At 37.7% G+C, this 119,054-nt stretch overlaps 1 protein-coding gene across 2 annotated transcripts; it reads right to left on the bottom strand.

The window, feature by feature from the left end:
* Positions 1 to 22,728: 22,728 nt before the first annotated feature.
* Positions 22,729 to 87,386, bottom strand: LOC141436291 (homeobox protein caupolican-like). Of its 2 annotated transcripts, XM_074099200.1 has the most exons (7): positions 87,123 to 87,386; positions 58,010 to 58,378; positions 39,580 to 39,692; positions 32,513 to 32,829; positions 25,371 to 25,950; positions 25,171 to 25,233; positions 22,729 to 23,333 (listed from the first exon to the last, which is right to left on the bottom strand). In XM_074099200.1, the coding sequence occupies exons 1-6, from the start codon at positions 87,180 to 87,182 to the stop codon at positions 25,194 to 25,196; spliced, it is 1,479 nt and encodes a 492-aa protein (XP_073955301.1). In that variant the 5' UTR covers positions 87,183 to 87,386; the 3' UTR covers positions 22,729 to 23,333; positions 25,171 to 25,193. The 2 variants fall into 2 exon arrangements, with proteins under 2 accessions (XP_073955301.1, XP_073955308.1); XM_074099207.1 differs by lacking the exon at positions 25,171 to 25,233.
* Between the last annotated feature and the right edge of the window lie 31,668 nt (positions 87,387 to 119,054).

Below are 119,054 nucleotides of genomic sequence, written 5' to 3' on the forward strand. Positions count from 1 at the left end.
TTTTTTTGCAGACTGTATTTTTGTTTTTGACTGTAACTTGTATTGTCATCCAAACTACATTTGCCATACCAATTTGGTGTGATGGTGTAGTGTATTGCCTATATTAATGAATATCCTGTCTCAAGCGTATACGTCACAACCAGCGGAGAGGGAGGACAGTTGTCGTGAGACCGCCGGACCGGATAGATGCGAGAGTGGTGGTACGTTGTTGATCTAGTGCAGTGAGTCACTTAAAGTAAATTGCAGAGCATAAAAGTGAACATTACATGTGGCGACGAGGAAAATAGTAAGTACCTAAAGGCGATAAAAAAAAAAAAAAAAAAAAAAATAAGCAGATGGTTGTTTCTTAACGCAGTTTATTAAAGCAATAAGCTTAGTTGTGCCTCACCTGAATAACTAAGAGTAAGAAACAAATATAGGAACAAAATTTTTCTAATAATTCGAATCATCATCAAACAGAGAAATTTGGAATGCATTACACTTTTATCATGCACCTTAAAGTAACCCAATAAGGAACAAATTGGCTGTCAAATAAGAAATGTTGGTAATTCGTTTTGTTTACCTATCGCGGCACACTATGGAGTCTGCCTACGAAATTGTTACAATGTTGTCAATGTTGAAATTGTTACAACATTGTAGGCGTTGAATGTTTGTAATTTAGACGCGTTATTTAAACATACCTGTGCCATAAGTTCCTTTATCCAAGGGTACTAATAAAATCGTTTCTATGAAGGAAGTCGTTTCAACCTTCATGTGTAATGCTTATAATGTTGCACGTACTACGTCCAATTCGAACCAAGAGGCTCTAGTTTTAGCGGGGATAAACCCGGTCATTTAATTGACTTATATTGATATAATACCTATAAAACAGTTTTGGTAATGACTATTAAATTGGTTTTTAACTAGTGTAGGATAGCACATAGAAGAAAATGAAATACCTGGACATTCAATTGTCACAGCAGATTGCCAAATCTGGACGTTCAATCGTCATAGCAGACTACCATGTCTGGACATTCAATTGTCATAGCAGATTGCCAAATCTGGACGTTCAATCGTCATAGCAGACTACTATGTCTGGACATTCAATTGTCACAGCAGATTGCCAAATCTGGACGTTCAATCGTCATAGCAGACTACCATGTCTGGACATTCAATTGTCACAGCAGATTGCCGAATCTGGACGTTCAATCGTCATAGCAGACTACCATGTCTGGACATTCAATTGTCACAGCAGATTGCCAAATCTGGACGTTCAATCGTCATAGCAGACTACCATGTCTGGACATTCAATTGTCACAGCAGATTGCCGAATCTGGACGTTCAATCGTCATAGCAGACTACCATGTCTGGACATTCAATTGTCACAGCAGATTGCCAAATCTGGACGTTCAATCGTCATAGCAGACTACCATGTCTGGACATTCAATTGTCATAGCAGATTATCATATCTGGACATTTAATTGTCATGGCAGATTACAACATCTGAGCGTTCAATCGTTATATTATGGGTTACAGGTCCTCCCATAACATGGCCGCATCGCTGACGTTGGAGAAGTTCGATTGCGAGGGAGATCCCACTTCGATAAGCAGTAGGTGGGAGCGCTGGAAAAGAGCTCTAAATGTCTACCTCCAAGCTGCAGGTATAGACGCAAACGAGAAAAAGAAAGCAAGTTTGCTTCATTTTGGTGGCATTGAATTGCAAGAAATATTTTACAATATACCGGGAGCCGATGTTGAATCAGCGAAAGATGTTGACGTATTTGCGACGGCCCTGTCTAAATTAGACTCATATTTTGCACCGAAGCAAAATAAGTTATTCGAAAGACACATATTCCGACTTATCAAACAAGAACCTAATGAGAAATTCGATAAATTTATGATACGCCTAAGGCAACAAGCGGACAAGTGTCAATTCAAAGACAAGAACGACAGTATCATCGACCAGGTTACTGAGAAATGCCTTTCAACAGATCTTCGAAAAAAAATATTACAAATCGGAGACGATATAACCGTGGACAGAATAATTCTTGAAGCAAATACTTTGGAGGCGGTAAACAAACAACTGGAAGATTTTGCCGTTCCAGCTCCGGTGACAACAAGTTTGAATGTAAACAAAGTAGAAACAAGATTTAAACGTAAACCAGAAAAAAATCGTAAAACTACATTCGAATGCACTAGATGCGGTAACCCCAGACACACATCAAATGACCCCAAGTGCCCAGCGAGGGACAAAATTTGTCTGAAATGTGACATAAAGGGCCATTTTAGACGATACTGTAGAACCAAACTGACGTTAAAGAGGAAAAGTAATGAAACAGTCAACGAAGTACGTGAGACGACCAACAAAACACAATATATATTTCATATTGATGACGACGTTGAATTCGATTGCACCATCGGAGGGGTGAATACAAAGGTTTTGGTTGACTCAGGCTGCAAGCAAAATTTAATCACTGCAGAGACATGGGAGACCATGAAAAATAATGGTGCTGTAGTTCGAAATCAAATAGCCAAACCGGATGTAAAATTTATGGCTTACGGGAGCAGTACTCCATTAGAAATCAAAGGTTCTTTTGAAGCTGAACTGAAGCTTGGTAGCAAGTCGCAAGTGTGCACATTCTTTGTCACTACTGACGGCACAAGAAACCTGTTGGGGAAAGTATCTGCAATGTCTTTGGGAATATTAAAAATTGGCTTGCACTTAGAAATCAACAATGTGAAATCTGAAACTTTTCCCAAATTTGAAAATGTTATGGTGGAACTACCAATAGATCGGTCTATACCAGCAATTTCACAACCGCACAGGAGGATACCTATACCTCTGGAGGAAAAAGTCGAGGAAAAAATAAAAGAGTTAGTAAAAAAGGATATCATAGAGGAGGTGCACGGATCTTCTAGATGGGTGTCACCAATAGTACCCATATTAAAAGATAATGGCGAGGTGCGTCTTTGTGTTGATATGCGTCGTGCTAATGAGGCGATAATTCGCGAAAATCATCCATTACCAACGATGGACAAGTTATTACCCAAAGTCAAAGATGCTAAATATTATACGAAATTGGACATCAAAGACGCATTTCATCAAATCGAGATTGACCCAGATTCCAGACATATTACGACTTTTATTACTAGTAAAGGATTGTACCGATACAAAAGGTTAATGTTCGGTATATCTTGTGCCCCAGAAATCTTCCAAAAAACATTAGAACGAATATTACTAGGATGTGAAGGCGTAATTAACTACATTGACGATATTTTGGTTTTTGGAGGAAATCTGAAGGAACACGATACCCGTCTTGAGAAAGTAATGGCTGTCCTGAGAAAGAATAATGTCGTGCTCAGGGAAGATAAATGTCAGTATAGAATGAGAAAAATTGAATTCCTAGGACACGAGTTAACAGACAAAGGCGTCAAGCCACTTAAAAAATACATCACAACCATACAAAGCTTTAGACCACCCAAAACTGTAGGTGAACTGCAGAGTTTCCTAGGCTTGGTGAATTTCATCAGTAAATGGGTCCCAAACTTTGCAACACTAACCGAACCTTTAAAGAAAGTGTTACGCAATAAATTAAGCGCTAGCCGTGATATTCAAAATGACTGGGGATCGGCTCAACAACAGGCATTTAAAACTTTAAAATTGGTTCTCAGTAATGTCCCCACATTAGGATATTTCGACGTAAAAGATCGAACAGTAGTATGGGCAGACGCAAGTCCGGTGGGACTAGGAGCTGTTTTAATCCAAATAAATAAACAGGGCCCCAGAGTGATTGCGTACGGCCATAAAACTTTAACCGAATGTGAACGTCGGTATTGTCAAACAGAAAAAGAGGGTTTAGCACTGGTCTGGGCTGTGGAACATTTCCACACGTTCCTATTTGGCAAACACTTTGAACTGATAACAGATCACAAACCGTTAGAAGTCATATTTGGCCCGAAATCAAAGCCATGTGCCAGGATAGAAAGATGGGTTCTGCGATTACAATCATACAAATATACCGTGATCTATAAATCAGGAAAAAACAATATCGCAGACTCGTTGTCAAGACTGAGTGAATTCAATGAAGTTACACCCACTTTGCAAACTGATCACGTCCATCAAATTGTGGAACATACTCGACCTATAGCTGTTGCACTGAAGGAAATAATGGAATGTTCAGCAAGCGACCCTGAAATTTTACAAGTTAAAGAAGGCCTTTATAATAATAATTGGGATGGGAACGTTAGAACCTATAAAGTTTTCCAATCAGAACTGTGCTTTTATGACGATATCCTATTAAGAGGAAACAAAATTGTCATACCTGAGAAACTTCGCCGGCGAGTTCTTGATGCTGCTCATGAAGGACATCCAGGCATTGTAGCAATGAAAGGGAGATTGAGAACCAAAGTTTGGTGGCCTGGTTGTGATAAGAGTGCCGAACAAGTGGTAAAATCCTGCAAAAGTTGCACTTTAGTATCAGGGCCGAGCCCACCAAACCCTTTGAAACGTAGAACATTACCAGAAGAACCCTGGATTGACGTGGCAATCGACCTATTGGGTCCACTCCCAAGCAATGAGCATTTGTTGGTAATAGTTGACTATTATAGTCGCTACAAAGAGATCAAAATATGCCGGAAAATAAATACAGCTGAAATTGTATCACATCTGGAAGAGATTTTTAGTCGTGTTGGGAATCCAGCAAGTATAACGGCCGATAACGGAAAACAGTTCTGCAGTAATGAATTTAAATCATTTTGTACAGAAAGAAACATAGCTCTTTTTAATTCTATACCGTATTGGCCTCAACAGAACGGGGAAGTTGAACGCCAGAATAGAGACATTTTAAAACGTATAAAAATCAGCCAAGCTGAAAAACGGGATTGGAAAACAGGTCTTTTGGATTATTTAATTATGTACAATAGCACACCTCATTCAACAACAGGATCAACTCCTTCAGAGTTATTTTATAAACGAAAATTTAGAGATAAGATACCGATGATTAATGACTTAAATGGAACTAGGAAAGATGATAGGGAAATGAGAGATAAGGATCAAGAAAATAAAGCAAAAGGAAAGGAATATGCTGATAAAAAAAGGAAAGCTAAACATAATGATTTGAAACCTGGAGATAAAGTCTATGTAAAAAATATGAATCGGGATAACAAAATGAGCTTGAATTATGATGAAACCCCTCATACGGTACAGAAAACCATAGGAGGAGATGTCGAAATATTAAATGATGATAATGGCAAGATTTATAGAAGAAACGTGGTTCACCTTAAAAAGATCGAAGGGCAATGGAAAGTCTGCGATAAAGAAACTGAACAGGAGATTGATATTAACTCTCAACATGATTCGGACTGTGAACCAAGGGAGTGATAAAGCAAAGTAAGAGAGGATTATTAAATATTTAAATTCTTGGATAATCTAATAATCATTGGTCAGGAATGTGATTTTGGTATTGATATCGTGGTTGTCATTGTTATAAAATAAAAATAATAATAAGGAAGGGATGTAGTGTATTGCCTATATTAATGAATATCCTGTCTCAAGCGTATACGTCACAACCAGCGGAGAGGGAGGACAGTTGTCGTGAGACCGCCGGACCGGATAGATGCGAGAGTGGTGGTACGTTGTTGATCTAGTGCAGTGAGTCACTTAAAGTAAATTGCAGAGCATAAAAGTGAACATTACAGATGCCATGAACCGTTGAAAAGTTCCGTCCTGTGGAGACGACCCTGGCCGGACTACCAGGATGTCACTACCAGATTATTGTATTGTCACGCAATTTACATAATTATACCAAATTTCAAGTCAATCCAACTACTGGGAGTTGGTTGAATTTAACTTGCAAGATTTGATGACAGACAGACAGACAACCGCGACAGGTGAAACTAAATAAAAGCTTGTAAATAAAAAAAACCTAGCCGTGTCTGGGTTTGTTATAGTTATAATACTCTTAGGTTGCACTTGGTCCAAGAATTATATTGTATTGATATCATCCTCCTTTTTTGAAGTCGATTAAAAATTTACAAATTTTTCTACCTTTTTTAATGTTAATGTTTAGCTGCACTACTCGTAATATTAACAATTAAAATCCCAACAAAATAAAAAAAACAACAAAACAAAAAACTTCGCGTATTGCGAAGATATTTTGTTTGTCTATAAGAAGTACATACAGCAGACGTAGTGAAAACTTATGAACAGTCAAGTCTTGAGGTGGATGTGAGAAAATGACTCCTTTTGGTTAAAATTTAGCTTTTTGTGGAATTTTATTCCACGTCTTAAACTGCCGTGTCCTGGAGATCACGTCCTAAATCCATACTAATATTATAAATGCGAAACAGTGTGTGTTTGTGTGTATGTTTGTCCGTCTTTCACGTCGTAACGGAGCGACGGATTGACGTGAATTTTGGCATAGAGATAGTTTATGGGCCCGAGAGTGACATAGGCTACTTTAAATTCCGGAAAAATGTACAGTTCCCGAGGGAACAGCGCGCGATGACCGAATTCAACGTGGGCGAAGCCGCGGGCAAAAGCTAGTTCTTATATATATTCCGTCGTTAGTAAGTAGTTAAAAAAAAAATAGGACAGTTTTTGCGATAAAAGCTAGGGGAATGAGTTATGTACACTTAACTTGACCACCAAATGTATTAAGTCACGGCGGGAAAGTAGTCTGGAGTGCTCTCGTCTCGTGTCTATAATAAAGTATTTACATATTATTATTCATGAAAACAAATGTCCTTTGGATGGTTTTTAAATTTTGTTGACTTAATACAAAGTGCTTTGCGAGCGCTGGCCATTCTGTCGGCGACATTGCATTATGGATGGGCCCGATGTTTGCATTTTGCGCAAATGTTTTTCTTATTTAGTGATATCACGAAATGTATCTTCGTGAGGTACAATCAGAAAAACGTTATCGGAATATGTCTTGTTTCATTAGATCGTGGTTTTGCCGGTTGCCGGCCGGGTCATCGCTAAACGGTTTTGGTGAGCAATGAAAAGTTTAGTTGGAAAAATGGCCTCGTGAGTGGTGACAAGAGTTGGCGACGAAGTGGTGATGAGGTTTCGGTCATGGGCCAGAACGGGCGCGGGTCGGATCGCCGTCCGGAAACCATTGGTATAATAATAAAGAGCTGAGCGAGAAAGCGCCCGCACGCTGCGTGATAGATGCTCCACGGCCGAGCGACAAAAAAATAACAAAATCGACTTAGCAAACATGTTTAATAAAATGAATGACTCGCTCGTATATCTTCACCTGCTTAGTATGACATAAATTATAATAACATTATGTTGTACACGTTCAAGGAGTCCCAACAAATTCTTATTCACTAGAAAATAAGACGTTCCACAAAAAATACTGTCCGAGTTATTACGATGAGTTCGAACGGGATAAACGATGAGATTCCTCCTATGGGCGGCGGAGGCGCGTCGCGTTGACCCCTGGACATATGGCTAATGCCGTGTCTCACTGCACTATTTATGGTCATTTTAAGGGTAAATCCCTTCGAATCCAGGTGATTCATTTATTTACATTTAGGTACTCAATCGGGTTTTCCTTTCGTAACTATGTTGTGAAGACCTATTAGGAACAATTTCGGCCTACAGTTCCCAGAGATACAAGGCAGCTCAAGAATACTAAGCGTAATATACCTGTCAAGTGAAGTAAGGTTACATGCTGGCAAGTTTATGCTTGAACACCAGTCTTCCTTTCATTGAGCATGTATTCGCTTACTCTGTTTTCTTTTGTCGAAGCAAATTCGGATAAATATCCATTTTTTCTCTCATTTATTTCACACGGTAGGCCATCGCGTGACACGTTTAATACACACTGCGTAATGCTAACAGCCATTATAATAAATCTTACTATTATGCTTCGCAATAACCCGGTGCATTACGTTTTTATTTCGCGGTGATTTAGTTCACATCATCGATTTGATTCAGTGGCGTTAAAATCGAGAGGTTCACGAAGGACTCTGGGGCGAGCGCCCCTTCCCTCCTCAATAAAATTACTTAGGCAGGCTGCACATAATTAGCGCTAAACAATATTTAGCACCGATTAACCCTATAAAGTCTTATTAGATTAGAAGGGTTGTAAAAATCAATTAGAACGCCGACCTATGTAACCGCACACTTGGAATTTCTCTTTTTATTATCAATTAGATGGGTTTATGTGTGGTGTGGAGAGTGGAGTAGGTGAGGATTAGGCGAGTGCGGGCGGCGTGCGTGTCTGCGGCGGCCGGCGGGGGCTTAGCCTCAAGGGACGCCCTGACCCTTCGGAGTACACGATGACAGCTGCCTTTGTCATGCCCGCAGAGGAATTTTATACCACAAAATTGACAGCTACGTAACACCGTAATTCACCAATCGAACAACTTGTTACCGAGGATGTTGCGTGGCTCGCAATAAAGCATGTGAATGCTCGCAATGTTCGCGGCGCGCGAGCTAGCCGGCCGGGCGCGCGGCGGGGTCCAATTTATGTTGTTTCGTATGTTGTCTGCTTTTGTTAATGTGAAAATTAAATCAAACACGTCGGCACCATATTTTTGGTTTATTGCTTAATCTTTTTGCGATGGAAACGTTCAGTGTCCGAGATGAAATGGAAGCGTGTATCGAATATTATTCGGCGATGATTCAGTCGGTCTGTATTCGATTTATGAATGGTGTTTATGGTGGCTGTTTTATCTTTATTAGACCTGTGATCCAGGGTATCGAAAAGTCAGTAATTTTTACGTGAGAGTAAATTATTTCTCACTCCGATTGCGGAAGCGGTAGCCGAGCGCTGAAAATTCGAGCCCTCCGCACCGTGTAGGAATGCCTGATTGATTTTCCGGATTACGCCTCACCGCCATCGTGAAAGTATGTATGCCCAACTTCAGTCAGATTCAAATGGAATTGATAATGAGATAAATCTTTGTTCTCGGTTTTGATTGAATACGAGGCGTCTGGTGGAAGCTGTAGCCGAGATAGGGCCGCGGCTGCACGTACCTTTTGTCCGATTGTGCTTGGCATTAAGAAGTTCAATGAAAAAAAAACAACTGGTTTTTTAAAAGTAAAGCAATCATTTCACGGTCGTATAGTTAAATGATGGAGCTGTTAATACTGCAGGGTAAAAACTGCATGAAATCGTAATTGGTAGCTACCTACCTTCTTTAACATGCCACGGGAGAATTATTAAAACAAAAATACAATCTTTTTCTGTTAACTATGATGATTAAAGGTAATTTTGCAACAATGGATATACGCTTGTGGGTTGTATGAGACATGTCTCAGCTGTGTCGGGCGTCGAGCGGCGTGGAGTGGGGGCCGCGTCGCGTCCCGATGCGACGCCCGATACGCGCGCGCGCATCTGGTAGCCTCCCGTTCGTTATCGGCGACGAAACCTATCTATCGCAGTCACCGAGATTTATCGATGACTATTTTACTCAATAACATGACGTCTAACACATTATGTCACTATAAATAATTATCTTGGACATTTAACTGTTATAATTTATTAATATGAGTTTTTTGACACATTTAATGTTTTCATTGGTACAAATTAGTCAAATATGCTAGATAGTGATTTGTTTTATCGATGATAATACTAATGACATTCGTAATTGTAAATCATAGAAAAATGTGAGTATGATTATGAAATTATTTTAATAGTCTTAAATGATAATTTTCATTTGTCGGTTCGATCTGAAACAACAAACAATAAAAATGATCGATAGCGCTCTAATAAATAACTTGGGTATTTAAATCACCATCATTCTAACTTCCTCTCTAATTTGAAACAAAAGATTGATGGTCTGTGCAATTATTATGAATACGGAACATTTAGCGGGCATATAAATATTTTGAAAACGCCAAAACTTCATAAGTGCGCATAAATCGTACACAAAAATCTGTTTAGTGTTGTAATAAATAAGGCGGAGGTCCGGAGACGGCCATGCATACAGCGGGGTATTACGCAATAGTTTGATTTATTGGTTTCGGCAAGGTGCAAGAAATTCTAACGGCCGGGCCCTCCGCGCGTGATAGAATTTTGCCTTCGCAATTTCCTCATATATGTGAAAAACTATTGGGAACGGCCCGCGGTGATAAATGTTAGGGCACCTATGAATAAATTTGAATGTCGGTATAATGCGGAAATCTCAGGTGATTAGGTCGGACAGGGCAGGTGTGGGCCCACCTGAGCCTCGCGGACTTACTTAATCGCTCCAATCCGTGCTAAGTGCTCCGACGCAAGATCCACACGCGTCATTTTGTTAATGCGTGTATACGTACAATGAATTTCCAAATAAATTGAATTTTACATGTGAAACGTATTTCAAAGAAAGAAAGAAAGAAGACATTTTCACACCCACAAAGACACACAAATACAACAAAATTTAAAAATCACAATAAAACAAAATTATTTAAAAAATTAAAATAGATACCTGCATCTAACTTGTGTTGTGGGGACACAATTGTTTGCAAAAGTGAAACGGCCGCTGACTCAGCATTATGCTCAGGCGTTAGAAGACTGTAGCACTGATTTTCGGTCATAACTGTCTGTGACTTACGGAATTATACACAATTTAAGTATACTAAATTTATCCATCCCACTAATATTATAAATGCGAAAGTTTGTATGACTTCACTAAGAACTTTACCGACAAAATACGATGGCAAAACATTACCTACTCACTTCACCTTCACAATATTTTTAGTTACTTACGGAAATTTTTCCCTAAGTAAAACTTCGTTACCTTTGAAATTCAAATCGTGAATTTAGAATTTAGTTTAAAGATTAAATATAAAAAATCACGGGTGTCAGCGATTTTGTAAAATCAACCCCAAAAGGGATAAAATAAGGGGTATAAATTACGAGTTTTTGGTACTTTTGTATGAGGCATTACCAGTTTCTTGCTAATCAATCATGAACGAAGCTGCGGACAAAAGCTAGTAAACATACCATCTATAATAAATGATAAAATTGATCTTCTATTACTATGAATACATGGAAGCTATAACTTCAACTTGTCAGAATCATTAAAATATCTTATTAATCAGGGACAATGGTCAAAACGTCAGACAATGCCAATTAAGCGAAATATATTACCATCAATGAGCCTTTATTTAGCCAATATGTTCGCGATCGCCCACCAATTCCGATTGCCGTGTACACCTAATAAATTTTACAAGCGTAACCGAAAAAAAGGAATCGGCCCGCAATAAGAGCAATTTGAATGGAACAATAGCGGAATAACATTCGCAGTGAACTTTCGAGATCTAAATATTTATTTGAATTACGTTGCGGCGGCGGTCTGACAGCCTGGCTGGACCGCTCTCCATTTTAAACAATATCCAAGAAGCCAGCTTTATAATAAGTCTTAGTTAAAGTTACATTTTTGATACAAGCCTTTTGTTTTTCCTTTTGTAAAAACAAACAAGCGAACGAATACGAATTTTGTTCTTTAGTCTAGCCTAGAGTACTTAATATGTATTTAAATGGGGACGTATCGTATCTGAATGTCGAAATTATTCGAAAATTAATATTTGTAAAGCTAAAAAGTTCGATATTTTGACCGTCGATATTTTACCTATCGATATTTCAATTTTCGATATTCAGATACGTACCCATTTAAATAGTATCTGCTCGTACCTATCTATTTAAGTAAGGTCATCTGCTGCCTAGAACCCATAAGACCTAGGTGGACAGACGACATCGTGAGAGTTGCGGGAAACCGGTGAATGCGAATGGCGTTTAATAGGCGTTAATTTAATAGGCGTTTGTTCAGAATTGGACGCCTTCGGGCTGATGATGAAGATGATGATGAGAATCCATAACACAAACTTTACTAACTTTGGGACTAGGTCGATGAGTGTCATGTGTTTCATGATATTTTTTAAAACTTTTTTAGCTCACTGTACCCGTATTTTTAGGGTTCCGTAGCCAAAATGGCAAAAACGGAACCCTTATAGTTTCGCCATGTCTGTTTGTGTGTCCGTCCGCGGCTTTGCTCAGGGACTATCAATGCTAGAAAGCTGTAATTTTGCAGGAATATATATGTATGTAAACTATGCCGACAAAATGGTACCTACAATAAAAAAAGTCGAATAAATTTTTTTGGAGTACTTCCCATAGATGTAAAGTGGGGGTGATTTTTTTTCTCATGCAACCTTGTAGTGTGGGGTATCGTTGAATAAGTCTTATAACCTCCTGCGGCCCGCCATACAACAAAATAAAACATCGAAATTTAAAACTTCATGTCTCATAGATAAAGTTGAATTTATTTTTTTGTAAATTTGAATGATACAGAGAAAATGACAGTTTATTTCTTTTTCAAAAGATATAAGTTCTATTGCTAACAATATGTCCTAGTATTATCACTTTGAACCCCAGGAGGTTAAAACCATTAGGAGCTTGCTAAAACGATTTTTCGATTCAGTGATTTGTTTGCAAAATATTCAACATTAAAGTTTAAATTTTCATTAAAATCGAGCGAGAATCGGTAGGTGGAAAATTTTGTAAAAAATCAGGATGGTAGAAACTTACAAGAAAAACTATAACGGTTAAGTTTTCTTGATAATTATTTGTAGTTTAAGATTACTAGCAGCCTAAGATATAAAATATGCCTAAACTTGGAATGTTCCGTACAAAATACGAAATCCTTAGAAAAATATTACTTATTTTTTTCGTAATGGCTACGGAACCCTATTTCGGGCGTGTCCGACACGCTCTTGTCCGGTTTTTTGTTTATTATAACTTGCATTGTCATCCATCCTACATAGTATACCAAATTTCAAGTCAATCTGACCGCTGGACGTGGGTTAAATTCGACTACCATGATTTGACCCATAGGGACCTATTGACCGTTCATGCAGGCTTGTAATATTTACTGGCCCAACAGCCTGTTCGACCACTCTCCATCCTAAACAACAGCCAAGAAGCAAATGTATGAAATAGTTATCCCTTTCCCGGGAAAAGGCACGGGCCTTTGCTCGTATAAACCTTGAGGTCTGGTGGTAGAATTAAAAAATTTGGATTTTACTAAATTCCCATGTGAATTTCCGTATTACATCAGTCTTCATCTTTAACGAACTAAAAGAATTTCTTTGCTCATTTCAATTTTTTTTTATTTCCAACCTATAAACACTTATACAGAAACACGCACACACTGAAATATCTCTACAATATCTATAAAATCTTTCCTATTCCACCAAAGCCTAAAAGGTACTTAGCGCGCTATTTTTAACCCCCGACACAAAAAGAGGGGTGTTATATTATTTTAAACGTTACTACGAGTGTTTGGTCACTACACTGGATTTTGATATGAACAAGGTCTCATTTGTCACTGATTTTTTCTAGTGTTATTTTTGTGAATACCAAAACTGCCAGAACTAATAGTCGACGTGTACATAGTCTTAGCTTTATCTGTGGCAAGGGTTTGTTCAATAAAATCTTTTTATAATAATAATAATTGATTTGCTTAGAATTACAATAATATATTTACGGAATATTTACGGAAGTCTAAGAGGTATATTCGAGCGCATTTGCAAACGTTAACTTCCACGTTTCGCTAACTCCGTTACAGTATCTCTAACTCATATCAGTGTTTTTGCAAGTTAAGTTATCAAGTAATCATAATTAATTCCCTTATTTATGTAAATGAGACATTTAACTTTAACGACTCCTTCACATTCGAATGCAAAATAAATATCACCAGTACAATAATAATATCATAATTTTATTACTTACTCTACATATCTTAATTATCTTTTTTCGTCGCGTGGTACTGTAATTATAAAGTAATAAAAATATTGTTTAATTTAAAATAAAGTTTTATGGAAGTTCCATCCACGGACTCAGGTGTGCCATCTATTGAGCGGTTTGAGCAACTGCAGCGCTTAGGTTTGGCGGCTAGGTAAAGCTCCTTCTGCTTGCTTGACGAGATTTCTTAAAAGTTCTGTATTCCTGAATGAAATTCTTGAGAAAAAGTTTCAACACATGCAACCATCACCATGAACCATATCTGATCCTTCGTAGCTAGAACGTTTTCAGAGTAGATAATTATAATGTCAAAAAATGTCACGTCACTACAATTTTTTTTGTTCTACAGTGGTGGCATCACGAAACTGTTGGTAAAATAGGACAGATGCACTTTAATAAAGAATTTACGTATATTGTATCTATTTATTATATTGTAGTTGGCAGCTTTATACGTTTGTCAGAAAGAGTAAAGTTACCTATTGTGATAATTATTTAATTTAAATATTTTCTTTAGTAGAGTAGTTGTCTTATCTTCACAGATAGCGACCCATCTCCCTCAGATGTGACAGATAGATTAAGAAACGACGCCAAATTAACTAAATAGGTACTTACTGTTTAATCAATAAAAATATTTGATTACCGTGTGGTAATTAAACTATAATTTTTTCAGAGTAATAATTGGACTTGGTTCTATTTAAGATGGTACCTACACATAATTGCTATCGTAATAAAACGAATTATCTTAATGAATTAACAATACAAAACTTGCGTATTCTTTTTTATAACAGTGTTCTGTATTGTCATTTAACGGACCGGACCGAATTATAATATAGTCTCTGAGGCGTTTTAATGGCTTTTAACATTAGATATTTTGGTTAAACGGTCTACCCGTTTTATCGCTGACCCACCATAAAATAACCCGTAAGCGGCAAAATATTTTTTTCATCTCTCCTGTTCGGAAAGTTTAAATTTCATTCGTAGATAGCCGGGTGGAAAAATGCGTTTTCATCTCTAGGGTGGAAAGTTATTTAATTAATATTTTTCGATTAGTCACGGTGTCGGAGATAATTGAGTTACGTCAATGACACTTTTTTTCACGTTTCGGCATGGTCATCTAGATGCACGTCGTGACCAAGGAGCTTAATACAACACTGGAGGTTGAACGCCGAAGATCCGTTTGAAACAAGAAATTTGATCTTTATTACGTCACGAACATATTCCATCTCTTTCTTTAGTTAGGTTAAGAAAGAGATGAAATATATAAATAAGTAATAAAGGTCAAACTTCTTCGTTCAGCTTTCAACCTCCATTTTTGTATATAAGCTCCTTGGTCGTGACCAACTCGTTTTTTTTTTATAGTCGGCCGTGGCAAGTGGTCAGTCGAAAAGGTCCCGTTCGAGGGGATATAAGTAAATTCAATTTATTATCATTCTCATTTTTTTTGTAGTATTTTACTTTCCTCACAGTCGAAATGAAAAGTAGTGTCTAACTCGGGTGAAATTACCCATTTCCCCTCGAAATATTGGCGCTTTCACTTCGTTCGAGCGCCAGAAATATCTCGGGTGAAATGGGTCACTTTCCACCCTTGGTTATCAATCTACTATTTCAATAATGCCATATCACTATGATATTTCCTGCGGGTTGCGACGAAATTTTGTTTGTTCGAATTACTCGTATATGTATTTACTTGTACAACGCTTCAAAAATATGCACATAGTCCTAGTAGGTCGAACTTAATGCGCCTAAACTTACCTAACAATCTTAAGTTCCTTATCAATAAGCGGCTATGTTTAGGAAATTAACAGGGGGACAGGAATGTATTACTCGTAGGTGATAGGGACGCTTTAGCTAACCCTATAGCTGAATCTTTATAACCTCAGCTAATTAAATATGAAGTTAAACAAACAGTATTTATTGCGCCAATCATCTGCAATGCCGTCTGCTCTTCATGACATATAAAATATCCGATTGGTTCCTTCGCTTATTAGGCGTTGTTTGTGTCTATGTTTATTACTGTTTTACGAGCGATGGCGATTTTATTGTGAATCGAATAGCAATAGTGAGGGATTTGATTAAGTATAGCAATCGTTACGTTATTGTTTGTCGCTATATAAGTAAGTTTTAGAGGCTGTATATTGAAAACGCTTCCTTTAGAACATGCTGGTTTAGATGCGGTTGCGGGATTTCGGGGTGAAAGTATTTATTCTTCATTTAATTTGGAATAACAATTGACGACACGCAAATAAAGTGGCATTTAAACAATTTTATTTTGCGGCTCCCAGGCTATTGTACTGAACTATATCTGCTAGGTAAGAAATAGTTGACCAGACGCAATACAATGTTGCTGTGGCCTCCAATTCTAAATTAAATGAAGTATAGTTCAGTAAATTTAGTATCTTTACTTTTAAACCGTATGTCACAAGCTAAAGGTCAGGTTAGATGAAGTCAACCAATTTTGGTCACCCTTAATGCATTTTAAACTTCTCTTTGGTCGCGTAAAATATATGTACTTAGTAGTTTTAACAAGCGTTTTACATTATTTTCATGATTAAAAACAAAATACATTGACAGTTTGATTAGTTCTTCTTTAATAAATATAATGAAATAAATAAATATCATGGGACCCTTGACACCAATTGACCTAGTCCCAAAGTAAACAAAGCTTGTACTATGGCAACGGATAAACATACTTATATACTTAGATAAAGACATACTTAAATACATATTAAACATCCAAGACCCGAGAACAAACATTCGTATTATTCATACAAATATCTGCCCCGGCCAGGGATCGAACCCAGGACCTCAAGCTCCGTAGTTAGGTTCTCTAACCACTTGGCCATCCGGTCACACACACTACACTTATATCACCCTTTATCATTTATCAAAATCAGATAACGAATTTTGAAAGAATATTTAACGGTTACTTTGTGGTGTGCAATATAGAATATTTGTCTTGTATTGTATTGTATATTGTAACTCTGTCTGTTCGTCTATCAGGCAATTTGTCTGTTACCTGTTCACGCATGAAACTGCTAAACTGATTTAGTTAAGTACCTACATGAAATTTGGTATGGAGATAGCTTGAGGCTCTGAGAAGGCCATGATGATGGTTCTTATCGCAAGAAATTTCTTAGTCCTCGCGGGATGGCAATAAACAAATTATTTCAAAAGCTAGCCTCAAATAAATTGCCTTTAAATTTTTCGCTTAACAGAAATCAGTGTATTTGGTCGGGAGGAAGTTGCCCTTTGATTATTTCTGCGTACGAATAACCAGGTCTTAAGTGCACTTTCAGCAATATTGTTATAATTACAGGTTTAATAATCATCTTAATCTGCGAGGACATTACCTTACCAATCTCATTATATTAAAGATGTAAAATTTAACGGCCAAAGTCGCACACCTTTGAAACTAAAAACGAAGACATTGAAAATTATGTTTAACTCTACATTTACAACATAATAAATAACAGCAATAAGTGTTATTACACAAATATTTTACTCTTTTGCCCTCGAGTGACTGAAAAACGAGTGCGGCCATAACCGTTAAATTTCCAGTTAATTTACTTATAATTCCTTCGCTGCGGTGGAATTAAAAGTTCATATATTTAGCTTTAATTGGTATACCTAATTTAACTTTGTTACTCGCCAGGTTGCTTTCCCTAAGTCTATTTATATAAGCTTTTACGATCTTATACATATATTTAATATTTTCGGAATATTAAATACGTTAATTCAATAAAAAAGCGAGTAGATAAATTAATAATTTACAGGTTACTGTACTCTTTGTTTATGACGTTAGGAATGTTGGCGCCAGCGACCATTGTGTCTACCAATAACATAATTCTGGCAGAGCTCTTCGTTCAGTTTCGTAATAAGACCAAAAAGGTATGAATTTTATTATTAAAACAATATTTAGATAACGAAGCAGCCTTGTCAGTGTTTGTTAATTAAGTTCCATTTTAATTACTATAATTAACTAAACCAAAGAATGAATCCTGTATCGAGTGGCACTCCTAAAGTTGAAAAAAGCGGTTCTTTTATTACCTTTTAAGCATTGTTTAAGAGTTAAGAGGCGAGGGAGGGACCCTCCCGAAGCAACTGACGACTTTTACCGTCTCATTATCGACTTTTTTCCCCGTTTTGTTTGTAAATTCTTAAAGATTCAGCCGTTTACTGGTTAACTGATTTAGGTGCTGCTCTAAATTTTAATTAATAAGTGCTCATCAGCTATTTACATTCGATTGCGGCTGGCATTCATTAATGTATTTCGTGTTTGCCCTTAACTTTATTGCAGTTTTTTGCGGCCTTTTTTTGTAAACTTTATATTTAACAACTTATGTGCTGAGTTTATAAAAAATATATATTTAGGTTTTGCGTGCTAATATTAAATTAACGGCTGTGCAACTATTATTTGTGATTTCTCTAAATAAAAATAACCTAACTTATAAGAATAATTTTATAACAAGTGTTTTTACTGTGTATTGTCATTCATCCATCCTATCTATAAACATTTAACAAATTTTAAGTCGATGTACGAAATTTAATTAAAAGGTTTGATTGTAGACAGGTATGTAGCTCTACCGACATTCACCGGCACCGGTGTAACTAAATAAAAGCTATAAAGCATGATCCCAGATATTATTATTTTTTTCTTCTTTTTGCTGTTTAGTGCTAAAAGAATAGAAGCTTTAGGTCAGTGGTATACCATTTTTAAGGTTTCGTACCTAAATAGGCAAAAAGGGATCCCTTAAAGGATCACTTTTTTGTCCCAGGAACACGTGGATACTCAGATTATTATGGACTACTCAAATTAAAATGGACTACTCCAATTAAAATGGACTATTCAAATTAATATGGACTACTCAAATTAATATAGACTACTTAAATGTGCTAACCCTTGGAGCAGTGAAAAAATCACACTTAGGAGAAGGGCATCAAAAGCTACAGTAATTTAAAATAGTTTTTTTTTGTAATTACTAATTATCAGGGCTCTGTCTGTTAACACTGGATATTCATTGGTACCGACCTAAAAGTTTATAAGAAACTCACAGTGCGTGAATCGGGCTCTCACTTGGCAAGTTTTTAGGAATTTACCTCTGAAAATAGTAGGTAGGTATGTACCCCTTAAAACAAGTGCAGTGTGATTATTATGTCGCTTATTATACCCATGACGTCTAACGATATGTTGTTCGTTACCCTTCAGGAATCACAAATTTATCCCTGTTTAGTTACTCCTATGTTCAGAATCAAAACACACACACACACACACACACACACACACTAAGATAAACCTTTTTATATATTTTAAGTATCCGAATTTCTTTCTTTTTAAACTTCAGGTCAGGTTATGATTCCCTAGCGCAGCGAGGAATCCGCTAACGAGGTTTGTTTAGAAAATCAGACTGATGAAGAACTCTGAAAGCATTTGAAAGCAAGCAGATATGAAAATCCAGCCTTCAAGTTATTGCTCTTAGAGTAATCTCTAGGTTAAAACCGTCATAGATTCCCCGGGATATAAGTGGCCCGATTGCAATTACTCTAGTTTTGTGAATGATAAGCAATGGGCGGATGACGGATGCATTTACGTCAAAATCATGTTGAATGATAATACGTAATATGGATATGACTACAATTGGTAAAAAAGAGAACATTATTGAAAAATAGTTTATTGCTGTAGTAAATAATCTTTTTTTTCTATACTACATATTTTCAGTGCATTCTTTTTATAGTTCACTATTCACTTATGTAGGGAAAATGACCTCTTTACATCTATAGATGTAAGAGGTGCGTATTTGTAAAGTGATACTTCACCATTATTAGGAACATTATCACCATCACTCAAATTTCTAGAAGTAATAAGTCTTATCCATTTTATGCTTTCGTCACCATATTGCATCCATCATCCGCCCTTTAATGATAAGCATGCTCTTCCATTTAGCTATCAAGAGAATATCCAACTAACTATATGCCGAACAGCATACTTATGCTACCCTACCACTAAGCCGCATATCTGTGTACACTGTGATTATATGGGTAAGCAATATGCAGTGTAAGTTTTTGTATATAGAGGTCCGCAAAAAAAGCTCATGCTCTGTAAATATCAAATATAACGATTTAATTTTTTTATAAATTTGCACAGTAAGAACCAAAGTACCTGCGGGTTTTACAGATCTAATATTTGCCTTTATGTAATGAGATAAAACAAAGTACTTTCAAAAAGTGTGGCATCTATCCCGACGTTACCGGCTACGACGACGACTCCTGCAAGTAATGCACCTATCAAATACCTGGTGCCTAATAATTGGACTCCTTTCGGATTGCCTAAACGTTACACGTGACTTCAGTGATGACGAGCATGGCAACGGTTGAACGAGTATATACTAACTGTGAGTTGGCGCATACGAAGACGTCCTAATCCTAACCCATACCTATGTACTTCTTTCACTCTCCGAGTTGCCTAACGAAGATGTTCACTCCACACTACTAGTGCCTTCACCCGATGAAATTGTATGAACGAAATATAAACCAGGCCAAATTGTTTCAACACCATCACCCTGCCAGATAATGCCAACGATATCTACCAAGATCGTTTAAGTCTGGCCTATAATCTTAAGGATTCAGTGGCCTTATTCTACGTGGCCTATAATCTGACTCTTTAAGAATTTAGGATCTGATTATTCATTGTTTAGTGTGTCTTCTTAGTAAAAGATAGAGTTTGCAGAGTAAGAAAAAAAGAGCTGATATAAAACGACAACGCCATTTTCTATGCAACTATCACACTTATGAACTAAGATACTCGACCGTGGCAACAAAACGGTATGATAAAAATAGTAAGGTAGTTATTCATTCGTTTTCTACTTTTTATTGTACTCTGACACCCAACAGCAAAGTCCTTCTTATCATATATATCTGATTGATCCCAATTGTGGACAGTACTTAAGTACTGTACGGCCTTAAGGCCGCTTGTAGACATCCGTTGTTTCACCGGACAACGGACTGTGTTTTTGCCGGACTTGCGTTTTTGTGTGGCTCCTTAGCCGGAAAACTGACCGGTACATGTACACACATTCATTGTATGCCATACAACACCGCAAGTCCGGCAAAAAAACGATCCGTTGTCCGGTAAAAATATAACGTACGTCTACAAGCGGCCTAAAGCAGAAAGAATAAGCTCTTCTAAAGTGTTGCTTACTTCCAAGTAACATCAATAAAAACTAAAATTAAATCAAGATAAAAACGTTACCAAGTCAATAGTAACATCAATCAATTAAAATATTATCTTATTAAATTAAAAATGGAATAGAATCTATTAGTGGAATATGATCCTTATATTTAGTTTTGTTTAGCGCCTCCTCTATTTTGTAAATGTACGGTCGAACAAATTGAACCATGACCCAGGGTGGAACCTTTTAATAATAATTTCACTATGATTTCCTTGGCCGAAGTATGAGATGTCAACAAGACATTGGTAAGACGAAGGTTCCATCCTGGGTCATGATTCAATTTGTTTGACTATTCCTATTGTATGTTCATACTGTACTGTAAGCACTGCTGGAATTTCTAGATATCAAACCTAGGTATTATAGGTGGTCGTTGCCTGGTTCCTTGTGATGGACTATGTGTTCATTGACAAATTAATAGTATATACCTACTTAATGTTCATTAGGCAATATCAAAAACATTTCTATACTTAGTATACCTTACCTACCTAGTTACCAAAGAGCTAAAGTTACTGAATAAGCAAAGGCACGCAAATAAATTTTGTTCTCAAAGCAGGTGTCGAAAATAAAACGTCCGCATTTGAAATAAAGATTTAATTACATTCGTTACATAATTTTACTCATAATAATAATTAATAGGTATATATTCTATAAATTACTATATAGAACATTTAATATTAAGCGAATGTATTTGATTTGGTCACGTTATTTTTTTTCTGCGTAGTGTTTGTTCATGCCAATAAGCCTCCAAATTAAATACAATTATTTGTGACCGTATTGTGCCAACAAAATCAAATACTTTCATCATGTCCCTTTTACAATTAAAAGCAATTGATGTATAAAATACACTTGATTATTGAACTCAAACTGTTCTTTCCAAAAGCTCGAAAGAAGATGTTAGACAACCAACATTGCAAACATACATTACAAACATGTTTTTATACATCGAATTACTTTAATAGTGTAATATCACTTGGGAAATCAAAAGCGTTGTAATGAAATGTGCTGTCGTAATAAATATTCTATACAACTCCTCAATCGATGTTTGTATATGTGTATATCATAAAATCGTTTCGTTGATTTATTCAAAAACCACATTCAAACTAGCAAATTACCGGACTTATTTTGAGATACCAAAAGAAATCTAATTACTAAAGACTGAGTTCATCTGCTAGATCAAACGGAAGTTGAGTTAATACTGGACATATTGAAAGGCACCGAAACAGTTACACTATACAACGTCAAAGTAAAGTTCTAATATGATGGTGCAATATTATTTTTTCATCGATTTTCTACATTTCATTTTCATCGACCAGTGAACGGTGACCTGTGCGACAGCGCAAATCGCAAACTCATTGCAGTCCTAGTATAATGTAACTAGACGGATGAAATTTCAATTCAACACAAGATAGATTATACATGACTTCTTATTTCATTGTACCGGAAAAATGGACGATTACGATTCGTAATACATTTATACATAAAACGCCGATCGACGAGGTCCTGGGGGATTGCAAACAATTATTAAAAACAAATTGTAATCCTGAATATTTACAAGGTATACTAATAATACTTTTAAACAATATTTATAAAGATCATCCCGATGTGCCAATGCAACGCATCTGGCGAAACCATATTAATTACTTTGTACACTTTTAGAGAAACTAAAAATAGAAAATCTACAAAACATTTTATGTACAAGGGCAACAACAATAACCAAACCGATGATTATTTATCGATTATCTATATAGTTCTTTTTTAACAAAAATAAACAATAGTATACGTTAAGGGGTACGAAACCAAACTATGCTTCTCTTACTGCCTACGTACTGAGAGTACTCTATCTTATGAACTAGCAAAAGTACTGTCTGGCACCTGAACTAATCAATAACTTATTGCTTTGAAATTACACTTACACAAAATAAAGTTGGAAGAACTTAGTTAAATATAAGTACCAGCTCCTGTGGACCCACCCGTCACAGCATGTGTATAAAACCGATGGCCGGCCCGCCGCCCGGCATCTAATATAAATAATTTAGACATTACCTCCATAATACTCTTAAATCTATAAAAATACTGAGCAATATTGATTTCGTACAGTGATTCGTTTAAGTACAAAGTAGGACAAAAGTCGACAAACTTCGATCATAACTTAAGTACCACAATTAACAAAAATGATCATAAGATACAATTCTGTGCATTTAGGAATCCAAAGTAGGTACACTATTAAATTTAGATACAAATGAACGAACGTGCCAAACGGATTGGTTACAATACAACGTGTCGACGATCATCATTCGTATATTGAGCCTAAGTGCTGCCTAGTCCACTGCGTCGCGAGCCCTGGCCGCCGCGGCGTCGCCGGCGCAGCCCTCGTCACTCGCTTTACCTGCAACAACCAACAGGAAACACAAATTAATAAGCACATCCCGTCCAAGCCACTATACTTAAAAAAACGTTCCTTAAAAGAATAGCGGTATTTAAATTAACAAAAAAAAGGTTCCGATAGCCGTTCCGATTCTATCGCGACGTCGCCGCGCCCGCCGCCGCGTTCACACATATCAACCGAAAAAGAAAAAAATCTAAAGCAATCGAGATGAGGTGACGAAACGTTCAGTCTCATTATCTGAGAATTTATTAACGAATCGCCCGGACCGGAAAACCGAAATGTGAAAGAAATAAAAATTCGACCTCGGCTGCGGTCATCTAAGGTTTGTACGGCGTCAATGAAAAAAGAAGTCAAACGGGTTGTCCGAGCGACCTGGGACTGAATGAAACAGAGAGGACGCGAGTGAGGTTCAAGAGATAAGGGGTAAGATTGGAGGTTAAAAAAAAAGTAAAGCGGCTTTAATGCGAAGGTAGTGTTGTGAATGAAGAGGATCCATTGAGCGCCTGCGCCCACGCACGCGGCGCGCGGCAGTGCTCCCGCCATAAACAATACTCATTGTACCTATTACATTAACGTTTTTTGTCTTAGACCGAACAATTCTGATGCTGTTTTATTTAAATTAGATGTAGTGAATGGAATTAGAGCTGGGTGTGTCGTGGATTAAAGCCGCATGGATGATTTACTTCCTACCAAGCTATGAATAATGCATGCCGATTCTGACAATATATTTGTTGGTTTAAGCGTTGTCCGTTCACATGGTTCAAGAAAACTAAGAACCTCTCATTGTTTTATGTGGTAATCATAACTAAATATTTTCGTTGGATTGGTGGTCGGGCTCGATCGGTCAACTTCTTATTGTAATAAATAAGCATGGTTTGCATTATTATTGTTATGGTCGGGACTTAATATCTCTCCTCGGTAGCTAAATCAGAGTAACAACCAATAATCTTAAACTAAAAGGTAGGTTATTTAAGCCGAAAGAAAAAGGACACCCGGTTTCAGTCTGTTCTTTTTGGGGCAGCTTTAAAAGAATGCCGCGATAAGGAGTTATTTTCGCATCATGGAATTCGAGGATACAAAAAGGCGTGAAAACCAAAATAATACAAAAGGTTATAGAAGTGAATTTGTGAGCGTTTGGCTAAAACAGAATTCCTCGCGAAGCCGTCCTGTGCGGCAGCGTCGCGGTCGCGATTTATTGTAACGACGCGCGCATGCCGCTCGCGCTTCTTAGAAAACCTTCGACGACTCTTAGAAAAATGCGACGTCGTCCGTCCGCGAATTCATCTTCACACGGTACCACCGCGAGCTAGCGGACTGATATCTCTATGCTGACACGAGTATATAACTGCTTTGATCAATGTTTTACAAGCATTACCTACCCATAAGGCTGTAAGCCACATTTTCTATGAAGCATTTTCTCGACATTAATCACAGCTTAACGTCGTGTCATGAATTTTTATTCTTGACCGAGCGTGATTAAAATCTCGAGGAGAATAAATCTAATCAGTCACGTTATGAGTTCAAATAGCAGCTAATTTAGGCAGGTCAGCGGCGTGCGTAGGAGTAGGTACGTACAGTGCGTCTTGGCGACACTGACAAATGACGCAAGATTGCAATCTCGCCGCCCTCGTGCCGCGTCGCCCTTCCGCCTCGGCTCCACTCCATTGTTTTCAATTACCGACATGACACCCCGGCGCAACTCTCCGCTGCTAAAACCACAGCTCTGTTTATGGCTTTCGCGATATCTCCGCCGCGATCATCCATTTACGGGGGCGTACCTCATCTACATCTCCCCGCACGCCGCGCGCTTGTCTATTTGAATCAATCTGTAACTCACCGCTAGTGTTGCGCGGTCCGCTCTCAGACGGCCGACACGAAACCGTTGGGGTGTTGTAGAGAGCTGGAATAGGAAACATTCACTCTTTTCACGTGGTGTAGGTAGTCAAGATCTCAAAGGACTTAATTCGCCTACTAGTGTACCGATACGAGTGTTCATCGTGTGTGTGTAGTAAGCGATTAGTAAAATAGAGTATTCACCTTTTATAGAAAGGTTTGAACGCAGCGGAGGCTTCGTTGTGATGGGGCTGGTTGGGCTGATGGTTGGCGGGGTGGTGCGTGTTGTGGTAGGGGTCGCGCTGCGGGGATTGCTGGTGTCGCGGAAAGCAGTAACCAGCGCCGCCGCCGCTGCCCAGCGGGTTGGCGACGGACGGCACCTTCATGTTGGGCGGCGTCTGCGGCGGCGTGTCGGTCTGCACGTCGGGGAAGGCGGCGGGGTGGACGCACGGGTGTTGCGCGCCGTACTGTGCGGGGAAGCCGCCGTAGCGGCCGTAGGCGCCGGGCGCGGGGCTAGCGCCCGCCGTGGCCGGCAGCGCGAACCCGTTGGCGCTGCCGTCCACCGCGCGCTCCCCGCCCGCGCCGTACCCGTGCTGTGGCCACGGCGCGGCGGCCGGCGGCGGCGTCTTGCACGCTGCCGTATCCGCCAGAGACCATATCTTTGGTTTCGACGCTGGAATAGGCACGCCGCAGTCCGACCCTCTTTTCGCCTCCTCCTTGATTCCGTATCCTAGCAGCTGATGATGCATCCCCTGCAGCAGCTCGTCGCCCTTCCTCTCTTCATCTGTAAAAAAAAACAACATCCGTCATGTTTCACATTCGATCCGAACGCACCGCGCATTATTGCAATCAGATTAGTCGCAATAGCCCATACCATTACTAATGCTACGACAATAAAAGGAGCTTAAAATGTTTATATCCCGTATAAAATCGATGCGATGTGAATCGGAGTGGCGACGTGACCGTTACACCCGGGACGTAAGTTTTAGCTCGTAAGACCGGCCCCTGCTCCCTCCAGAAAAGTCGTGTGAAAATACGTTTGGCGTGCAGTGACCCATTCGTTAAGTGGTTATCCGATTAGCGAAGTGAAAATACCACTTTGGGGCGCGAGCGAGGGCCGCGGGGCGCGCCGCCCGTCGTTTCGTATTTAAGCGGAGCATTTATTTCACATTTCCCGGCAGCTCGCGGCGCTGCCCCGTGTTGCTGGAACACAATTAATGGTCAACATTGTTCTCTTTCTTCCTTTGATTTTTCACCAACACCCTCATTTATTTGGGAAGGAATCCAAGTTGTTCATGCAAATCAGTTTAGCTTTATAACGTCAGTAACATCAGTTTTATTTGCCGTCAAAGACATATTTTTATTTTCAGACTGGAATTGCATTTTATTTTTATTGTAAAAGAACGAAGTTATTGTACGATTACACAGAAATGTTTATTCAACAGAGTTTTATAAGGTTCTAAGTATTATCATAATGCCATTTTCCGTTGTAAAGTGGGTTTGGGCCGGCCGGGCTAATGAAATTCAGAGGCCGCGAGGGCGCGGCGCGACCGCGCGACTCCATTCTCTTCATTCCATTTAATGCTGACTGCTCCTAGCTTTTAAGAGGGGTTATCCGCGTTGCCCTTCAGTAGGGATAAATAGGGACGCCACTGATACTCTGCGCGAAGATATTTATCCGGCAAATTGTTTAAATTTTCATTGTATTAATCTAATAAAGGCCCGCAACGACCGGAGATAAGCGAAATTGGACGATTTCATCGTGTTTTATTTTAGCAATATGTTCAATGTTATTTTGAGTAGGCGTTAGTTAGCAAATTGTTGAGGGGGCTGTTATGATTATCGTCTGTTAATTGTTTTTAATTTTCTTATTTTATTATAAAAGAGCGTTAAGTTAAAAAGCTACACCGCAGTTTTTAGGCAAAACGACTGTTCTGAAAACACAACTGCGGTGTTGAATAGTGTTTTGTTTATGAAATGTTCGAGCATCGGAATCCTCACCGTCCCAGTTCATTACCTATGCATCTAGTTCGCGGTAGTTATAGGCAGGCATTAAACGCAACGATACATTATCAATTAGCCTCATGCGGTTCCCGGTTCAGGTTATCCGTCATAAATATTAATCGAACGCAGTGCGCGTTGAACGCTATTCCCAGATATGCAAAATAGATTTATCTAACTGCGAGCGACACGCCGCGGGCGGGCGCGCGGTGGAAACTCGCCGTTGTAACGTCGAGTGGCGTTTCCCTTTAGCCACCGCCGCGGGGCGAGTGAGACGTAATAAAAACGCGTCGCGGCGAGGGGCGGCCCTCTCACCCTCCGCACTGCACTTTGCAACTGAGGTCACTGCAATTTATTACATCTCGCGATGCCCACTTGTTTGTATTACTTCTGTACTCGCTTTCCATTAACGCGCGACGGATTAATATTTTGTTTGCGATGCGTGTGCTTACGACAAAAATTAACATTTATTGGTGGGGTCCGAAGGTTTTATTCATGAGTGGCTTAGCGCGGGATAGTTCTGGATGTTTGTTTGCCGACGACGCTCTAGGGTTCGCGTGTGAAAGCTTTTATATTGGCTTTGTTTGCCGTGACTTAAAATGATATATTACACGTCGCGAACATTGACATTTTGGTAAAAGAATGGGTATGCATGTTGAGTGAGAAACGTTATGGTTTATTTGCTCGGTTGTAGTTGCGGCCCGGGATTTGGCTAAGCGGTATAAAAGTTTCTGTTTTTGTGTAATATCCTGTGGGGTTTGGGTGTTTACTCGCCGGTTTATACATGTCTTGCGTCTCGTATGACAAGAATGTTTATTGTTTTTAATTTGTGTTCCCTCATACTGCCGTAGTATAACTAAAATGCCGTTAACTGACATCCGGGCGATTTTCAACTTTGGATGGTAAAACGACTGAACATAATATCTTAAATTAATCTGACAATTACCTACGTTTTATTTTCAAGATACCTATTTTAAGCGCAAAAATAATTAGATAGTTTCCGGGGCAAAACAAATATTTTATTTAATATGTCAGATATTGGTAAAACTATTGATCACATATTTTTTCTTTTGCCAATCAAATAACGAAAAGACGACAAAGAAGGAAAGCTCAGGAGTGGGGGTCCGTGATATCACGCCGTGGTAAACAGTGTTGCAATGGTGTTACCTTACGCGAAACTTTAACTATGAACGTTTTTTGTTTAACTGATAAAAGATTAAATACGAGTCCGAACCGATAAACTAACTAATGGACTAATTAGCATTTTTTCGACACTTATAATTCTATTGTCCTGGTCTTTCTAATCTTCTTCAGTCAAATTCCATGTGCTAAGAAATCCGCGTTACCTATTACTTACTACATTCATTTTTGTAGCCGAATTGATACTCCAAGGAAAATGTATATCTAATTATACGGTCGTTGCATATAGGGGTGTCAATATATAATCACTTGTTTTTGCACTGATACTAATGCAGTTACTTAAAACACATTAGCCGCCTCGAGGGCGCCAAGGGGTGGAAATATGGTCGAGTGATAGTGATTCACTCAACTAAGGGATTATTTATATTAAAGTATTGAGTAATACTTGAAATGCTGTTTTCTTTTTATTTAATGCATCTAAAATTCTTTATTTGTTAGAGCTTAAAGCTGACAGCTGTTTGAAATCACCCATCTAACATACGTAGTATTTAGAGCCTACATTTTATAGATTAGTGGGAAACAATAATTTTTACTTAAAAAAACGAAGGTTTCCTAGAAATTTTTAAGGTATGCCGAAATACGAGTATTATGCCTATTGAAGTAGGTAGAATGTACGAAATGTGGGGTCATTTTTAATCGACTTCAAAAAAAAACTACAGTTCCTAAGAAAAAACTGATATTTCGAACTGATTTTTATTATATATTTATGTTGGTATTTGTTAGTAAAAAATAGTGTAAATTATCACTAATTTCAAGTTCATAGGTCAATGGGAAGTTATTTTTTCCAAAGAAAATTTGGCTCAAAAAAGCTGGTTTTGGTGGCAATATTTTTTAAAACAAAAACAAAGTGTTTATTTACGCAGCAAAGTCTAAATAACAATATTCCACTCAAAAGGATATTTAGATAAAACATCTCAAAAATATTTTTTTACTATTCAGGTATAGGAACCTAATGCCTTTGGGTCAACAAGTTGCTTTTAACTACTGTAAAAATTTGAAGACTTTGTTTTACCTGTGTGCCAGCAATTAGGCTCCGTTTGGACCTTTCGGATACAGAACCCTAAAAACGATAACTCGTTACTATGGTATTGACAGAGTTACGTTAAATCAAATTACCTAAAAATAATTCATACCCATCTCAATAAATTGTGGTAGGTAATTTGTTTGTTAAATAATTATATGGCTGATTTGCTGTTATCAAAAAACCTACCAAGTATCGTGTGTGCCACGCGTGTTGTAGAGTTCCGTATTAGGGCGTTTTAAAAAAAAGTGTAAGTACCCATTCTTTTATTTTTTATTTTGGAAAAAATATGTTTTTTTCTACTCAGAATTAAAAGCACAATAGTTTAAAAAAATGTTCCCCCAAAAAAATTTCAGTTTTGTGACGTTTTTTTCATACACTCATAAAATCAATCATAAAATTTTGTATGAAAAAATGGGGACATTTTTTAAAATGATCGGAATCGATTGTGCTCTTAATTCTGAGTAGGAAAAACCAGATTTAATCCAAAATTTCAAAAAAAAGAAAGGGTACACTTTTTTTGAAAACGCCCATTAACATGCGGCTATCTCTATGTTTATTACTTAGTTTTGGACTTTTGGATTATCGTTATTAGTTAACTTTTAAAGCCTGTTGTGATTTTTAATTCTTTAAACACAGTTGTGGTCCTACTTTGTATCCCTGAATCGGTTTTTTTTTTACGCAAAACTGCAATGACTCCTCACAGCATAGGATAAGTGAGACAAATCTCCACATTAGGTACATGTAAGAGTTGTCTCATGATTATTATGGTCTTATGCTAAAACTTGTTTTATTTTATTATTTTCATTAATTAAGAATACATTCATGTGGTACTACAAATATTTGATTGTTACTTAACTGTAATAATATAATGTAATAATAATAACTGTTAAAATGGTTTAAAAAGTGACATTATGACGGCTATTTTGACACGGGACACTTCTAAGCACTTTAAACACTTCGCAGCACTCGCATCACTTCGCCACGTGGCTGCCGGCGGGAGTCTTTAATCACGCACGCACAATGGATCTATAATACCGTTTTTTTAACGTAATGTCTTTAATATACCGATTTGGACAATCTACGGTAGATATTGGTTCAAAGGCGCTGTCGATCAGTTTTGGGGGGCAAGTATTATACTTAGAAGTTTCCGTATTTTTTTTACTTTTAATAATGGATTTACCAAATTGAAGATGTACCTAATAATACATAGATATATGTGATCTTACGATTTGAAATTCATTTTCATGACTTTATTTATTGCACTATGCAGGGAACCACTAGAGGGCAATTTACTGGTAAATAAATATTTATTATGAATGGTTCAGTTAGTTTTACTGTTATTTATTGTTTATTTATGCATCCGGCGTAGGGCTTTATAGCGATGTAGTTCAAACTAAATTATTAAGTTTGCGGCGCTTGCTGTTGAGACCTTAGGGCCCTGGTCAGCCGACATGAAGTTTTTTATAAAGGCCCTGTCGTCCCGGTTGGTCGACGCTTCTGGGGACCCAAGAGCTGGCGCGTACTTATCCCAGCGGATATCACTTGCGGTCCAAGGGGTACTTGGGAACCCTGCCACAGGCAGATCTTTTAGACGGGGTATTCTATTTATAATTTTCATTGTTACAGTTAGTTAAGCTATCTTAGCTTAGTTCTTTTTTATGTATGTATAAAAACTCATAATTGTACAACTTTAAAAATAAAAAAATATAAATCTTCAGTTTAAAATCAACAGTTATTTTAGTAATATGGATTTCAAATTTGGTCTTTTAAATGTTTTTTTTTTGTTTTCGATTAAAATTTTTCAAGAGAGCTGACGTTTGCCACTAAATTGTTATGATTTATTTATACACTCAATATTTTTGGTTTATTACTATTATTTACTATGTTGGCTTGTTATTGTGAGTTTGAGTTGACTGTTACCACTGAACAAAAGCTGAAGCTTGTCGAGTTCAGAACACTGACTCGAATTTGAATAAAGTAGTAAAACTAATAACTTTTCTCTGTCAACAACATCCCATTTTGTATCGCACGTCCCTCTTTATTAGCGGGAGTGGGTGCAGCGGCATTAAAACCACGAATCGAGCGCTTCTGTCCACAATAGCCCGTTCATTAGGCGCACGGCGGGCGCGCGACCCATGACACCCTTCCATTAACACTAACGCCGCTATGAAAACACTCTCCCGAAACCATCTTTATTGTTACAATGCCTACTTACTTATGTTGTTGACAGCCGAGACTAACTCGACTACTCCAGCAGCCCGCCACGCGGCGTGGGATCTATTCGCGTCATACCATTAATGACACGACGCATATAAACATAAAGGGCAAAGAAAATGTAACGTAAACGGAAACACAACGACAAAAACCGTCGGGAAAGGCTCCGTATTCAATTGGAACACATTATAAATCCCCGAAACCGTACTTACTTACCTACGTTCCAGCGGGATATCCTCATAAAAGAAACGATCCACGAACTCGACAAATCCTTTGGCAAGAGCACGAAGTAGGGCAGATCGTTGTACAAGCCGAACGCGACCTCCGAGCGTCGCCCCGATGTTCCGACGAACGGAAGAAACGTTATATGAAATTTGGACCCGGGCGCCGCCCACTTTACTACGAATAGGAAATCCGGGAGCGAGGAGCGGTTACGCACAGTTACACGCCTGAGCCGCCCGCCCCGCCTCGCCTCCGCGCTCACCCTCCGGCCCTCAGCGCTAAGCCAATTCACTGGACGATTTATACACCGACAAAATTAAAGCAATTTTAAACGGTTAACAACACCGGTGCAATTCGAACATGGAATAGAACGAACTACCCACACTAACGCAAAATTAGTAGTGGCAATAATTCATTATAATTCGCAGCGGCAGTTTAACACAACAATTGTACGGACTGAAGCATTTCGCATCGCAGACTCGAAACAGACACATATATTATCACAAACACGCACAAAATATTAGGTAGGTACTTATGCTATACTAAATATAAATCAACATCCGGCAGTGAACTCATTGTCTAAGGCCACCCAAATTTTATTCGAAAAGCGACGAGTTTGATAGATTTATTGGCGTGGCCGGGTCGGAGTTGACTCTCGGATGTTGCGAGGCGATTGGTTGTGTACCTTTGTGGGGTTTGAGTTTGTCATCCTGTTCGTCCTTGTCTTTTTCCTCGTCCGACAGCATGTTGTCGTCGTCGTCGTCTGTCTTATTCTTGGGCTCCCACGTCATCTTGTTCTCCTTCTTGAGGCGGCGCCGCGCGTTGGCGAACCACGTGGACACCTGCGTGAGCGTCATCTTGGTGATGATCGCGAGCATTATCTTCTCGCCCTTCGTCGGGTACGGGTTCTTCTTGTGCTCGTTGAGCCATGCTTTGAGCGTCGCCGTTGACTCCCTTGTCGCGTTTTTCCGTCTCGCAGCTAGATCATAGCCAGCGCCATATCTGTCAACAAACACAAATTTATACACATACCTAACGGGAAATTAATGACTTAATACGCTTCCGGCCTTGCAATATACACGCATAAAACTAGACAAAGTCAGGGAAGATATACAGATCCACGCTTTCCTGAGAATCGAAGCTGATTTGCGTTACTTTAAAAAATCTTTTTGGCGTTAAATAGAGGTGAGGAAAACAAAAAAAAAATAAAGCATTTCATACAAATTAATAAAACATACGATAATGGCCTATCTGTCAGTATAAACAACGTGTAACGTCATGTTAATGATGGGTTAGGTAGATAAATTCTAAAGATTATTACGCGGAGTTCTAAATAACACATATCTAAATTCTAGTTACGGTGGATGTGTCGGGTCGTTTACAATGAACAATAAACTGGCTTTTAAATTCGTAACAGATAGGCGTTTTATTTGAGGCAATAGATTTCTCGTAACGGCAGCAAAAATAAAGCTATCGCGGCACGGAGCGCGCTCGCTACACTTTTTAGGGCCTACGGTCCCATTTGCATCCGCATTCTAAGCGTATTTGTGGCGGAGCGCTTTCCCCCTGTTGCCTGTTATTCGTACCTGACTTCGATTTTCCCCGCCAACATGACAAAGGCGCGGTCTGAGGGGTCCAATAAATAGGTTCCGCGCGTGAAAATAGTTAAAAAATGAGCAGGGATCAGAGAGGGGTCCAGGCGAAATTCGACACTGAATGTGCAGTTTAAAGTTGAAAGTTTTGCGGGAAAACCGGGGACTCGCCTGAGCTTTAGCGAGCGAAGCATGACGTGATGTGATTTGCAAAAGTGATGGCATTTTGTTCTATCGCAGGATAGTCTGTTTAGACTAGTTGAGCCGGTTTATTGATCGGTAATAAAAGGTGAACGGGACTGATTTCTTCTCTATTCTCATACGATATCGTTTTTGTCATTAATCAAAGCATTAATAACTGCAGATGTTAATGTAAATATTAATAATATAGGTGTTTTATTAGAAACAAGTGACGACGCCGATACTAGGTACTTAGTTTATTTAATTTTATTATGCCAAAGAATGCACAGGACTTAGGCTCAAAATCATTATCTGAGCTACGAATACGACGTCTCCAAGATCCTTAACGTACCGGGTGCGTTTTTCTATAAATACTTGTTTAACATTAAAGAGATGATTCAATTTCATGGACAGGACCGAGGTAAACATTTTTCATTAGGTAACCGTGGACGGCACGAGCGCTGCTCAAAGCTTTCCTTGTCGGCATCGGCCGCTTCCGCGCCAGAGGGCGGTCCGATGCAGCTCGGCTGCAACTGCAGGGCGGTGCAGCGCAGGCGTGGGCGTGGGCGCCATCGATCGCGACGCCATCTTGCGAGCCGGACACCACCGGTAAACGCGCCAATATTAAAAACAGGATAAACTTAAGGCTTAACGCTCGTGTCGGAGACGCGTCACATGTAAATCCTGTGAAACCGATCCGCATTAGTTGGAACACGAATAAGCTCTTGAGAAGCGGCGGCGGCGGCCGCAGCGCTGCAGCGCCGGCGGGCCGCGGCCAGCGACGCAGCGCTTCAGCTGCTGCCGGGGCTCCATTAAGCCCCTTAATTAATTTAGACAGTCCACTTACTCCGCGCCCGCCCTGTGTGAACACATGCACTCGCCTCCGAATGTTAATACTCCCATGAGCGGAAATACTTTGTAGAAACGTTAATTTGAAGACGAAAACATAAAACCGACGGTCCCGCTTTGAGTAATGTTTTATATTCGTCCACCGACTAATGCCTGGATTAATACGTTGTGACGTTTCCTGCTCGATTGTGCTCCAAATCACTATGAAAGAAACTTAAGTGACGGTTTGAAATTCATTATCCATCACTTAAATTAACTTTTTGTGTCATCTCTTTTTAGAAAAAAAGCAGAAAGTATGGTTGTGGAACGTTATGGGGATTTTTATTATGTTTATACAATCAGTCAACTCGAGCCGCATATTTATGTGACAAGACAGTCGCCTCTAAAACGTTTGCGTTATTTTCTTTGTTTCTATTGCGCTGAAATTTTCCCCGAGGACATACATAGTACGACACTGAGAGATCGTTTACACAATTTATTTGTAGGTGTACCTACTTAAGCTATTGTAATAAAGTAAAACTAAGTTTCTATACGGAGGCATCGGTCACATGACACGCGTCGGGCAGAAGAACAAGTCAGGCGAGCGCCCGGGCGAGCGAACGCGCAGCCTACAACCAAAACATCGGTACGTATTCCCGCGTTTTCAATTCGCGGTATCGGGGTTTTACGATCTGCCCACTTGGGGGAATTGTGGCCTCTACGTGCCCACCCCCGTAAAACGTACAGCTATGTACGAGTTCGCGTAAATAAGTAATACACCCCACTTCCCCAAGGGGAGGCTCGGGACGAATTAGAATTAGGATTCGTTACACGAGAGCGAGTCGAGTAGGCGCTTTAGAAACGAGATTGTTGCGTTTATTTTCTTGTTGTATCGCTTTCCGTACGTATCTTTTGTCGAGCTTATGCTTTTATAGGGCGCGTGTGTTTGCAGCGAGCTTTTTGTTTTGCCAAGATATTATTGACAGTAATGTTATTCGTTATTAAAACAATACATCACGCGTTATGGTTATTGTAGCTGCGAGTACACCCGAGTACACGTAATACATATTAGGTATTTCCAATGACGTGTATCTAGGTCTTAAAATAATGGGTGTTATCGTTCGAAATATTTCAAGACCAAACCAGAAATATAGCGATAACAAATCTTACTATAGAGATCGTACATTTTTTAAAAATTTTGGGAAGCTGAGTCAGTAATCTACCTAAAATCTTAATCAAATGTGCCAAAATATAAGTTAACGTGCCTATACTATTGAATGATTTAATTCTTATTTCATTTTAGTGTTGTTGTTTTTAAACTACACTAGCTAATTGGGAGTAAACTGGTGAGTGAAATTGGCTATTAATATTACGAGTATTAGATGTGTGTCTTGTCATGAAATGACCAAATTTAGAAACTGATATTATCATACTTTACTTATTTTCATAATGAAAAGAATGAAAACTTGAGTAACTGGAAGTCTAAGGGACCTGCAAATTTATCTCTCTTATAGAGGTATTCCACTTACCCAGTGTCTCAGATATCCAGGTATAAATAAATATCTGTCTCATTTACGGAGGGTTCCATTAATAGAGGTGTGAATAGAGGTTATTTCAGTTATAGAGGTGCAACTATTAAATAAAATAACGTATTTTGCAAACATTATCATGAGTTACAGCTTTAACCTTTTATAATCAATTTTTTTTTTCATAAACAGTACTAAAATGCATAGAAAATGCGTCAATCAAAAAATCTATCATTTTAGTTTGTCTTTTGGAATTATCAGATATATGGTATTTTTCAAGGATGTAAATTTTAGCAAATATTTTGTTTGTTGACATTTCATAATAGCTATGCAAAGTTTCTAGTGCTTTTACTGCTTCGCGTTCAGAATTTTTCATTAAATAGGTATCTATTTTTAAAGTCGAACTAACACTGGAGGTTTTTTAGGCACCGTTTGTAAACAAAACGGAAATTTATCTTTAATAAAGTCCCAGTTAGAGAGGTAATAAATTGACGTTATCTCAGTTACAGAGGTCATACCTATAAAATTCAAAGAAAATAAATCAGCAAAATTATCCTTTAAAATGAAGTCTCAGCAAAAGAGGTAAAATACTCGTACACTAGCTGTCTCAATTATAGAGGTAATTATGACCGTTAAATCGAAAGAACTAATCCCAGATATAGAGGTTTGTCTACCCCACTAACACAGGTAATCAGTGCTAAACTGTCGGGACCTCACCATGAGTTCCAGCTATGGAGGTTTCTTACTTATCCATTAGTATATTAGCTTTATGTGTTTCAAACCAAAGATTTCGATAAATCAAAAATAAATTATTCTATCAATATCTTAAAACGACTTGCAGATTCCATTCGAGTAAGGTGCCATAATAAGTTAAACACTTACTAAATGTTGAATCATTTGTTTAAAAATATTTCAATAACTTCGACTTATTGATACCTCTTACGGTTGCTTCAAAATGAAATGAAACACGCTTTGACCGAACATTTTTCAGTATGTTGAGTAACAATGTTGAATACGGTATAGCTTTCATCGAAAGCGATCTAATAATATTTCAGTTATAACTAAAACGTAATAAAAAAACGACGTCTTGTCTTTTTCTAATATACATATTAGGAGAGAGGGTCCTGAAATGTCTCGACTAAAAAGAGAATAAAGAACAGATGATTGTTTAAAATATCGCGCAAATGCCACGACTCGTTAGTTCCTTGTCGGGTTTATTTGAAAAGCAACAGCCCAAATCGCTCCTACACAAATAATTCCCATAGAGAGAGTTCTCTCCCGCTCGAGAGTAATTTCCTGCTTATTTTGATCTCAATGGTGCGGCACAAGTGCTCCCTCGTCTCTTTTCTCTAATTTTTGTACGTTTTCTGTACTCCACTCTTAGTATGTTAAAAATAACTGAGTAATTTTTCATTTCGGCGCGCGGCGGGCGTGGCAGATTACAGGCTGTTCCAAATAATACGCTGAGCCAACGGTACTTAACTGAAGCGAGCCTACAGTCGCGGCCAAGTTTTGTTGCTTATGTAAGCTTTTCACCGTACTCGTTCCTTTTGTGTGCCTCCTATTTATTCGGCCCAGCTAACTTATTGCGGCCCCCGGAACGTTTTACGAGACTCTTGTGAAGTTTTTCTTTAGAAATGAATATGCAACAATTTTGTTGGCAACTGTCTGTAATTACGTGGTTTGCAACTGAATGAATATTGTTTGTTGATGCAGTTGATCGTTTTACGGGAATGGTATAATGAGGTATGTTTTTTATTCTTCGAAACGATGTTTTCACGCTTGGTGTTTTTAGTTCGATTTGTTATCGTGATCGGGAGGTGGTCTGACTTTTATAGTGGTCGGGCGTGGAGCGATGGAGCGCGGAGCACCCTGTGCGCGCTGCGAACAATTGCGCGCGCGGGCGCGGGCGCGATATATCACGCCGCGCGGTATATTTCCGTAGCGTCCCAACACCGGCTTGCTATCGCTACGTCTTTTTTACGCATAAAAACTAATGTCGCCTCTAATTATTTTTAGATTATAACGCCCCGCCGCTATATATTAAGTCGAGCGGAGCCGGATTGTCAGCATAACTCTGCTTTGATGTATCATGATTTGTTTTTATTTTCAGGCAGTTTTAACGTGATTCATGGAGGGATAAATCTCGAGATCGCCGTGAAACTTCTGCTTGATTGATGCGTGCATATAGTACATTGTTATGACAGTCTTATGGCGGTCATTCTCAATTTATATAAATTGGAAGCATTCGTCGGCGGTTGAATATAAATAAATAAAGTAGCGGCGCGGCGGCCCACCCCGCGTCTGACGAGTTGATAAGTTTGCCGAAAACGTCAACGCAACGCGTCGACCGATCTCGTTTCAAAGAAAAACTGTGAATTAATCAGGCACTATCGCGGAATGGATGTGGTTTCATTCTTCTCTGTCACTCTCCCGGGTTGGTTTTACGTCGAAAAGAGAGGTGGAGCGGTCGGGAGTGGTTACGTCGGCATTTGCCCCTCGCGTCGACACGCACGGCCGCGGCCCGCGCTAACACGCCGCAGCTGAAGGCTAATTCAAAAAGGATTATGGTAACCACTTTTAAAAGTGTCAAAAAACATAGGCAAATTGCGTCCAGCTCGTATTTTTTGTACTCACGAATAACCGAACGCGTTATAGTGAAATTGGTCGCGAAAAACACTAGACTTACTAACATCCATTTGGATAGGTACTGAGTTTTTTTTAATGTTACGCCGCGTTCTTGTGTGTACGCGCATTGTGACTATATTCGTTTATTACCAGCTGACACTTAAACGGTTTAATCTATTTTCGTAAATAGAGTCGTCTACTGAGAATCCCTGTAATTTAACAGCGCTTCCAAGAGGGACTTTTTATTTTAGTTAGCGTTTTTTTTGTCGATTTCTCTTAATATACCTATCAAACCTACGTGAAATTTTGATCCGTAACCCGATATGTTTCCGCGCACAACATCAAAGTTTCGCCGCTTATAAATTGTGTAAGGTGTCAGAGTTTGACGATGCATTGAAACTTTTAACCCGCAAGTTACTAGAGTGTGAAGTTATCTTCATAACATTAGTCATTCGATGTCAAATACACGGTAAGATCAAAGTGAGAGTAACAGTATACTTGTATATTTAGTTTCAATAATGATGTTAGCTTTTCTTAATAGTTGTTAGACTATCAGACGAGACATGTCATGAAACTGACAGGCAAAATCGTCCAATAACTTTATTGCCTAATCAAGCAAGCAAAAAAAAACGTGGCACTCCATCTTGTTTCGCCAAGGGTCGGTGTCCCATGTGCGATTGTAAAACTAACATGTGCGCTGGATGCGTCATGTCACAAAAGACGAACTTTAATGCATTCGGCTTTATTACGCACTGTCACTCAGGAAAACGTGGCTCAAATCCTTCGCCGATACAGACGGAGGGTAACATGTACACAGCACAACAATATTTATTAAAGTCAGAGCGAGCAACAAACACGAGCCTTCGCATTGCAATCTATTAGAGAGATAAGTCTTGATAGGAAAGTGTTATGTTAATCCTATAGCGGCGCGGCGTGGGCTTTATCTAAAGTGGCGTTGGCAATGGACCTTTAGGGTCTTTTGGACCCGAGGGACTTACCCGTAGGCGGCTAGCGTCGGGTCGTAGGGGTAGTAGCCGCCGGAGGGTTGCAGGCCCGCGGACGTCCACGCAGACATCTCTCCGCCGCCCTCCTTCAGCGCGTAAGGGTTACTCTGAAACACCGCACGACTCTATAAACAAACATGCCCACGGCCCTTCGTTGTATCCCGCTATCCTTGCTAACTGGGGAAGGCCACTTGAAGTTTCAGTTTACCTAGGCTGCAGTTGAGTCGGTAAGTTTTACATTGATCAAAGTATCTTTAATTAAACATTTTTGTCCTTCACTTCAAATGATGTTAGTTATTTATATTGTCTCTACTGTGCCTGATGTACGATTTGATTAGAATTTAACATGAATGCAATCTCTATATATAAAAGTAAAAGTGTTAACCGACATAACTTAAAAAAATATATTGAAACATCATTTTGTATCGCGGTAGGTAGGTACTTGATTATTGTATTCTCATCGGATCTCTTAATAAGTAAGATTTTTTTTTCAGACAATTGGATCATAGGACTATTGGAAAAGTGGAAAACCCGACTTGTTTGACATGTAGGTACAGTTTTTTTTGTTTTAGTTAAAAGTGAAGGTAAGGAATTGGTTGTAAGGGTAGAAAAAATCTTTGTGTATAGCTTGCTCTACCAATTTTTTTTTCTAGCTACATATAATAGGTAAATTGTGCAAGTACCCCCTATGCAAGAAAAAACGCGGAATCCCTTTAAAATAAGTAAAAGCCATTATAATGGATCCGAGTGTCGCGCGTAATCTTTTTAAACCGTCGTTAGCTAATATCTCGGGCTCTCACATCGCTAAGCCCATGTGTAAGCAGATAAATCTCGGCCTTAATACCTCTCAGTCAATCGGCCTTACAAATGCGCCAGCGCCAGCTCCAATTTAATTAAAGTTAACTTCATAAAAGGGCATAAACGCAGGAACAACAATAAAACTCCCAAGTGTACGGGCTGACATATCACTAGCGTATTTGCATAATGTATGGATGCGAAGGGGAAAACTATTAAGGCCTACGCACCCTCTGCGCCTGATAGTTGTTTAACAGTGTTCGAGTGAGGGCCGGAGGGTTCCCTCAGCTATTCGCATACATTAGACGCAACTAAATTAAAAGTGTGAACGATTCCGTCACTGACGGCCCCAGTCTTTGACTCCCCCAATGTGACTTGCGCGATAATAAATTGAAAAGTGTTACGATATGATACTCCCATATGGAGCACTGGCCGCGAAATAACTGAGTAAAATTATCTCATTTACTCCCTCCTTTTAGGATAATGTTAGTTTAACGCAAAGGCTTTTCACACAGATGTCTTCACGTGATGTTAGAAAAAGTGGTGTTTTAGAACTTTAAGTCTTTTTTACAAGCTTTTATCTAAGTTGCTCTGTTGTTATGGGTTGAATCTTGGAAGAGGAAATTAGCCAATTTTTAGTGGTCGAGTTAACGCATGATATGTACGAGTATATTTAAGTTTGAACAGTATATAAGTTAAAAAAAAATCAGTTAAAAAAAATTAATGCACTAAGACTTAAAAGCTAAAAACAAGCATATTATCTTCAAAATAGACACCTTTATAGATATCATTGCAACTTAATTTTAGCGAGAATTTATTAATCGTAACATAACGTAGGTATGTTGTCAATCTGGGGGGCACGTTAGTGCCCCCGCCAAAAAAAAACAAAGGCACGGCCGTACCATACTTTTCTCGAAGCCATTCAGGCTATTTTACACATATTTATTGACCGCTTGAAAAACACTGTATATTTTAAAATACGAATTCAATATTTAAGTCCGCGCAGCCAATACAGTTTGTACTCGAACAAACTATATCCTCGACTGCATCCTGACCGTTTAAATGTACAGGTGATACATTACTTTTATTATAATTGGTCGGAATTTTGAGCGCGAAACACTTTTTTTCAGCCCAAAACAGAGTGTTCGGGTTAAACTGGGCATTTTAACTAACGCCGAAGGTTGGGATAATTATAGTAAGCATGATGCATGTTTTGACGCCCTGTAGTTGCCGCGAAGTTATTCTACAGGATGTTTCTTTCAACGCATTAATATAGTAAACGACACAATCTCGATTCGATCGATTAGGCCAGCGCTCTTGCGGTTTCGGTAATTCAAATTCAAATTCAATTTTTTTATTGTTTCGTACCTCATGAGGCAAAAATGAATATTTGTAGCTCTTTCTCGGTCGTCTGTCTGTTGTGCGTCTCATCCGGCCAGCTCAAGTTGAAATTAATATGCAATACTAAGAGCTACGGTCTCTTGCGACCGTGAAAAAATAAGTTCCTGAGTTAACGTGATAAAACGCTACACCCTTTAAAAGTGTACTTCCATACAATTACCGTGAGAATCAAATCTTATAGGGTTCTTTAAGTAGATATAGAATTGTTTGAAGGCTTTACAGCACAAGTAACTAAAAGAAAAAAAAACGTGAAAATCACTGTTCCAATAAAACACACCAATAACGGAACATTCAACAGGTCAATTCAAAGTTAATTCGTCTAGGAAACTAGTGACCTTACTTATACTGTTTAATAGTGTAAAAAAAATCTTAATTTGTGGCGTAATATTAGGTTAATTTTGTATTATTTTGGATTCATGCATATTTGACAAAAAGGGTGTACAAAATAAGTTTGTTAGATGTCTGTTTTGTACAGTCGACTTCATAAACTTGTAAGCAAAAGTTTGATCAAAAATATCAGAACACGCTTCTACGCTGTTAACAATAGAGTGGTGTTCAGATATTTTTGATCAAATTTTTGCTCGCAAGTTTATGAACGCGACTGTACATAACGTAAATGCAACTCTTCAAATTTGTGAATTTTACAATTTCATCTCTTAATAATGGTAAAATTATCCAACAATTATCAGTCAATTACCAGAGGTAAAATTTGCCCCACGGCCTTCCTAGGGTTTCAAATTATCTAAATACATACCAAATTGAATCTATATCGATTCAGTGGTTATTATAGTCTTTAATATCTCACTGGACTCCCTCAGCTTAGATCACGACTTCTTGAATCCTGAGTGCGTGGGGTCTATAACATAATCTAAGCTAATTTATTGAATCAGGTAGTATTTTGCGGAGGTCCATATCAAAGAACTAAAAACAATTACTTTGCTCACCCGCAACCTAGGTCAGCAAAATAATTGTTTTAGTTCATAATCTAAGTTAGCATATCGCAGCAATGTAGCAAAGACTCGTACATTAATATAATTAGCATTTCAATTAGATACGTTGGTACACCATTGTTTGATAATTGCTTAATTATTGTCCTAGGAGGTTGTTATTATTTACCAGGTTGTTAGTTGAAGTTATTCGAGTTAGTCGAGACAAATTGTCCGTCATAATTAAAAACAATTATGCGATTGCAGTTTTTCTTGAGCGCGTGTTTAAGATTGCAGAAAGAGACGGAAAATTGGAATATGTCTAACCTCTTGACTTGAATATACATAGGTATACGGTAAATAATGTTTCACAATATCGTACTAGTAAGTTTTCACCGCGTGTGATATAGTCGTAGACACTATAATTTAAACACAGATCATTCTAAAGGCAGTCAGGACTTTCATCTCAATGTAACTTCGATAAGTTAGAGCAGACGAAACTGATACCATCTTTTTTTGTCTTCTTAACATGGTGACCACGCTATCTTTGATGCGTGGATTAGACAGATTCAAACTAGAAAACAAAACGCATTTAAATTTAAACGTCCAATGCTTGGCTGATAGAATAAGCGTATATCCCCTCTGTTCCTCGAACTGTGACAAATTCACGTCCGCAACTCTTTAGTGTTGCCACAGATGAAAATTACGCCTCCGGGGCTGCCAGTGGCAGTTCCCGCTGAGATTTATGACCATTGGCATTAAACGCGTCAAAAAGTTTTGTCTGAGATTCACACGGTAAAAAAAAGTCCGAACAAAAACATTGCCAGTTTAACGTAACAAGTACGATTTGAATTCGCCAAAATTAAGTCTGAAAATATATAAATCACTGCCATCTAAATTAAGCAGCATATAAGCGTAAGTTTTTTTTACCTAAGCAGAAACTTACCGTTCCGTACCTACCTAGTAACACGCAACATATAAGTAGGTGCTCTTAATTATCTGTGATATAATATATTTGTAATAATTTTCCTTTTTAATTGAAACTGACTCTTCCAAAAAATTTGAACTTTAAAGCTAAATCGAATAATAATTTTAGAAAAATTATAGTATTATTTGAAAAAAGAAAACATTTATTTAAAATTTAATTTTACCGTTTTTTTCGCATGATTAATATGTATACTTACTTATCTGCGCCATGTTTAAGTTAGCAGAAACGCCTCCTATACCGAAGGATTTATTTTCAAACTTAAACTCTCCTGACAAGTAGCACTGAGTTTTACCTATTTTCTTTCACAAGAAGCACAAATAATTTACGTGGTACTTTTTCCGTTTATTGAAGTAAAAATTCAACAGGTCAAATGAATTTAATTTCTTCAAGAGTTAAGATAGTCAATTATGCGCTGTTTTGGATTATCATCATTATCATATCAGCCGTAGGACGTCCACTTAATTACATATGTCCATAGCAATATGTCCACTTAGTTAGCATACATAAATAAGTAGGCCTCCTATTAGCAGTTTTGAATCCATGTTTTTTGAGATATGAACGAGACTAAAGTCCTAATCCTCTTTTGACAAAGCGTAGGTGTTGCCAGTGATAAAAATTGCATCCTTGGGGCTGGCGGTGGCAGAGGTCGCTCTAACCATGAGTGATGATTGCCTCGCCCCTAGCATTAGCCGAGCCGGCCGAGCGCCACGTGCCTGGCCCATGATTACATTACCTACCTATAATACACGGCTTTATTGAGTTTGCTTAGATAAACAAGGGTTTTGACACTAATCTCGATGGCATTTTGTTTTTGAATGAAATGTAGTTAAGATTCAGAGTTGACGCGAAATGTTTTTAACTGCGACTGTTTGGTCGTATAGCATCACAATCCTTGTTGTCGCGAGGAACTAAAAATAAATAAAAAAAATCACTAACAAACAATTGTTTATTTTTCAATCCGAGAAATTTGATCTAAAAAAATGGCATGTACTGAGGAATTGGCAGCCCTATAATTAATCCGAATCATTATTTTTTACTTGTGGAAAAATTGGAACCAGTTTATATATTTCCATCAAAGATTAAATAAAACCTTTTTGTCCTATTAGGTACCTACTAGGTAGGGATTATGTAGATATTGGCCACATCATTACAAAAAAGTTACTACAATAGCATATTTATAATCCGTAAAATCTTAAAAATGCTTTTGGGATTTCAACTCTTTGCAAACCTTTTCTGAGATATTACAGTCAGTACTAACTTTATAGATAACCACAATAAGCAACCAGTATTAATAATTAATAAAAAAATCTGTAAAGCTACATTTTGTTCAAACCAACGGTTTTCAAATAATCAAAAGAAATATAATTTTATTCATATGCACTTTATTATTGATACGGCTTTGTCACTCCAATAGATAGGTACGTATGGCAGAAAAAAGAACAGCTGCACTCGGAATAGATAAGCAGTGGACTAGGGGTAGAAAGGTGTCAAAGTTGATATCAAAACGAATGTTCATTGGACGCGAACAAAACACGTTCGCTTGTAGAAAATGCCAGCTTATCTACTTACACAGGGATATTAAAGTGCTAACTGTAACAACGTATCTCATGGCTGACGTCCATAAATAAACTATTTCCATGCACTACGATGACTCATTAAAATATATGCCCTGTTAATTAACCGGCATAGCCATCACACACTCAATAAACAATCTTTAATTCGTGCTTAACGCATTACAAAGCTCGTTTATTAACTCTAAAAATCGCATCCTAACCAATTCGTCCCCCTTTTCCGTAAGACTGAGTCTAACAACGTATTAATCAATTCTCCACAGAGTTCGCGAGTCAGCGCGCCAGATAGACTCATTACGCCAACCCCAAATAAATATAAACAGAAGCGAAAGGGGCTGGCCCCACTATTAACGTTATTCACACGCGCGAGAAGATCCATAAATAAAAGCCAACTAGGATGCGACCCTTAAACAAAAAATCGATCGGCCGCGAAACCCACCGTGAGGGTTCAGTATGAAACGCGCTCTCGCCGCCTCAACTCCAACGCGTATCGCGAAATTTTCACTGAAACTCGCAGCTTCTCTCAGGTATAGTAATGCTATTTAGAATATACCTGAAATAATTAACAACGCGACGGAAAATATCCCAATTTAAAACTATATAAGTTGTACTAGACTAGTAGTAGCGAGTGCAAAATCAACCCTTTAACTGCTCGGCTCCAGTTAATGGGTGCGGGGAAGTTAATCCATGCCACTTCCAGGACGCCCGCGCTCATTTGAATCGAACCCTAAAACCCCGAGTGATCGGTGCGGTTATAAATAAGGCTCGTTTATTTCATTGCATTAAACTGGTGATAAGTTATTTGACGGTTCATAAATTTTTGCCCCGTCGGTGGTTGGAGTTGCTTACTGACTGACCCCCGAGCCTCAGGCGCCGCGCCGCCCCGACTCTTTGCCAAATCGACTACACTTCATCATTTCACAACTCAGCTTCCTGGCTACTGTACGCAGTTAAAGGCTCGATATTACTTGGGTGTCGTGTAGTGTTTAGCCATTTTCTGCTTCATAAACTGTATTGGTGTTAGTTCGGCCGAGCCGAGCCAAAGTTTGGTTGGTGATTGGATTATGGATATGACAAAGGAAAGGCGTTGCGTGCTGCGGCGCTCGCAAACGGCTTTAGAGTTAACACAATATCTATGTACATATAAAACTTTAGTGAACTATCTGGATACTCACTGATTACATGATAGCTTTACCTAACTCGCAAGAGCTATAAAGCTTTAATCACTTGTTTTTTATATAAAACATTGGTAGTAATAAAAGTTTTAAGCTCGATTTACATAGAGCGCAATATTATTCTAACAATAAAAGTAACTACGATGCCACGGTGCCCCATACTAGCGAAATCTGAAAGTGAATTGTAGCAAGTGGAAAAAAAGATGACTGTAAGTGGATAAAAGAGCGAGTACAAACGAAAAAGTCATTTCATGCCGCACGGTGGAGACTCGATTGGCAGCGTGTGCGCGACTATCGATCCTGCGCTGGGGGTATTAAGAGCTGTATTTGCAGTGCACGGGGACGACGTGGCTAAGTTCAATAAAGCTTTCCCCCAAATAAGCCATAAAACGAGCGGGCCCGGGCGCGGGTATACTGTAGGTATGTTGCCGTTCCAATTATTTGTTTGTGGAGGCACAATAATTTTATTTTACGTTTTATTTAACATTTATTTCGTTACGGCAATTTCACGGGTATCAAAGAATTGCTAGATTGTGATTTAAACGAAATTGGTTATTTTCCACTTGGCGGAACGTTGTAACGCCGGTATCGAGTTGATATTATTTTATTAGGCATGATATTGTGTTCTTAATCACTCCAGCACTAACAACACGCATTATTGAAATGCGAACGATTGCCCATAATTGCAATTTGACTCGGAATCGGTACCGATAAAAATATTTCATGACTTATTCACATTTTCGTGTGTATTTTTCTGTTTCTCTACATCTGAAAATAGAGTAATTTTTGTGTAATGAGTTTACAACGTAAGTATTCCACGCAACGACTAGATTTGAATGTGTTCCGTCATGGGGACGCTCACGTCGGCGGCGCGGCGTCCATAAATAAATAACCAATAAACCGGGATTAAACAAGTCAATTGGAGCTCAGGAGTAGACAATGTGCGGTCACGTTTAACTGCCGCGCGGCGGTAATCGATCGCGGCCGCCGTAATTCAATGATCGTAAACGCTCGCAATGATATCAATTAGACGGGCCCGAGACCGATAAAGCTCCACTTTAATTAGGAGAACAAACAACAGACGGTCTTTAATGAGCCGTGTGGAGGGCGAGAGAGGTAATTAGGTCGGGGGAGAGGGCGCAGCCGAAGGCGATCAATTATTGAGCCTCCGTGATTGATTCGGCGAGGCGCGGTCGCGGTTGCGCCGCCTCGCACACCGATCTCCAACTACCCCGCAACTCGCGCCACAGCCACACTCCCAAACACTCGTAGGTATTAATTAACACATTGAAAACTTTACACAACCAATTCCTGAATACCTTTAAGCGATTTGAATTAATAACTCGAATTAAATACAATAGGACAGCTCGTAAGAGTTTCCGGGCCCCGGTGGTCGTATAACGCATTTATCTGATGCTTTGCTAATAGCCGTCATTGGAGGGTAAAATGCAGCTGTGAAGTGACTCCACGTATAAATTACTTATAAAATAGGGACATTAAAAACCATTTAGAGCAATAACTATTCTACAATGAACATTGTAATAAATAAAGTGAATAATTTATACGTATTATTTTGATACAGGAATGAATGTAGGAGAGGTGTCAGTGTTAATGGTGAGGGGGGAGGCCGGGGAGGAGGACAAAGCGCCCCCGGGGCGGCTTTGTTGCCGCGGCTTCCCTGCCTATGACATCTGTCCGAATCGCTACAATAACCCGCAAAAAACTCACTCCAAACTTGCCAACTGTAAAGCGGCTCTGCGATTATTTTCCACTGAATATGGGTGCAACTAGAGACTCAGACGTCTTCATTCATGTCATTGTTGCCGCTGACATATCATTTATTCCGTAGAGTTCCCCGGTGGTCGTTGTTCGATTAAGAAATAGTGTCATAATATTATAAACGGCGTTAAATTTTTGCCATTTCATGGTAAGCTGGCCCTTTTTGTGTTTGTACTGCAAAAAATCTTATGGGCTTAGGAATAAGCCTGTTTACAGAAGTAAAGCGAGTGCTGCTTTTCCTTTAGTCCTATTATACGCGGATTGACATGTTTCATTATTTGCAAATCCCTGTCGTGAATAATAATAGGCATATACGTACCTACACAATAAGAAATGATAACTGATTTATAAAGTCTCAAAAACGACTTACTTAAACACTAGGTTGTAATACTGTTTAGTTATTTATTTAAGTAAATAGTTAACAGAATTATAACAAACATATTTCTTCATTCTTCCAAAAACTTCCAGAAGCGTACTTTTAATTTAAACTTTGTCTTCGTAAAATGTTTGTTTTTTATCCATCGGACTCAATGGTGCAACAGTCTATATACTGTGTGCGGATTCGTCACTAATTTATCACCATTTGACCGCATGTTGGTTTTTATTTCGACATTTGCATTATAACGGGCGTGTCGTAAAAATTCAATTAAGATTTCACTATTCATTAAATAAGGATTGGCGTATCGCTGAGTACTTTGAGTTTATGATTTCACCGAAACGAAATTACAACATTTAAACGGTAAATAAAACCAACAATTGCAGGTTATTTTGCAATTCGTTTAGTATTAAAAAACAACTTCATAGGTCGCCTTTAAATGGTACTTTAAATTAATAGCCCTGTTTGTATAAATAGAAAGTCATATCGCATTTTTAATATTTATTACCTTACTAGCTGTTGCCCGCGACTTCGTCTGTGAAGAATTCGTGCACTGTCTGGCAAGAACTATGAAAAACGGAATAAAAGTACCCGATGTGATACAGATTATAAATTATCTGTATACCTTTTAGATGTCAGCCAAATCCGTCTAGCCGTTATTATGTGATCAAGCCACAAATATTACAGATAGGTCAATCCTGATCTGAAGCTTGAAACCCCTTGTCGGCTCCTTTCAAATCATAAGAACTCCGAGGAGTTTCTAACTCCAACCAACCTATATTGGATCGAGTGGCCCGCGATCGGTGATCCAGCACTCAATTCGCTTACGTTCAATCACATAAACTCGGATCGTATAGTTCGGTCGGGTACCGATGGGTGCTGAGTCGGTACGCCGTTAGTAAATCTGAAGCGACTCAAAATTCAAAATGATCATTCTCAAGAATCGGAATTGCAGTACCTCGGTAACAGAATTACTTAGCTTTCGCTACAGAAAAAAAAATGTTCTACCTACATAACTTGATTCAATATAGAAGTATCGAAATCAATAATTGGGTTCGGTTTCGCTATCGGAGCTGGATTTAGTGATCACTTGTCGGAATCGAGATTACCCATGTCTAATAAACATACGAACATCTTCATAGAATTTCTCATCTAAACATTAGTAGGATAGGATAACATCGTATTTATTTTAAATTGGTCCTAAGATAAATTCTAAATAAGCGTCACTCAACCAAACAACAAGCCGACCGTTCAACGCCCACAAACGGTACCCTAAACACGTATTAAAATAAAAAACAATATATCTAGTTAAAACTATCTCATTTTTCATCGGCACCTTATTTTTTATTCAACTAATGCTTAGCGCGGCGGGTGAGGCGGACAAAAATTACGTTTTTTTTTTACTTCCGGCCAAGATAACGAACTGAATAAGCACCTTTATGATGTTAAATGGTCACACATTGCTTCGCCTGAGACGGACGCGACCGCGAACACTGTTCATACTAAGCTGTGTTTATTAACTTACTCGCAGGTAAATATATTCATAATTAACTGCTAAAGGAATTGAACTTAATAATTGTATAAAAAATCGATACTCTCATTTTTGTTTTTAAATATTTACATGAAATATCATCTTCAACTTATTTAATAAGCAGAAGTTGCCATTGTAAAACGCTCTGTTTTTAATTCAAAAATAATTGCCTGTTAGGTTTTACTACCGCTAACCTCAAATTTAATGTTGCAAATCATTGAGTAAATTTTGGGTTATAAATTTTGGGCTCGGCTGGACACGCCTAATTGAATCTTATTTGTTTAATTAACCATTCAAATCCAGTCGAGTGTGGAACAACAGGCCATAAGAGAAAGGCAATTTAACTACATGTGCATAAAATGGGGAGTAAAAGGAGACAGTTGAGACATTACCATATGTTCGGATGTAAAATTAGAGATACGTGCAAATCGCGAATGTAGGTATCCATTTCGAACCCAAAAAGGCAATTTGCTGGTCGGTTATTCGGTCGGCTTCTCCTTGCAATTATCCCGCATTAGACGACTTCCTCCGGCCGCGTCCAGGCAACTTTCCTCTCAAGATTGATCGCGAATGCCTTCGCACGGAACCGGTCACAATATCCTCCGGTTCCGGCCCAGACAAAGGGTCATAACTAACACATTTCCTTTAACCGCCGAGACCGCTGACTAACGCCGGCCGACGTATGACCCCGCAAATGATCGAGTGAATTATCGCATCAACGCGGTCAAGATACGGCCCATGATAGTGTTGGAAGTGTATTCAAACAATAGTAAATACATTTAGCTGGGGTATTGTTTGATTTATAGTGGAAGCGTGTAGGTAATTTATAAGAGTGGTGTCGGACGGAGGGCCGAGCGGGCGAGCCGCGGCGGGTCGCCGGGAAATCGGGGAAAAGCCGAAGATTTATGAGCAGCCAGCCAGCGCGGCTGACCGCGAGCCGCGCTGTTTGCCCAGTCATTAAAGTCGGCAAGTAAACGCTTAGTGCGAAGATGAGTATATTTGCGGAGCAATTAACGCTTTCGAGGTGAGACGAGGGTTGCAGAAACGCGATTGTTTATAAGTCATTATTGTCGCTCCGTCAGAGTTGCGACGGATCGATTCGCAAACACGCACGGTGCTTTATATAGCCGCTGCTTCGTCCATCCAGCACTTAGACGGTATCGGTAACATGCTTATGTGACCGGCAGATAAGGGCGGGCACACAGAAGTGCGCCTACGTCACTATCGCAATGTCAACAAGCGGGGTGTCAATCACTACGAGGCGGTGCCTTACAACATTTTATCAGATGTCACATAATCTAAGTATAACGAATTTGTGTCAAATCGCCGATGTGCCTACTGATAAGCCCACCCACGTTTCGTCGGCTCATCGACTCCATTGCTTAATAATACCTATGTACCGGCTACAACGCATATAGATACGTCGTGATTACAAAAATGACATATGTAAGTCGGTGATTTATGAATTTATCAACGTGGTTTTGTGTATCTTACATGGTCGCTGACACTGAGTGGAGGGCGGCCCGATATGACAAAACACAATCATTTCAGATAAAATAAATGTTTTGTCTTTTGGCATTTAAGGATTGCTGAATTTAATTAATGAACCAAATAACTATTGAGCGTATTTGTATCTCGCGTATCTACCTATTTATCTGTAATCTATTTTATAAGTGACTCTTAAAAGTGCTACATCAATGTTTGTATTCCGATTCGAAACTGCAATAGGTATGTGATAAAGTTTTCGTGTAGCAAGCGGCGTCCAGCTCTTTATTAGTACCAATACATCCATTATGATATTAGTATCATAAACACCCCTTTATCTATGACACCGTGCAATCTAAAGATACCTTATCCATTTATAGAATATCGATAAGTACTTAGCGACATATTTGAGCACCTACAGTACACATCATGGCCGACACATATATTACAGTGTACTCTCACGACACCTTATACTTTAACGTAGTTCACAGACATGGATCGATGGTTCATTTGTAACTCTCCTCTTTCCTATTCCAAGCTAATTAGAAAATAAATAAAATGTAACAAGACCATTAGTCAGAAAGAGAGGTTGCAGTGACTAATTGATTGGCGATAGAATAATGGTCGATCTACCTGTTTTGCAGCTATATTTACACGAGTGTTGCACATACAACACACTTCGGGCATTTTACCAAGTGACTAAATTGAGAAATTTTACGGCTTGCAAGTGTGCACTGCAATTTCTGTTGAATGCAATACGAGTTCAAGATTATGAATTAAGTACTTACTCGAGAAATTGATTTTTGCGGTTAAAACCATTTATAACTGACCTTTTTATAATGCAGTTGTAAAATTTACATTTAATGTGACAGTTAACTCAACGATAACATTAAAATTGAAATATTGTTTAGGACTTATTTTAGGATTTCTTCAAATACTCGTAGTGTTTATGTAACATTTTAGTAAGTACCGAAGCAACCAAGCTCTGGTCGGGCTAGAACTTGCATACACGCGTATTTACAGAGCTAAAACCAAGCTACATCAATTAGTGTCTCGAAAACGTTTAATAATTTAAGTCTTTAAAGTATGTTCTTTACCCGCACCGTATTGAATTCCATTCATTAAGTCCATGGCCATTACAAATATACGTTTTTTGCACTACAAATAGGTTACGTAATTAAGTATAAAGCGAGTTTTTTTATGTCCACTAGTAACATTATCGTTTGCAAATACCGATAAACTGTACATGTAATATTTACTAATACAGGGTCAGAAGTATCGGAAAAAGCATCAGCACAATTCTTATGTCTTGCAAGACTGCGATACAGTATAAAGAGTCAACAATCTTATTAACAGTTTTTGTACCTATAGGCGTAGAAAAAGAATTAAGGATTAATAGATAATAGAACAAGTGGTGATCAACAGCATCAACGTTATCCAAGATATATATTCCTTTCTAAGTTGATCCCAATTAGAGAACCCTCTGTTATTCTCCCGAATACATTCAAATAAATTCGAAAGCATATTCAGCCGTAAACTATCATCCGAATAGCGCTAACGGCAGATTTTATTACAAATTAAAACCAGTAGTGGAAAGCAGTGGCAATAGTTGCATGGCTGTTACAGGTATCGTACGTTTGGTAATTAGGTTGGGAGTTAATGTTCAGTGATTAATGAACAAAGCGGGCAACAAGCCGACCACCCACGGGGAGTAGACGGCTTAATAAGACCCTCATTAACACCTTAATGGCTATTCTCAATTCGCCTGATTCCTCTTCAGATTTGTTTATTTTTCCTTCTCGGTCGTGCGCGCGTCGCCCGCGCATCTCGTGTCTTGCTTCATCGCCCTCCTTTATTGAATTTCTGCTCTCCTTTTTCTAAACTTATTCTCTTTGACTTAAGATTAGTGACTTATTTAAATTGGCATTTTGTTACGTTTTTACAGTCGGCCTGGACCGTTGCTCGTTTTTTTACCCTCCTCTTATCTAACTTTTAATTTAATCGCGATATCTAATGAAACGACTGTGAAACTTTTTTTTCCAGATTGTCCCTTAGATGACAGCCTGGCTGTTATTTTAGATTAGACTCGCTTACATAACAAAAACACGCGACAGGGACGAATTAGTTATTTAAATGTGTTAAAAATAGAACATAAATAATCCCGTCTTGGCTCCTAAGGTTACAACTAGGTGTTTTACATATCTAATAACGTCGGACGTCTTTAATTCTCTGAATCGCTGAAGCTAATGCATCACGCGAGAGCAAATATCTTCACGCCATGCGCGGGATAACAATCGAATCGTCTAACGTTTTGCTTGTTTTAATCGCTGTAGCATCCGCGGAGCGTTAAGTTTTCAGCGTGAAGATTCGTCCATGTGGTGGTAGTAAAAGGAAAAAACAGGAGCGTAAATAAACATCAATGGCAGATGCGCTTTTCACGAGTAGCAGTCGTTAATTTGGAATGTCGCCGTCATATGTCTATCAGGCGGCTATAGCGCAATATGGGGGATGGGGTTCATCGAAGATTTCCGTTTGCAATAAAGAGGGAGCGCGGCCGGCGCACATGCCGGCGAGACATATTACCTCCTCGCAATTTGCCAGCTCTTTATTAAAGCGAGATTACGCTTCTGTTTATCACATAAACACGAATATTTAAAATGCTGATTTACATACCCCTTAAATACTTTTGTGCGATGCTAGATGTGGCTCAATAAACAACCTACAGAAATTTCAATAAGATGAATGGAAATGTTATCACTTTGAGGAAATAGGTACCATTTTATAGGTAGAGTCATTCATGATGACGCGTGCCGTGGTTCTTATTACAATGTCGTTAATGGCTAATTTTGACAAAATCACGCGTCTTCGTGGATGCCACTTACTAGGTATAGTACCAAAATTACCACTTTTACGCCTCCTTTTTGTGCTTTCGTAGATAGTCACCAGTTGAATGGAATATGGTATTTGACAACTCCTGAATTTGCAATATCTTAATATTATTATGAAAATATATCTATAGACAGTGTTTAGCGAAGAGAAAACTGAAATCGGTTGAAAATTGGATTTATAGTGATTTTTTGAAAAATCCCTGTCTCTTTCTCAAACGCTTTTCTCTATGCAGCAGTATGGCGCTACTGGCGTGTGCGTCTAGTCTTGAATTTTAAACCTTTATAACTTTGTTATTTATAAAGGTAGCTTAAGCCGCAAAGTAACGCCTGATTCAATAAATTAGCTTAAAAATTGTTTCTCTATTCGATAACAAAGGCATTGTGTAGTTTTAATTTATAAACATATACAAAATAGTCAAATACCATATTGTATTTGTAGCGCAATCTCTGTATTAAATAACCTTATTATTTGACCAATTAATTTGAGCGTAGCTTCGTTACCGTACAGACGAAGAAAAGGGAAAATAAATAAATATCTGCCTTTATAGCCAGACAGGCACCTCACGTTTAGCTCACGTGCGAGTCGACCATGTGCACTGAGGGTTCCGTGGAAATTCGTAGGTATTTCAAAATATATGCTTAATATGCTATATGGCAAAATAAACGGCGGTGTTTATGAAAAACCGAGGTAAACCGAGCCTTGTTTCAAACCAAAATGTACGCAGTGTAGCAGCATTATTTTAATATTGGTATAATTAGGACTACTTTGATTTTTAATTGTAATTTATTCTTATTATTTGTAATAAAATACATATTATTATGTGTATCAAAATTGTCTATCTATTCCGCGTCGTGAGATATAGTTCTGTGACAGATAAAAAGACACAGACATATAGATATTAAAGCGACATTAACTAGGGATCCCTAGTAAAATGAAAATGATTGGATGCGATCTCTAGTTAACGTTGTTTTTTAGTTTAAGGACAGCAGTAACTTTTCTGAATATTGAGCTCAGTATGGATACTAGAAACACACTTGAGCAAATATCACCCACCCCAAAGGCAAATAACACGAAATCAACGTTGTTCTGAGCAGGGTTATTGGTCGTTACATAAATTTTGATTGGTTCAAGCGAAGAACAAACAAGTGTGTAGGTAGGTCTGTATGGTTGCCATCAGATATGTCGGAGCGGCAAGGTATTCCTTATTGCCAATTAAAAAATTGTATTAACAAACAAAACAAATTCAATTTTTCGGTTAAAATGTTTTTCTGTTTTTGGGTTAAAATGTTTAGCTGTGTCAATCAATTCAATTTTCTCTACGGAGGTAAGTAATTAGCGATGGAGTAAGCAAAAAACGCTCTACATGTACTGAACTACTGAACATGTTCAATACTAAAGAGTTTGAGTGTGGTGTGTTTGCTGATGTCTGGACGGGCGGGGATAGAGAGGAAAAGTATGTGTACCTATATGTGAAAAGTTTTGTATGTAAGTCAGATGTAAGTACTTACGCTATATTCTAATTTTGTTATATTTGTTATTTTTGTTACAATTGTTACCTTTTTTTGTTACTTTTATTAATTAAATATATATGCTTATAGTCTGTAATTATAAGTGTAAATAGGTACCTAAGTACTTGTTTTGCCAACTTGTTACTCCATAGGACTAAGACCTGTAATGTAACTTGTTGTCTTTTTGATCTTTAATAAATAAAAAAATGGTAAATTAAGGAGTTGTCAAATACCCTACCTCAGTAAGGTTATTTCAGTTTTACGTAAATAGTGGTAGCATTGAAACCTCAGTTTGAACGCCCCCGCGCAATAAACCGCTTTTATTGATTATCAACAGCACACAATAGATAAAAGATGGCGCTGGCGTGTATTGTTAGTGGGTCGCGCAGACGGCGCCACCGGAGTCGCGCACTACAAAAATGGCAGTTGCATATTTTTCCACGCGACTGCATTCCCGCCCAGTCGGAACTATATCCTATTTTTAAACCACTAAGGGCCAAATTGCCGGAGCGATAAAATAAAACATACGTGGCCACAACATAAGCACCGTCGTATTTGTGGTAGCATCGTCATTGTTCGCTAAATTGTCGCTTGCACGGAACAGGCCGAGCTTGTCGTGAGCTGGGTATGAGCACAGAGCACACAATGACAGTACATACATTTAAACACCTGTTATTAAACATGCATGTGCGGGGTCACAGCGTACCTACGCAGGTACGGGCCTCGTTAAATACAATGACAGATATAGATCAGAACCGCGATTTGGGATGCATCCACAATTACTAACGCGTGTTACCAGATGATATTATAATTACCATAAGAGTTGAACGAACTGTTTATTTCATATTTAAATATGAGTTGTTCTGGAATAATTTGGGGTTTTAGTACTTTATCTACACTGCAATCTGAAAATTTTACCCAAACTTAAAGCTACTACATCAAAATATGTAAACCGCGACGAGAAACACTAAAACAAAGAAGTGAACTAAAATCGTAAATGGAGCCAAGCGTCATGCTCGGTGAAGACTTCCGTTATGAGCCACACTGCGAGATTACACGCCGAGGAACTTCCTTTTAGCACTTGACAAAAACGGATCATCTTTTGTTCAATAGGATTTGATGGGCTTAACGGATTTCACATGTGCCTCCCGGCCGCCACCGAATGCCAATTGTATAAAACGAATTGCTTTACACCGATTCCGGCCGAATCTGTAACCAGTCACTAAGTGATTAAAAAATATTTCAAGTTCCGATTTCCAAGTGCACAATCGATTCCTCAGGCGGCTATAGACCCTTATAGGGATTAAGCCTGCCGCGTACAACGACCGCCCATTTGTCCCCCTTGCACCAAACAAGGTGTTAAAGTGAACAGTAGCGAAAGCCATTCTTTGCACAACCACAAATTGGATTCAGTTCGTAACATTCTTTCATAATAAGATGTACTCAGGGTATAATTTATTAACGTTCAAAACCTCGAGAAGCCCGCGAGGGGAAACGTACGCGTCGTTTGGCATTTGGGATATACGAGGTTGAGATGTCATTTTAAACTTAACTGGGATAAACGTAATTGGTATAATAATGGCGGTTGTTTTTTTTTAAGATTTATATATTAATGTATCGTGACAGGACGGCTTCGCGGACTCGCGAGGTGTCGGTGGTTTTCTGGCCCAGTGAGCCCGGACCGGTTTGCCGCTGGCTCTGCTCCTCGCACGACACGCTAGCAAAGCCAAACGCGTCGCGCCGCGGCGGAGAGCGATAAACCTTGCTCTAAGCGGACAAACTGCAAACGGCCTATTCGTAACAATTTGCAGCCTGACGGTGGAATAATCGAGAACGGAGATTTTCACTACAGCGCGATCAGATCTCCCCGCGCCAAGGTAAACTGAACATGAATTTTGAAATTGATATATCAATGACCATTCTATTTTGATTAGATACGTACTATGCCGTACGAATAAAAACTCAAACGTTAGCCAAACCGTAGTTAAAAAGGTACATACCAGCGGCGAGTAGAACGCTGAGCTGTCGACGCCGATGCTGGGGTAAGGGTTCTGGTCGGTTGAGGGGTAAGGTGTGCCGTAGACGCCAACAGCGGCGCTCGAGAGCCTCGGGTACGAGGAGAGAGCGAGCCGCGCGCCGTCGTACTGGCAGGAGCAGACGGTCTGGCCCGTGACGGGGTCGGTGATGATGGGGCGCGGCGTGTCACAGCAGGAGGCGGCGGGCGTGCTGGCGTGGCTGCCGGCGCCGGGCGACAGCGCGCCGCCAGCCACGGCCGAGCCGCCCGGAGACAGCGGCGGCGCCGAGTTCGAGCCCCCGTCCGGCGACGTCGCCGCGCCGCCGGTGCCCGCCCCGCTGCTGCCAACGAGCAACTGCAAACCAACACGCATTCATGTTACTTCATTATGTCATGAAATTACTTACATTTAAAACATCCAAGAGCACATGCCACTGCATTAATATCTGTTACGGAGCTTGCAAAAATATCTGACACGTCCCACCGGCCCTAGAAATGAGTCTTTTTAGATATTCATACATTATTTGTTGTGCCAGATATTAGTGCTAGTAAACTGTACTATCGAACTTTTTCGATTCCTGGCGACTGTATAACATTTTCACATTAAGTATCATTATAATTTTCCTCGTCAGGCGAAGCAATGTCACTATTAGTTGTGACATTTTCCATGAAAAGGTGAATTTTTGATAATATTTAATAAATAGGTCACATTTCAGGTAATTCAATAAATAGTGCTTGACAGGAGACGCGTCGCGCCAATACAAAACAGACTGCAATTGACAAGTATTGAATGGAAACTGATCTAGCCTAATCCATTTTCCTGTTGCTCACCCTGTGTGACTCTTACTCACTGCAGTGGTTTAAAGCTAACTCAATTATAGACAGCGCTATTTGCTGAAATTTATGCTGTTATCTTTACTGCTAGACAACAAAAATAGGCAGAGGTTTGTTGTGCTCTAAATCATGTAAAAATCAAAACCGGGCTTCTAATCGACATCTATACATATGTATAAAAAGCTGAAGAGGGTCGAAAGTTTGTACATGGAAGATGTCCGAAAAAAAGTTGGCTGGGGAGACATAGAATCCATAACAGAACACGTTTCAACAGTATTAAGAATTTTTGACTGTTTATCTGTTTGTCGGTTATTTGACCGCGCATCACGTGGGAACGGCTAGGGCAATTTGTCGAGAAAGTCAAGGCTATAAAAATTCAACCCCTAAAAGGGGTTTCTGACTTCGATTGAGTTTAGTTTTCACCTGAATCTTACGATGCTTCTTCGGAAGGCGGTGCAGACTTTTTTTTCAAATGTGCCATCGAGTACCCTGCTTAACTAACATGACATGAATATTTAAGCCACTGAGGAAGGGTTTTGCCAAATTAACTCTAGGTTTAGAAGAGGGGGTAGGGGGTATCCGTAAATATTAACAAATTTAATTGAATAATTGATTTGTTTGTGTCTATGTTTGTTTTATGGCATTAAATAAATGTATTTTCTTTCTTTCTTTTATTTAATAATACAAAAAAAACGAGAATTTATTACTTAATTGCCGCACATTGCACTTTTTTGATGTGCGTTTCAATACTACCCTATTATAAATGCGAATATTTGTTACTCCTTCACGCTAAAGCGGCTGGACGGATTTGGCTGTAAATTGGTATGTAGATAGTTGGACATCTGCAATAAAACATAGGCTACTTTTTAACCCAATATTCCCACAGGATAGGGATGAAATCTCGAAATAACAACCGCTGAGCTTAGAGTAATGAAATTTGGGATGGTTGTTTTTGATGCAACGTCAATAAAAACCACGATAATTTTCAGGAATTCCCACGGGAATTTTGTAAAATCCCAGAAATCAATTAAACCGCTGTATATAATGATTTACACGAGCGAAGTGATCAATATATAAACTAAATAACTTTCATGCTTGCTTTGATTACATTATTGCTTACACCTTTTGGAGTATGCTTGCTTGATCTTTTGTTTGCTTGCATTCTGACCTGCATCCTTGCTTGCATGCTTGATTGCATGCTTGCTTGCATGCTTGAATACAGCCTTGAATGCATGCTTGCTTGCACTATTTTTTGCACATTTGAGACTATGCTTGCTTGATTTGTTGTTTTCATGCTTGCATGCTAGCTTGCATGCTTGCTTGCATTCTGGCTTTCAAGCTGGCACGCATGTTTGCCTATATGCTTGCTTCATTATATGCTCACCTGCATGCTTGCTTGCATGCTTGCTTGCTTACATGCTCACTTGCATGCTTGCTTGATTGCTTGCTTCTTTGAAATGTTTAATAGTTCTCGCGAGTGAAGCATGCTCACTTGCAAGCTTGCTTAGATGTTTGCTTGCTTGCATGCTTGCTTGCGTGCTTGCTTGCGTGCTTGTTTGCGTGCTTGCTTGCGTGCTTGCTGAATTGCTTGCTTCTTTGAACTGTTTTTGGTTCACGTCAGCGAAGCTGCGGGTAAAAGCTAGTTGATAATAAATGTGAAAAAATACATATTTAAATAGCTGCACATTACAAGTAGGTAGGTAGATACTTAGGAGTATGTAGGGTAAGTATAGGTTCATATGGCAGTTGCTTGCTATCCATTCCACGCTATTACCACGGAATAAGTACTGTGCTATTACCACAGACTAAATAAAATCTTTAATTTATGGTCACTTTCATTCATGTCATTTATAGCCACTTGCTGGATTTTTTATTTCGATTCGTACTCTACCTAACTACTAAAATACTTAAGATCACTATTCTTAAAATTTTGAATGACGATGTATCAATACACTCGTAGTTTTACATAAACGTATGACATATGGCAGCCCCATTTTTCGAATGCAAACCAATGTAGTCTTATCACCAGTTATTTTCAGGAAGGAACTTAAAATACGCGCCATATAGTAATAGATGATTATGTAACTGTAATTGCTGTAATTGTTGCTTTGCGGTGAAGGAAAACATCGTGAGGAAACCTGCACAAACCTGCGAAGCAATTCAATGGTGCGTGTGAAGCTCCCAATCCGCACTGGGCCCGCGTGGGAACTATAGCCCAAGCCCTCTTGTTCTGAGAGGAGGCCTGTGCCCAGCAGTGGGACGTATATAGGCTGGGATGATGATGATGATGTAACTGTAATTTATGGTTATTATAAGGATAATTTTTGCTTTAGTGGACATAATAACGTTCGGAACAGTTATCCGACGCCCACTTTGGCGATTGTCACTTCATAGTCACCGCTGCACGTTGAGTGAAATAATGTTATTAGCGGGTAAATAACGACCCGGCATTACCGCACCGGTCTGGAGTATTTTGATTACTTCCAGGAAGCTCAGTCGCCTCCTGAAGCTCAATTATTTCAGTTGTATTTATAGCCTTGTCAAATTAATGTCAAGTGAAATATTCGTTGACATTTTTGTATTTTTAAGGGACATAAAAAAGAGGACAGACAGGGTGTATCTTTAAAGAAACAATTAGCAATGGATTGTTGTTCTAATTTTTTGATTGATATTAATATCCAAGTTAGACCTTTCCAATCATCTTGCTAGGTGTTAAAATCTCCGTTAATATCATACCGTAGTTGTCGTAAAATAAAACGGAGGGACCTTATGAATGTGAGAGTGAGCAGTATGTGTTCTCCATTGCCAACTACGAACTCCGGGCTATGTAGCTCTGGGTTAGAAACGCAAAAGGAAACCACACCCTATTTTCTCAAGAAAGTCGTCATGAAAGTTCACTACTGATACTCATACGACGACCACAACCAGTCCATTAAGAGTGTAGCGACTGCGAAGGTGACTAAGGAGAAGAAGAAGTATCGTATATACTCTCTCATTATTACATTCGAGAAATGTCATCATCATAGAGTTTGAGGGTTCTGTACCATAAAATTGAAAACTGACTGATCGTTTTATTGTTATCTAAATAGTTTGTCTTACGATAAGTCATAGACCCTTTTTTATGAACGCGAGGCAAGTATGAAGTTGAAATTAATATGAAGCACTTACAGCTCAGGTCACTCATAACCGTAAAAAAAGAGTTCAGGTGATCAAAATATACTCATGGGAATCAAAAGCTATAGGGTTCATCACGCTGGAATAAAATTATGAAATTTGGCAAGAAGTCGTCACAGCAAAAGTAAAGGAAATAGTCCGATAATACTCGTAAATGATCTGCCAAAAATAGCTTCGTTTTTTATAAAAAATATTGTGAAGTAGATCGACATTGCCGGTTATTTGGTTCACGGACTAGCTATTATACAACAAACCGTAATACTAATTCATATAACCTAATGTTCCAGCACACACAGCTATGCACATACTTAATACGACAAACATATATATTCAATAAATAAAGCAGTTAGTTTGGTCGGCAAAAGATTAAAGGCAAGGGAAGAGGTCCGGAGGACGTCAACAGGTATTGGTCAACAGGGCAAGATTGACTTAGAAATAATAGCATAAGTTACTGTACACACACGACCCCACTTGAACCACTAACGCTGCGTCTGAGAGCCTCGACTTGTTTTCTTTAAACAGAGCGAAAAGACTTTAAAGGGCTAAGTATTTTTTGTTCTGTAAGTTGAAGTATATTGTCTTAGTTCATTGTGAAGACGATACTTCAGAATGTGATTTGCTTTTCCAGCGACTTAGCCCGGCTGTGACATATTCATTCTAAGTATATATACTACAGAAGACTTTTAGAAGAGTATATTTATGTAGAGTAGATACTATATGTTATTTCGTCTGCGTTGGAACCCTATGGATAGGGTTAAAACTTAACGTAAGTTAATAGGGATAGTGCAATTTTATAAAGGTACTAGCTTTTTGCCCGCGGCTTCGCCGGCGTGGAATTCGGTTATCGCGCGCTGTTCCCTCGGGAACTGTGCATTTTTCCAGGATAAAAAGTAGCCTATGTCACTTTTTCAAAGACGGACAAACATACACACAAACACACACTTTCGCATCTATAATATTAATAGTATAGTATAGAATAGTATGGAAGTATGGATAATGAAGCTTTGCTGTAATTAGAATTAGGACGGTAACATTCACAACTAAAATGACTGTTTGACATTGAGTTAGACAATCAGACTTATTATAAGCTCTATGTAGTGATAATGATAATAACAGCTAGGTGTACTAGCACTGAAAACTGATTAGGATATAAGGCCAGTGACGCGCATCATTCGGCAAGGCGAAACCGCCATTACAAAGGGAACCGCACTCCCCGCGGCAGTGTCAACATTGCTATCGGGCTCGCGTGCGTTCCTGTAATTAGTTATATCCAACGATAACGTGTTCACTATGTGTCATTACGGTCGCGACACTGATATTTACAACTATACAAGTCTAATCGTTCTGTCTATTATACCGCGACCCCCTTACCCCACTCGGGAGGGAGTTAGCATGGTTGTTAGACTAGGTATTCGTCGTATCGTGACTATGCGATCAATCGACCTGTAATTTACATGTTTCATGTGGCACTGGCGTAAAATCAGATTGAAGCCTATCGCGAGCTAGATATCGTGCATCCCAACATGATTAGGTACCTACGTAGCTATAATTGTCTTTGTTTAAAACCTCCGCTATCTATATGACAATGACAACAAATTGCTAGCTGAGTACGTCTAGTTATTGAAAACTGCTTTGTCGGTAACCATTACAGCGCTATCAGTGATATATTATATAGGCAGTACATAGATCGCGAACACTAATGACATGTGATATAGGACGTAGGTGGATAATACATAGGTAAACACCTTTGATAACTGATCGTATCAAAAACCTTCACTAAGCCAGCACTGGTCAAGATGTCAATGAAATATATATGTAAATTAAATCAAATTACACCAGTTTCTATCTAGGTTGAATAAGTATTAAAAATTAAATAAGTCAAGGGCAATCAAATTGCGAGAAAATCTATAACAATAACAAGGAAAACTAACATACATTGCTGAGGGTTGATCAAATCAAATATAAGCGATATTATATCAATGTGTGCAGAAGGGTGCCGCGCGCCGCTGCCTCGGTCAACAGAACTTGTAATAAAAACTACTAGGACGTAAAGCTATCCCAGTTAGATGACAGAGCAAACACTTCTGACGAATGCTGCGATTTCCATTGCCCTTAAATTAAAAAAAAAGCTTTAGTAATTTAGACCAATCTGTCAAATGAAGAGAGTTAAGCAAAGAGAGGGGCACTTCGCGAGGATTAATAATGTTTTATGTGGACAACGGATAGTTTGGAATAGGGTTCGTAAAGACATTTCTGTGTCGGAAAAGTGGCGAGTGTCAGTTTTCGGTCCCAGCAGAGAACGGGGGAGCTGCTTTTAATCAGCCTCAAATGGGATGCTGTCATTCACAACACAGTGTAGGAGTTGTTTTTAGGGTTCCGTAGGTACCTTCTAAGTTACAATGGCAGAAATAGAAAGCTTATTATAGATTCGCTATGCCTGTTTGTCCGAGGCTTAGCTCAGAAACTCTTCGTAGTGGATCGCTGTAATTAGGCCTGGGTACCGACATATAATCACGCCAACATTGTGACAGTATAAAATTATGACAGGTTTGAGAAAACTAATTATTTACGATTCAGACAGCCGTTGGCGATATAGCGTTAAAGTCAAGTGTAAGCTAAATGTTTGTTTTTGGATAAGTGAATAAAATTACAACAGTAATATTACTGAAAATAAATTAAAAATTTAGAAGGAAAAGTACATATGTACCACAGCTACGTACTCGTTACCTATATCGTCTTTACAAATTAACCTGCAAGGTCGTTTAAAACAATTAAATATTTGCCACATATTATTAGAGAACCCTAACTGCACGAGGCCCGTCACGCCCTTGGCGGGTTTTTCCAACTTACGACGAGCCCTAAAAAATATTAGACTATAATTTGTGCTTTTTCCTCTGAGATTATTTAATTTTAGTATATTTCTGAACCTGACTACTAGACAACTAACTTGAACTAAATTTATCGCCGAAATATGCAAATGACTATACTTAATGTCTTCTTATGTTTGTTTTAGACAGTTAAGTTCGCATAAAATTAATGTTCTTGATAATTAAAAATAGTCAGTATTCATGCCGATAGCAGTTATATTTGTGAAATAAATTAGCGGATACAGGCGATACTTCCGAAAAAAAAGGTATCGAGGAGTAAGTGGGTGTGACGAAGACTTTGACAATCATGTCACTTACATGCTTTAACCATACGAGTAGATCATACAGAAAATAAAAAACAATATTATTTCAGTAATGTAAAGTTAACTAGTTGGAGTTATAGGCTTATGATTTCTTTGGATGTTTTGTGAAGATATAAATCACTATTTTTAATTTATTGAGCCAAAATTATGGTCTGGTCAAAAAATCATTTGAAAGAACAGTATTTCTTCCTAAAATCAATTCATAGAGAAACCTGGACAAACTTCTTAAATTCTAATCCTACCTTATGATAAGTTGTCAAGTAGATCTCATGAAATGTTGAGTGGTCACGGTTATACATACTTATTAGGTACTTGTACTATGTTTATGAGCTTTTATTTAACTTCACTGCGTAGGTATGTTTATGTACAAACAAATATCGGTTTGTTTGTTTGCTTATTATATCTTCCAAGTTCATTTTGATCCACCATCTGTAATAGTCCAAATCTTATTTCTCTTTTCAGAGCACTGTAATAAGGTTTTTATTTCACCACCGGTGGTTTAGTGTTTAAAACCGCATTGTACAAATACAAATCGCGTTATTTCAAAGTAGCCAGACAGAATTGATTCATTGATGAAATAGCTGCCATACTGCAGTTTTTTAACGCCAGTGAGATACGTACGTACCTACCTACACGACGTTTTATTAAATCCACGCATAGATTGTAATAGGTATTGATCAATTAGTCAATCTATATCAGAGGGAGGGCGTGGCTCATCAGATATTCGTCTAGTAGGTAAATCTTTCGAATTGGATAGCCAGCTACAGGTATAGCCGGACGCTTTCAGTCCGCTATCAATATTTGATGAGTTTCGGACACCGGTCGCCGGTTTGCGCCCTCCCACCCCCTACCCGCTGTCATAGTGCAATCTATATCTAACCTTCCCGACAGTAACAATCCCAACCCTGCAAACTAAACCCAAATTGGACACCATAAATAAAATATCACCGCGGCCGATTTTTGACCCCGGCCCACTCTGAATTTAAAGAGACACTTCACTTATAACGATCGGATATATATCCCGTGAAATATCTATATCTATAACCAAAGCAATTTCCATTTTAATAGTGCGCATATTCATACGTGTATTAAAAGTTGTTTCAGATTATAATTGAAAAACATTAGCTACCTGTAATTTGGTGGCTGCATTTGAATATAAAGCCCGTTCCAGAGTCGGAATGCGCGTCGTAAACCGACCAGCGGACAGTAAAGGCGTAGTAATGTGTTTATTTTAAAAGCACAGTTAAAAGGCATAAAGATGATCTCATAATTTCCATTACATTAGCGAAGGCATTATCCCGGCCGCTCGCCGCTCCAATTTCGCTTCCAACGGGATATGTTAAAGAGGACATTATAATAATTAGATTGTTATCAGATGTTATTATACGAATTTTCCTAAATTATAAGAGGCAACGAGTAAGATAAGTCGATGATATCGTGACGACGGTAGGCCGGCATAGATTACAGAATAGCCAGCGGCTGGGTGCCTAATCGGGCGCACCAAATTTTGGTCCTTTAAAGAAGCACGCCATACAACAAATCGATAACCGATCATTATAATGATTGGGCTGTAAACGCCATTCTGCTCTCTTTTGAGACGCTTGACGAACGGGAGTCGTGTTTTAATCTGAGAGAGCGAGGCGGCGGGCGGATAGGGTTACCACTTTTCTCGTTAATTACCATTTGATCTATTATTATAATTATTATTTAGTAATAGTTAAAATATTCTCATTTCAGCATAATTTTATGTTTTAGGTGTAATGTGTCGCGTTGGTTTACTTTTGTCAGCCCTGGCTGCAGTGTGAGCAGTGCGTGTAACACTGCTATCGGTAAGGTAAATGTACGAGTGCTCGTCACTGTCCCAATAGTTGGCATCTTTAATCTTATGTCATTAGCAATAGAGATGACAGCAGGGTGTCGTCTATAAGGTATTAGCGTGTCGAGCACTCGGACGTTTACCTTACTTACATCAAAAGATTTTTTAACAAACGTAGTATAAAAGGCTGCCATTTACTCGCTCCTAACCCCTACTCCTAAACTACTAATAATTCTCAAGCAAATTTAGCCGTTGTAGTTTTAATTGTAAGTTTGATATGATGGTATAATATGATTATTTCAATATTTTCGAACCAAAAAAGGTTAGCTTTTAGACCGCCTTTACACCTGTGAGTTTTACTTACGTAAGTCAGTTACGTAAGCGACTTATACGCTAAATTTTAAAATGTAAACACTCTTCGTAAGTGATCTACTGTAATTTCTTACTACTTACGTAAATTGGAAAATTACTAGTCTAAACGTGTTCGAGTCTGCTTATGGAAGCGTCTCACAGCTTATCGAACTAAATTGATTGATAAGTTGAGAAGTTACAGATTAGCAGAGCCCGGAATTTTCGCGGCATTTTTGATCTGTCACAGTGACTTCTAACTTATCGACTCTACCAATGGACACTTATTAGCACTGTAACAGACTTTGCTTATTAAATTTAATTATTAAATTTGAAAATTGTATCTATTCATGCAAAATTACAGCTTTCTATCGCTGGGAATAACAGTCACTGACAGACAGACAGACATGGCGAAACTAAATATTGGTTCCGTTTTGCCATTTTGGCTACGCAACCCTAAAAACTAATGCAAAACTGACTGAAACTCCTTTGAAGCGCCTTAAGAGCGTTTATACCTGCTGAGCTTCAACGTTGCATTTTTGTTAGTTTTTCTCATTTATTCCATAAAAATTGAATGAAAATTAAAAATGTGGTCTGATAGAACTGTTCTTAATATATAAGTTAATGCGTCTACTCCAATAATTATGCGTGATAGACTTTATTTTTTTTTACAACCCGTTAATAAACATTTGTTCGTTTTTTAAGAGTATAAAAGACTAACACAAATAATTATTGGAGTAAACACATTAACTTATATATTAAAAAGAGTCCTATCAGGCTACATTTTTAATTTTCATTTAATTTTTATGAAAAAATCGAGAAAAACTAACAAAAATGGAACGTTGCCAGCTCAGCAGGTATAAACGCTCTTAACGCGCTTTAACTACGCGTCATCCACGCCTAGGTATAAAAAATCGTCGTGTGCATAGGTATAGGCCCTAATTGGCCGCCTTGAATCAAAGTAAAATAAAATTAAAATTGTGAGCGCTTCCGGCTACTTATAAGCGTAAAGGACCATAACCCATTGTTGTGGACACAAAGGAGGCCCATCATCAGGTTTGAAATGTACTATTACACCTATCATAAACATTAATCCCGCCTTCTTGGGCAATATTATGTGGCGCATCGCTTGTACCGTCTGATAAACTACCATAGTTCAGCTACTATATGGGATTTCTCTTTAGTTTTTGAATCGCTGCTCTTGTGTGTTATAAAATTGAGATATTAATAGCATTTCCCGAGATTATTGACAGCACCACATTTTTTTTATAAATTATGCCTTCTAGTGCTATATTTTGTCAAGCATCGCTTATAACAGACTGATATTTAAACTACTGTTCAGCCAGCGTAGGGCATCTCTATGTGTACTTAATGTATATTTTGAAAAACTTCTGTGCAGCCAGTGTAGAACATTTACATTTTATCGAGCAGTTTGATGACCAGCTTCTGTTTTGATCAAAATTAATCACCATCATCACCATCACCAGCCTATATTCAGAAGGTAGCAGTAACGCCAAGTTGTTCTCGAATCAGACCTTTGCCCAGGCGTGGGATGTGTATAGACTGTGTTACCATATAAAATTAAGTATAAAGTGTATAGTCACCCCACTGTCTCGCGCCGCGGCCCGCGCCACGGCGGCGCCGAGTACAGTCAGCCTGAACGGATCACCACTAGTTGACTATGTTTCTCGTGAAATTGAAACGTGGCCAAGTACTTTAACCGCTCATTTTCCAGTGCCAAAGCAAGTCTGTAAAAAAACTGGCGCCTTCAACTGTCTACAGGATATTAATTTTTTAACCCTAACGGCATATTTTTTGTAAGTGAGTAAAGTGATATTTTCAATTACTTCTTTCGTTTCACACTAGCAAAAGTGTAACTATGCAATGGGGGTCCGCTATTTTATCCTAAGTATTCTAGAAAAAAAGAAAATTGACTGACCGCCTGATAGATGTCAGAGACTAAACCACTGAGATGCTTACAGACTTTGAAGGCGGTCATATCAGAATCAGATTATGGCACCCATGCCGATTTCGGCTACGGCGTCTACTTCTACGCCGTAATTGCCTTTGCATCATGCTCAGTACCTAGGTATGTCTCTTTTTGCATTTTTCGGCACTAGGCACAATTTTTATATTTATGATGAAAGTAATTATCGTCGCTTATGAGTAGGGAGACCGAAGAGAGTTATTACAGAGGAGAGGACTGGCTAGCGAGCTAGCAATAGCGCGCGTTTTTTTTAGTTCTCGGGCTATCAAACACGCGCTGTTGCAAGCTTGCTAGCAGTAAATAAGTAACCAAAAATCGACGATGTCACAACTTTCCTCTGTTACAACTCTCCTCGGTCTCCTAAGTCAAAAACTGAACCCTCCTTCCCGCAGTCGGGTAAAAATTATCCATGTGACGTTTTATATACTACCATTGGGTAGATTTTAGATTATGGCAAATTTTTGACTTACGCGGTATTGTTGTATAAAGCGACGTTATGTAAGATTATTTAAATTTGTCCTATACCTAGTTATTTTTATTTCTTTCTTACTTTTTAACTAATTCTAACTGAAAGAAAAGAAATGTTCTTGGCTAATGTAATAATTTTTTGTCGTAAAAACACGGGCACAACACACGTCAAAGTACGTCGACAAAGTTGTAATAGATGTTAGCAGGTTGTCGACTTCTAATTAGTTCCCGCTTTGCATCCAGTTCAACTCTTCTATCTACTTCAAATGTGATCACATTGCGCTTGACTAATCCACACAACTCAGGCCTTGTCTACCTCTACTATGAAGGTGCACTAAGAAGGCATTTTCCGAAATTCCCACGGGCAAGAACTAGCTGGTTTTTTATTCCGAAAGCGATGCCACGTGATACATCTAGTGTACCTATGAAAAGTAGCGGACTGACAGACAACGCACATCTCAAACCCCAGGAAGTATATAGCCCATTGGGGTTTTCATAATGGTGCACCGACAAGTCATTTTTCATAATTTTCACCGAATAGAGATTCGAGCAAGCCCTTTTTTACCTGTGCAATTTTCGAGGAATGACAGTTTATATATATATATTATAATGACTTGCATTTTCGTTTCGCTGCGATCAACATTACCTGACTAATTAGCAAACATAAACAAATTGTATAATTAATGAATTAGTGAAGCGACGGTAGAAGTCGTTAGCAGTCCGTTATGGGAAGATGCGTAAGTATGTAAACCCTTTACTGAAAAAAATAAAGAAACAACCACAATTCATAAACGGCGAGACACATGTACAAAGACATGATATCGTGGAATGTATCGTATATAGTAACAAAGATATATTTGGAAATATTTAGTTAGATGTATTTTTTATTTCGTTTGCCTGCCGCTGACTGTACATTCACGCCCTTAGCGTGCTGCGTGACATAAAAGACAGGAGTTGATTGAATTTGGTCGCGAAAAGCCTCGTGTTTTTTGCATAAGTAGGTAGATAAGTACTCTAAATGTGATGTTACTAGTCGTTACTGGATGTAGGTTAGGTACATACTTATTATAAATTGTAAAATATTTTATAGCCCTCATCCGTCAAGTTTCCCATTAGTTAAGCATTTAATTTTTATTTTTGCGTGATAATGAATGACTAACGTTTAGCCCAGAACTTGTAACAGAAAAATTTACAACTAATGACAATTGACAGACGAGCAACAGTAACCGGTGTATTTTTGTTAGTCAGTATGTAAAAATTAATGTCATTATTATCGTGCCATGCTAGATTCATTAAAATTGACGCCAGTGCCTAATAGAAACACAGACTATGGATTATAATAGTACATTTACATATATAGCTAGAAAATGGGGTCGTACCGAATAGTAATCAGGTGCGTGAGGCACGTCACGAGCACGAGACGGCGTCAACCGCGGTCACGACAGAAGGATCGATACGTCGGTCACGACGATGACGACACGACGTCACGACACGACGCTATCGGTGATGCCAGGTGATACGGCGAACTTGAAAGGTTTCTATGGGGGAGATTTTGGCAAGCCTTTTGAGGACTTCTTTCGAATGTGATACGACTTGCATATGGCTTTAATATATTATGATTGTAAAATAGAATACTTACTCTTATTATGCAAAATTAAAGTTTATTGGGATGCTTTTAGCCAACGAAATAAATATGGCATTTGCTCGTATCCTTTCACTTTTCACTTTTTGCACAGAGGTATTAAAGTTGCTCATCGCCCTCGTGTTTCGTGAAGTTTATTCGTTTCCGTTTTTTTTATCCCAATTTTAAATACTTACTTCAAAAAAACTTACCTTATCTGTGAAAGAATGGCACATACTTATACTGCATTTTCCTACGTCCAATTAAACCCCAGGGACTCTGACAAAATTTGGTAGGTATGGGAGGTACAATACTGACAATATTTAGACATATTTTTTTATACAAAATCAAGCGACGTTTGACGTGACCGGCCGCCAGTCGTCGGTGGCGCGGGCCGGGCGCCTCGGGGCCCGTCGCGTCGATATCAATCGCACCCGCAACAACAATTAATGGTTATTTAACGCTTCCATTCAATTATCGTCCGGCGGATTGCGCCGATAATTCCAATGGCCAAATTCCCAGTAGTTAAATACTGACTCGGCAACTTCATTTATGGCTCTCGCCATGCGACCGATCGGCGATCATTCGATATTAATGGGACTCCGAACCCACTGAGCGTAAAAGTATGTTAATGCCGATCACAGGTACCTAGGTAATAATAAACTTAACTGATAAAAAACGTCACCGGCAATTACATTTAATTACCATCTCATCCCATGCCTCGATTAATGGCGATGCCATTGAGATTGCGAAAGCTCATTTATTTTTAAGTTTCCTACCAAATTAGGTGCAAATGACCGCCTTGCTGAGGTAACTGGTGGCATTATACCTTGAGCACTAGATAATAAATTCCTGCACGCCTTATTATCGAGAAATCGATATATATGTATTTGAATTGTTTTAAGCAGCCCTGTGCGATCCGCTTAACTGACCGGGTTGCTGCTTATGGGAAAAGCCAGTATCGTCTGCACTACTACGTGTTTTAATAAAACAATACACAAGAAATCAAGATCAAATTTAACGCTCTGTATTCGGCAGATACATGAGACAAACAACTAATCTATTTGAGTTGCGTCGCTGGGAAGTCACATCGAGTATGAAATTTAAAAAAACTCACTCGTATATGTAGGCGTGGAGTTTCTATGTGCGTGGCGTACATCGCTTACTAATCAAATGGAAAGGCGTTGAGTAAGCACTTGCGACAAACACAATCTGTGGGCAGGCGAGAGGGCAATCGAGCGAAACAGGCAATTTAAGGCCGGTGTTCCATGTTAAATTATCGACAAGTTTAATAACAAGCATAAAGCCAATAGCAATAATCGGACTGCAAATTAATTGGCGGGTTTGAGTTAACGTGGAGAAAAACAGTAAAAGCGGCGACGCGGGAAGGCCGGCAGCGGGAGCGGCGTATAAATAACATCGACCAGCACCGGGAGGCTCCCATTATGAGGTCGTAGGACTCAATTAAACTGTGCTACCGGACCGGGATTTTGCTATGGACTTTTGCCGTGACCTCCCATCGAATTTGCAGATAAATGGCCCCACTTTACACACGACGTTGCCGTTTGCATGAATTTCGGCTGAATTAATGATTATGATTTTACCACAGCGCCGTGTATGGGTATTGTTAGTAGAGTGCACGGGCATCGAGCACTCCTCTGTGTGGGCGTAACGTGCCCGAGTGATAAGTATACTACGCATTGTAAATATTGAATCACAACATGGCGGAGAGGGCTGTAAAATGTATCGGGTGTAGGTAAGTTTAAGCTTTACTACCGAGAGCCTTTTAATGGAACTATTAAACTTAAAAAGGCTTAGTGTTTTTTTTTAAATATATAACACACGAGCAGGTGAATGTAACGTTTAATACGTGTCACAAAAAATAGAGCTATTTCGATCGTGTTATGATACTGATTACAATACCTAATTGCATGTTTATGCTGGATCTAGGCGACATATTAAAATAACTTTTGATGCTCTAGTGCATAAAATAAAATCTTCGTCTAAGACCAAGGCAATCTGGTATCAATATTTATAAACATTTTGCATAGCAATGGCTGAAAAATATATAAGTGAATGACTGTTGTATTTTATTTATTTTAAAATGATTTATATAAGTAACTATCAGATATATTAATATTGGGTTTATAGGCATTTATATTTATTCAAAAGTTTTGCTCTATTTGTCGATCCTTATTTTGATTGCTCCTCTCTACCACTCTAAGGTTGACTGGCAGAGATCCCTTCAGGTATGGATCCGCCTTTGTACTTAACACTTTTTTGTAACCTTTTTGTATTGCCTTGTTATAAAATAAAGAGTATAAACAAACAATCAAAAGTAGTATTATGTAGTACCTAGGTACAAATAGGTACTAAATAGATTTTAAAAATATTTTTTCCTTTATCTCCTGCACAACATCGCTATTTTAGGGTTCCATATTTATAAAAACAAGTGACATTATGGCGGCCAATCAGAGCGCAGGAATCACCGTAGTATTGTGACCAATTTGTTTTCTTGTACAATGGCTATACAGCATACTTAACTATTTTTTTAATTCGTCTATAACCCTAAATTACAATCACTAAATACGCGGCAAAAGTGATAGTGAACATATTGCCTGGACAGTGTTTTTTCCCTTGTACTTTGAAACACCTTTTATCAGTCAAACGTTATCAATATCTATATTCTGACAAATACGGATACATAATATTGCTTTGCCATACATATGTTATAGCTATTACAATATGTTAAATAAACTGGTAGTATAGTTATGAAAGAAAGAAGTTGAAATTTTGAATAATGTCAATTTACTACAAAAGATAGAGGTAATAAAGCCAATTCAACGTAGTAGCGACATTAATGGGGGAGGCCTAGATATCCACACAGTGGGCGTCCTATTGCTGATAATGATGAAGATGCCAGGTAAAAAGGTCCTTGTTGATTATTTAATTTAATTTATTGAATCAGGCGCTACTTTGCGGAGGTCCATATCAATGAACTAAAATAATTTCTTTGCTTACTCGCGACCTTATGATAGCTAAGTTTATACAATGTGTGTGTTCATGTTAGTCGAATATCTGGTGGTGGTGGAATAAATGGTGTACGGTTGTGTTGCTCTGAAGATGAGCTCTGGTTGAGTACAAAACGCGTCAGTGTAGAGTGGTGGTGGTGATAGATGGGTTTCTATGATTTGTGTGTGTTCTTACAGTGTGGAGGTGGAGGAACTGCATGAACACGCATATCCCATGTCTTGCATACACGTAGCTATTTAACATAAGATCGCGGGTGAGCTAAGAAATTCTTTTAGTTCATTTATTTTATTTAGGCGAACAAAATACTCATTCTTACAAAATACTATACAAATTCAAACTATTATACAAATTTTAATCATATCGGTTAAGGAGGTGATTTTAAGCGTGAAAGCAAACAAACAAACTCGCATTTACATATAATATTGGTTCGAATAGTCTCCACCCACATCGGAAATTTTATGACAATCGATAAATAAAAGAGCAATTAAAACAACCCCCATAAAGACTCGGACAGGTAAAAAAATCGATGAACATAAACCAGAGGCCGTATTGCCTAACATTTCTGGCGCTGGCGATCGCAATCAAATGACCGAATTCGCATACAAAAACTGTCATTTGATTGCGATCACGAGCGCCAGAAACTTTACGCAATAGGCCCTTTACTAAGGTACTTTAAAAATAAAATTCCGATTTGCAAGCAAAATGTTGGTCCGCATTGTATGAGCCATGTTTCACTGTAGCCGTATCAGAAGACTATTAAAGTGCAAGCTGCACCATGCAATGCTCGACTGACGTCGGTCAATTAGTCGGAAAATTGTGGATACCGCCCAGCATTGTTCCCACTTTATACGGCGACAATAAAGTGGCGGCATGCAATCGCGATTATTTTAGTGCACATTAATAATCGATGTATTAATATGATTTGATTTTGTACTTTGTACCAAGTACCAACTTCATCATCCCAGCCTATATAAAGGTCTCGAAGAATGAGAGGGCTTCGGCCGTAGTTCCCACGTGGGCCCAGTGCGGATTGGGAACTTCACACTCACCGTTGAATTGCTTCGCAGGTTTGTACAGGTTTCCTCGCGTTTCCTTACCGTAAAGCGCGTGGTAAATATCAAAATACAAAATATCGAAACAAATTTTATTGTATAAGCATGTGCCGTTTGATTAAATAAAAAAAATGTGATTTCGCACATGAATTTCGAAAAACTCGATGTTCGAGTTTGAACGCACGATCCTCTGCTTGAGATAAATATAAATCAAACCACTGGGCTACCACGGCTTTTTTACCAACATATCCTATTTAAATGTATGTATGTGAATGTTTGGATGTCTATTACTACGTTGCCATTGGATAAGTCACACAGTTTCCGCTAATATTATAAATGCGAAAGTTTGTTTGTTTGTTATCTCTTGACGTCTAAATAGCTGAACTGATTTAGATGAAATTATATCAAATGAAATGATGAAAGTATATCTTTGTAGCGGTCCGAGGGTCACCAACGGTGCTGGCTGAAAATCAGCGCTGGGGTGTTGTTTATTAACACTTCAGAATTATGCTTAGCCACTCTCCGATTCACAACCGCAATGACACATACTAACTGTTCTTCGTCTATTTGGACTTAATACTATTATTGTGTCTTGGGTTGGGAATGAATGATTTTTCTTTCTTTCTTATACAGATAGTTTGAGTCCCGGGGAAGGACATAGGATAGTTTTATGCCGGAAAATTGCATAGTTTCCGCGGGATACATTCGCGTATCTAGAGTTACTTTTCAGGGGGGCCTGGCCTGGATTTTTGTGTGAAGATACCAGTATTATAGAATTTTGAATGGGTAGCCCAACATCCTGGAGTGGGCACTAGACCAGACAGCGGTGGGCACGGCCCACCCGGCCCCCCCTCTATATATACGCCTATGGCGGGATAGCGGTATACGAATTCTATACAGACGGAGTCTTGGGCAACAGGCTATTAGTTAATAATCCGGATTGTCGAAAATAATACTTTTTTTTTCGAAAAATTGCTTTATGTTGGAATTTTTTCTATCCATACCTGACTACGAAGCTGGAGGGCACGGGTTCGATTCCCGGCCGGAGCAGATATTTTTATGAATAATAGGTACAGTCATCAGCACCAATATGTGACAAACAATGTGGATTTATAGCTAGTTTGTAGTTTCTTTCTTTAGTGTAATTGTTTAATGTTTTACGCCATACGATTAAATAAAATGTGACAAACAAAGCGTGCTTAAATATATGATACGACTCTATTTATAGGGCCGGTAATGCAGGTACGGTTAATGCAGGTGAATGTATGAATGTTCGTTCTCGGGTCTTGGATGTTTAATATAGTATTTAAGTATGTATTTATCTATATAAGTATGTTTATCCGTTGCCTAGTACACATAGTACAAGCTTTGCTTAGTTTGGGACTAGGTATTGGTGTCAAAGTGTCCCATGATATTTATATAAGATATACTCGTATTATTGTAGAAATAGGCATGAATTTGACCACAATCACGCCTGTTGGTAATTGATAAGCGAAGATCTGTACTGCTTACCTACTAATTATGTTTTGATGTTTAATTCAGAATCGTTGTATTGTATCGTTTGTTTCCGCAGGTAGCGATAATGTACGGTCGTAGCTTTTGGGAATTTAGTGCAGGGATCGGCAACGCGCGGCCTGCGGACCGCATACGGCCCGAGACCTATCTCCTTGCGGCCCGCGACTGTTTTGTAATATCACTTATAGTATCTACCTACATACTACATACCTGTGCCCAGCAGTGGGACGTATATAGGCTGGGATGGTATCTACCTACAATAGGTAACTAGGCAGATATCCTATTAAGTACAAAATTATCTTACAAGTGCGGGCCGCACTTTACTTATTTTTACAAGCTTTTTATTTAGTTTCTCACCTGTCCCGTTGTCTGTCTGTCTGACCAAGTTAAATTCGACCAACTTACAGTAGTTGGATTGACTTGAAATTTGGTATACTTATGTAAATTGCGTGACAATACAATAATCTGGTAATGACATCCTGGTGGTCCGGCCAGGATCGTCTCCATAGGACGGAACTCTTCAACGGTTAATGGCATCGACTTGAAATTTGGTATGCAAATATAGTTTGGGTGACAATACAAGTACAGTCAACAAAAACTATAGTCAGCAAAAAAGCTTCTATTAAAAATGTTTTTTTACCAAAAACTTAGTTTCATTATGTGGCCCAAGACTGCCAAAAGGTTGCCGACCCCTGATTTAGGGGTTCAAACCCCCCAAACTGCTCAAAACATTAATAATTCTATTGAGTTTATTATTTGGTGTTTCAGTTTCATGTACAGCTATTAAAAACTCCTCGTAATTAAAACATGGCTTCGCCCTTGCGGTAGGTAACAGTTAGCGCTCTTCTTAGGCAAAGGCACGGGCGACTATTGGTTAAAAGAAATGAATAAAACGCGAGGCGTTAATAAGGTTAAAAATCCCTGTATTTATTTCCTTAGCTGAGTTTGTAATAAATGCTGCTAGAGTTAATACAGTCGAGTTCATAAAAACTTTGAGCAAAAATTGTATCAAAAATATCTGAACAGGCTCTATTATTAACGGCGTAGAAGTATTTTCAGATACAAGTTTGCTCACAAGTTAATGAACTCGACTGTACCTACTCAAAAACCGGCCAAGTGCTAGTCGGAATCACGCATTGAGTGTTCCGTACAGTCAAACCAAAAATGTTTAAACATTACAAAAATATGGTAAGTAGGTACTTTTCCTGTTTAATTTCATAAATTAGGTACAGTCCAGTGTAAAAGTATGAACTTATTCAAAGTTTCACAAATAGGTACCACAGGCTCTTATTCCGACGTAATAAGGCCGTAGTAACATATTTTTGAGTGGTTCGAATAGATACTTATTTTTGCACTTGACTGTACATAAGTACCTACAGCCAGGCAAATTACAAAGCAGGCAATTTTCCCTTAAGACCGAGTCACGCTTGGCATTAAGGTTTGTTTATTTAAACGTTATACTTGGAGAGATTGACCGAAAATAAATAGTAATTTTTTATTACTTATTGTTGTAGGGGCAATAGAAATACATATTTTTCAAACAATTTCCTATCCATTACGGCTTACGAGGTAGGTGCAGCCCTGTGATAGACGGACAGACTGACTAATAGGTTTCCGTTTGTCACACTTCTGATACCAAACCCTAAAAAGTGGTATTAACAGATAGAAAGGCAGACGATAATATTTCATTCCCAGTATTATTTTAATTGTATGGTCAACTCAACTTTGTGTAAAGATTAAATTAAAATAAAACCATATTCATTTTCGCAAAGGTCAGTAAAAATGCGGGTTAGTTGTGAAATAGATTTATTTTTATTTCCCATTCCATCAACGTGGCCCTGCAAAAATAGAAGCAAATATTAGTTACGTAGGTAAATGCCATTCAGAATTTACAAAATTAACAAATACCTACACCTACCTCGTGTTCAAAAACAAGTTCAATATGATAAAAAAAACGGAAAAGTGCGAGTAAGACTCGTGCACTGAGGATTCCATGCAGTAGAGGGCAAATAAATACTCAAATTTTCAAAAAATCAAATCTACTACCGTTGTCACACAAATTACAAAGTTTTAATTTCTTCCATAATGCCGACTCAAGCTTGACCAGTCTTTATTGTTTGTAGGTATTGGTGCGGTTTATTTATCTCTATTATCATTCCAAGTTTTTGTAGGTATGACCCCCTTAATTTAAGATATAATTATATTTTTATTACATTCAGACAGACAATACAAATATAATATTATTATTTATTATTATTATTATTTATTTTTGTAGTTGTAATATATTATTTAATTTTGGTTGACATTGTTTGGTTTCTTTTGATTATTTGTGTTTATTGTGATATTCTAATATAATATAAATTATATAAATAAACAAATACATTAAATATAACACTTATACGCTACATAATAATATACTTAATACAAAATATCAATGGAAAAATGTCAAAAGGCTGCGGCCTGTGAGAAGAGGAATTTAAAAAGGAAATTAAAGAAACAATATAAACAAAAAGAATAGAGAAGGATCAAAGACTGGGGATTAAGTTAGTGACAAAAACGATCGTACTCTAAAAACTACTAAACGACATCAAATTTAAACAACAAAAAAACATATGAAAGCACAATATTCAAACATACAGTCAAGGGCTAAAATATCTAAACACCAATAGCGTCAAAATATGTATACATCGACCATATGGTTAGTGACATAAAGGTATATTGATATTTTTGACGTCTTGGTAATATTTATGCCCTTAACTATACCTATTAATAGCAGGAGAAGCGAAAAAATTGGGACATCGAAGTAAATAGGTATGTTTTAGGTCATCACCATCACCATATTAGCCATAGGACGTGCCTTATAGGACACATGACAGGCCTCCCGTATACACTCATCATTTCCGTATAGACTTTAGGTACACATGACGAAATTTATATCCCTTTTATTATCAGTTCTATGACATGTCGATTTGTGTGGTGCTACATTATCAACTTAAAATTGAAAGTCGCGTCACATTACACGTATAATATCGGTTTAAGTTTAATGGCCAGCTATTTGTCTACCTGCCGGTTATCTGATCTGCGCAGAGGCGCCATCTGCTGCAGATAGGCATCTGTCCGTCTGTATGCGGGTAGGATTTTGATTATAACGATCTAAATGCGGACAATTTTTTATATGACATGGACTAGCTAGGCAAAGTGTTTCTGGGGCGTTATGCCGTTATTTGAAGTTCGTATCATACCTTTCTTTGCTCTCCTTTTATTGGCTATTGGAGCAACAGGGATGGCAGACTTTGAACTACGAAGTTCGAATTTCTAACTTTAGAGTAGGAGTATTTTATAATCAGCTCTGTCTTCTACAACGGCAATGTTTGTTCAGTGAGTACAGTCACCAGCACCAATATCTGACACAACAAGCGTGCATAAATATTTGATACGACTCTATTTCTAGGTCAGAAATTTTTGCACGCTCCGCTGTGGCAGATATTAATGCTGGTGACTGTACCTAAATAGTTTTGCGACCGAAAAAAATGGATACATGTGTTTTTCCTAGCAATGTTTTATTTATCGTATTATCATCGGGCCTTAGACCTGCCAAGTTACGGTTCAATAAGCGGATTAGGAGTTAATTAAAATCGACTTAGGTACGAAGCAATGTACTACCTTGTTAGTCACCTAACCTAACATAATTTAGTTTTTACAAGCAAAGCTAATTAATCAACGCGTGTTAAAAAGCATTGAACACTGGTAAATTTATTGTAGATTCAGAAAATTAATGTTCGAAGTAATAAAGCTTACAAACTAAACTAAGATTAAAAGTCCATTATAGAAAAAAAATGTAAAACACACCATAGATTAAATTTGGTTACGTTTATAGGTATGAATTGAAATGAAGAGCTATGAATGCTTTATAAAATTGGACAAACAGAGGCAACAAAAACGTCCTAATAGTAAATTCCAGGAACATCGGTTACCGTCGGCAAGTGAAATGATGAAGGCAAATCATTTTATTATTCTATTAATTGAGTAAATAAATCTCCTCTAACAAATCAAAATCACAAAACACAAGCACGTGTAGAAGTGTTACTCAAAAAAAAATGGTGATTTAGTTATTGATGCACTTATAATATCAGACAACAACGGTAAAAAACATAAGCCCGATAACTATTTACTGAATCCACAGTATAACCTATTGTCAGTTGTTATATAATTGACGAGTAAGTGTTAATGACAGCCGACATATACTTTGATTATCACTTTTCAATTACCCTGCTGTAAATTGCTGGCAATTATTATTTATTTATTTATAAATAACAGCGTTAAGTTTAATTTAATTTAATTTTATTAATTGATTTAATTTAGTTTGATTTAATTTTAATTTTGTAATTTGACATGATAAATTCATTCTACAATAATAATAGAAAATTTTTAGAAAGTTAACAAAGTCGGTATTTCAGTTTATTAATTAAATTAATGTCATGGTTAAATTACAGAAATAAGTACTTTACTTTAACCTCTAAAAAGCCTGGCTGCCGGTAACACACTAATGGAGTGACGGAGGCGATGTACGTTGCTTCATAGAGAGATACGAAACGAGATAACGTTAAACAAACTGAATTATATAATGACTTAAACTTTCGTGATTTTCACTCATAGTCAAAATACCACGCACGGGACTTATCACGGTAACACACGACGTGTGTGCGTGCGTGCGTGCGTGCGTGTGTGCGTTACTCGTTTGTGTTAGCGTGATAAGTCCCGTGCGTGGTATTTTGACTAAAACTGAATTATAGTTGCTAAGAGACAACCAATCAGAAAGCTACATTTGTGTTATGTGTTTGTAGAGGTAGCATAGGTGTACTTTAATACGGAGAACAGTAGATATACGGGAGCATAGTCAAAACACAGAATAACCTCCTGTTTCACCATCCATTGATTAAATTTATTTGACGCATAAGTCACATCATCACGTCTCTGTTTGTTTTGTTTGAATAGACGGAGACGGCATCACGTTTACTTCTTTTGACACCTTTTCAGAGAGCATGAGTAAACTTGCAACGAGGTAAACGTTTAGTTTCAACTTACATTTTGCATGGTTCAAAATTTAAAATTTCCTTGTTCTTAATTATGTATTATTGTACTTGGAAACATCATTTATAATTTATCAGCTGTGCGATGCACAGGTATAAAGTAAGTTCTCACCCACCTAAATAAATCTAAAATCGCTTGTTGTTATGATAAATGAGCAAACTTTTTTTTTTTTTTTTCGTTTTCAATATCGTAAAACAAAATTACGGCTGTTCTTTTCTACCATTAGGCGGGTTTGATTTCTGGTTAAACAGGGATTATTTTAAAAAATGCAGTCAAAATTGCTTTAAAAATAAAATGAAGTCTTCTTTCAGAAAAAAAATCTGTCATCAATATTTATCTACTTACGCTCCAAGTGGTATAGCCGTGGGAGAGCCTGTATAGAGTACGTAAACGAAACATTCTAATGATGATTAGTAAGTTGTAAATCCAACTAGTATAATACCGGATATGCTTACATGAATACTTAAAGTAGATGTTTTTTTATGACCAGATAAGTTATTTAACATTAAATAAGCCATTATATACATTTACACTCAACTACATAGGTATTTACATCTATTTTGAAATATATTATCAATTAAATATGAATTTTACTAGCTTTTGCCCGCGGCTTCGCAAGCGTAGACTTTGGTTATCGCGTGCTGTTCTCTCAGGAACTATGCATTTTTCCGGGATAAAAAGTAGTATATGTTACTCTCTGGACCATAATCTATCTCTATGCTAAAAATCACGTCGATCCGTCGCTCCGTTTCGACGTGAAAGATGGACGAACATAAAACATACACACTTTCGCATTTATAATATTATGGATTTTTCACAATTACTTGAAGGGCAGAAAACAAGTTCTTTCTTAAATCCTTCTTGTATGTAATAGTGTAGTTAGTGTTCAGAAGTGATATGGCGTATAATACGTTATTCGATTATGTGTACGAGTAAACTAGACATAATGCGTGTAGGTATGTGTGTTTGTATGTTTTGCATGGGACTCTTTTGGTGCGTAAACAGCTGGATCTTGGGACATATAGTATATTAACAACGTGTCACTAACCTCTGGTCAAAGATAAATAGAACGTGTTGATTAGGGTATTACTGACCTATGTACCTACAAAGTCTCATACCAAACGCCACAGTATTAACGGAGAAATGACTGATTTACTATTTAATACCTCGGAACTAATACAATACAATACAACAACTCTTTATTGCACACCAACACAGTAAGCAGTACAGAAAACACAGGTATATACATAGAGATTTTCTAAGGTAAGCAATAGGCGGCCTTATCGATTCAGAGCGATCTCTTTCAGGGAACCTTAGGCAACTTATATTAATTTATTATTGAAAATATTTTTAATATTAATCTAATCAAATTATTAATAATATTAGAAGATTTCTGCGAAGGAACTCTAAATACTCGTGATTGGTCAGTGTCCAGGGAGTAGAGACGCTTCGGATCCCGATTTTGTGTGAATATTCGTATTTACCAACGCATGCAACATTCCAAAATTTTAACGTTTTTTATTAACATCAATGGAAACTATTACGAAATTTTAACGTGTTTTAACAAATTCTCGGAAAATTTAACTAAGTTCCCGAGAGAGTTCTACTTAAAGCTTACAGTTTTTTTAACGTTTTTACTAACATGTTGTAATGGATTATTATTATCTGACATAACAAATATTCTATTGTATAGAGCAAAGGTCGCAAGCATAAGCGTGTATCATTATTAAAACAGCATTGTCCTTTATATCAGCTTCATGCCTGACAACTAATTATTTCCTTGACTTTCCGGCGGTTGGTACTTCATAAAAACTGTAAAAAAACGCGACAGTAGCCCTGTTAATTTCTGTTTAACTTCTTAAGCTGACTTCAGTCGATAATTGCATGGTTCCTTATAACCGTTACCGCTGTAAGCCAGATGCTATATGTCTCAGCAGCTATGCATATAACGTCTCAATTAATCCCACTGATATCATAGATGCGAAAGTTTGTGAGTTGTTACTGTAGAGTTGTTAGAGAGAGAGAGAGAGAGAGGCATATTCGATACACAGAAAAATAGGTACCTACGAGTACATGAGATGAAAAAAAGAACATCGAATAACATCGAATAGTATAAATGAGTTGGATACATTTGTATGTGCTAGGTAGGTATGATCTGTAAGTAGACGGATCGTGGGAAAAACACATAGGCTACGTTTTATTCCCATATTCAAACGCTATCCCCAAATATCTAACGCTAAGTCTAGAAACAAGAAATTTTGGACATACATAAAAATAGGGTAGGTACCATCAGCCAAATAAGTGGTCTACCAATTTTTAAACAAGTTCCTATCAAATTAATATGTCGCTAAAGTCGAACATACAAGTTGACAAACACGTCTATTGGCATTATTGTTTTATGACATGCAAAGATTTATCAACTTCAGGGTGGTAGACCACATATTAGGCTGATGGTACCTACAATGTATGTAAATGAAGAAAATTATGTAAATATACCCACACATAGTTAGTTAGTTCAGGGCGATCTCTTCCAGGCAACCTTTACAATGATAATAATAATAATTAATTATATTGATATTCGCACAAGATCGGGATAAAATCTGGAAATTTCAACCGCTGGGTTTGGAGTCAAGTCAAGCAATTTGGCGCGGATGTTTATATGGGTACATTCACCAGCACCAATATTTGACACAACAAGCGTGCATAAATATCTGATACGACTCTATTTCTAGAGCCGGAAGGACGTGTCAGATATTTTCATACGCTGCACTGTGGAAGATATTAATGCTGGTGACTGTACAATGTTAATAAATTCCAAGATGTAATTTTTGCGAATTCCCACGGGAATTTAGTAAATATGCCAGATCAATAAATTACGTGTGCAAAGCGACGGGTAGTCTAGAACAGTCAACTATAAAGAGATTGATATGGTCAAAGTTAAAAACATGTATAAACAACTTTATTGACTTAACATTTTTGTAACTTTTGCTGTAACGATATATTTGTAGTTGACAGTACGTACTACGTATATAATATACCTAACGACTGTAGCGACTTATACCTATAACTTTTTATAAAACAAATAACCATAAATCACTACAAATGCAGTTTAAGTTATAAATGTAGATGCATTGATTATTCAGTGATATTTATAATCAGTTGTTATAATGTCTGTATATTTTCTGTGATCATAACGACCCATTGATGAAAGAAAAGCAGACCTCTGAATCATCAGTATATTCAATCATCAATTTTCGCACATTATTCAACGATGTTTATCTTTTATAATTATAAAATTAATATGTGCTGTTTAACCGTGTTAATTATGCGATCAATAAACTATTTGATTTTTAAATACGTTGTATTAATAAACATTTTTACATTATAAAGATAGCATATTTATAACTACATAATTTAAGCAGATATAGATATCTATTCTACCTACCTACCAAGAGACCTACCTAAACTATTCTACCTAACCTATTCTACGCACCTACTCTAAAGATACTTATTTATTAAGATCTGTATGTAAACAAATAGGTCGGTACCTATACAGGAACATTTAATTTTATCATCACTGTGTAGGTACCCAATAAAAAATCCATTTGTGTAACCCGTACGTAAGCCGTGATCCAAATTCCTAATCCGATTAAAAGGTTTCAATTTAGTAAACATGAAGAACTAATCATGGGGCAATTGACACCAATTGTCCTAGTCCCAAACTAAACTAAGCTTGAAGGTATCTACTACGGGTGCTAGGTAACGGATTTACACACTTAAGGCAGCCCGCAGACTTAACAATTTCAAGTTGGCCAAGAAAATTGCACTGTATACCAATAGACCAGTAACTTAATGATAGCCCGCAAATTTTATCCAACTAAATTACTACTGTATTGGATACAGTGCAATTTAGTTGGCCAACTTGAAACTGTAAGTCTGCGGCGGCTCTAAATAAATATTAAACGATCAAGACTCAAGAACACGCATTCGTATTCAATTCATACAAATATCTGCCTCGACCGAGGATCGAACTCGGCGGGACCCAAACTTCACAAGTTCACAATCAGTTTCTCTAACCACAAGGCTATCCGGTCCACAAGCATAATACGTTCAGATTTCTAATTAATAGAGAGTTTTATATCTACACAATATAAAATAATAATTGGTATAACCTCTAATTTTGAAGGAAAAGAAAAAGTTACATTGTTTGTAGTAATAAGGTAGGTATCTAATCCAAAACTTAACATTAAAGACGATTCTTTCCTAGAGAGAATTACGAGTACAGTTTTTTATTAATACCTACCTAATACTTCTTTGGTAAGACAGTAATCTAATGTACCTAGCTTGGGTCAACATAGAGGCACATGCCTCTCTGGTAGTTTTGTTTACCTTTTTGCAAATTATTCCACTGCATAGGGTAAAAGAACGTCTAATATTACATACATGTCATTGTGGCAGTAAATAATGTAGAGCTAATAAAGTACATTATTTAAAGAGTTTGAAATCCGGCTATATTTTGTCAGAGTAAAATACCTACCTAATAAGAATATTTATCAGTTATAACCTTATTAGGTTTGCAAAATTCGAACTGTTTTCTACTTTTATATAAAAAAACATCCTTCCGGATAGGTTGAGGAAGGATAAATGTCTGAAAAATCTGTTCGTCTGTCTACCTAACTTGTTGAATAAAGTTTGAGTGTTTTCTTATTAGATACATCGCTAAAAGGCCATTATTTACAACTAAGCTACTATCATAATTGCGTGTTGAACAAACATAACCGATATGTTGATAGTTTAAGTGAGGTAACTAATAATAAATGACAGCTTACTTTGTGACTGGAACGGACGGCCAATTTTGAGGTTAGGATCATACTTTAACATGGGTACCCACTTTAAAAGGTATTACAATCACCTTTGAGAAGGTTGAACGCTGCAAAATCTAGCTTGTATTTATTGGGTAGGTAACTCACCTGCGAGGCGGGCGGGTATGAGTAGCCAAATTGTGCGTACGCTGCCATCGGGACGATCATATGGGCGGTTTCACAAATAACACTGTCTCTCAAAGTTTCAAAACACGGATAGAGTTTCCTACAAGTACGGCAGTGAAAACTTAAGTATAGGTATCACAGGTTGTTCGGTCCGCGGCTGCGCGGTGCGGGGCCATCGTAGCGCGGCGCGCGCGGGCCAGTGTGCGGGCGCCCTTACTAGTGCACACGATCGAATCTCGACACAGACTGGCGCGCGACCGACCCGAGACGCCCCTCCGCCGTAGGACACCACCATTTAAACCCCGCCTAGAAGGCGGAGCGACGCCGCCAAACCCAATCAGATTCCAAATTTTCTATCCCTTTCGAGCCGCCGAACGGAAATTCATCAGCTCATTCGTCAGTTCTATCCCCTCCAGTCTCGCGTCACGCCTACGTGGTAGACTCCTCCCACGTCCGGGTGGGATGGGGGAAAAAAGCGGTAGTGTAGGCTCGAGTCGAACATGTTTATGGGTCTCCGCCGAGACAGGCCGAGAGCGTGGCACGAGCAAACAAATCTCTAGTGGCAAAAAATGGCTCGGCCGCGGACAAGTTGTTTCATTATACCGCGCCTCCTCAGATTTACGGAGCGCTGTAGACCACCCCGGATAAATAAAAGGATTGACTAATAAAAATTGTTTTGGCGACACTACAGCCCACATTTGCATGGGAAGGTTATTTACGGTGTCCCGGGAACAGTAAGCCTGCGGCGTTGGTGTGTTCTCGTAGTAAAAACATACTTGGTAATTACTTGCGAATAAGATTGAAGAAAATAGGTAAATATAATACTTAATTTATAAACAAACAAGATTACAATAAAGATATAATATATCTTTGAGACATTGTTTCTACGTTGGAATAAATCGTACTTCAACTAATTTTGATACTCGGTCAACCCCTTGCAGCAAATAGATGGCGCCACAGTTGTTTGCGACCCTAAAGTGAGGGTTTATGGTTCAGATTTAAACGCGTAGCCTTGTAGGCGAAACATGGTTAGGTGTTATACGTACGTTATTGAATTGCAATATCTTATATTCAAATTCTATAGCAACTCTACATTTTAACTCAGGGATGGTTTCGTCTAAGTGCGGATTACTTTACGGGTAAGACAGCCTGGAATTTTAGGTACTAATTAATGTACATGCTTACTAAATAATTATGTTTGTAAGTTTAAGATTTGTTTAAGTATTAAACGTAAACGGCTTATCAGATTTGGAAGTAATTTTGTAAACGGTTCATAGTATAATTTGTTTAAAACTATTAATAAAAGACACACATAGTGAGAAGGTAGGTACCTACCATCAGCCAAATATGTGGTCTACCACCCTAAAGTTGATAATGCATAATCTAGGCCGCACTTAGGGAGAGAGGTAACGAAATACAATTATTATTGAAATACTTTTGGGTAATTTTAAGGACGGGTATTAAACCTGAATGAAATTACAAAAATAATTATGGTCAATTTGATTTAAAATTTAGTCTACATATTTAGATGGGATATCAAGGCAAAGTGCAAGCAACAAAAAGTACAGTCTGCTAAAAGTTTGTAGGTACCTATTAATTTACAGAATATATTTTAACACAAACTTCTTTAAATGTTGATTAATGTCTCTGATCGTGGCAGTAAGTTAAGTACAGTCGAATGCAAAAATATATATCAGCCATAGCGTCAAAATATGTATATGTCGGCGGCCGATCGTAAAATCCGCCAGATCATGAAATTCCCAGGCATATCGTGAAATGGCGCCATTTCATGAATTGGCTAAGGGACATCCGCCATATCTTTCGAAACTCACCGTTTAACGATTTGCCTAGTGACGTTTAGGCAGATCATGCAATTCCTAGGCATATCATGAAACGCCGCCATTTCATGATTTGGCCAGTTTAGGCAGATCACGAAATGCCTAGGCATATCATGAAACGCCGCCATATCGGTTCTGGCATGTACCTATTATATGTACATTGTGTTGTGCGGATTATTATAATTTTATTCCGACTACCGCGAAGTTTTTTACAATTACAGGCAGTTTTATTGAAGTGGAAAAAATACCGTAACTTGCCAGACTGTTTTACATTGCAAATAAAGATATCAGATATTTGACGATATTTCAGTATGTACGTTGAGTCTTAAAAGGTAGTTATTTATTATACAGGGTGTAACATTCATATCGGTCAGTATGGGAAAGTCTGAAAATATAATACCTACATACGAAGATCCGTTCTTAAGAACAATGTCATTGATTTTAATAAATAGAAAAACTGCAACCGTACGTTTTCAAAAACTTGTACTCAGCTCGGGAATCGAACCCGGTAGTTTTGAAAATAAAACTAACATTATTAAAGAATATGAAATACAATGCATTTTATTCATTCTAGATATCGTGTTTCATAGTAAGATTTATTGCTTATGACCTTCACTACCGATAGAAATAGAAATAATGTATGTTTTATTTTTCAAAACGATCGGGTTCGATTCCCTAACTGAGTAAAATTGCATTATGATTGGTTTTTTGGAGTCTTTTTGTATTTTTTATTTCAACTCCAAATTTGTTACTTTTACGGGTATCCCGTGAAACCATATCGAAAATACAAACTGAGACATGGATGCACAAAAAAGAGACTAGCACTGTACTCACTGGAGCACTGTGTTCACAGTGCTGGTCTCTTTTTCTGGTTTTTGTGCATCCATGTCTCAGTTTGTATTTTTGTATGTATGCAGTTTTTCTTCTTATTAAAATCGATGACATTGTTCCTAAGAACAGATCTTCGTATGTCTTATAGTTTCAGACTTTCCCATACTGACCGATATGAATGTTACACCCCGTATATCTAGTAGTCAAAATAAAAGAAGGACCACTTGAGTTTCGTTTTTATCTGAATACTCGTACGTTTCAATTAATGAAAAGTATTTTTTGTATTGCGTTACTATGTTATATTATAAACCCATTTTTATAAAGGAATGTTATAAATAATTATTTTTATTAGTATTTTCGTTCTACCAATAAAACTCATGTGGCCCCTTTTTTCTTTCGGGTAGTTTATAATTTGATTCGCTAGTCAAAAATATATAAAGAGCTGTTTAAAAAAAATCTATTTATCTGCGAGATATTATTTTTACCAAACCAAGTTTATTGAAATGGGGCTTAGATAAATTTCGGTAAATAGACATATTGCAAGTTATTGCTTCTTTCTTGTCACTAGATTTCTAAAAACGCACCAAATTTTTAAATCCATACAACCATTGAAAATAGAAAAAGTGGATCATAATGCACTGGTTAGGTACTATTTAAATAACAAAATGAAGTTACAAAAAGGCTTGTAAAAAGTACAATACAATACAAATACTCTTTATTGATCACCAAAAGCAGTACAGTGACATTACAAAAATAAAAAATTCAGGTAGACAATAGGCGGTCTTATCGCTAAAAAGCGATCTCTTCCAGACAACCAATTTCTCAGAAATTAATAAATATGAACAGACTAAAGTAGGTGGCAAAAATAGACGGGAGAAAGGAGAATTAATAGAAAATAAATATTAAAAACAATACAAATATAATATAAATTATATACATAAACAAATAAATATCAAAATATAAAAATATCATGGGACACTTGACACCAATTGACCTAGTCCCAAACTAAGCAAAGCTTGTACTATGGACACTAGGCAACGGATAAACATACTTATATAGATAAATACATACTTAAATACATATTAAACATCCAAGACCCGAGAACAAACATTCGTATTATTCATACAAATATCTGCACCGGCCGGGATTCGAACCCGGGACCTTAAGCTTCGTAGTCAGGTTCTCTAACCACTTGGCCATCCGGTCGTCAAATACATTAAATATGATACTTATACACTAAGTACATATACTTAATACAAAATATCAATGGAAAAATGACAAAAGGGCCGCATGTGAGACAAGGAATTTAAAAAGGAAATTAAAGAAACAATATAAACAGAAATCAAAAAGAATATAAAAGGATCAAAGACTGGGGATTAAGTTAGTGACAAATAGTGAGCCTTTAGGAGGTCAAGAACTTATAACGCTCTTGAAGATATCTAGGAGTTGCAGGATTGAAGAGTATGCTATATAAAAGAGAAAGAATGTGAGTATAACGGCGAAAACGGATGGGGAGCCACTTGAGATGGGTGCGATGGTAGGAAAACAAAAAAAACATACTAGTACAAAAATAAACACAAAAAAGGAAGAAGAAAGAAAGAAGTACATTCATTATACATACTTGTGATATCATTAAGGCCGAAATCTCTGATATTTTAGCAAAGATAAAACATAAAACTGCTTAATAAACAATAAAAAACAAACGTCGCTTTCTAAATGCGAATAATAAAAGAAGCAGTAAACCTAGACTTTATGAGGTCAGCCCACATTCGGCGCCGTGCTTACGATGCTGTTAAACAAACTAAAGTAAAAGAGGATTAAATATATTTTCTATACAAAAGATAATGGGCAAATTTGTATGAATCTTGGTCTGCGTGCGAGCCAAGCGCTTGGTGCGAGCGACCAAGGATAATTTTAGTAACAATCTGACAATATCGAGTGGCAACCACGAACCGGAAGACGAAGCGCTGGCAGGCCTCCCACCAGGTGGACTGACGACATCGTGAGAGTTGCGGGAAACCGGTGGATGCAAGTGGCGAGTTATTGTACATTGTAGCGTTCTAAGGGGGAGGCCTTTGTTTAGCAGTGGACGCCTTCCGGCTGATGATGATGATGATGAAGATCTGACAATATAGTTTAGTCTTACTGTCACTTGTTGAAAGTTTCATTACCGTGACCGTGTCCTTTATTGTTAAACGCATCCTAACCTCTCATCAAAAGTCCCTAGAGATATTTTTTATCCATAGATAGTTTTGAACATTTCAATATAGGGATAGGCTACCGAGTGAAAACATTAAATTGGTCCAGGGCTAATGAGTACCTAGATATATATATACATAATAGAATACGAGAAGAAAGATAAGACAGTGATCTATCACTTCATAATACGTCTGTCTATTAGTCTGTCTGCCTGAGTAGCTGTTTTGAGGGAAACTCTTTCTCTCAGAAACGGGTAGAGGTATTAAATTGTTCCAATCAAAATCATTTGGGTCGAAATCTATAGGTTACTTCTCGTTGTTATTTACCTACTTTATGCCCTGCTTTGTTTGGAATTTGTAGCGCACCCACAGGGCGCCAACCCGACTCGCACTTTACCGGTTTTTTTATTAAATTGGGTAGAATCTTGGGTCAAGAAAAATAAACATAAATATTCTATTTGGTCTGTCAGTTAGATGATCAGAAAATACTCGGCACGTATTTGAGAATTTCATGTAAATTGACAAGCAATCAGTTTTGTCAAGAAATTATTAACACTAAGGACGAGATCATAAAACATAAACTGCATAAAACACCCAAAATTTCTTGACGTCAGGAAAACATCACGAAATCTTGTGAGGAAAAAATCGTAATTTTGTGACTACATCGAAAATTTCTATTGGATCCAACAAAGATTATCGGATTTTTTATCAACTTTACCACAAGGTTTTGTATACATTTAAGCACAATATTACGTATTTTTTGAGTTGAAATAGCGTCAGGGATTTTTTTTTCATAAGTTTACAACTGGTAATGGATAACTTTTTGAGAAATGACAAAGATGAATCGCGTCAAAATTCGGGAGTGGGTGGGGCTGAGACGTTATGGTACGAAAACTGAAATTACTGAAATGTATATTTCAGAACTAAATTATTGTTATTATTATTTTAAAATTTATGACGGTGGAAGCATTCTACACTTCCACTGAACGTAGATATAGTTTAGATTTAGTTAGTGTTTAGTATTGTAACTAAGGGACATCCCTGTGTTTTTATTATTATTTTTTTTTGTAATTTTTTTCTTTAATTGTATAATATAGTTTTTAAGTATTTTATTTGTAATTATATTATTATGAAAAAATGACTTTCTGCCAAGTTTCTTGCGGCGCATTCTTCTTGGCAATGATGGTCTTTCCGAAAGCGCTGGTAGTTTAAAAAAATGACGTGTAAAGTGCCCATAGCGGCCTATTTACTGAATAAATCATTTGAATTTTGAATTTTGAACAGTGTAGATACGTAGGTGTGACGTCATACGGAATTTTAACCGGCTGTATGTCTATAATTTAGTGTTTAATTGACGAAAGAAAAAATACGTGTCCGATGTTTTTTTTTTTCTAATCCCTGAGGCCTAATTATGTGTATTAGGAATCTGGCCTATTTTCTAGTTAACATTTTTCAAATATGCCGGCCGAACCAAACATTTATAAAAAACGGTAGAGTAGTTACAATTGTTTTAGTTCACAAGCTATAACATACCTATTACGCTTAGCAATTAAACAAAATATATAGTTGGTAAGACAAGTTCTTAATGACGTAGCATATTTTATCTTCATGATTTTTGTAACGCTCTGTGAGTTTTACCTGAAGGGCTAAAATATACTTCGTTTTAATAGTATCCATAAATATTGCGGAATGGAGCTCAGCTCCTATTTTATTGTCCCAGTGTTTTCTCATAGTTTGCATAAGATCCGACAACAAGTCTGTGATATGTGATAAATGTGTATAAGTGATAAATAGTTATATTGTTTTCGATTCTATCGTCTTTAATTCAGCCTAAAAACCCGTTAAAGTATTACAATGATACTTGATAATTTACGAGTATTCAGAAGCAGGTTGTCGTCAAACTTTTATATAAAAACAGCATAACATCGACGTTTATTTTGAGGGCATAATAACTCGTTCGTTCCTGCCCTTTCGGAATACCTACAGCATGTTTTGTACAAAATACTAGATTTGGCAAAACTTAAGCAAAAAGCTAATAAACTAAAAAAATGTTTTCAAAGATCTGTTTAAAATAAAAGCCGAGCCACTAATTGTGTATATCCATATCTCCAATATCAACATCCGATCTATGCGTCTTAAGAGATTTCCAGCGCATCACCCCGAAACTGTGCCCCTGTGCAACGAGTAAAGAGTTCGTTTTCGGTCGCCAACGCACGTGGGGCTGGCGCCAAGACATCTGTCATCATTAATAACAAGCAATTTGAGCCAATTCTGAATTTTTGGAATACAGAAGAGCGCCCAGGCGTCTCTCTCGCGACAGGAAGCAGAAAAACACACACTAAATAAAAGTAGTGGTTGACATGTTGAGTTTTTGCTCGACTTACTAATTACGCGAGCGCAGCCGAGTGCGTGAGCGCTCGCGTGGAGCGGCCGGCGAACGTTAGCCGTAAATGCTAACAGTTTAGATATTTATGAACATGTGTACGTAATTAATTTTTACGATGGATCAGATAACGGAGTCGTTGGAGCGATACGCTTGTCGCAGTCGCGATGTCTTAGCTGCATAAAGGTTAATTGACGCTGCATTGGCGACAGAAGTTTTGCCAAAGATCGCTCGTAGGTAGTGGAGCGAAGAGGTTGCGGGCGCGACCCGCACCTCTGGCAGCATTGACAATCAGTTTGTGCCGCGAGGTGTAAACATTTGGAGACATAATTACAATGGGACAAGGTTTCTTTTAACACATACTCATTCAGACGTTTTTCTACGAATTGACATGACGAAGTCGCATAGTGTTTACCTTTTCTCGTTAAAGTATTTTTTGTACAACTTCAAATACTTGGCCTTGAAAGAATATTTAGGTACTTTGTATAGAGAGTGTTTTTTTCCTCTTATTAAATTTCTTTAATGAACAGAAGCACCTCAGTCACGTCCATATCTTAACAAGCTGTTGTTTTCTAGCAACTAATAAGAATATACAGGTTTACATACATACATGTAAGTTATTGGTGCAATACGTGTACCTATACATAGCTTAACCTTTAAACTATAAACTTAATAATTCACAGATAATTTGAGCCTTTTTTCGATTCTGCTATTTTGATGGTAGAGGTATATCATTAGTTGTAGTCACATGAATAAATCAAGTTAGAACTCCAGGTAGATAGCCGGCCTGTTGACTGGAGAGCTATAATGGGACTGGCACAGAACTGGGCACCCAGTCGTGACAATAAAGAAGTTAATTCAAAGCAATCGTTAGACTTGAAGAGATATTTCAACCATTTAATGATTAATAGTACTTAGGTACTTAGCACGAAGCAGGAAGTCAATATTTGTATTGTCCTTGCTGCCTAGGTTAGTGAGAGGTTAGCATTATTGGAAAAAAATCACATGCCTTGTTTAAACATTCTTAGCCTTACGAAATTTTTGGAAAGAGTTGAGGAAAATATAAATGCTAAAAGAGGAATTAACATGCCAGGCAGTTTCATCGATAAAACTATTTATGACAAAATAAATTAGAGGTACCTAATGGAATAACGCGAACATAATCATTTAGACGAAACAAAGGTGGGCATTGCGTCATATCCAGAAATAAAACTCGGACGCTTAAATATATTCATATTAAATATATTTATATTCAATGTTTAGCTTAGCTAAGCTAGCCTGGACAGATTCTAAGACAGTAGGGGGATTATTCGCAGAAAACCTTAGGATTTCATGCAAAAGTAGTTTTTCTATTACTTACATCCTTCTGCAAAGGCATTAGACAAATCTACTTGTATGCACACAATTTATGACAATGGTTTTCTATTATTAGTACTAATTAAATATTACTAGCCAAGACCATAAGGCAATATATTTTTTACTACCCCACTGTATCTTAACTTAACTTTTAGTTCTTTTGTATCTGATGTGGCGACTCCGATTTGGATAAAAATTTGCAGGTATGTAGAGTGAACGATACTGAGTCGTAATAACATAGTCTCTCAAAATGCCCCAATTGGTTTGTATAGAAATTTCTTACAAATTACCATACAAATTAATTGGGACATTTCGGGAGACTATGTTATTTAAATTCGGTATCGTTCACTCTATCTATCTGCAAATTTTTACCCAAATCGGAGTCGCAAATCAAATGTACAAACTTTTTTAGAAATGCTCAATTAGTGCTTCAACTGTTTTTAAGGACAATTACTTGAAGAAGATTTCTAAGTAGAAATTTCTACTCATGCAGAAATTCAAAAAGTAAAACCGACTCCAAAAAAATAACTAAAAATGGAACCGACTACAAAACCCTTGAAAATATTTTTCTATCACTAGGTACCTACTAGCTCGAAGTCGGTGCCTCAACACGAGCCAGCAGGAATGGAACAATAGTCGTCTACCTCACCTACATAGGTACTATGGGTTTCAATCCATCCTGCTGGTCGTGCTGAGACACCGACTTCGAGCTAGTAGGTACCTAGTGCTAGAATAAAATTTTCAAGGGTTTTGTAGTCGGTTCCATTTTTAGTTATTTTTTTCTTTTTTTGGAGTCGGTTTTACTTTTTTGTTAAAAAATTCTTTATTTCTCACTTTTTAGTGATTCGTAGCCAAAGTACATCTCACAACGATTCCATGAAGCCCAAACACGGCTTAGTTACGTTGTTTTATAACAGAGTTCCGTGCCTACCTTCCGGCTTCAGCATCAGATCAGTTCGAAAGAATCATTAACTTAAAGCTCCTTGTTAGTAGCTTATCTAAGTATATTAATAATGATCGTTTATAGACGAGCGAGCATTACTTAGCTTTGACGAGTTCCATTGGTCATCTACGGTATTCTTATCAGGTCCAGTTTACCAAATGATACTTTCTGAATGTAAATGCTTATCTTAATGCTAAAAATGCCAAAATCGCCATAGGTGTGCCTATAAAATTTGAGGTTTGCCCTCGTTTTTCCTAGGATCCCATCATCAGATCTTGACTTGGTGACAACGGGACCACCTCAGAAGAGTACCCTTTCGAATAAAAAAAGAATTTTGAAAATTGGTCCAATCGGTCCGTCAAACAATTGACTGAGTAATCGGCGAACATAGATAAAAAAATACAAACATTGGAACATAGAACCTCCTCCTTTTTCGTACCAAGATGGGACCTTTTCATAATCATTTTGTTATAATTTCTTCGGCAGATGACATCAGTCAGTAGCACAAAGGTTGCCCCTGGCACGAGATTCAGTTACTTTGACTATACACGCCTAGTCAGTCATTTCAACAGCCCGCGTTATTGAATATCTGATATATAACATTCGTATATCCGTTCGTATTACATTTGTGAAAAAAAAACTCACAAAAAAACTTAGTGAAAACTTGCTGTAACTTCTTCTAAAATTCCTACAATTTCGTGCATTTTTGAGAATGTTCTACAACTTAGATCATTCAAGCCCGTGCACTAAAACACAAAACTACGAATGTTTATTCTCGAGTCTTGGGTTGTTTAATATGTATCTATCTACTTATATATAAGTACGTTCAGCCGTTGCCTGTACCCGTAACACAAGCTAAGCAAAGCTTTGGGCCAAGGTTAATTGGTGTCAAGTGTCCCGTGATATTTACTACTTATTTAGTTACCTATCCCCAAATAAGGTAAATTAAAGTTTTCTTGTGCGACTTTCATAAAACTTCAAAAGACGTGTTAATTTTGAATGTCTCTATTCATGAAGCTGTAGCAAATATTCACCTCCAGCGCTTACAAGTTTCAAATATAAAAACAAGGTGCGAACATGATAACGTACAAGCCAGGCGTAATTGAAAACAAAGAAACACGAAATTTTTGACATTGAATCTACATATTCCCATATGTTCAAGTGTGCAACAGTCCTTGGTCCCATTTACAAACTGAAAATAATACCAGGGCTGTTTAAGTTGAAGCTATTTGCCAAATGCGAAGTACACCTATATAATATAATAACATAAATCATAGGTGATTAGATCATTTTCAATTTGAAAACTGAACTAGTGATATAGATCAAGTTAAATATTTTTTTCCTTTAAACGTAACGGTAGTCCCGAATTCTGTAATTTTTTTGTCCTAATTTTTAAACGTGTTACTTATGTCCATAACTCGCTTCTATGTTTATGGGAATTTATATTCGAGTGCTTACCACAAAGCAGGTGGTATATCGGAGCTACTGGCTGCTTCCCTTATCTTTGTCACCACACAACTGCATACCCGCATCAACGTAAGATAATTTCCATAATAAAAATGTTTTGTGATTGAGTAATTAAAAAGGTAAATCATAGTCCTAATGATGTTTCACAATACCGTAGGTACATTCAAAATCTAAAAACCCTATCGCGTTGCCTACTGTAGACACAAATTACAATTTTATATTCGACGCTGAATTTATTTCTTTTTTTTCTTTCAAAAATAAATATTTTAACAATGCGTTGATAAAAAACGGTAGTGAACTCCTTCAACGTTCCCCTTACATAGTATCCAACATTTTTTAACTAGAATGTAAACATGGCTGGTTAGAAAATGTTAAGTTTTTAGAAGAATACTTTTTAGAATAAAAAGAAATTGGAATCATTAAACAAACAATACAACCTTTGCTCCTTTATGTTGCAAAAGTTAAGTAGTTGATTTATCATAATACATGAGCATAACGTAATACACGATCATGTTAAAAAAGTTACAATTATGTACGTTGTTGCAGTTATTCCAGAGCGTATTAACATATTACTAAAACACGGACGAGCATGTATGAAAAATTTGGAAACACCTCAAATTTAACACAAGCAGAACAAAACGTCTGTAAACTGCAAATTAAACCTATTGTTATTTGCAATTCTGACTTCCAAAATCTATTATGGAACAAAAACAGTCGTCGACGCGGCGGTGCACGAAAGGCCGACGCAATTCAACCGGTGCCTATTCTACAGGCGAATTCAATTAACTGTACAAGGCACGAGTGTAATAAATTCTCTAAACAATCAGAATTCGAGGCCTGGTAATATGTCGGCGTGCATACGCATTGCGGATGGGGTCGGGTTAATCAACGGAGTCCCGCGTGGACTGGACTTGCGTTCGCAGATGGAGCGAGCACCTGCACCAAGGTCTAGTAGGTACATTACGTGCGTGACTGATTCAAGGTGTTTAATTATCTAGACCTGCTTTTAAAACTAAAAATCATGTCCCATAATGAAAATTGATAAATAAATAAGCTTATACTCGCGACTTCGCCTTTAGATTGCGCCGTTTGCTTTAGTACATTTGTTTCCGTAAGCTCCATGACTTGTATGTACAAAAAAGTGTTACACATACATATTTAACTCATGTAAACCATTAGGACTGACAAATGAATTTTACTAAAGTACTATAGGTTTTCTCAAAAATCATAAAGTTCTCCAGTTTTGTACTACGTGGAACTAACAGCCGTCTAAAAATGTGTCTTTAAACTCAGCACTTGAGATTTCAGGATTTTACAAGTGTACTACTTACAGTCAAGGGCATAAATTTAATATAATGTACGTTGCCAAGACGGCAAAATTTTCTATACAACTTTATGCACTAACCAATCAATCAATCAATCAGTCAATGTATACATATATTTGACGCTCTGGCTGTATAGTGTTTGTCCTCGGCTGTACATACATCCCGACTTTAACCTTGGAAGTACAAGTAGGTACCTAGCTGAAGTGTTAATTTAATATTTCCATGATCCAGTTTTCCACAAAGCAAATTTCTTTCAAATCCGTCTCTCAAATCGTACTCTCCCACAAGAATCACAAACTGTCGCATTTAAAATATTCATAGTGCGATAAAGCAGCTTTTAAACATGTACGTATTTGCATCTTCCTGTTCATAATGAGTAGAAGTCTTTAAGTATTGCTTATTAGTCAATGTGAAAAACCTCTTAGGTGGCTAATAACATACATAAACATAAACAATACATACAACGAAACATCTCAAGCTTTCAATGCCTTATAAAAAAACATTTTTAGACCTATCGCGAATGTAGAATTTTGGTTAACGTAAATATTTAGCAATATTCGTTGCTGGAATGTACCAACACTGACGAAACAAAATGTACATAGGTATGCAGATTAATTTGATACGTACAACTTTGCGGGCGACCCGCTGGGAAAATAATGAATTTTTAATTGAAGCATTTCCGTATTTACTAATGACAAATACGGACAAGTCAGTCGTATTTGAATTGTTATCTATCGGTCATAATACTCCTCTGACTGGGGCGCATTAATATTTATCAATTTAACGCTCATTATCTAAAAACAAAACACTATTTTCTTCATTGTTTAAATCTTGTAGTCATTAATCACTAAATGTAACAATCTCGTAGCGTAAGACTGACCCACATACTCGTATTAATGGAGGGATCTGATAAATAATTTGATACATACCTAACAAATTTTGTGCTGCTATTTGTGTTTTTTGATGTGATTTTTTTAATAGATACTACTTTTTTATTGTTACCTAAACTTGCATTAATATGTATGTAACTTTCACACACACACACACACACACACTACTTACTTTTATTAAATGTGCGTGTACACACATTAAATAAAAGTAAAAAATGAAAAGTAAGTCACATATCTTACTGGATCGTTAAATATGGATACTTCTTAAATCAAAGGAAAATCAAGTCAAAATCTTCCCACCCATCTAAATTTTCAACGGAGCTGGGACGACGTACTTTGCAAATTGTCTTATTCTGAAATTTTAAGTTCCAGATTAAGACCAGACCATGCAAGGCTTCTGGCTGTAGAAAGGAAAGAATCTGGCGAGTGGTTTCAAGCCTATCCTTCTTTTAATACTGGAACCTTCCTCGAGCCCGAAACTTTGCGAATTGCAGTTGGGCTGAGGCTAGGTGCTGCTTTGTGTTCTCCACACCGTTGCCCCTGTGGTGCCAATGTCGACCAAATGGGCCACCATGGGCTTTCCTGCCAAAAAAGTACTGGCCGTTTTTCCCGGCACGCCGCGCTTAATGATATTATCCGCCGGTCTCTTGCCACCATAAACGTGCCGTCAATTTTACAACCCAATGGCATTGCGCGAGATGATGGCAAAAAGCCGGACGGGGTTTAAGTAGTTTTGGACGCAACCTGCATCGATACCCTAGCCCCTTTACACCTCCAGGGTACAACTAAAAAATCTGGCGCAGCGGCTGAAGCGGCCGAGGGCAGGAAAATATTAAAATACCAGGGTCTCAGTTCAGCATACAATTTGGTTGCTGTCGGATTTGAGACCTTGGGGTCCCGGCGCACAAAATTTAATTAAAGAAGTGCAAAAACGCCTGGATGACACTACTCACACTCACTCGACGACACGACGCCTGGAGACCAAAGGGCTGGCAGCTATCTCTCTCAACGAATCGCCATCGCCATTCAACGAGGGAATGCTGCCAACCTCTTGGGCACCATGCCACGGGGGGCCTTTTTTAGATTTAATTAAGTAGGTATTAAGTTTTTAAGTTGGTTAGTTAGTTTATAGTTAAGTTTTATATGGTTATTTTTTCTTAACTTCTTGAATTTATATAAAAGATACATAGTCTCTCTCTTCTTAACTTCGTTATTCCTTTTCTCATAAACAAATATTTCGGTGGCAGTTATTTTATAAATATTAATTAGGAAACATACAACTTTAACATGAAATAAGGTCTACGAGGAAACAAGTGGTTTAAAAACGGAAATCGTAAAAGTTTTACAGAGAGCGCGGTGTACGATTGTACAGCTTAACGATTGTTAAGCTTTGCTAAAGTTTTTCAACACAAACTGTTTCATAAAAACACATACTAAAATCAGACTAAATATTTTTTTTTCCGTTTTTGTTAATCGTCTATTGCAGGACGGAAATCAGAAATAACACGGTGTAGATAAAATAGTATAGAATAGTGCAGCATTTAATCATGTGTGCGGATCTCTAACAGTCGCTTGTCAAGAAAAGAGTGCGATCGGATGGGCGGAAATGTCTCTTATCCTTAGTATACCTTACCTGAAGTTCACATGCCATTTCATGCATGTACTCGTACCAGTCGTACGAGAATATGCTAATCGTGAATGAAAGTCAAAGTTTACTAGACTTCAAACAGATCAAACTACTAGTCCATTGATTATATTCAAAAAAATCTTCCATTACAAAAGGTTTTGTAACAAAATCATTTTAAATACAAACCTTTTTGATGAGTTGTCTGTACTTTCTGTTACGTGAACCACAAGATAAATCTGATTACCACTAGTGAGTTGGTGCGTGAAATTCAATAAGCAGAATTTGACCTTACAGAACATACAAGAAAAAAAAATACAGAATAAGTACTAGATTTTTCCGCAGCTCCGAACGCGTACTACTAATAGATTCCGCATTTGAAATGAAAGTTCGGGATAATACTGAATTCACATCGGAATTAAAAAAAAAATACTTACTGGATTTTATAAATGCTTTTTTCATTTCTCTCATCACAGCATGAAATTTTGAGGTCTTATTCCGATCTCGTAGTAACAATCGGCATAAAAAATAAGAAGTTATATGCATGTACATACACACAGGCGCTTACCATTATCGACTTTAAAACATTTTTTCTACCCAACGAACTCAATACTTCATGTGCATCCGTACATTTGTAGACTAACACGCAAACTTTTTATAACCCCTTTAGTATAAATGTTTTCAGTATTAAGTTCAAAGTATTTTTTTGTTGAAACTTACTGATTGAAGTTCGGTTCCTTTGATGTCTATTAATTCACACTATCCATAATCGTCATAAGTATCATGACTTGTCAAATTTCGTAAATCTCTTATACCATTTGATTTCCATCGGTCTTGTATTAAAGTACCTACATGTTCAAAAAAATTTAGTCCTTTGATTAGGTGAACTTGAAACTTAATTTCTTTACAACCTGAGTGTAGGGTCCTAATAGATAAACAGCTGGACGACGTAGTGATCTAACAAGAGTACCTTTTTTTTCGTTTAAATTACAACATCCTAAAAAAACAGAAAACCTAAAACTGAAAACTTAAAACTGTATGACTTACTTATCTATCCACATTCTCTAGGTTCACGCTTTATACGCGAGCGTCTACATCCCGTTTTATAGCGCAAAATGCGAAATCAATTTAAGCCCGCGTCTCTTCGACAGGGATATAAGTAGGTATCGTCACAGACACTAAGAGCTTTCCAAGACGAACTCGTCGAATGCATTTGCATGTCACACGACCCTGTGGGAGAGACTACACGTGGCATTGATTGTACCCATGTACCTGCCCCTGTTCACTGTGTAGAGTGTTATTAACTGATCGATCGCTCGTATATTGGAATTGACGGAGATTAGATGGGGCTGAGAGAAGTGGAATTTGCTGCTTTAATCCTTTTTCATCGTTTGAACTAAAGACAATAGAAACTCAAATAGTCGCCGCGTAAGCAAAGGTGCTCGAAAATGCTTGAAAACTGTATTATCAATTGAATTATTTAATACAGATTTTTCTTCGATCTAAATTATAATTTATCAAATTAACCCACTTAATCCTACTTTCCTACTAATGAGTGAGTATGTTTGTTACTCCTTAACGCTGAAACGGCCGGACGGATTTTGATGAAATTTGGTATGTAGATAGCTGGACATCTGGAATAAAATATAGGCAATTTTTATCCCGATATTTCCACAGGATAGGGATGCATCTCGAAACAACAACCGCTGGGCTTAGAGTCACGAAATTTGACATGACTATTTTTAATGTAACGTCAATGAAAACTACGATTGAATTTTCGGGAATTCAGCTGCTTGATCTAATGATTTACGTGTGCGAAGCCGCGGGTAAACACTAGTATTATATATCAATGCGAAAGTTAGTTAGTTTGCTTGTTTGTTTGTTACTTTTTCGCGTTCAAACCGCTGAACCGATTTAGATTAAATTCGGTATACAGACATTTTGAGTCCCGGGAAAGGACATAGGATAGTTTTTATCCCGGAAAATTGCATAGTTCCCGCGGGATAGCGATTAACACTGAAAAGTTTATCTCGTTGGTAGACGTAGAAATCCACGGTCTCCATTCGAAAACTTTTCGTCCTAAACGGCTATGGTATTCAAGTATTCAGTTCATGGTATTCTGATAAAAAATATGAATCAGGGTCTTATTATGGAAAAGTTAGGCAGGCAGTGGAAGTGGCAGAAAGAGTAACTTAGCTGTGCTTGGTCTTGTTAGAATAATCTTAGGTGTAGTTTTAATGAATAAGATTGGTTTATTATTAAAGCGTGCTTTTTTAGTTTTTGAACTAATAACATTTTTCTTTTTAGGTACATTACTCGGAAAGTCAAGTTCTTCACAATAACTTGTTTTTGCGCAATTAACTTGATTGCATACTATTTTAGGAAAAAAAGCCAGTAGCAGGGCAGGATCCTCTTGTTTTCTGCTTACTTTAACTTGATAAAAAAAGGTCTTACATGACAGACAGACGGACAACGCATTTATCCTATAAACGTTCCTTTTTTTCTTTTTGAGGTATAGAAACCGAAAAAATTAGAATTTCTTCCCGTTTGTAGAAAGGTAAGAACTCCACGAAGTAAAAATAAATTCGTTAAACCACTTAAGTCTTGGCAACAGTCAGTCTAAATATCAACACGCTCCCCTCCTCCCCTATATAAACCTACAATTATTTAAAAAAATTATGCCTCATTATGTGAATTTTGTAGGAGGTAGGACCTTGTGCAAGGTCACCATCTTGCTCGCTAATCCTGCCGTGAAGCAGCAGTGCTTGCACTGTTGTGTTTCGGCGTCGGGAGTAAGACAGCCGGTGAAATTACTGGCACTTAAAGTATCCCATCTTAGGCCTCTAGGTTGGCAACGCATCTGCAATACCACTGGTGTTGCAGATGTTTATGGGCGGTGGTGATCTCTTACCATCAGCAGACCCATTTGCTCGTTTGCCATCCAGTCGAATAAAAAATAATAATAATAATTAATAGCAATTTATTATTGGTAGGTACAGTCACTAACACCTATATTATCTGACACAACAAAGCGTGCTTCTGCACGCTGCACGCTGATATTTCTATATCTGATACGACTCTATGTATTTCCAGGGTCGGTAGGACGTGTCAGATATTTTTGCACACTCCGCTGTGGCAGATATAAATGCAAGTGACTTTACAGTACCTAGCTGTCTTAATATCGTTTTTAGAATCAAATGTTTAAGAGCACCTAGACATGTCCGATGTTCATATTGGCAACTTGTACATACTTACAGTAGACGTGAAATGTGGTTGGCTCGGTACTTTGTTTTATTGGCATCAGTTCACCTTAAATTTAGAAGATGGCCGGCCAGATTAGACCGATCACGGAACACTGAAACAGGCAAGGGGTTCCACCAGCTGTCCGGATAATAAAGGACGAGCAAAAACCTGTGTGCGAATTTTAGGGATGCTGACAGCATAAGGGTGAAGAACACGCCTACTTCAGGTCGACCTGTGAAAGACCTGTGAAGTTCTACGTGGATGTGTCTGACATGCTCTTCGGCGATTTCTATTTGCATACCTAATACTTTTTCAGGGGAGATCGTTAAGCGTGGCGTAATCTGGTGTTGGAGGCCAAGACCCACTTTGGGTCACTGCCCCCTGATAAGTAAGTAAGTTTTCACAGGAGAGGATAAACGCAAAATGTTACCTCACTTAAGTATACAGAAGGCCTTATATATCTCTCCAAGAAACAAAATGAAGAGAGATGTTAGCGTTGTCAACAACCTGTGTGCTTTGAGCTGTGGAACAAGACATCAATTGGAGGACTTATTAAAGGAGGGTATTTGCCACTGAGGCGGTGGGTGCAACACAATGTACTTTGGGGGCGCGTAAACCAACAAGGAATGTAATCCGGCGCTTGTTTATGTATACGTAGGCCTCCTTAAAGCGATGTCGCTTCTAAGGGTTTCCAAGCTACACGATGTTGACGTTCGTGTCAACTTTGCACAGTTATAGCTGTAGATACGTCAATGACTTGGCTAATTGCGCTCATATAAGACACGGCGTGCTTAGAAATAGATAACTTTATATGCAACTAGAGTTTACCCGTGTCTTCACATTTTTTTTATCACGTGTTGGGTTCAATTCAACCTAAAATTGCTAAAAGTGGCTTGGAAGCGGTAACGTTTCGTGTGCTCTGCTTATATACCCGATTTGGGTTTACAGGCGTGATGTTTGTGTGTGTGTGTGTGTGTGTGTGTGTGTGTGTGTGTCAATTGTCATTGTCAATGTCATTGAAATTTAATGTGTAACGATTGCCTTTTTAATTAAAAAAATAAAGATTGATTTAACTGGATACTTATCTCGTTGTAAACATAGGAGGTGTTAAAAACAGACATACATGTAGTTGCAATTGGGACTTTAACTCTGTTACAAACTGTCTAAAACTTGCTTAACTATTATATTGATTTTCATTTCATTTAATGTACTATGGGCGCTAGAAAATGGATAAACATACAAAGATCGATAAATACACATTTAAATAGGTACTTAAACACATATACATAACATCAATGTGTCGAGTACAAACATTCATATCCGTCAGACAAACGTCTGCCTCTAGCAGGATTCGAACCCCGGCCTTCAAGCTACTTATAGTCAACCAATTCAAGGCCACTATAGAACCTTGCCATAGTCCCACTAATATAATAAATGCGAAAGTTTGTAAGTCTGTTTGTTTGTTTATTTGTTTGTTTGTTACTTCATCACGTCTAAGCCGCTGAACCGATTTAGATGAAATTCGCTATACAGATAGTTTGCGTTTCGGGGAAGTACATGGGATAGTTTCTATCCCGGAAAATGCCACAGTTCCCGCGGGATACTGAAAACCGAATTCTACGCGGACTGAATCGCGGGCAACGGCTAGTATGTAAATAATTTAGGTTTGTCTATAGCAATGCTTCAAAATGTCACAGTGGCTTGGTGGACTGTACGTAGCTAGAGGGACAATGTGCACTGTGTGACTGCACATTTAGCACAAACTTCGGATTTGCGAGACATATTCGCTTACATGAGCAAACATACCAGCTTAGTTCGCGGAAGGGTTCGCGACGTTCGCCGTCCACGGACACGTCGTGGAGGACATCAATGGATGGGTCACCAACCTACTGGTTATATTAGACGCGGTCGGCAAACGCGAAACACGCACGACGAGACGACACACTTTCCGCGATCAATGTAGTCATTGGCTGTAATTTTTTTGGACCCATGGATCATCCTGCAGAGACCTGACGCCGTACTCGATCCCCGGGCTGCCTATATTTTTGGGATGTCACTAACAAGTATGACAATGTTTGTGTAAACAGACTTTTTAGCTGTTGCATACGTAGACATCAGACTAACACATGCTTCTCTCACTCTCTGTTTCTCTCTCGGTTTGCTTAACGAAAACTTGCTCAACGCTATTTATCGGTCTCCTTTCATGTCTTCCTTCCTCCTTCCGTCATCTTGATAAAATCACAGCGTCGATTATATTAATCAAATAAAATTCGTGAATAGTAGGCGCCATAGTAATTTGTTCATTTTTTTACAGACCTGCAATCTATTGCTGCTCGCCAATTTATGTCCATTGAATGTGATTTATGCTAAGCAAACATGGGGTTGCGAGTTAAATAATTTCTTGAGAGGCTCCCCATGACCATAAGACTGGAGGGGGGGGGGGAGTGCAGGGTTTGGGGCCATGCATCCTGGGGTTAAAAGCAGTTAAGTAATTTATTTGTATCCGACCACCACCACACAATGATAAAATAAAAACTTCGACATTGACAAAATTAATGATTGTATCGCGATCCGGACATACAAGTGACTCACACTTGAACGCTTTTTTAAGTTGTGTATAGGCACAGTTCTCCTTAAGTTTCCTTAGGCGTCGTGCAGTTGGAGCCCCCCTAAACTGACAACAGGCTGGGGCTAACAAGTTCGGATAACTGTTCTCAAAATATATTCCGTGTCGCGAATAAGATTATAATATTAAGGAGCAGGGTCGCGCCGGTTTTCCTACTGACATCACCTAATGTTTAGACGAATTATAATTGGAGATCGGTGACTTTCCAAGTAACAGGTGTTGGTATTGAAAATACGCGGTTAAATTCTTGAGTACTATCTTCATTGTTCCAAGATAAGTAGACCTTGAATGAAAGATTACTTTAACCCAATGTTTCCAAAGTTGGGGTCTGTAGTCCCTTTATCTGGACTGGAGATCCGCAAATAATATAAATATTTAGGGTTAAAATAAAGTCCCTCCGTGAACAATATTTGGAAAGGCTCTAACCTAATTAACGCCTAACTGACGCACTTAATGCTGATGACTATTTTCTTGGCGATGTTCATGGAAAATAGACAGGTTCCAGGAACCATTAAGTACTGTTATTTGCTATGAGTGCAGCAATAAGTTGAGCAGATTAGCAAATAAAAAAATCTACACTTCAAATAAAGTCGTTGATAAAACAAATTAAAAAATCAATGTGAACTTCAACCGATCATATCAATTTACTCGTAAAATCAATACTTTATTGTCTAAGAAAACTCAAGGCAGTGTGACCCACTATGACATACTTGATCGAATAGTATACCTGCACGAGTCGACATAAATGTGACTTGAGAATTGTTCATTCACTGAGGTAACCTGTCCGGTGTCCCTTGTACCTTCCCCTCATCTCGCGTTATCTCGGTTCATTCATTACCATCTAGTTTTATAAAAGTCGACGGCCCGAAAACATATCGCGCCTCCATTTTTTGTCACACCACTTAATTATCTGGATTTATATCAAGATAAAATCGACTCTCTAAGAGATAAAAAGAGGATTTTTGTAAAAACAAAAGTAAACTTGAATTTGAAATGCGTTTTAGGGTTCGTACCCGCACTGACTTTTAAAGTACCTATCGATGTGTTCAGAAATGTGCGTGGTTTATTTTTTGTAGAAGGCACTGGGATTTACTGAAGGTATATATACTCGTAGGTACAATCACCAAATCACTTATAAACTTAGGAAGAAAAGCAGTTTTGGATGTCCGGCTAAGAGATCAGAAGACTTGTAAATTAATTAGTTATACCGGGTGTGGCCTGTAATACGAGTAAAAAATTAAAACATAGTAAGTCCTTGTCAAACTGAACAACATTAGTTCAGCGACTTTTAAAAATAATGGAGTCTTTGAATGTTCCTTTTTTCATACAAATTAAATACTGCTATCAATGTAGCTACGCCATCCTAGAACACAACTGACGTCTCCTGTCACGCTACAAACATCAAGCATTTTGCTTTACATTGCTTCTTCGAATAAACTTAAAAGTGTAATAAAAATTCAAAAACTAATTATGTTTAAAAGTCGCCGAACTAATGTTATTCAGTTTGAGGAGTATGATCTATGTTTTAATTAATTGCTCATATTACAGGCCACACTCGGTATTTGATGTGAATAGCGGAAGAAAAAAGACTACCTAGGTACCTAACGATTTTGTCGAGATTCAATATGTCCGGTGAAGAAGGAACTTGGCTAGCAAAATACAATTTATATATATGAAAATTAAAATGAAAATAAATAAAGTTTATTTGGGTATTTTACGAGCACGTGGTATACAGACGAGCTTGGAGCCTCCTATTAAGCAAAAAGTATGCTTGTGTCAGGAGACACCATTCCTCCATAACAATATTATACATAGAGCTAATATAGATTTTTTAAGCATTATCGTAAAGATGTGAATCAGTGATAAAAAAGGCCATGGCCTGTTTTCTTCCTCTGGTTTGTTTTTGTATAAAATATATTGGATTGATAGTTAATTTGTCAAACTCAGCTCCCTTGTGTTGTGACCTTCCGTACAGGACGTGTCCGGTTTTTATAAATGCCACACGCCGATAACACACTGTATATTGCTGTCTTTTACAAATTATTTTACACATATTCATATCTTTTTTTACTTCAAGTTCAATCTTTGTGCGCCGTAATAAATGAAGGCGTATTTAATTAAAATTGAGCAGTGGATAAAAGCTAAGCTAAACTATGATTAGTACGTCAGTTAGATGCTTAAAAACAGATAACGTGATTTTTCTTTTGTAAATCAAACAAAAAATTAAAAAGATAGAGCATGTCAATGTTCAGGGGGGTGAAGGCCCATGACGTCACGTCTGAGTAAAAATTGTTTAAGGCGTACCGTCACACGAAACTTTAACGGGCTACATCTTCACTATTTTTTATTTAATTTACAAAAAGAAACACGTACTTGTCTTTATTTTTTACCCGACTGCCCGAAGGAGGGTTATGTTTTTCGAGCGTACCGAAAAAGGCAAAGGCAAAGCTCCAATTATATTTTTTAAGAATTTATAACCTAATACCAAATTATGTTCATTTAGCTCATTAGGTATTCTCTAAAGTGACTAATACACATGACGAATGCGCTAGCACCATTTATATTTTATTTAGCTATTATATTGATATCATTGTCAACACGGGAGACAGAACAATGCCATACCGTACAACGTACAGGCTTCCATACATAATAGGTTTATATTTTGCAATGGCTAATACTCCTCGGAGTTACATATCGTAGTACTGTACTCGTGACTACAAATTTGTGCAATACTTTGCCTATATTCAATCCACGGATTCTGATTTGGACCAAACTGATCTAACAAATTGTATACATACCTACGAGTACACACTGCGTCATATTTAATTGATCTTGAATTTGTATTTTAGCGGATGGGTTGGGCTTCCACACATTTTGTCGATGTTCAAAGCGCGTCAAAGGCGGGTTGAATCAAAAATCCAACGAATCATTCTTAGATGGTTTTCAGTCAAATTTGCTCAACCATATGCTGATATAATCCTGATTAATTTTAAAACAATTTGTATAGCGTTTAGGAATATATCTAAGTAAACACATTCCTAAACTCGTATTACATAAATATATGTAGGTATCTTCGAGTTTACGTTTTGCAGCGTTGGTAGCCAGTCTTTTTAAGGATTAGACTTCGTTAATTGGACCAGTGTTTTTATAGTGGGCAGTTCGTATGGTTTAACAGCATTGGCCAATATTGTTGTACCTTGACCAGTGATGGAATTTAAAAATACTTAAAACGTCGAATACGTTACTTTTTTCAAAGTTTTTAAGTGGGATCTTACCAGTCTGTTTAATTAAGAATAATTTTAAATTATCATTAGAACTCATAAGAATACTTTCTCATTCCTTAACTGCTTCTTCAGACGTATTTAATTCTTATCTTTCTTCCGAAATGTATTGATCACATCGGTAATAATTTGCAGCAGCAAATACCTATCTGTGCGCGCGGGCAGACGCAATTTAATGCGTTTAAGCGCATTTTTCAAGAGTTGTGCGTCCTTTGTTGTGCGGTGTGGAGTGGCGGGAGGCTGGTAGGTTTTAGTTAATTACCGCGCAAGCGCCGGCGCGGCGGCTCCGCGAAGCATCCGCGGTCCTGGTGGCCGCAACACAAAAGCGGGTCGATGCCTTCGATAACGAACTCAGTTTTTATCTTCTTATTTTAACGCTTTTAATTAGTTAGGAAAATATTCTCAAATAAAAACTGCCCCGAGCAGACCTTGAGTTAAGGACAGTCTTTGACCGCTCCCTGCCCCGGGCCCACTATAATGAAACGGAATACCTCCGTTATTTCGATTGGCTCCCGTGTTGCCGATAGCTCGCCTACAACGACAATAATTACTTCGAGCTTAAATTTTAATGATTTTTCTTATTGCTCGTTTTAAGTCGCCTATAAAATTGTAAAGCCGAATCGATTCCAACTTATCATTAAGATGAAAGTTATTACCCAAACTGTCGTGTTAGATTAGCGGGTAAAAGATTTTTGGGCATACCGCTAATGATTGAAACAGTCTCCTTAGAAGTACTTAAGTGAGTTTTAATTGAGTCTGATGCGGGAAATAATAACAGCTGTACAAATAAGAGGCGTAATGTGTTACATTTCTTATTGGCCGAGTGATAGATCGTTATCGAGATCGCCACGACACGACGTGATGCATAGCGATTACGAAAAGCAACCGTTAACGTGGACTGTTTTATTCATGTATAATATAATTACTTAACATACCATCACGAGAGAAGATTATACTGATTATGATTACGGACCGAAAAAGAACAAAACGCTAACAGAATTCTCTTATCTCGAATTGAATACGAGAGGCATCGCCAGCGAAACCTAAGTACCGGTGGTCGCCGATAAAAATGTGCAACTTGTCAATTGGGAGATCAAGACAATCGCACCGTATCCAACCGCATCTAAACAACAAAGTAATAAGTAGGTAATCACTTATTTCTACATAGATAATAATAGGCACGTTAATTATTATCGTATAACGTCAGTTGGATACGTTCATAATGAAACCTCATGAATAATATATGAATAAGTATGGTAGATATTCTCAGCGGCGAACAATCAAACCACAGGAGAACTTAAATATTCGTTTGTGTCGAAAAACATGCCGAACGGAACAAAACGATACACTCGTTAATTTTCATTTCACTGTATTCACCTTGTTTTAACACTGTACATCAGCGTCTCACTCATTTATAAGGTAGCCTGCCGTATACTAGGTAGGTAATAACATTGTATTAAATAATAACATATAATTAGTACCTGCTACAAAGATAAAGGACGGACGGGGTTTTTTAAAAAGTTGTTTACAGTCGAGTGTAAGTGGAGGTACAGGCGCCTACGGAAGTGTTTAGTTATTGTTATAGAATGGACATAAGTATGGCGGGCTATTAGCTTATTAAGTGCTTGCCAGACGCTGCAAAAATTTGCGATTCTATACAAGATGATGATGTGGTTAAAGAATACGATTTACATTCTGTTATTATAGTGATATCGATGATAAGGGCGCATACATACAACTTATTATTTAAAAATGCGAAAGTTTTTACAGTGTGTTTATTTTCTACCCTAAACGGGTGGACGAACTTGGATTTAATTTGATATGTCCTAGCCGTTATTCCCCCAGGATCAGGACGCATGCAGGTACCATTCCCAAATCTCAACCACATTGCATTGTTGTATGTTTTTAAAATGTTATTTAGGGTAATTTTTCTGTCAGACCTGATGGTTCACAGTGCATAATAATGATAATGTTGTTAGAATCATTCATAAGTATCGCTATTTTATGAACGTTAATTAAATATATTTATGAATGTGTATATGTTATTCCGTTAGTTTCGTATTAATAATGAATGATTGACGTCGTAACAGGTATAGTATATCTCCTTCAGTTAGCCGTTGCATGTCGGCAACCATAAAAAATATTTTGACATTAAGAAAGTGCTCTTCGAGTGGTGTATGTATGATAATGTAATAAAGAGGTTCACGTTTGTATATGTAATCAATAGAAGTACTGAACCGATTACAAACGTTCTTTGACTAATATGGAAAATCACATTAATCTGATTAAATAAGGCAGTATTTATATTCAAGGAGTTCCAAAGTAGGTACTTCCTTTTTACAACACACACAAACAAAGCTTACCTCTTCATTTTATTAGAATAAATATTTAAATTATAGATAGGTAGATAGATAGATATATGTTGATGACTGACGCGTAATTTTATACTACGACTACTTGAAAGCCTACCGCCTTATTTATTTATAACCCCTTGTTAAGCTTGACATTTGCCTTTGCTAGACACAGACATAAAATAATTTAGTTATGACAGGTTAGTAACTTTTTATGAAGGAGATTAAAGCACGTGACCGAACTAATAACATGAGGAATAGAAATGTCACGCGACCTAAAACAGCGAGGCAAATATATGGCTGAAAAGCCACGTAATTATTTTCCCAGCACAGGTTCTAACTCCAAAATTACCTTTAATACCAGAGACAGTCTTGGTATGCGCTGACATTCGCGAACGCATTCACTATCTCTTTCTACCCTCGTCTTATACCGCGTGACAGAAAGAACAATAGGAAACAATAAGGCCTCTGTTCTGGAAAAAAATCCACGAGGTCTATTCATCTTTTATTAGTTCTATGGACACGTGCTTGCGTTCGCGAGCGTACTACAGACGTTAGGCTCGTTACTGCGTTATCAGACCGATGCTTATCTAGACAGACACGTCGGTGACCGCCTCTCTCCACCATCGACACCTCGCCGTATGACCCCCTTCACCCAACGGTTATTAATATTAATTAATCACGTAATAATAAACGGCAATGTTAGAGGAACCTGAGTGCGCGAAATATACTCTGTGGCACAAAATTTGTCCCACTCTACATACAAAATTACATATCACTGCATACATTTGAGGGCCAGATTTTTGCCTCTCAGTAGGTATACAGTGTGTTACCGGCAGCCAGGCTTTTTTAAGGGAGGTTAAAGTACGTATTTTCTTTCTGTAACTTCACCATGACACTAATTTAATTAATAAACTAAAATTCAGACTTCGTTAACTTTCTAACAAAATTATAATTACCAGCAATATACTGCAAAATAAATTGACAAGTAGTAATCAAAGTATCTTTCGGCTATCATTTACACTTACTTGTCAATTTACTTTGCTGTACATTGCTGGCAATTATAATTTTGTTAGAAAGTCTAAATTTTAGTTTATTATTTAGTTAAACTAATGTCATGGTGAAGTAATATAAATACTTTACTTTAACCTCCCTTGAAAAAAGCCAGGCTTCAGTAACACACTGTATAAGCCGCGGATGTCGTGCAAAATGGTTGTCCATCGTATTTTATCCGAAAAGTTCGTATTATCTTAATTAGTTTCAGAGCCCATCGTACAGCCATTTAACGTTTGACGCTAAATAATAAAGTTTTATATTAATGGATATGAAAATGTCACTCATTCAATACGATAATTGATTGTTACACCAGGTGCCGTCGTAATCCGATTGAGATACGACTTTTCTTAATGGAAATACATTAAACACTATACGTACATATATTTATGTGTGTACCTTTTTTGCACCCCTGTATGCAAAGACACGTCTTAGACGTTAAAAATAATGAAAATGAACAGTTTGACAAATGAAACATTTGAAATGGGAGGCAAAGAACCTGCGATATTTTTATATTTTCCAGTTCTGCCATTTGATTATTGAAAACAAGCGTGTGTTGCCTACCGTCAGAAGTTCAACCTGAACAAAAAAAACTATTGAATATTTTTAACGTCTAAGACGTATCTTTGCATATTGGGAGTACAAAAAAAGGTACAGATATAGTGCTTAATGTATTTCCATCAGGAAAAGTCATATCTGATTCGGAATGGTTCTCTGCCTTTTCCCAACTACTTACTCTCAACTACTTTATCTTACTTTTCACGATTTTCTATGAAACCATGTTTAAACCATGCTAACCTAACCTAAACTACCGTATTCTGTAAAAGCATAACACAATAAATAGTTTTTTTTTGGTTTCGGATAAAATTGAGAGTTGGGGAATGAAACAGTTGGCAAATGAAACATTTAACAAACAATAATTCTGCGAAAAGGCAGAACCAGATAAGTATCACAACATTCCTTTTCATATATTTATTAATATCAAACTTTGACCACAAAATTATTATTCCCCTATAAACTACGTTTTGACTCTATGTTTATCCCGTTAGTATATTGAAATAGAGCCTTAGTAATTACCTGTCGTAAACTCTTTAATTTGACAAAATGCTCAGCATAGGTTGCCTTCTAAAAACTCTCAATTTAATGACAATACAAAAAGATAGCCTTTAATTAGTACGTTGAAATAGAGCTTTAGTCTCTAAAACTCTTTAAACTCTTTAATTTGACAAAATGCTCTGCGTAAGTAGACTTCTAAAAACTCCGCGTTTAATGACAATTCAAAAAGAAAGCCTTCAATTGTGTACACTCCAGTACACATCATCAAGTTAAGGGTTAATATTTCACCTATTTACATATCCAACAGATCAGCGCTCAACTCACAAACCGACCAACAAAGTGTCCAACTTATTTGTGTTTCACAAAATAATGAATCCATTAATCGGGTGACAGTTGCTAAATACCCTGGTAATTATCTCTTAAAAGGGATGCTGGACATTAAGTAGTTAGGGGCGCAAACTTTACGGTCTCAGAGTTCATAATAATGGAGGTTTGTTCATGTTGCCCTGATTTAATTTGAAGAGACATCATTTTTGTACAATTATACTACTACAGTAGTTCAGTTTGGGTCTATGGCGGTTTAGGGACTTGAAAGTATGTTCTTTCACATTAAGTGTAGGTACCTTGTTTGCAAACTATATTAAACTAGCCTTTACTATTTAACTAACTATTTCGGCTTTCCGTCCGTGAATCATTACTTAGATAAGACAGTTAAACTTTGGGACTTCTCTAAATACCCACGGGGATTTACGAATATTCGCAGTCATAATTTACTTGTATATCACGAAGACCCAAAATTTACAAACACTTCAACTTTGACCAAGCAGAAATTGTTTAACCTTTGTAATTTTGAATTGAAGAGGTTTTGTGAAATTTCTGTTGCGGAAAATACAGAACTAACTATGATGACCATTAATTTTTAATGAAACGGAATTTTCACTGAAACGTCAGTTTTTAACAGTATTACATTGCTTTTGGTATGAAAAGCCAACGAGCGATATTGAAACCCACTAATTGAATTCTTCTAAGTGACCTAAATCGGTCAGCATATATTAGTTCAGATTCTGTGCCTATTTTTAGATACATTTAAAGCACTAGCATTGGCTTTTCAGTGAATACAAATTCCTGCGGGATGGAAATGTCATTGCAAAATAATTTATTTGCCATACGTACACAAGTGTACATGCAAATATACGAGTCCTCAATATCATAATAAGTATCTTATCTCGTTCGTTTTTCGTTTAATTTTTATTTCGTCTCATTGTGTATTCGTCTTGTTCGTTACCCGTCTCACCTAATTGTCTCTGTCTTTAACTATGTATGTCATCCATTTTTCGTCATGATCATCCTAGGACTCATTCTCTGTTTCGTCTTTGTCGTTTTTTTTTCGCAACCTATCTTTAGTTACTGCTGGTTATCCCGTTTCTACATCGCTGGTGTTCCTTCTACCAAGATAAGTGCATTATTAAAAATTCAATTTGGCTCTCGAAAACTCCCAGCTTATTCGCTAAGTACAAATTAGCATGGCATTACACATCCTATCAAAATGGAATCTCAGAAAGAACAAACACAACTTTCAACAAGCTTTCAACATTACCTTATATATATGTGGGAAGTTAAACTGTATTCCAAACTTCATGCTACATTTAGGGCTAACTGCAACAACAATTTTCAAAAAACCACTTTACTTAATCAGTTCCGAAACAGTGACAGCAACTTTTGTACTAGGAACTGCATCCGCTCTAGCCGCAACAGCAAGAAAATTGGAGTAATAAAACATCATTATGTTATGATACTAGGTGTTGCCCCCAAATTCATTTAGGGCGCACGGGAACTTTACAGTATATCGAAATAAAAAATGGCCATGTTCATTTGGAATGCCACGTGGGAGCCAAAGGTCAAATGTGTGTAGTTATAAGCCAGTGATGATGATGAATTCATTTGAAATATTTCGATTTTCTGTTTCGAAGCTGTTATTTATGAAGACTCCATTTTAATATACAAAGGAATGGAGGTCTATTAAGAAATACATGATAAAACGCATGAATGCATGATCACTAACAGACATCAATTTCTTCTTTAAAACGCGATAAATAATCTACTCGTATACCTAAGAAATCTGTACCTAATCTCGATGAAGCTATATTTTTTTTGGAGTGTTATATTTCTAACTAAACAGTACTGGCTATTAAACTACGTTATTTTCTAATCGTGTCTTGTGTCTTGTCAACAGCTATTTTGAAAGCAATTTTAATGGTTTGATGGTATAATTTATTAAGTAACGAGTCTTCGTAAGTTCTTGTTAATTACATTATGATCCTTTATAAAAATAAAATAGGGGTCATGCAGTAGTACACACTTTCTTCGCTTCCTCACCGGGTTCGTAAGAATAAAGCAGAACCTTTCCATTATAATTTATAAGGCGGCAGTATCTTATCATTAGATTTATAATGTCAAAAAACTCATACAGTTTTTAAGTCGGCTATTGCGTATTTTAGTACGGCGATGCCATAAACGTAAGAGGTACAGGCCGGTAATTCTTGGAAGTGTAAACTAGTCTATCTGACAGCCGAGTGTGCGTAGGTATGTGTGCCCTATACCTATTACCTCCTACCCTCGGTCGCTGTGATGACAAGAAACCGCCAAGCAAACCGCAAGCGCATAAATCCATTTCACATAGGTAGTTTCACTTCTAGCCAGAGATTTATTCACGCGAACGTTTAGTACTCGTAACTTATGTCAGTGCGTTAATATCATTGAGATGGATTAAGTTTTCTAACTCAGGAGTCGTGCGTAAAATAATTCTCAGCAGGTAATTACATCCATTGTTTTAATTCATTGCCTGCGTCTACTCGCTGCAGCGATGCGTGTTTTCAGGATTGTTTGTTTACATAAATTTTATTATAGTAGCTTGCAATTTAATACCAAGCTATTGAGAAATCGCAGTTTCTTTGCCGTTGCGGTTGCTAATTTGCGTGGAGCTAAATAATATAAAACATAATTAGATTCAAATGATTTTGTAATGCTTTCTCAACTGTATGCTCAAGCAAAAAAAGGATTTTACTTTTAAAAGATCAAACCACTTAGTTGTTTGTTATTTTTTTGCTATTAACCAAACTGAGGAAGAAGTAAATAGTTTGTACCCACAAGTTTTTTATTTCAGGGGCTCAGTCGTTCATAACCACGAAGATAACTCTGACTGCCTGTATACATTTCTAAGTATATCACAGCCAAGGCATGTCAAATAAACAACCTTATTGCTGGCATTGTTCGATAAACTTTAAAATAGATTGGGGTCAAAATATCTACAATCCATTTTTTTGTGACTTTCCGCTGTTATGTGTAGTATCATTCTGCTTCTTTTAGGTAGTGTAGCAATCACGCTACAAACTTTTGTCTACGAATGTTGACGAGCCTTCTTGGTTGTTATTTGTAATCTGGCTGTACAA

This window comes from Choristoneura fumiferana, chromosome Z (assembly GCF_025370935.1).
Source record: "Choristoneura fumiferana chromosome Z, NRCan_CFum_1, whole genome shotgun sequence".
NCBI lineage: Eukaryota > Metazoa > Arthropoda > Insecta > Lepidoptera > Tortricidae > Choristoneura > Choristoneura fumiferana.

Coding starts and splice junctions, on each gene's coding strand:
- LOC141436291 (XM_074099200.1), bottom strand. CDS start 87,182: ATGATCGTCCCGATGGCAGCGTACGCACAATTTGGCTACTCATACCCG. Junction 39,693..58,009: donor CAGCGTTCTACTCGCCGCTG/GTATGTACCTTT, acceptor GCGGTGTTTCAG/AGTAACCCTTACGCGCTGAA. Junction 25,234..25,370: donor TTCAAACCTTTCTATAAAAG/GTGAATACTCTA, acceptor TTCCTATTCCAG/CTCTCTACAACACCCCAACG.